At 52.4% G+C, this 123,702-nt stretch overlaps 2 protein-coding genes across 3 annotated transcripts; one reads left to right on the plus strand and one right to left on the minus strand.

Annotated features, from left to right (window-relative positions):
* Positions 1–23,911: 23,911 nt before the first annotated feature.
* LOC131585730 (TBC1 domain family member 24-like) lies at positions 23,912–29,150 on the minus strand. Of its 2 annotated transcripts, none has more exons than XM_058852128.1 (7): positions 28,986–29,150; positions 26,933–27,971; positions 26,495–26,653; positions 26,079–26,142; positions 25,579–25,674; positions 25,109–25,379; positions 23,912–24,077 (listed from the first exon to the last, which is right to left on the minus strand). In XM_058852128.1, the coding sequence occupies exons 1-7, from the start codon at positions 29,080–29,082 to the stop codon at positions 23,932–23,934; spliced, it is 1,872 nt and encodes a 623-aa protein (XP_058708111.1). In that variant the 5' UTR covers positions 29,083–29,150; the 3' UTR covers positions 23,912–23,931. The 2 variants fall into 2 exon arrangements, with proteins under 2 accessions (XP_058708111.1, XP_058708112.1); XM_058852129.1 differs by having other exon boundaries at positions 26,933–28,712; positions 28,986–29,142.
* Positions 29,151–31,220: 2,070 nt separating this feature from the next.
* Positions 31,221–117,787, plus strand: STX8 (syntaxin 8). The gene is made up of 8 exons (XM_058852139.1): positions 31,221–31,279; positions 32,017–32,116; positions 35,842–35,936; positions 37,577–37,687; positions 43,418–43,542; positions 44,837–44,929; positions 85,106–85,207; positions 116,734–117,787. Exons 1-8 carry the CDS (start codon positions 31,263–31,265, stop codon positions 116,799–116,801), a joined length of 711 nt encoding a protein of 236 aa, XP_058708122.1. The 5' UTR covers positions 31,221–31,262; the 3' UTR covers positions 116,802–117,787.
* Positions 117,788–123,702: the final 5,915 nt, after the last annotated feature.

Genomic DNA, 123,702 nt, shown 5'->3' on the forward strand with positions numbered 1-123,702 from the left:
GAAAACTCCATGGCAAAAGGCATGGATGGAGCCAGGCCTGGTCCCAGCAGGGCTCTCACTCTGACACTGCAGCACCCCAGGGCCCTGAGCACCCATCCCCAGCTCTCTGCTAACTCACACTGGCTGCTCACATTTTCAGCCTTCCCTTCATTGGCACAAAATTTAACTTTTTTTTTTCTCTTTTTCTGTCCCTGGAGTCTCTGGTTCTCTGAAACATCCTCCCTGCTGCTCAGGAATAACCAAATGCTGGATGTGCAGGGGGAGGAACATGTGCAGGCAGGCTCGACCACACACAGGCCGGCCCAGGAGCTGGGAGCAAATGGATTTGTTAATTCCAAATTCCATCCCTTCCTTTTCCTGGGCTCTGCTGGAGGTGCTGTCCCTGCTCCACAGTGACAGAGGAATGATCCACCCACGGTGGCTGGATCAGAATGAACCCACTTTTACAGACCTGTTGCATTTCCCCCCTCCCTGGTTCTGCTACAGGTGTTTTGTGCCTGATCTCTGCATTCCTGACATGCCTGGAATTCCCTGATACTTAACCACAGCTCTCAATTTCCTGGATTTATAACATTTGGGTTTAAGTGAGCAGCAATGACCTTGTACAATTACTCACCCTAAACTTGTGTTGTTTGAGCCCCTCCATAACCCCAGCTCAATACCATTTTTGAGTGTAACTTATAAATCTGATTTGATACATTTGATAAATTTAAATTTGATGCCAAATCAGCCTGCAGAGCCTCGGCTCTGTCCTTCTGTTCAAACCCATCTGATATCACAGATCTGGCACTGAGAAGAGTGGCTTCAGTCAGAAACGTGTCCCTCTCCCTCTCAGGGCTGTGCAGCTCGGTGGGACACACACCTGCAGCACACCTGAGCTGTATCCCATCCCATCCCCATCCCATCCCCATCCCCATCCCCATCCTATCCCCATCCCATCCCCATCCCATCATCCCATCATCCCATCCCCATCCCATCCCATCCCCATCCCATCCCATCCCATCCCATCCCATCCCATCCCATCCCATCCCATCCCATCCCATCCCATCCCATCCCATCCCATCCCATCCCATCCCATCCCATCCCATCCCATCCCCATCTCCATCCCATCCCATCCCCATACCCATACCCATCCCCATCCCATCCCATCCCCATCCCCATCCCATCCCAATCCCATCCCATCTTCCCATCCCCATCCCCATCCCCATCCCCATCCCCATCCCCATCCCATCCCCATCCCCATCCCATCCCCATCCCATCCCATCCCCATCCCATCCCAATCCCATCCCATCTTCCCATCCCCATCCCCATCCCCATCCCCATCCCATCCCCATCCCATCTTCCCATCCCCATCCTCATCCCCATCCTCATCCCAAACCCCATCCCATCCCATCCCATCCCATCCCCATCCCATCATCCCATCCCCATCCCCATCCTCATCCCCATCCCATCCCCATCCCCATCCTCATCCTCATCCCCATCCCAAACCCCATCCCCATCCCCATCCCATCATCCCATCCTCATCCCCATCCCAATTGAGCTCTGGTTGACTCCCAGCCATCATCTTGCTCTTCCTCAGCGCTGAAGAAGTCCCTTCAGTATCTGAGCTGTGGTGCAGAGCAGTTCTGCTCAGCAGGAGCCACAGGTGAGGGGTGGGAGGCAGCTCTGCTCAGGACCCCTTGGTTTATGCCAGGTTTCATCTGCTGCTAGCAGGAGTTTCCTGGGAATAACTGCAGGGCAGGTAAAGGTTTCAGGGAAACCTGAAAGCCCTTGAAGGCAAATGCCTGCTGTGGAAATGTGAGAAATTCCTCTCAGGGAGAGTTTCTTCACAGAAAGGGTGGTCAAGCATGGAAGGGGCTCCTCAGGGAGGCGGTGGAGCCTTGGAGGAGTCCGAGAACCACCTGGACGTGGCACTCGGTGCTCTGGGCTGGTGGGGGTCGGGCACAGATGGGACTCGATGGTGTTGGAAGGTTTTCCCAAGCTGCCCGATGCTGGACCCTGGGTGTTTTACACTGAGGATCAAAAGGGTCCTCAGTGAGGATCTCCTGACCTGGCCCAGGCAGGAGAAGCTCTGGTGGCTCCAGCAGGGGCAGAGGATGCAGAGAGCTCCGAGCAGGGCTGGGCTGGAGAGGCTGCACTGGAACCAGCCTGGATTTCATCCCTGCCAAGGGACTGCCAGCCTGGATCTCACCTGTGCCATGGGACTGCCAGCCTGGATCTCACCTGTGCCATGGGACTGCCAGCCTGGATCTCACCTGTGCCATGGGACTGCCAGCCTGGATCTCACCTGTGCCATGGGACTGCCAGCCTGGATCCCACCCCTGCCATGGGACTGCCAGCCTGGATCTCACCTGTGCCATGGGACTGCCAGCCTGGATTTCATCCCTGCCATGGGACTGCCAGCCTGGATTTCACCTGTGCCATGGGACTGCCAGCCTGGATTTCATCCCTGCCATGGGACTGCCAGCCTGGATCTCACCCCTGCCATGGGACTGCCAGCCTGGATCTCACCCCTGCCATGGGACTGCCTTGCCCTGCCTTCCCCCACCCCAGGAGGAATTGCCCCTCTGGGCTGCCTGGGTGGGAAATCAGCAGGATCGGGGCCAGGGCTGAGTCACTGCCCCACGCCCTGCCCCTGCTCGCTCAGCGGCTTCCTATCACCGGGAATCGCTTCCCATCGCCTGGAATCGCTTCCTTGGAGGAGCTGCTGCCGGGGAATGGCACTCAGCAGGTCTGAGCAGCCCCCACGCCCTGCCTGCAGCTCAGCCTCCCCTGACCTGCTCAGCCGGGGCACGGTCCTGGCCGGGGATGTGCTGGAGGGAGGAGGAGGAGGAGGATGAGGAGGTGGTGTTGATCCAGGACCCATGCCGGAGCTGAGGGTGTGTGAAGCTGCTGCCTCCCACCTCAGCATTGTCACTGTCACCTGCGGGCAGCCCTGGGAGGGGCTGTGACCTTTGGAGAGACCCTGGGAGACAGCTCACCCCAGGAACCCTGTGCCCAGCTCATGTCCCCTGTGCCCAGTTCATGTCCCCTGTGCCCAGCCCATGTCCCCCCTGTGCCGAGCCCATGTCCCCTGTGCCCAGTTCATGTCCCCTGTGCCCAGCCCATGTCCCCCCTGTGCCCTGCCCATGTCCCCCCTGTGCCCAGCCCATGTCCCCTGTGCCCAGCTCATGTCCCCTGTGCCCAGTTCATGTCTCCTGTGCCCAGCCCATGTCCCCCCTGTGCCCAGCTTATGTACCCTGTGCCCAGCTTATGTACCCTGTGCCCAGCTCATGTCCCCTGTGCCCAGCCCACGTCCCCTGTGCCCAGCCCATGTCCCCCCTGTGCCCAGCCCATGTCCCCCCTGTGCCCAGCCCATGTCCCCCCTGTGCCCAGCCCATGTCCCCCCTGTGCCCAGCCCATGTCCCCCTGTGCCCAGCTCACATCCCCTGTGCCCAGCTCATGTCACCTGTGCCCAGTTCATGTCTCCTGTGCCCAGTTCATGTTCCCTGTGCCCAGCCCATGTCCCCTGTGCCCAGTTCATGTCACCTGTGCCCAGCTCATGTCACCTGTGCCCAGCCTCCAAAGCAGCCCAGCTGCTGCTCTTGCCCAGCACCAGGTGTTTGTGCTGCCCAGTCCCTTCTCCCACCCCAAAAGCCATCCCTGGGACATGCCCCCCCCAACTGCTTGGCCCCAGGTGAGCAGCCCCCACCTTGCCGTGACCCCTGGGGCTGTCACAGACCCCTGCCCTGCTGGCCAAAGCCCCCAGGATCATCCAGGAGAAGCCACAGCCCCAACCATCCCCACAGGGAGGGCTTGGTCTCTCCCCTCTCCCCACAAAATGCTCTTTGCACAAACAAACCAGTCAGAAAATGACAAGCAGGTGAAGCTGAAAGCACACAATCATTTTCACTGATTATTTCACTGATGTTATTTGCATGCTTGTGGTTAGTGAGACCACCCTGGCAAGAGGGAGCTTTGGACACCTGCAGGCTGAGCCTTCTCTGAGCTCTCCTGGTGGCCACAGCCAGGAGCTGGCACAGCCAGGAGCTGCCACCAGCCTTCTCCTGCTTGTCCCTCCATGACCCCCACCTCTGGGACCTCCAGGTGGGCTCAGCTCCTGCAAGAGGACCCCCCCCAGTGGGGACCTAAGGGTCCCCTGGCTGCAGTCTGGCTCTCAGCTGCTGCTCAGTGTCCCCTCCTGTTCTGGGTGACCCCATGGCCTCCTGCTGCCCAGGATGTCCCAGAGCAGGCATTTCCCAGCAGCCTGGCACCAGGCTTCCATGTCCCCCTGGTGCCACCCCTCCTGCTCCAGCCTGGTGCCTCAGCCCTCCCTGGCCTGGTTTGCAGCCACCAGGTCTCCCCTCTGCCACAGCTCTCAGCCAAGTCTGGAACGTGAATCCCTTGTCAGGAGAGCCAGGGGTCACTGCACAGGCCTGAGTGGATTTGAAAGCAGCTCCCCAGCAGGGCAGCCACGGGGCTGGGCAGGGGGTGCAGAGGAGCATGGCTCCCTCCAGCAGTGCCCACTCCTGCTTTGGAGCTGCCCATTCCTACTGACCTGGGGGACACAGACATGGCCACAGAGGTGAAGATCCCTGGGTGTGAATATTTTCATCTGGATTTGGGTATTTTCACCTTTCCCCTTTGCCCTGTTACTCCCCTCTCTGGTTGTGCCATATCTCCAGAGCCCAGCAAAAACCTTGCCATTGTAGTTTTATCACAAATGTTTGGGTTTTTTCCTTCCTTTTTTTTTTTCTCCCAGAAAATGTTCTGGGTTTCAGATTTTTGTAAAAAAACTCAGCAAGAAGTGAAATAATCCCTGGAGCTGAAGCAGAGCAGCTGCTGAGCCACTGGGCTCCCAGCTCATGTCTCCCAGTTGAAGTGGTTTGATCTTTTGACTTCTCCCTTTCTTTGTCACCCCCCATAATCCCATCATTTTCTCCTCCTCGAAACCACCTTTGGCGGGGAGAGGAGGATTTAGTGGCTGATAGAAGGAGAAAGGAGAAATCCAATGGGAACAGTGGGCAGAAGTGACCAGGGAAGAGTCAGATTGGTATCAGCAGGCACAGGCTGTCCCCTGGCTACTTCCCCACCCTCCAACTCCTTTTGTTGCACAAGATTTTCTGAGCCTGGTGCGGTTTGCTGCTTTAGCAAATCTCCCCAGATCGCTTTTCCAAGCACTTTTCCAGTGTCTCATGGAATCCAGCTGAACCTCCTGGAGTTCCCTGACCCACCTCCTTCCCAGCGTGAGCCACACCTTCCTTTGGGCCGGGTATGGCTCCTGCCTTCCTCCTGGGACCCTCGGCTGGGTGCAGGGGTGATGAACCCCATTTTTAGGGGGTAACTCCGTGCTCCAGACCCTTGGGCCACCTCCAGCCCAGGCTGAGCAGCTCCAGCACATCACTGCTCTTGCAGAATTCAGCTCAGGGCAGCTGAGGGAGCAAATAATCCGAGACAAGTGGCCACCCAAACTGGGCCACATCCATTTCTGGGCATCACGGGGTGAGGAACAAGATGGAATGAGGTCTCCCAGCCCAGTGCTGCTCGAGCAGAGCCGGAGGGTGCTGGGGTCTGCTCAGCCCATCTCCAGCCAGGCAGGGTGTGCAGGTGTCCCTCAGTCCCTGTCCCACACACGGGGGGCTCCTGCAGGCTCCTGGAGCAGGGGAGAGCTGCCCTGGCCGTGTCTGGAGGGGCTCACACAGCTCCCTGCCTGCTGCCAGTGCCGTGCCTGCACAAACAGAGGCACAAGAAGGAGCTTGAGGAGCGTTTCCTAAACCTGCCCCGCTCCCAGCCCAGCCTAACTGGGCTGAGCAGGGCTGCCTGACTGGTTTCTATCCAGCCTGGCTGGTTTGGCCATTGCCTTGCTGCTTGCTGGCAAGACAAGTGTATTTTCTGGTTCTGCTTGCAGCAGCTTTCATGTGGGATGAGCTGCTCCGCTCCCCAGAGCTCCAGCCTGGTTCTGGGGCAGCTCCTGTGCACACAGATCTGTGCTGCTGCCACCACGCAGGGCCAAGACCTTCCCACCAGTGGCATCCATTGGGAATGTCCCAGTCCCTGTCCACCTCATCCCTGTGTGTAGCCCTGAAGGCCCTGCAGGCTCAGCCCTGCTCTGCTTCCCGTGGCTGCACGTGGGATGCTCACCCTAAGGACAGCAGAGCTCCCCAGGCAGCCACAGGAAGGCCAAAACCTGCTTGTCCTAATGCCAGGCAGGCAGAGAATTGGCCTCAGCCCTGAGAAGAGAGATCTGTCACCCCTGGAGGTGCTCAGGGAATGACAGGACGAGGCACTCCTGGCTCTGGGGGATAAGGTGGTGATGGCTCCCAGGTTGGGCCTGTCCACCCTAATGGTGACGTGATTCTGTGATCACCCCAAACCTGGAAAAGCTGCTGGGGAGTTTGGCTTTAAGGAGGCTCCTTACTTGACCCAGGGAATGTGCAACAAAGCCAGGAGCTGGATGCAGATCTCCTAAATCTCCTTTGAATCTCCTTCACCAGGCCTGGCTTCTTCTGCCAACTCATGTCAAGGGTCAGTGACAGAGGTGAGAGCACAGAGCCAAGCCCATGTGTCCCAGCTCCTCCTCCCCTCTGTTTGTTTCCACCAGGTCGAGTCTCCACAAATAAAGGATTAATTGAGGCTCTTACAGTTAACTTGAAAGGGCCCTGGAGCACAAATTCGGGATCCTAAACACAACCAGTTTCAGGTTAGTAATTAGTGCACTTCACTCATTGCAGGTGCACCCTGGGAGCTCTGAAACAAGTACAGGATCAGCAAGAAAAATATCTGGGAGCAATGGCAGTGATTTCAGAGAGCTCTCTGCCCTGAACACCAATTGGATTGCTGCTGCCTGCCTCATTAGAGCTGCTCCGTTACTGGAAAGCCTTTGGGAACTGGGGCAAAATCCTGACATTTCATCCCCAACCTACAAAGTGAGGGCCCCCATAATTCCCACCCTGCAGTTCTGGCTGGAGCCATTCCAGTGTGTGAGCACGGACAGGTCACTTCAGCATCCTGGGGCTCATTTTCCTCTTGTCTGGAGCAGCAGAGGAGTTTCTGAGCATTGGAGGGTGCTTGGTGTGTGCACAGAGCTTGGGGCAAGGGGTGAAGGGATAAAATCCCCGTGCAGGGCTCTGGTTCTGCCCCTGCTTCAGGGAGCTGGGAGCACTTGGAGCATTGAACAGGGCACGGGAGGACCAGGATAAATCCCAGATCTGGCTGAATCCCCCCACGGGCAAACCCTGCTGCTTTGTCCGAGCTTGTTGAGTTTAATTCGTTAAGAAGGAGCCGATTCCTTTCTTCCAGGAGCTGAAAGTCTTCCTGAACAAAGAGACATTGTGGGATGTGATGGGCCTTCCTGGGATTCCTGGGCAGTGGGTGGCCTTTGTGCGGAGCTGGGGGCTGAGGGCTGTGCCAGGATGAGATTAGCAACCCTTGGGCGGGGAAAGTGAGCTCCTGCAAGAGTTTTTCTTGCTGGGCTTTGCACAGTGCTGTCTTTGTCCCTCTGCTCTCAGCCCCCTCTCACCTCTCCAGCATCCTGCTGGGAGCGTCCTGCTCAGCTCAGCCCTGGGGATGGAGAAACCAGCGTGAATATTTCATGTCTTTATTCACAGAGAGCCACTATCAGTGAAACCTGCTTGACAAACTGCCCCCTCAAGACTGCCGAAATTCCTTTTCCATCTGCAAATGGGCTGTTAATAGGAGAAGATTTAGAGGCTCCAAATGCACTCCCAGAGCATTTGATAAAAGTGTGTGGGAGCAAAGTCCAGAGGCTGAGCTAATACTTCTCTGCTGGGTCAGAAACACTCGTCTAGACTCCGGCAGGATGCAAAGAGTGCCAGAGCTACTGCTGGGAGCTCAGGGAGCTGCTGGGCCACTGCCCCAGCACTGCTGGCTCTGGAGCAGGGGCTCTTTGTACCCAGTGGGGGCTTGTCTAAAGCTTGGTGATTCATAAGACAAAAATATGGTCTAGAGGATAGATGGTGTTGCTTCAGCACTGGAAAATCTAAGATAAAGGCCAGAAATATTTTAAACTGAACTCCGACGAGTGCAGAGATAGGAAAGGACATTAGGGCTCCTTGCCTGTGCCAAAAATAGAGCACATCAAGGAAAACAGCCTGGAACAATGGTGCAGGAAAAGCTTATCTGCTGGAGCAAAGCAGCACAGGTTTCTTTATAGTGCCTGAAAAAATCCCCATCAAGACAAAGCAAAACAGATGACCTTGTTCTAGATCCTGAGTCTCAGCTTTCCAAAACAGCTCTCCCAGATCCACCAGAGCTTCTGGGGATGCAAAGCACCGAGGGTGGAGGTGGCTCACCTGGCCAGGCAGGGGTGGCCCACACATCAGTGCTGATGTAGTGCAGCACTGAAAAGTGGAAATGCAGGGCTCAATTTTCATTGCCACAGCTCCATAAATGGGAGCAACCTGAGGAGCCCCGTGGTGAAATCACCCCTGGGCCAGGGCAGGCAGCTCCTGGCTGCTGGGGAGGTGCCAGAGCTGATGCCATGGGCAGGGTGAGGTGTGTGAGCTGTCAGCAAAGGCAGAGCAAGGTCCTGCTCCAATCTCAGTCAGGATCTGCCTGGTCTTTCATTGCTCCAGCCCAGCTGGGTGAGAGAGAGAGCTCTCCCTCCCATCCCCGATTCCATGGATTCACAGAGCTTCCATGGATTCACAGAGCTTCCATGGATTCACAGAGCTTCCATGGATTCACAGAGCTTCCATGGATTCACAGAGCTTCCACAGTTGTACAGAGCTTCCATGGATTCACAGAGCTTCCATGGATGCACAGAACTTCCAGCTGCTGCAGTCACAGCCCCTCACAGGCTGCTGTGCTGGGTGGGACAGGGACCACGGGGACAGTGAGAGGTGTCCCTGAGCACCAGGGCTGGAGAGATCAGCTTGGGGCTGCTCCCCTGGCCTGGGGTGATGCTCAAGGGGCACCCGCCTCAATCAGGACCCCACAAAATCCCTGGTGAGTGCACTGCCTTGAGGATTGTGGAAATGTTTTTATTAACTTCACCTTGAATCTACATGAAGAGGAGATTTTTATCACATTTACTGACAAAACAGCTTTTTCTTTTTTTTTTTTTCCAGGAGGGAGGAGGAGGATGAGTAACTGCTGGAGGAGAATTCCTGCAGTGATTTCACAGCAGATGAAAGCAGCCAGATAGGAGCTGCTGCTGCCCGGAGCAAGGGGACAGCCCCCAGCAAGTGCTGAGCTTGGAGGACTCACAATTCCTGGTGATTGGGACACATTTGGTGTTCCTGTCTGTCTGACACAGGGACATCACCAGGAGCGTGTCCAGCCCTGTGGGCACTGCCAGGGACATCACCAGGAGCGTGTCCAGCCCTGTGGGCACTGCCAGGCTCTGGCTGCATCATTTGAAGGCCCAGGTTTGGTCCCTCAGGTGTCCCTGGAATTAGCACAGCCCGGGAATAACCCTGCATTGGGCTGGGTTGGGGGGTGATGGGCTGGGCAGGGGGGTTCCTCTGCCCCTCACAGCCGGGACACAGCACACAGGACAGGCTCTCCCTGCCAGAATTCCCCAGGGAGCTCCATCGGAGGGGACAGCAGGTGCCCCAAGGGCTGGAGGCAGACTGTGACTAATGAAGATGGGATGGGTGGCATTTCCCTCCGTGACTGAGGCATCACCAGGACCTGGATCAGTCCAGGGCTGTGGAGGAGACAGAGCTGCAAAACCTCACAGCTCGTCTGCATCCCCAGCCCGGGGATTGCCAAACCCTGCCCGTGGGGATGGCACAGCCCCTCCTGCAGCCACCCCATCCCCGCAGGGAGCACGGGCTGGGACAGGCTGGGATGGAGAGGATGTCACCCCTGAGCCCATCCCGCTGTCACCCCACTGCTCCCACAGAGCATCCAGGGGTTCAGCTGGGTGTGGCACCCTACAAAAGCACGGGCACCTCCTGTGGCCCCACTTTCCTGCCCTAAAATACCTCCCGTTCACCTTTATTTCCTGGGGCAGAGGCTCCCTGGGGCAGAGCCCAGCACCCAGCATGGCCAGGGACAGCTGTGGCCCCACAGCCACCGGGACTTGGTGTCTGGGAGTCTCCTCCGTAGTTTAAACACCTGTGAATGCTTCGCAGGAGAGACCTCAAAGTGCCTTTGGCTCCGAGTCAAAAAATAGATTAAATGAAATCATGGTTCAGGGTGTGAAAAGGTGTTGGGGCAAAAACATAAAACATTTGATAAGCCCCCCAAAAGTAGAAGTTAAACCATTTTTCACAAGGAGTTTTCTTAAGGGGAAATTTGCTTCCACCTCAATCCAACAAAGACACGGAGGCATCTTTTGGTGCATTTTCTGTGCATTTTCTCACTGGAGCAGAGTGTGAGAGCCATGAGTGCAGCGGTGGGAGCTGCTGGGGGAGCTGGGGACACTCAGGAGTTGACTGTGCTGAAGGCAGCCCACAGGGTCCACATCAGGACTTTGGGGGCAGTTCTGGCCTTTTCCTCTCACTGGAAGAGGAGGTGCCCTCAACACTTGTGTGGAGTTCCAGAATAAACATTTCAGGTTAAACATTTCAGGTCCTTTCAGCCTGGCTGCCCTGGGGAGTGCTGGCCCCAGGGACACGGCAGCACAGCCGTGATGTTGGGGATGCCCCGGGGAGCATCCTCGGTCCCCAGGTGGGACATGGACAGGTGAGATATGGACAGGTGGGACATGGATATTGCACAAGCCCTGCTCGGCAGCAGCTGGCCACGATGAGGGCAGGGACAGAGCTGCTCCCGGGGCTGCTGAGCCCTGGGAATGCTGGCAGGGAGCCCTGGGGATGTGGGGATGGTGTCCTGAGAGGTGACTCACGGCCGGGACTGCTTCTCGTGCTTTGGAGCCGCAAAGCCCTAAAAACCCCCCAGACTGCAGAGCTGCGGCAAGGAAACAAAGGGAGCTGTGGCATTCAGGGCATGGGCACTGCCCCACCTGCAGCCCTGGCACGGGCCAGGAGGGGACCGGGGGGAAAAGGAGATTTCCAGGCAGCCCTGGGCACTGAGGGACTTTTTCAGCTCCCTAGAACATGGCAAGGTGGGAGTGGAGCTCTCAGCCCAGGCAGCCAGCCACAGGCCAGGGGGAAATGGTTGCATCAGGGGATGGTCAGGTTGGATATGAGGAAAAATTTCTTTGCTAAAAGAGTGGTCGAGCACTGGATCAGGCTCCCCATGGAAGTGCTGCAGTCACCATCCCTGGGAATGTTCACAAAACAAGTGGATGTGAACCACGCTTTGTGCCGTGGTTTAGTGGTACGGGGGGGTCAGTCAAGGCTTGCACTTGATCTTGGAGGTTTTTTCCCACTTGATTGATTCTGTGATTCCAAATAGACCTGAGGTGTTTGGATCCTCCCTGCACAGCCTCCTGTGCTGCAGAGACCCATTCTGTCCTCTAGGGTCAAACCAGAGGATAAATCATCAACACCTTGTGGTGCCCCTGGGCTGGGCTGTGCTAATGGGGTCACTTAATGTATATTATATATATATATATAGTGTGTGTGTGTATATATATATAAAAATAGATATATATGTAATATGCATATGTATGATATATATAATATATAAAATATCATTAGATATATAAAATATACATATAATATACATATATATGTGCTAATAATAGATATGTATATAATAATGATATATAATATGTATGTGTATATATGTATATAATAATATATGTATTATATATGTATTATTAATATTAATATTATACAGATAATATGGATTTCCATCACCTCTGGTCAGCAACAGACCAGAGACAGCTGATACAGCTCTCTCACCAGTTTCCCAGTTTCCTGCAGGGTAAATTTCTGCTGCAGGGTCAGCAAACCCCACTGGGGGATGCCCTGGGGGAGCGGTTGGGGCAGAGGGGGAGGGGAGGGAGGGTCACATCCCTCTCTGGGCAGCAGGAACCCTCCATCCCCATCCTCTGCTCTCCCCACAGAGGGAACCTCTCCATCCTCCACCCAGCCTCAGGAGCTCCAAGCAAGGCTTGCAGCTGGATGGAGCTTCCTGGAGTGCCCAGAGGCCTCAGGTACCCCGTTCCCACTGTTCCCATTGAAACTAATAATTCCTAACTGTCCTAGGGGTCAGGACTGGAGTCCCAGGGGTGCTTGGGAAAGGCTGGGCCCCCTCCTTTTAGCCCAGCTGTATTCTCAGAATTAATGAGTTTTGGTGGCTGTTTTCTCTCTGCTGTGTTGTATTTACCTCCAGCCTGGCAGTGCCCCGAGAGTGAGGAGCTCCTCATCATTTTAGAGAAGAAGTCCATTCAGAGAGGAGCTGCTGCATGAGGAACATGTTTGACCGTGGATCCAGGCTCCCTGTTGGCAAGGCTGGTGCTGATTGTCACACGTGGGAACCCCGAGCCCTCATCTCAGGGCTCACTGGTCCCATCCCACCCACCCTGGGGGTGCAAACCAACGCCCCAGGAGTGTGCAGACACATGCAGGCTCAGCTGGGCTCCATCCCTCTCCCTGCACCCCCTCAGACCCTGGCTGCTCACCCCAGCTCTGCTCCATGGCAATTCCCAGATTCCAGCCCTCGCTTCCCTTCCCTGCTCCCGGAGCATCCCTCACTCTGTCCTGTGGCTGCCCCTGCACCCCCCAAGGAAAGAATGCAGCTTTGCAAAGGCAAGGCAGGAGCAAAGCAGAAAAAGAGCAGTTTGGTATTATTTTCTTTTCTGGGCCATTTTGAATTAATTAAGGAATGTGATCTAAACTATAAATACCCTCCTTCACGTATGATTTATGGCCTGTTTGTTCTGGATCGGTATGTGCTTAATCTCTAATTGTGAGCCCACCATCTGTTTTTATTGATCTGCTTGCCAGGAGAGTGATTGCTCTCCTTGGCCTTATATGGGAAAATTAGGTATGTGGTGAGGGAGCCAGAGCCAGGGCTGCCCTGACGTCAGCCTTGGATTGTGCTTCCCAACATTGCTCCAGCCTCGTGCTCCTGCCAGGCTCCCTGCACCGTGTGAAACTGCAGCTCAGGGGTCCCAGAGAGCCCCAGCATCTGCAGGAGCCCATCCCAGCTCCCTGCTCCTCAATCCCCCCATCCCATCCCAGCTCCCTGCTCCTCAATCCCCCCATCCCATCCCATCCCAGCTCCCTGCTCCTCAATCCCCCCATTCCATCCCATCCCAGCTCCCTGCTCCTCAATCCCCCCATCCCATCCCAGCTCCCTGCTCCTCAATCCCCCCCAGCCCATCCCAGCTCCCTGTTCCTCAATCCCCCATCCCATCCCAGCTCCCTGCTCCTCAATCCCCCCATCCCATCCCATCCCAGCTCCCTGCTCCTCAATTCCCCCATCCCATCCCAGCTCCCTGCTCCTCAATCCCCCCATCCCATCGCAGCTCCCTGCTCCTCAATCCCCCCATTCCATCCCATCCCAGCTCCCTGTTCCTCAATCCCCCCATTCCATCCCATCCCAGCTCCCTGCTCCTCAATCCCCCCATTCCATCCCATCCCAGCTCCCTGCTCCTCAATCCCCCCATTCCATCCCATCCCAGCTCCCTGTTCCTCAATCCCCCCATTCCATCCCATCCCAGCTCCCTGTTCCTCAATCCCCCCATCCCATCCCATCCCATCCCATCCCATCCCATCCCATCCCATCCCATCCCATCCCATCCCATCCCATCCCATCCCATCCCATCCCAGCTCCCTGTTCCTCAATCCCCCCATTCCATCCCATCCCAGCTCCCTGCTCCTCAATCCCCCCATTCCATCCCATCCCAGCTCCCTGCTCCTCAATCCCCCCATCCCATCCCAGCTCCCTGCTCCTCAATCCCCCCATCCCATCCCAGCTCCCTGCTCCTCAATCCCCTCAGCCCATCCCAGCTCCCTGCTCCTCAATCCCTCCATTCCATCCCATCCCAGCTCCCTGCTCCTCAATCCCCCCATTCCATCCCATCCCATCCCAGCTCCCTGCTCCTCAATCCCCCCATCCCATCCCAGCTCCCTGCTCCTCAATCCCTCCATCCCATCCCAGCTCCCTGTTCCTCAATCTCCCCATCCCAGCCCATCCCAGCTCCCTGCTCCTCAATCCCTCCATCCCATCCCAGCTCCCTGTTCCTCAATCCCCCCATCCCAGCCCATCCCAGCTCCCTCACTTCACTGCCTGGAATGGGTTTGCTCTTCAGAAAAAAAAAAAAAAATGGTGAGGAGAAGAGGCTGGCGTGGCCTTGGTGTTTTTGGCTGTAAATCAGGATTCTGCCAGCCCAGCCTGAGTGCTTTCAATGGTGGGAGTGTCTCCATGAGAAAACAGGATTTATTCATGGGACCTGGAGGGCTCGGGTGTGTTATTAAGTGGAGAGATAATAGAGCCCGAGCCCAGCCCGTGTGCTCCACTTGGCCAGAGCAGGGAGGGGAGGATAAGAGCTCTCAGGAACATTTTGAGGCTTAAATGAAGCCCCTGGATTTGAAGGAAGAAGTGCAATTCAAAGCTGGGAAGCAGAGAAAGGCAGTGCCACAGGGGAGCTGCCCAAAGGGAGGGGTGTCTCTGTCCCCTCCACACCAGTCCCAGTGGGGCCAGAAGATCCCTCTGGCTCCCAGACCCAGCGGGACCATGGTGGGAGCCCCAGTGAGGGGTGGGAGGAGGCTCCCTGGGGCACCCAGAGCTGCTGTGGCACAGCTGGTGGGGACATGGTGATGGCCAGACCTGCAGGGACATGCAGGAGATTCAGCCACCCCTCCCCATCCCATGGCTCGTGTGGGCTGAGATCCCTCCCCCATGGGGAGCCCCCAGAGGTGGGGTCACGCTGGACCCCCGGCTCTGCATTTATGTATCCACCACAAAACGCCTCAAAGCACATTTGCACTCAGGAAGGAGCTGCTGTAATTGCTCAGTCTCCCACATCCTCCTGTGGTTATTATTTTAAGCCATTTCCCTGATTTCAGGGCCTGGTCTGGAGATCCCCATTCCCAGACTGACTGATGCCAGCGATGACAGAATTTCTGCTGTTGGGCAAATTAATTTCCCATGGGATTGTGGCCTAATATATAAATATAAAACTGACACATTTTTACTCGGTTGAAAGGAAAATAGCTCCAGCTCACAGGAGATAAGGCCTGCAGGAGATAAGGCAGCAGTTGGAGTGTGAATTGCCATGTGGATCCCATTTTTCCCACAGATCCCTGGTGATGTTTGCTGGCTGGGCTGTGCAAGCCCTTGATAACGCAATGCTTTGGTTCTGCTTCGTCTCACCCACAGCTGCCTTTTCCCGGGCACAGCAATCGGCTGGGAGGGTGGGAAGTGCGAGTTTCGTGGCCCAGTGTGCTTGGAATTCTCCAAGGGATCTGCCTGGAGCTGTGGGAGAAGCTGGGTCAGCTCCCAGCCCTGAAGCCTCCACACCAGGAGGGCAGCGAGCCCCTTCCCACAGGGATGGACAAATAGCCAAGGTCCAGCTGGATCCAGGGATCTCCTGTGCCCTCCTCCAGAAGGGAACCACAGTGAAAAGCATCTGGGGAATGGAATTTCCATGGCTCTGGGCAGGATGGTGCTCCAAGTGCTGGGAGCTGCTCTGATCCAAGGCTGTCTCCTATAGTGCAGGAGCAGGAGGAGGAGGTCCCGGGCTGGGGGTGGCTCCATGCCCCAGGAACCAGGCTGGATTTGGAGGTTGATCTCAGAGCCCTGGAGCCGTTTGCTCATGCAGCAGAAATGAGGGTGTTTGATCCTGACCTCAGCCCTTATAAATAACCCAACTGTGCAGGCACCCAAAACAATTTGTCCTTCTCCTCTCCCCTCCTCTCCTCTCCTCTCTTCCCAGCTCCCTCGCTGCCCTGGGAATGTCCCCTCACCCCCAGGATGACTAAATCCTGAGGAACGTGCTGGGAGCTCTACAGGACCAAGGCTGGGACACACACAGTGCAGGGGGGCTGGAATATGCAACAGGATTTATCTGATTTATCTGTGTGACCCGGGCATGGCCAGAGCTCTTGGCTTGTTCCTGTGTCCTGGCAGAGCCATCCCATCCCATCCCATCCCATCCCATCCCATCCCATCCCATCCCATCCCATCCCATCCCATCCCATCCCATCCCATCCCAGGAAAATACAAACCCCAGAAAACAGCAAGGGAGGATTGCTTTGTAAATGTTTGCAAAACCACTTTTATTGCAGAGCTTTAAACTGCTCTGTTTCCCTGCCTGTCTGCTGCCTCTAGTCAGCTGAAGTATGCTGACCACTTCCTACCAGCCTCAACTGAGACATTAAAATGTCAAAAATGGTTTATTCCTGCAAGAAAATCTGGGAAAGAAGAGGCCAGACCCACATTTAGGCTGCTGTCAAGAGAAAGTCATCAGGGTGAGCTCAGCCCCACTGCCAGACATTGAAAAAATGCATAAAGGAAAAAAAAAAATGAAGTCTCAGAGGTTATTTCAGGTGGGAGCCTGATCCTGAAATGCAGCTGTTTTCCAGTGTGCTTCTGCACCTTCCATGGCTTCCCCATCCCTGTGGCTTTGGCTCCCCTGAGCACCTGAGGCCACATTTCCGAAGGGGAATGTGCTGGGAAGCAGCTCCTGAGGTAGATCTGAGCAGAAAATGGAAGGATTTGTGCTTTTCCAGAGCACCCTGCCTGCCAAGCACGTGCAATGCTTAGAAAGAGCTCTGGGGTGGATTGCAAAATCTACCCCGTTTGGAGTGGGTTTGGAACACTTTAATCCCTCTTTAATGGTGCTGCCCAGGAAATGACAAAGCTTTGGGAAAACAACCGGATTGGATTCTGGCTTGGGACATTTCAAATCATTGCACACATTTGTTTTCGTGCAGCTCAGCAAAACCCTACAACATCCTGCCACAGCTTTCCTTGTTCCCCTGACACTTCTGGCACAAAAACTGGACACTGCAGCAGATTCCAAGGCTCAGCTCCATCCAGGTTTGCCCCGTGCTGGAGGGATCTGGTTTGGATGACTCTGATTCCAAGTTTATAGGTGACAACTCCGTGGGGATTTGAGAAAGGAGCTCCCCTGACACTTGGTGTTTTTTCCTCTGCTGCCCCTGCAGTGATCCCTGTGGATGGACACTGCCAGGGATGTTGCAGTGGGAAAAGATTTGTCTAAATTCCACATGCAGTGCCACTGCTCAGGGAATGCCTGGCAGGAATTGCAGTATTCCACAGGGACCATCTCAGCTGTGAGCTCAGAGCAGGGAACGCTCAGAGCTGAGCAAACTGCACTGGGGAAAGGAAATAAAAGAAAACACTGGTGTTCTCCCAGTGGTTAATGAGTAAATATTAAGCTGTTTTGAGGTTTTGTTACAGGAGATGTTTATGGGTTAGAGCTTTTCAAACAGAACATCGAGAGTCTTTGTGCTGAGTCCAGGTCATTCACAAGAGGAGGCTACACTTGAAAAAATCCACATTAGATTTAACAGAGTTTGCTTGAGGCCACAGCAAGAAGGGAGACCCAGCAAAGAATCAGAGTCATCTCTAGAAATCACTTTGGTCCAATGTGCAGACAGTGAAATGTCAGGCTTGGGCTCGTGTGGGGCTTTTGTGACGGCAACCAGGGGAAGCACAGCTCTCCCAGGGGGATGTTCTGGGGCTGGGCCAGCAGGCAGGGATGGAGCAGGGATTTTCTTGCAGGAATAAACCATTTTTGACATTTCAATGTCTCAGTTGAGGCTGGTAGGAAGTGTTGCAGGGCGAGATGAGCCAAACGCTGGCTCCTGCATCTGCTGAAGCTGCTCTGCAGCTTGCAAGGGGATTTAAGTGAACCACAGGGAGGACCAGGGCTGTGTGGGCTCAGGAATTCCCTGAAAGCACAGAATGCTGTGGCTGGGTGCTCCCAGGAAGGAGGAATGTCCCTTGCAGCCCTCACCCTGGACAGCCTGGCAGCCCCTGCAGTCCCAAAGCTCTGCAGGGGATCAGGTGCTCCTCATGCCCCTGGCAGAGCCAGCAGGGTGGGACAAGGCAGGGACAAGGTGGATGTCTCAGGGCTCTGTGGGGAGCCTGCAGCGTCCCCACAGCCCCAGGAAAAGGCTGCTGCTCCCTCTCAGCACCACTGCTCAGCTCCCAGCAGGACAGGGTTGTCCCTGGAAGCTGATCCTGCCCAGCAGGAGCCAAAGGCCCAGGGCAGCTGGGGTGGGCACGGGGTCCTGCTCCAAGCCAGCCCAGCCCAGCCCAGCCCAGGCCTCACTGCCCTGGGATGTCACTGGGCACTGCCCTGGGATGTCACAGCTCCAGGTCCCGCAGGGTTTGAGCGCTGCCCCCCAAACGTGCTCAGCACTGGTCAGAGCCAGGGAGCTGCTGCACATCCCTGCACCAGGCTGCAGCTCCAGCACGACTCTGTTGCTCTTTCCCTTTGGATTTCACCCAAAAATGCTGTTATGCTTTGTCCTTCCCCACCACCTAAGAGAAAATCACTGTCTTTCCTCATCCCTGACAATCTGTGATGCAGCAGCAGAGCTTTGGGTTCAGGAGCCTTCGGTGAAGCAGTTGGGCTCAGAAACCTGTGTGCAGAAAACTGGAGCCACAAATGTGGGAATTCCTCCCTGGGAAGCAGGTGGGAAGGAGCTGCCAGTTCCTATCAGCATCGGTTGTCAGGGGCAGGAGCAGCAGGTACTGATTTCCTCCAGGACCTTCAGACATCAGCCTGAGTGAAGCAGCTCATTAAAAGCAGCTAATTGCTGCAGTCATTTGTGAAATGAATTTTTCAAGGTTAATTTAGTTTAGCACTGAGAGGCCTCCATTTAGCTCTGGAGAGGGTGAACTGCATGTGCCACACATCCCTCCTTCCCTCCCTCCCTCGCTCCCCTATGGACAGAGCATCCAGCATGGGGAGCTCAGATCTGGGGCGTTTGCAGGGATGGCTGAGAGGGGGTGCCCTGAGCTGTGATGGGGAAGGCAGAGGGTGCAAGGCACTGCTTCCAGCATGGCAAGGTGAGCAGCAGGCCAGCTTGGTGCAGACACCAGCTTTGCTTTGTCAGGAGACGAGCAATCCCTTCTTTTAAGCATCGCAGGGATGCTGGGAAAGCAGAGTCTGGAGATGTGATGTGTTCAGTCAAGCTTTGCTGTTATCCCATCTCCCCTTTGCCATGGAGTTTCCACAAGCAAACCTCACTGTCTGATGGCCTCCCAGATGGCTTTAAAGACAGCAGGGACAGTCTGTGGGGGCAAGAGGGGCATTTTCTGCAGCTGGGATGGTGCTTGGCGTGGAGACATTTTCTATCCTTGCAGACTAAAAGCAAGCCCAAGGAAGAAACAAGTGCAAAGCCCTTTGTTTCTGCATCATTTCAGGCCCAGGGGGGCTGTGCCAGCCTTTGCTGTCTCACTGTGGCACAAAGCAGCCTGGGCAGGGGTCTCAGAGCCGTGGGACACCGACCATGGGGTCTCTGCCCACGCAGGAGCAGTGGGGACCTCTGTCCATCTCTCCACTCCCTGGGCATCAGCAACCACATCCCCCGTGGAAGGAAATCAGCTGCAGAGCCCAAATTTGCCCAGAGCTTGCTCCAGAGCTGGGGGTCCTGGAGAGGAGCTGGGGGTCCTGGAGAGGAGCTGGGGGGGGCTGGAGAGGAGCTGGGGGTCCTGGAGAGGAGCTGGGGGTCCTGGAGAGGAGCTGGGGGGGCTGGAGAGGAGCTGGGGGGGCTGGAGAGGAGCTGGGGGTCCTGGAGAGGAGCTGGGGGGGCTGGAGAGGAGCTGGGGGTCCTGGAGAGGAGCTGGGGGGGCTGGAAAGGAGCTGGGGGGCCTGGAGAGGAGCTGGGGGGCTGGAGAGGAGCTGGGGGGCTGGTGGAGAGGAGCTGGTGGGGCTGCACGTGTCCCACCTGAGCACAGCCCGCCTTGGCACCAGCCTGGGGGAAATCGGCTGTTTAATGGACACATCCTGTGTTTGCAGAGCAGGGCCAGCTGTGACAATGCAGATGTTTCCTGTCTCCCTGGACCTGCAGAGAGCCTTTTCCCAGCTGGAAGCAGTTCCTGCACTTGGGCTCTGTCTCAGGGAGTGCAGTCCTGGCCTCAGCAGCGGGATGTGCCTGGGCAGTGACCGTCCCACCCTGCCCGCTCAGTCCTGGCTGGGACCAGCCTGGGAGGCAGCTCCAGGGAGAAAAGCCCAGTTCCAAGGCCAGTGCAGGTTTGGCTGCCCCGTGGAGAGATGCCAGCCCTCCTGGAGAGTGTGAGCAGCCCTGAGCAGGACGTGGGGATCTGCAGGTGGGCAGGAAGGTCCCAGGTGTGAGCAGGATGGGAGGATGTGACTGCATTTACCGTCCTCCCTTGCTGAGTCTGTGTCTTTTCCTTGTCTGGAGCCCTGGAGCCAAGTGATAAAGCCAGGTTCAGCCCCTGCTGGGGCAGAGTGCAGCTGGTGGAGCCCTCACAGGCAGCTTTTGCTTTCCAAAGCTACTGTGATCCAGAGGGGCAGCTGGAGCCAACCTCCCTTTCCTCCCTGTGCAGCTTTTGGGGCTCTGTGGCAGGGGCTGAGCTGAGGGGGAGTTTAGCTCTGAGTTTTTCCCCTGAGCTGCAGTGAGCCCTGTCCTGACCCTTTGTTTCCTGCCCAGGGACAAAGCTCTGGAGCAGGGAGTGCCTGGGCATGACCACGGCCTCACCTGGGCTGACCCGAGCACCTTCCCTGCTGCTCTGGGACAAAGATTTCCTGGGGTGTCTCACGGGCGGCAGAGCTGGGCCAGGCCCTGGCTAAGGATGCCACCCTCAGTGAGGATTTCTACCTGCACCGCTCCCGATGAACTCCCTTCTTCCCGGCCGGGGAATGCGGAGGCAAATTCCCCCGGCAGGCTGTGCAGGAACGCTCCCTGTCGGAGCCGCTCAGCAGCCGGCCAGGGCTGGGCTGCCACCGCTGCCACCTCACACAGCCCCTGCACCTCCCTGTGCCCGCTTTGTGCCCAGCCCGGGAGGACTCAGGGCTCAGCACGGTGGGTGCTTGGGGCGGTTTCGAGCTGTCATTGAGCTCAGGGAAGCCCTGTCCTCGTCCTTGCGGGGCACGCAGGACCCTGGACAGGGATGCAGGACGGCTGCTGAAGCACAGCCCGTTCTGTCCCTTGGTGTCCTGAGGTGACACAGCCCCCTGGGATCCTTCCCGGAGCTGCAGCCCAGCTGTGGAGCTGCAAACTCTGCTCGGAAGCTGCATGGAGGGGGCAGGAATTGTGCCCCAAATCATTCCTTTTCCATCCTCCCTGCAGCCCTCCCTGCCTGCCATCCATCCTGCACGGAGCAGCACTCCTGACACCGGGAGCAGAGCCAGCACCCTGCCACCAACCAGGGTGGGCCTGGAGGATTCCCAAGTGCCTCAAAACCAGAAGAGGTGAAAAACTTGCGGGAATTGAAGCCAAAAGTGGACGATTCCACCCCTGTTCCTGGAAATGCCACGTCAGAGCCAGAGCACTCAGCACCCACCTGCATTTCCCAGCCTCGGCAATCGCACTGAGGAATGGGAGCTGTGGAGAACGGGGCTCTGGGAGAGCACTGCTGACCCATTCCTGACAAAACCGGGATGAACTTCCCAGCAAAGGCCATGGGGACCCAAAGAGGAGAGGAGGAACGAGAGACAAAAGCACAAGCGGAGCGCTTCGGTCTGGCAGCCAGAGTGCTGTGCTGGGAAAATCCTGATTTACTGCATGACTTCTGGCAGATGAGGAAAGAAGGGAGCAGAGTTTCTAGGAAGTGACAACTCCCTGAGTCTTTTCCTTTCTTCCCTGGCAACCCTGCTTGAGACATTCAGCGGGTTTGGAGGATTTTGTGCTGGATTGCTGAGCCCTGGTGTCCATCCTCGCCCCTCAGCTTGGGAATAGGGCTCTGCCAAGCTCCTCGCACTGCCTCTCGCCCCTCGTGGGAGCCTTCATCCCACCGAGGGGACCGAGGGCACAGCTGAGCCATGGTGTGAGCCATGAGCTCTGCTCCTGCCCCACCAGGGGCCATCCCCATGTTCAGGCTGGGCACTGGCTACAGCTGTGCCCCGGGCTCCGGTGCCCGTGGCCAGGCAGGAGCCCTGGGAGCAGCTTTGTGCACAGGGAGTGGGAGGGAGGCAGCATCCACAGCCCAGGGCTCCCACAGCCCCGGGGGATGTGGTGCTGAGCCTTGGGAAGAGTTTGTCTGCCCATCCCGGTGGGTCTGCACACGCTTTTCCACCCCGAGCTGCTGCAGAGGTTTCCATGCCGAGTGAGAGCAGCGGCTGCATGGAAATGACAGTGGGAATCGGTGGGCGGCAGGGAATTCCCACCAGGGTGGGGATGGGAGGCCTTGGGAAGGCTCTGGCATGCCTGAGCTCCAGCGGGAGCTCCGGGGATCGCCCAGCGGTGCTCGGTGCAGGTGTCCCGGCTGCCCATCCCGTTCTGGGCACACGCTCTGCTGCTTCTCGGGGCGCCTGCGGATGGCATCACCTCCCCATTGTTCGGGATGCGGGTGAGGCGCTGGAGGCTTTCCCCTGCACCCTGCAGGGTGTGGGTGAGGCTTGTTTGGGTGGAAAACAGCGATGCTACATTAAAAGTCGAGCTCTTCATGCATTTCCAGCCTCAAGTCCCCGCAGCAGGCGGGTCGGGGAGCTCCTGTCCCCACGGCCGTGCCCTGCTGTCCCGGTGTGCAGCACCAGCTCCCATGCTGAGCCCAGTGATTCCTGTCACTTCTTTATTCCCACTTTGTTTCTTTTATGTATTTATATATATATATAACATATATATATTTTATATAGTAATATAAACACATGTTACTATATATTATATAATATATTATTTTATACATATATATATATATTTATTTCTTTATTCTGGACTTTTTTATTCTGGACAAAGTAGGAGCTGGGGGTGGCCACAAAAGGCTCCCTGCTCATCATTACTTGGCACTATTTACACATAGCAAGGACATCTGCCTTCACTGATTGCTGATCACATAGCTTTATTAATGTTTACTTTTTATTAATTGGCATCCAAGCCCTGTTTTCTGGGTGTATCCTGATCTGTCACAAGATGTCTCCCCTCCTTGGAGCTGGGTAAGCTCCATTTGAGGTGGTGGTCAATGAGTTGGGGGGTCACACTTCCCACTGCCACAATTCCCTTTCCCCAGGTATTTCTCATTCCTGCTGATTCCCCTCCTGGCGATTCTGGCCCAGACACCCCATTCCTGCTGTCCCTGGGTACCCTGTGGAGGCTCCGAGCCCTTCCTTTTCCATACAGGAAAGTGTGTTTGGGGTGGCAGAGGTTCTCCTGCAGCAGCCAGAGGGGTCCCTGTGCCCTCCAGCCCTCCCATGTCTGACAGGGCGACACCAAACCTTCCCATCCCAAGTTAAAATGGCTCATCCTGATGATCCCATTGGGGAATCTCCATGTCCAGCCCTACAGCCCCAAGTCAGCCCTGGGCTGGGGACAGAGCAAAGGGCTCAGCCTCAAACATGGGGTCCCCTCGGGGCTGTCGCTGCACCCCACAAACTCCAGGTAGGGCTTTGCCATCAGCGGCAGCACTTCCAGCTGGGGACAAGAGGAGTCTCTCCCGGTGCTGGTGGATCCCAGGCAGTCCTGGGTACCCACGGGGGCTGCACAACTCCGTGGATGGCTTGAAGGGCTGTGCTGGCCTGGGGGAAGCGGATCTGAGGGCGTTTCTGGTGAGCTCTGGAGCTCGGTGTTTGGTTTGGCCTGGGCTCAGAACTCCCACAAGACCTGCTCGTGCCGACCCCGGTTTGCCGAGCCCCGCGCTGCAGACAGGCCAGGGAGGTGGGAGAAACTGCAGAGCGGCTGCCCTGCCCTCCAGCACCCCAAACTGGGACAGAGCGGGTGGGGAGGGCCGGGCCCGAGCTGGGACGGGCGCTGCGATGTCCCCGGGGGCAGCGGCCGCAGTCCCGGCCCCGGCACGGCCTCGGCCTCTCCCCACAGCACCGCGAGGCCGCTCCGAGCGGGCCCGGCCCGCTCCGGCCGCCCAGGGCCCGATGGAGAGCGGGGCTGCCCGGGCGGCCACAGCCCGGCCGGGGGCGGCCAGCGCGGGGAGGGGTCCCCGTGCCCGTGGGGCGCTCGGGGGCTCCGCAGGGAACTACGCGCTCCGAAAGCCCCACACTTCCAAGAGCTGCACCTGGAAGTGCTCCCGGCACAGCGGGGGGTTGTCGAAGGTCTCGCAGCGCTCCGTGTGTCCCCAGAGCAGGCTGGCGTCCAGGGACAGGGCTTGGCCTCCCCCTCCGCCTGCGGGAGCAGCGCAGGGTCGGGCCCGGCTCCCCCAGGCCCCGGCGGGGCCGCGCCCGCCCCTCGCTCCCGGCCCTTGTCCCGTCCTGAGCCCGCTGCCGGGGCTGGAAGGGGCTCGGGCTGTTCCTGCGGGCCTTCCTGACCCACTGCGGCTCCTCTGCCGGTCCCCCCGGCCCCGGGACACCGAGACCCTGCCCGCAGTCCGAGCCCGAGCCTCGGGGCCCTTCCTCGGGCCGAGCCCAGCCCCGGCTCCTCTCCCCGCCCGGAGCGAGGGAAGGGCCGAGAAGGGACGCGCCAGCCCCGGGCCGCGAGCCTCGCCGGGGTTTGGGGCCCTGGGGCTCCCCCGGGGGCTCTCGGCAGGAGCTCCCTGCACTGGAGGAAGGGGAACTGCCCTCGCCTCCTGGACTCCCCCGGGGGTTCTCGGCAGGAGCTCCCTGCACTGGAGGAAGGGGAGCTGCCCTCGCCTCCCGGACTTGAACCCGACAGAGCCGGGAGCTCTTCGGGGAACACTCGGGGTTTAACCCGGAGCGGGCCCTTCCCAGCGAGGCAGCGGCGGGCGGTGGGTGCCACCCCGGGGAGTTACCGATAGCGACCCCCCTAATCGATATCGATCCCTTTTACTGATAGCGACCCCCCCTTATCGATATCGATCCCTTTTACTGATAGCGACCCCCCCTTATCGATATCGATCCCTTTTACTGATAGCGACCCCCTTATCGATATCGATCCCTTTTACCGATAGCGACCCCCCCTTATCGATATCGATCCCTTTTACTGATAGCGACCCCCTTATCGATATCGATCCCTTTTACTGATAGCGACCCCCTTATCGATATCAATCCCTTTTACCGATAGCGACCCCCTAATCGATATCGATCCCTTTTACTGATAGCGACCCCCCCTTATCGATATCGATCCCTTTTGCCGATCTCGACCCCCCTTATCGATATCGATCCTTTTAGTGATATCAATCCCGGTATCGATCCCCCGTACCGATAGCGATCCCTTTCACCGATCTCGACCCCCCTTACCGATGACGATCCCGTCCCGGGAGCCGGCCATGAACATGGAGGCAGTTTTGGAGGGCAGGAGGAAGTGTCTGATGGCCAGGAACGGGGACAGGCGGGCTCTCCTCTGCGGCGAGGGCACGGCGAGGTGCTTGGGGCTGGGGCTGTCCCGGGAGGAGCCGAGCGGCGATTCGGGAGCGGGGGAAGGCGAGCGCTGCCGGGAGCGCGGCACGGCCTTGGCCAGCTCCGGCTTCTTGATGAGCACCCACTCGTACCTCTCTGCCTCGGGGCGCACCTGGGCAGCGGGACACAGCTGTGAGCCCGGGCCTGGCCCTGCGGCACCTGGCCACCGCTGGGGGAAGGTGCTGCTGCTGCTGCTGCTCGGGGGGCTGGGGCCGAGGGCTGCGTCCAGCTGGGCCTGGGGCACGGAAGGGACAGGGTGTCCTGGCAGGGCAGCAGTGAAGGGACAGAGCCGGGCATAAACCGTGACTTACAGTGAACACAAAGCACTCCCCTGTCCCAAAAAAGCCCGATGTGGCTCCGCTCTTCTTCCTTTCGCTCCAGTCGGAGGAGAGAAACGCCCCACACACCTTGGGAGAGAGCGCAGGGAGCCGTCAGGGGATGGCCGGGAGCAGAGCCAGCCCCGGCAGCGCCGGGCATCGTCCCGGGCTCTGCAGGGCAGGGGCTCTGCCCCATCCCCTGGGGAATCAGAGCCCAATCCTGCTGTGCCAGCCCCATCCTGCACTGCCCATCCCTGGTGCCCTGCAATTAAAGTCTCACTCGTGGCCTCTCTCCCCCTCACCCACTCCTGTTTCCCCAGCACCCCCGGCTGAGCTGTGCCCCAGTGCCAGAGGTGCAGTTTGTTCTCTCCTGGGAGCTGGGACAGACCCGGGGTGGGCAGGACAGGGACCACACAGCCCGTGGGTGCTCCAAGAGGAGCCTGTGGGGTCACCCACCCTGCTCCCTTCCCCAGCCCTGCCTGGGAGACGCTCACCTCCCCCTCGGTGGTTTTGATGAGCAGCACCGTGGGTTCGTAGCCCTCACAGCACGTGTAGAACCTGCAGAGATGGACAAGGGGGGGGTCGGGGGGAGCTGGAGCCCTGGGCAGGGTGTGCCGGCTGTCCCTGGCCGCTCACAGCGTGCCTGGCACCATGTGGCACACAGGGACATCCCAGCCTGGCACATCCACAGGGCTCCCTGTGCCCCGGGCGGTGCCCAGGTGTTGGTGGCCACCTGGCCCAGCCTCTGCCCTCTCCCCTAAGCCACAGTCAGGAGCCTGAATCGAGCCCAGAAGGGTCTCCAGCAGCCCCAGAGGTTCCCCAGGGCATTCGTGTTGCTCTTTTCTCCAGCACCGAGCCCTGCCCAGGTTTCCCCCGCACGCCCGACCCCGCCGGGCAGGTGAGGCTTCACCTCTGCAGGCTGCAGCCGTCCTCGGAGGTGGAGAAGAGCAGCAGCGGGGGGAAGAGCGAGAAGCGCTCGGGGATCCAGGACCAGACGAGGCGCATCTCCTGCGCCGTGACGGTGCTGGAGCTGAAGTTCTGCATGTCCACAGCCAGGTGGAAGGATGGCCTGCGGGGAGGGACATCAGGCCGGGCTGTGGGGCCCCTCTGCTTTTCGGGGCACGGCCCCTGCACCAGGATCTGTCCTGCTCTTTGCACCGTGAGCTCTCTGCCAGCATCCCCAGCTCCAGCCGTGCCGTGGCCCCTGGCAGGGTCCCCCAGGGGCTGGGAGGGCCCAGCACAGCCCCGGCTCCAGGAGGTGCCTGCAGCTGCCCCCGGCTGTTCTCCACAGGAGCTCACGTTTTACCTGCTCAGCACTCAGAGCCGGGGAACACAGAGCTCTCCTCACCTTCTCTGCACCACGGTGATGCCCCTCTCCACCAAGGCCTTCCTGTTGGCCATCTGGAGAAGCCAGATCTCCTTGCGGGAGAAGAGGCGGATGCCAAAGGCTCTCTCCAGGAGTTTGTCCACAGTTACGTGCTCGGCGATGTTCCTGGCAAAAGCCTGCAGCTCTGCCTTGATGTCAGAGCCCTGCAGCCCGGCCGGGGCCACCGAGAGCCTGAAGTGCCTGAGCAGGGCCAGGGCGATGCGGTACAGGACCTTCTGGCCCTCCAGCAGGAACACGTCCAGCACGCGCACGGCGTAGCCGAAGGGCAGCCCGGGGAAGAGCCACGACAGCCACTCCGAGTAGACCTCGAGGACGTTCTCGGCGGCACCAGCGATGAGCTTGTGAGCTGCCGGGCAGTGCTTGCTGGCCAGGTCCCCGAAGGTCATGCAGGAGGCCTGGTGGGCCAGGAAGGACTGGTCGATGTAGGCGGCGTGGGGAGCGTTGCTGGCGATGAGGCGCGAGACGCTCTCGAAGCACTGGGCCTCGTCCTCGCTGTAGTGCAGCAGCAGCGCGGCCAGGGCTGGCAGGAGGGGGCTGTGGGTGATGTCGGGGAACAGGGCGCCCACGCAGATGAGGATCTTCTTCAGGGCGGTGACCCCCCGCGGGCTGAGGCAGTAGGTGGGCACGGGGCAGCCCTCCAGGAACTCGGGCAGGGGGTGGGAGCTCACGCTGGGCTTCCCGAAGAGCCGGGCGGCCACGTCCCTGTAGACGAGCGCGTCGGGGGTGACGAGGCGGCAGGAGACCTGCTGGATGAGCCGGGGGTAGAGCCGGGCCCGGCCCGCGTGGCTCCAGCCCCAGCAGCCTTCCCTCGCCAGCCTCTTCAGCTCCTTCGGGGGCCTGCCCAGGACGTCCTGCGGGATCTGCGCCGGCTGCTCCGGCTCCGGCATCTTGTCCCAGTCCACGAAGGGCCCGCAGCCCAGGCCCAGGGAGGAGGTGTCGATGTCCCAGGTGTCAGCCTCGGACGTGACCACGATGGTGATTGGGGATGAGCCGAGCACCTCTGTAGGACAAAGAGCTTTTATTGAACACCTCTCAGCGCCCCGCCAACAGCGTTTCACCCGGGCTGAGGGCGCTCTCAAGTCTCACAGCCACGTCCTGCATTTCTTTGCTCTGCCCTGCACAGGGAAGGGTTTCGGGCTCTGCCCTCTCCCATCAGCTCAGGGCCCTGGAGAAGCGTGGGGCCAGGTCCCAGCTGGGTGTCAGGCTTTCTTCTCACACCGTGAGGGGCTTTTCACCCCTCCAACAGCTCACAGCCCCGCGCAGGGCTCGGGCAGCCGCCAGCCCGGCGCTGGCAAGCGCAGAGTCCGAGCTCCTCCTGGAGAGACGGGAGCGGCGTTCCCGGGGCTGCGGAGAGCTCGATCCGAGCCCTGCGCGGGGCACGGAGCTGGGCACTGATTAGCGGCCAGGGATAAAGTCAATTAGCGCCCTCATTAACTCTCGGATGTTTTTATCGTGGCTGCGCTCAGCTGCTGGGGGGTCAAGGATGGATTCGCCCTGAGCCAAGGGGACAACGGGGGGACCGCACGTGGTGGCACATCGGGAGGGTCCTGACGGCCGGGCTGGCTCCGGCTCTCGCTCTCCAGCTCAGCCTGGCGCTTGCCCAAGGCCAGCAGGAGCAGCGGCTCGGGCTCAGGCTGGTTCAGGGCAGCAGCTCTTGGATCCGGTGGCTCGGGCCGACTCCCTGTCCCGGACACAGCCCGAGCCCAGCACAGTCACGGGGCTCCCGGCCACGGAAACCAGGCTGGGACGACATCGGGGGTGAATCAGGGGCTGTTTGCTCCCCAGATTCACCCCGTCCTCTCCGCAGGGTGCTGCCCTGCCCGGGTACCACGGAGCATCAGCCCGAGCCCACCCGAGCGCCGGTGCCCCGGCCCCGGGTTCTGAATGGAGGCTCCGGCTCCGCCCGGCCCCGGACGAGCCGGGGGGGGCTCGGGGCAGGAATTGGGGTGTGGCGCAGCCCCTGCGCTCCGCCGGCCGTGTCCCGGCACGGGCGGGTCCCGCTCGGCGCACTCACCTCGCCCGGTGCCCGTGTCCTCGCCCGCGGCCGGCTCGGCCATGGGGCAGGCGGCGGCCCCGGGGCAGCGGGGCGGGCTGAGCCGCAGCTGCAGCATTTGCCAGCTCGGCCGCCCCTGCCGGCTCCCCTCCGGCCCCGCCGCCTGGCCGCGCTTTTAAGGCGAGGCGTTTATTTGGGGTAAATACAGCGAGGGGTGGAGCAGCTCCGCGCCCGCATCGCCCCTTCCTGCCCCGGTTCCGCGCCCAGCGCGGCCGGGGGGTTGCCGACAGCCCGTGGGCTGAGCTACCATGGAACAGCAAGGCGAGCAGTAAATGAAACCTTCCTCTTCCCGAGGATCACCTTCGTGCTCCCGCTCTGGGGCTCGCTCCCTCCGCAGCGCCCGGGGCAGGAGGGGCTGGGGGCTCCGGCCACGGCCCTGTCCGGAGCGGGGAAAGCCCGGCCCGGCGAGCGGGGCTGGCTCCGCTTCCCGCTGGGGGGGCCCGGGGAACCGGGCACAGGAGCTGTGAGCAGCAGGGCCGGGAACCGGGGACAGGGGACACCGGGCCCGCGGAGAGAAGCGACCCCCGGCTGCCCCGGCGTTCCCAGTCTGCCCCCGGGGAATGGTTGGGACCGATGCTTGGAACAGCTGGGAGAGGCTCCCAGGACATCGGCCCGGGCCCGCGGTGCTGCCGCAGAGCTCACAGCGCTTAGCAGGCACTTTTATTGGCATCCTAACATTTTAAAAGATTTTTATTTGCCTTTAAAATCGAATTGTTTCCGTTGTGATAAGAGCAGCTGCAGGTTGTTCCTGACCTGCCTCCCTGCCTTCAGGCTCTGAAACCTCCGACAGACGCTCCGGAGACGGAGATGGAAGCGAATTTGGGACAGGGCGAGAGGACCTGTCGCTTCATGCGTTTTTAATGGCGAAATATGAAATATGTAGAGGCCGTGGGGCTCCGGCTGAGCAGCAGCCGAGGGCCATGAATGTTTGATGGGCGCGGCTGCGGGAGCATCTCCGGGTGTGCGGAGAGCCGGGCCAGGGGACAGAGCCCACCCCGGGGGCTGCCGGGGCCAGCGGGGAGCTCCGAGCCCCTCAGGGCACTGCTGGCACTAGGTGCCCCTGGGCAGGAGCGGGGATCGGCCCCGGGAACGGGGAAACAGCGGGGATCGGCCCCGGGAACGGGGGAACAGCGGGGATCGGCCCCGGGAACGGGGGAACAGCGGGGATCGGCCCCGGGAACGGGGGAACAGCGGGGATCGGCCCCGGGAACGGGGGAACAGCGGGGATCGGCTGCTCAGAACATGGGAGCACAGTGGGGTCTCAGCCCCCGGGAATGGGAACGTGCTGACGAGGATGCGCTCGCTATGGAACTCAATATCGTTATCACTATTGCTGTCATCGTCCTTATCACTATCGTCATCACTATCGTTATCAACCCGCCCCAGCGGTGCCACAGCAGCCCCGCGTCACGAGGGCGATAAAGCATCGCTGGCAGCGCCCCGAGGCTGCTCCTCAGCTTTGTGCCCGATTTGCGTCACCGATCGCACCCCAAAACAAAGGGAGAGGCCAAATCCTGGCGGGTCAGGGGTGGGAAGGGACGGAGCTGCTGCGGGAGCGAGGGGCTGCGCCCACCGCAGCCAAACAGCGACAGTGCCAGCACCGGCAGTGTCACCCGGGACCGGGCGGGGACATCGGAGTGGGCAGGGAGGGCAGCGGCTGGAGATTTGGAGAAGGGAACCGGTGCCACCGCTGTTTTGGGTTTATTTGGCAGGAGAGAGGGGTGGGGACAGCTCTGGTTCTGTGCTGTGCACATCTGCACACATCTGTACCCCAAATATCTGCACCTCCACACCCTGCGCATCTGTATCTCTGCACCTTGTACTACAAACCTCTGTACCCGACCCTCAGTGCACTGAACCTCTGCCCCTCTGTAAACCCTGAACATCTGCACCTCTGTACCTGCACCCCACACACCTGCCCTCTGTCCCCTGAACCTCTCCCCTCTGTCCCCTGAACCTCTCCCCTCTGTCCCCTGAACCTCTCCCCTCTGTCCCTTGCCCCGCACCACCGCCGCGCCGTCGCCTCTGCTCCCCGCAGCACCGGGCACGCAGCACCGGGCACCCAGCACCGCTGCACCCCTGGGGCCGTACCCCGGTACCTCTTTTCCCTCTCCCCTCTCCCTCTCCCCTCTCCTTCTCCCTCTCCCCTCTCCCTCTCCCCCCCGTCCCCTCACGGCGCCTGCGCGCGGTGTGTCCGGGCGGATCCGGCGGAAGCGCCGGGAAGGTTCCGGGGCCGCGATGGCTCCGGACCCCTGGTGAGCGCCGGGCCGGGGCTGCGGGTCGGGGCCGGGCCGGGCCGGGCCGTGCCGGGGCTGCGGAGCGTCCGGAGCCTCCGGGGCCCGGCACGGGCGGGAGCGGGGCCGGGCTGTGCCCGTGGGGGGTTGTGCGCTTTCCCAAATCCCATCCCGGTGTGCGTGTGTTTTGGGGCTGCTGTGCCTTCCCTTCCCGGGGTCCTTTCCCTGTGCCCATCCCAGGCTTTGTGGGTGTGTTTTTTGGGGGTGTTGTGCCTTCTCCTCCCGGGCCTTTTCCCTAGGCTTATACCGGCCTATCCCAGCTTATCCCGGCGGATCCCATCCGATCCCTGCGGGTCCCAGCCCATCCCATCCCAGCTTATCCCGGCGGGTCCCATCCGATCCCAGCCGATCCCGGCGGGTCCCGGCCCATCCCAGCCCAACCCATCCCGGCTCATCCTGGCTCATCCCGGCGGGTCCCATCCGATCCCAGCCCATCCCGGCGGGTCCCATCCGATCCCATCCGATCCCATCCCATCCCGGCTCATCCCGGCGGGTCCCATCCCATCCCGGCTCATCCCGGCGGATCCCATCCCATCCCAGCTTATCTCGGCGGGTCCCATCCGATCCCGGCGGGTCCCGGCCCATCCCAGCCCAGCCCATCCCGGCTTATCCTGGCTCATCCCGGCGGGTCCCATCCGATCCCAGCCCATCCCGGCTCCCTCCCGGGGCCCCGGGCTCAGCCGCTGCCGTTCCCGCAGGCTCCCGCTGCTCGCCGCCGCTCGCCAGCTCGCCCAGGACATCGCCGAGAGGATCCAGGAGCGGAACCGCTGCCAGCGGAGCGGGGAGAGCTCGGCCAAGGTGCCCCGGCAGGGAGCGCTTCGGCGGGGTTCCGGGAGTGCGGGATTCCCGGGGTTCCGGGAGTGCGGGATTCCCGGGGTTCGGGGGGTGCGGGATTCCCGGGGTTCGGGGGGTGCGGGATTCCCGGGGTTCCGGGAGTGCGGGATTCCCGGGGTTCGGGGAGTTCGGGATTCCCGGGGTTCGGGGAGTGCGGGATTCCCGGGGTTCGGGGAGGGCGGAATTCCCGGGGTTCGGGGCCGAGGCAGCGGCGCCCCGGGGCCGGGCTGTGTGCCTGTCAGGCAGGGGAAGGTTGTGCTCCACGGCAGGAACCCCACGCCGGGCTCTGTCCCTGGAGGTGTCTGTAAAGGGAACCAGAACGTTGGGAAAGATTTGGAAGACTGCATTCCGTCTGGGAATGAGCAGTGGCTGCCCCGGGTCTGGAAGGTCCTTTGGGTTTAGCAGCAGCGAATCTCTGAGTGCAGCGATGCTGGATTAACAGAGAGCTGTGGAGGGGCTGGGCACACCCTGCTGCTGCTCCGGGCTGCCCCTGCCGGCATGGAGCTGCTCCAGGGGCTCAGGGATGTTGGGATGCTGGGATGGAGCTGTCCCAGGGGCTCAGGGATGCTGGGATGGAGCTGTCCCAGAGGCTCAGGGATGTTGGGATGGAGCTGTCCCAGGGGCTCAGGGATGCTGGGATGGAGCTGTCCCAGAGGCTCAGGGATGTTGGGATGGAGCTGTCCCAGGGGCTCAGGGATGCTGGGATGGAGCTGTCCCAGAGGCTCAGGGATGTTGGGATGCTGGGATGGAGCTGTCCCACAGGCTCAGGGATGTTGGGATGGAGCTGTCCCAGAGGCTCAGGGATGCTGGGATGGAGGTGTCCCAGGGGCTCAGGGATGTTGGGATGGAGGTGTCCCAGAGGTTCAGGGATGTTGGGATGCTGGGATGGAGCTGTCCCAGGGGCTCAGGGATGCTGGGATGGAGCTGTCCCAGAGGCTCAGGGATGCTGGGATGGAGGTGTCCCAGAGGCTCAGGGATGCTGGGATGGAGGTGTCCCAGGGGCTCAGGGATGTTGGGATGCTGGGATGGAGCTGTCCCAGAGGCTTAGGGATGTTGGGATGCTCAGCAGCTGCTCTGTGCCCTCTCTCTGTGAACAGGGAGCAGATGTTCCTCCCCCAGGGCTGGCTCCTGCCTTCTGCAGTGGCTGCAGATCAGAGAGAATAGGAATTTTGTTTTAGCTGCATTTCTAACAAAATACAAGCCCAGAGTTAAATAGGAATGAGAAGCAGCAGTTGGAGCTTACCCAGGAATGTTGTGTTCTCCATGTTTTCACACTTCCTGTTTAAGAAATATAATAAAATAAAGGTTTTCAGGATGCTGCTTTCCCTGGGGCTCCAGGCCTCATCCTTTCCTTCAGGAGCAGCTTTGAGTCATTACCTGCTCCCTTGGCTGTGTTCAGATGAAAATTGCTGTAAGCCCTTGAGTTGGTAGTTTTTAATAATTGGCATAATTGAATCCCCAGTGCTTTATCTCCCCCCTCTCTGTTTCAGGGCTGTACTGCAATGCCTGATCACTGGATCTGCTGGGCCACTCACTTTGCTGAGAGGTGTTCAAGTCAAATGTCATTTTTGAGATGTTTAGTTGGGAGAAATTCTGAGGAAAAGTGTGCAGGCTGTGCACAATAGTCAGTGCTGCTGGATGGCTGCCTCAGTTCAGCAGGAGTTGAGAAGGGGTTTCTGAAACCCCAAATAAGTGGGATTTGAGGCTGATATTTTCTCTGACTTTGAAGTGTTTGGAGGTGCAGATTGAATTCCTGCTTTCAGGATGGTGAAGTATCAGAGTTGTACAGATACACCTCAGCAACAGAAGACCAATAAAAAGATTGCTGCTTAATCTGTTTTTATAGAGGGCAAAGTCCTCTGTTGCCATCAGTGCCACCTCTGAGGAGTCCAAACCCAAGGAAACGTGGGGTTGGTGTTGTTTGGAGCCTTTCTGGGGCTGGAACTCCCCGAGGTTGTGTTTTATGGAAACATTGCACAGGTGACTGACTTCTCCATAAAATCATTTGTTCCATGCCCTGTGTTTTCCAGCTTCCTTTAATCCATTAACAGGTAAAGAGGAATATTTAGCAGTGTTTGATTCTACTCTAAACAAGTTTCCAACAACGAGAGAGGTGTTTTCATAACAGAAATGCCTGTTGAGAAATCCACGGCTGAGCAGTCGCGTGTCCTGTGTCTCCTGAGTGCTGTAATGCAGGAAAATGTCTTTGTACAATATTGGCCTTTTAGGAAGAATGTAAACAGGTTTTTATTTTTATAGTATTTTGCGATTAGCATGGCTGACAAACTTCTTGCTTGTTGCTGAGCCAAAAATAGAGCATAAAATCTAAAATGGAAAAATAAACTGTGAAGAAAGATTTTAATCCAGCACTTACCATCTGTGAACTCTGCTCCACTGAGCTGATCATAAAACTTCCAGTGGTTTCTTTTCTTTCTACTTTCCTTTTTTCTTAGTTTTCTGTAAACTGAGGCAAAATCTTTTGTTCTCCCACTGCAGTTTCTGGCCAGGTGGCTGCATTTGGTGGCTTTTTGGCCGTGTCACCTTTGTGCTCTGTTGCTGTTCTGGGTCAGTCATATGCAGCATTCTCCACCTGGAGCTGAGAACAAATGAAAGGCCCTTTAATTACCTGATTGCAGAGCTGGGGGCCACGCAGAGGCTTCAGCATTCCCCAAACCTCTGAGCCCCCATCCTGCTTTGGATCTGCTGCCTGGGGGTGTGGGGCTGCCTTGCTCCAGAGGAGGATTTTGGCTGCCTCAGCCTGGGTGCTCTCTGTTGCACCTGGTGGTGTTTGGGAGCAAACAAGGTTCAATCTTCTCTGCTGGCCCTGCAGAGCTGCTGCTGTCCCCGTGTCCCCAAGGCAGCAGGACTGAGAGTGAGCAGCTGTCCCTCTCTGCTCCCCATGGGAGCTGGGGTCACTGCCCGTTGCAAGCAAGAGGCACAGCAAGTTTTAATTAGGATGACTTGCATTGTTAATTGCAGTTAGAGTGTTTTTTCTGCATAACTGGTATGAAGAGAACATCTGAGGAGGACAAACTCAGAGGATAATGTGAGTTAGAGTTGGGAAGGGGTGGGGAGAAAGCAGGAGGGTTCCTGCAAGCTTGGGGTTTGTTTGCAGGAGGGAAGAATGACTGAATTACATTTTTACTGAGAACAGACACATCTGGATCTTGGGCAGGTCAGTGGTGAGAAAGGATTGGGAGTCCTGGGTGCTGCTGAGAGGGAAGTGGAGCAATCTGAATTTCTTTAGGGTGTTAAGTTTCAAGTCTGGAGCAGTTCAGTGCAGGGAGTGTGTCAACCTGTAGTAACCTTCTCTCTGATCCAGATAGCTGGGAAAGAAACCCAATGGCAAAAGAAGCTGGTGCCTGTACTTTTATTGAAGATCAGAGGAAAGAGCTGGAAATTTATCTGGAAAATATTGAAATGTGCTGAAATGTTTTGCTTATATAAAGAAGTGTGTTTATAAAGAGTTGAAAGACAGCTTTCCATATTCATCAGCATTAATGCTTTAGAATTGTGTTTGTGGAGCTGTTGCACTGTTTTGTAAGCAGCCTGGAGTGACTCCTGGCTCTCTGGGCTTGCAGAGCCCTTCACACCTGTGCAGTAAAAGTTAAATATATTGTCATGAAGCAGCATGAAATGTCATGCAGCTCAAACAGAGCAGGCCAGTGACAACCTCTGTGTTCCCCCAGGTCAATGTGGCCATCAGGTCCTCGCTGCAGAGCCTCAGGGAGAAGATTGAGCAGCTGAGGGAGCTGCTGCTGCGGGCAGTGTCAACACGCCAGATGTATCTGTAAACAGCAGCCCTGCCCCTCTGGGCTTGGGGCAAAATGTGCTCTCATTCCTCTGCCACTGGGTTTCCCCTCGTTCCCTTTGCAGGAGACTTTGTCACCAGAACTTTCTCTGTGCTGCTGGCTGTTATGTTCATGGCAGCTGCAGCGCAGGAAGGGCTGGGCACCTCTGGGGTGCAGCCAGGGAGTGAACCTGGCTCTGGTCACCTCTGTGTCCCCATCCTTAACAGGATGGGCTGAGAGGAGCTGAACGAGATGTCTGAGATGTCTGAGCCACCTCAAAACTGCCCTGGTGCTGTCTGTGCTGTGCAGGCACTGCTGGTGTATGAGCAAGGTCACTTGTCCAGCACCAAACTGACCAGGTGGCATTGTCTCCTGGCATTGTCTCCTGGCATTGTCTCCTGGCATTGTCTCTTGGCAGGCCTTGCTGAAAGGAAGGAGAAGCTTTGTTCAGGCTGTGGCAGGGCTGGGGTATCCTGGCTTGGTCTGACTTGAGAAACAGCAGGGCTGCAGCTTCACACTGATATCAAACTGCAAATACGCCTTGGGAGGAAATCTCAGGTTTTTTGCTGGGAGTGTTACCCTGTGGCTAGACTGGGATATGCAGGAAGAGCCAGGTTAAGGAGTCACAGGCATGTCCATCTCTCTGAAGGCATCCAGAAGCAGTCTGGTTTGAGGGAGGAAAGTTTAATTTCAGCCTAGCACAGCAGAGATCCCTCCTGAGCCCTGAGTGCTGTGTGATGGCCAGGGCTGGAACTGCCCTGCCCAGTGGCAGCTTGAGCAGGCAGATGCTGCTGCTGTGGCAGAAAACACACACAAACCAGTTCAGCCATTGCTGAACCCACTCAGCAGAAGAAGAGAGAGTTAGAAGGCCCTCAGGATGTCACTAAGGTTAATTAAGAAAAGCCCACAGAGCTCCCCTGTGGAAGCCACAGCTCTTCAGAGGTGCTGTGGGAATTGTTCCTCTGCTCCCCAGCGGCTGTTGGGTGCTCTGCTCATGGATTGCAAGTGGAAACAGATGCTCAAAGGAAAATTCTGTTTTTTCTCTGATCCCTTGGCTGGGAGCTGCTCCCCTGGTCTGTGTGAGGAGCCTGCAGTGAAGTGAGATGAGAAATCCCCTGCTGATCTGAAAGGCTGTTCTGCCTGGCCCTGCCCTGGTGCTGACAGTGTAGTTTGGAGCTCTTTTAAGAAATCTCCTCCTTCCCTGAGTTTACCCTGTGCAGTGCTGTAACATTGTCAGTGTTGGAGACCAACAAATAAACAAAGAATGACTTTGGTTGGATTTTGGAGGGGGAAATGCTATTCTTAATGCTAATTTGGCAGTAAATGTCCTTTCAGTTCTCTAATTACTTTGAGATGATGACATAAAGATCATTCTATGGCCACTGTATGAAACCTTTTGTTTGAGATATGTAAAGATCAGAAACACATTTAGAATAGCAGCAGGTTTCATTCACAAAAACGTGACCAATCCTCTCAGATCTTGGAGCTTCTTTTTTTCTTTTAGTTAAAATGGTTAATTTTGATGATCAGGGAGCCTGATTTATTTTAAGAATGTATAACAAGTGTTATTTTATACGATGAAATGAAAGCTTTTTGGTGTTTCTGAGTTTGGTCCTTAACCCAGAGCCATCAGCACGCAGCTGGAGGGAGACAGGAGGCAGAATTTGGTGGACGAGCTCCTGACACGGCACAAACAGCTCGAGGCATCCTACAGGAACGAGGGCCCGGAGCCAGACGTGAGCAGGTACGGCACTGTCCCCCCAAATCCCAGGAGGGTCTGTGCTCTGGGTGCATCTCAGGGGGTAACTGAGCTGGCTGACCCCTGCAGGGAACAGCAGGAGATGGATTTGCCCAGAAGGGACGTGTTGGTGTCCCTGGCAGCAGATTCCTGGCAGCTCCTGGGCACTGGTTTTGGTGGCACTCAGAGTTCAGCTGGGAGTTTCCTGCATTCCTGTGTGTATTTATGTTTGCTGGGGGTCTCTTCAGTGAGGTGGTGAAGGGTTTGGCTTTGGTGCTTGTGTTCCCTGGTGTGTTTTACACCCAAAGCTGGGCTGCCCTTGTTGCCCAGAGCAGCTGGGGCTGCCCCTGGATCCCTGGCAGTGCCCAAGGCCGGGTTGGACACTGGGGCTTGGAGCAGCCTGGGGTTGTGGAAGGTGTCCCTGCCCGTGGCAGGATGATCTGCAAGGTCCTGCCAAGCCAAACCATTCTCTCATATGTGATTGTGATTTGTTTGTCATCTTTAGGTATCCAGACAGCAGGGCAGCACCTGCTGCAGGTGATAAACCTTCGGGCTGGGGCTTGAACCCAAACAATTGTTCAAGGTTTGGATTCTCCAGAGCTCAATGCAGCTCCTGTTGTTGTGTTGGCTCTTAAATCTATCACTGAGTCATCCAAAACACGTAAAACAGCCAGGAGGCAAAATGTGGGGCTGTGATGTGGGAGAGCTCCTGTGTGTCCCCTGCTCTGAGCAGTCCCTGAGCTGGTGTGGCTGGTGTGGCCATCCCTGCTGTGGTGGCAAGGTGCTGCTTCAGGGGTTCAGCCTTGGGTTGCCCCAGCCAGAAGGTGTTGAGGCAAACAGGAGGAAAATACCAAAATTCCATGAGAATTTCAAGCCCCATTAGAAACAATCAAGGAATCCAGTATTTTCCAGCAGAAGATAACATCAGAGTATTTATTTGCTAGTGTTGCAAGGCTTGATGTTTTATAGTTCTCTTTTAACTTCTTTTATTAAAAATGTATAAAACTATGCCAAATATTCTGTCTGGAGAATTCACAGCTCTTCCATGGTCTCCCCTGTGGCTCTGGGTTTCAGGGGCTCAGGCAGAGACAGCTCAGGCCCTGGATTTTGTGCCAGGAAATCCAACTTTGCTCTCTTGCCTGAGCCTGGGCTCTGTGTGGGTCTGTAGGGAAGGGGCTTGGAGGGATCTTGGAAGGACTTTGGAAGGACTTTGGAGGGATCTTGGAAGGATCCTGGCAGGATCCTGGCAGGAGCTGGTCTCAGGCAGGGAGCCCCCAGGGTCTGCAGGGCTCAGCTGCCATTCCCGGCTCAGGGTCCCTCTGAAATCCTTGCAGAGTCCCGGCCCAGCTTTGGGATTCCGGAGGTGGCAGAGCCACCCTGGAATGTGCCTGGAGCTGACACTCAGCTTTTCCCTGCATTAGAAAAATCAGCACCTGGAGTTTGATGAAGCTGAGCAGTGACACTTGCCTGGCTTGTGCTGCTTTTCCATATCTAATCCAGCCCTGATGTGACAGCCCACGGTGCCCAGGTCCTGTTCTTGCCAGCAGCCCTTCCTTTCATTAACCTTCCTGCACCACTGATCACATATTTATTGTCCTAGGGCCTGGGGCTGGGAGGTTTTCCCTGGAATTAAGCTGCTTTGCGTTTGGTCAGCACTCAGTGAGTTTTACATCCTTTGAAAGCTGCTCTGAAGCTGTTTCTGGGGTGCAGGGCTGTGCTTTCATGCTCTCAGGGTTGATCCCAAGTGACAACTGTGGGCAGGACGCTCCGTGGCTGGGGACAGCATTCCTGCCCCTTCCGGCCTTAATTAAGGTGCCACTGGAATTTTCCAGGGAAAGGTTGTGCTGTTTGCCTGCCTCCCCTTGAGCAGGGCCGGTTACATTTCCTTTAATTGTCTTGTAATAACAATTTCAGTATCTTCTGCCCCCTTTCTCCTTGGGAGAGATCTGTGCAGGCTGTCAGAGCAGGGGCTTTAATGGGGCAGAATTCCCAGGGTTTCACTCCATTCCAAAGGCAGGGGTAGGAAAAGCAACCAGGAATGTTGGTTTTCTGGATGTTATGTGTCAAACTTTCAGAGTATTTAAACATTTGTGGAGACAGAGGAATGGCAATATTCCTGCTCCTGTCTGACCAGGTCTCAGGCTGGAGAAGCCCATGTCAGTCACCAGAGAATCAATAAATTAACTGGCCTTCCTCGATGTCTCTTGGAATTCCTCAAAAATAAAGGCAACTTCTGGTGTTTGTGGGACACAAAGCACCTTCCGTAAGAGCTACCCAGGTACATTTTGGAAGAGTCTATATTTTTTTTCCTCTTCAGTGTGGGTCACCATTTTTCCTGGTTGAACACTTTCCTGACAGATGGAAGGTATTTCAGCCTTGATCCAAACAGGAATTTTGCCTGATGCCAAACAGGCTTCAGTCCATGAGTGCCTGGCTTCAGGTGTCAAATGCTTTTGGGAATGTGGCTGTGGTTTGTGGGGGGCAAGTGCTCTTTAGGAAATGAGATCAACAGGAGTTGTTTAGGGTCCTCTGAAAGTCCTTGCTGGTGTCCTTCCTACCTTCCAGCTCCTGCTGGAGCCTCCTGAACTGGGATGGGGCTGGCCTCAGTTCTGGAAGGGTGGGATGGGAAGGGTGGGAAAAGAGGGAATTGTCCATCCAGGAGAAGACCTGAGTGCCAGGATCAGATCCAGGGGTGGGCTGGGGCTTTCCAGGACTGATGTGCCTTTGGCTGTGTGGTCAGGATCACCCAACACCCTCCTCAGCCAGCACCTGCAGCTCCCAGTCCTTGAAGCAGTGGGACCAGTGAAGCCAGCCACAGGGAAATGGTGTCAAGAGCAACATGGAATTTCTGGGAACATGGGAATAGCAGTTCTTGTGCTGGTGGGGCTGCAAGTCCTCTGCCAGGTGCAGGGAATGCTGGAGGCTGCCCATCAGGAGAGGTTCTTGTGGGGAAATCTCCACCTGGGACAGTGCCTGGAGGGGGTTTGGAAGTGTCTGTGCTGCTGTGGCCTCTCATGGGTTTTTGGAGAGATAGAGATGATTTCTGTTTTGTATGTTAAAATTATGTTTGTTTTATTTATTAGCTTGGAGCTTCCTAAAAATACAGAGTGAGCACTGTAAGTGAGAGAATGCCCCAGTGCAGCAGCAGCCCTGTGGAGAGTGACCTGTGAAGCCAGGCTGGGGTGCCCTGGGTGCTTCAAAGAGCCCCTCTGTAGTTCAGGGAATGTGAAGTGATCATCCACCCAATTGTCATATGACCCAGGTTTTGTTTAAGACTCAGTCTTGCTGATCAGTCTTGTGAAGCCCTAAGCCTCGATGTGTGGCCTTGGCCTAAAGTAAGTGCTGGTTGAGTAATCTAAGTTACTTGGGAGGTGTTCTAAGAATTATCAGTGAAACAATAAAACAAGCCCTCCCTTGTTAGGCAGTGCCAGAGCTCCCTGATTTTAAACCCCATCACCTTTTATACTCGGGTGCATTGCTGAGCCTTGTAATTACTTAAATCTGCTCCCATCATCAAAAGCCATCCCCACACTCCAGTGCTCTGTGAGGCTCCCAAGATTTGTGTGATTAACTTGGCGGAGGCAGTGGGTGGCTAATTGGATAAGCTTTAATCTTCACACCAGCCAGGCGAGGCAGGGCAGGATCAGAGGCAGGAGGAAGTTCTGCTGGGCTGTGTGGGAAGGTAGTTACCAAACATGTCACAAAGATTATTGTAACCAGCAGACCACTTGTCATGACCCAACCTACAAGAATAGGGCACAGCACTGGTGGGAGGGAGAGAGACAGAGCCCCAAATTATTTCAAATTTGCTTGCCTTGGCTGTTTTTTAACAGGCAGAAATAGTTGTGCTCTTTTTAACAAGCAGAGAGCTTTATGTTCCCTTTGCTTTAGTTAAACAACTTTGTCAGGTGTTGTTACCCTGGATTTTGTGTCCTTCTAATTGAACTGAATTGGGTAAGCTGCAGAGATGTTTCCATCTTCAGCAGTGTAATGCTTCTGTCATGTTCACAAACCTGCTGCCAGTTGTGAGACTGGGAGGTAAAAGAGCATATTTAATCCCCCAAAGCAGAGAGGAAAACTGGGTGATGTGTAAAACTGCATTCCTGCTGTAAGTTTGTCTAATCAAACCTGATTGCCAGCCTCGATAAGTACATGGGAATTGGATGGATGGATGGAGGTGCAGGGCTGGAATGCAGAGGAGTCCCAGCTCCTCTCTGCTGTTGCCCTTGACACCCAGCTGCTCGTGGCACAGCAGGGCTGGCTCTGCTTTGGTGTTCAGCATCACTGGGGTGGTTAAGGGAGATGCTGAGATTTATAAAAAGTGCTTTTTTAGCCACTTTTATAAAAAAAAAGTTTGTTGTTTTTTCTTTCCATTTTTCATTCTGACTTCACCTTGAGCTGGAGTGCAGTGCCCACGTTGCAGTGGCCAGGGAGAGGAGCTGAGGAGCTCTCGTGTGTGGCTGATTTTCCAGCAGTGCTGCTCCATCCCATGGCCAGGAGATGTCCCCAGCTGCCCGGGATTCCTGCAGGAGCTCCGGGCCCAGCTCTGGGCTGTGCTCGGACACCTCCAGGGCCAGCAGGGCCCTGACCCCTCCTGGCCCCGCTGTCCTTGTGCACAGTGACCTCCTGGCCCGGGGCTTTGGCCACAGAGCGATGGCCAGCAGCTGTGGGCACCGGGCAGCATCTCTGCAGAGCAGCTCAATCAAAACTCAATTCAAAACACCAAAACAACTGCAACATTCAAATTTATCTTGTGGTGTAACTAAAAATCATTGAGAATTTGAGAGATCCTAAAAGCCCTCTCTGTTCTTAGGTTGTTTGTGGAAGTGCTCTGGGAAAGAGCAGGGAAAAGGTAAAATGGGAATGGAATAAAGAGCATAAAGAAAGGAAAGCAGAAACTCCAACTTGTGAACATCTGTGGGGGAAGCACCTTACCATGCCTCCTCCCAAACCTGGGTTGCAGTTCTGGGCTCAGGGCACTCTCAGTCTGTCGTGAGGTTTGTCTTGTGGGAGAAACCAGTGAGGAGCTCAAAGGCACAAACCAAAAATCTGGTACTGAGGAAATATTTAAGTGGGGTTTCATTTTATTGCTTGGATTTATGTGCCCTGGACATGGAAAACTTGTTTTCTGTGCTCACCAGGGAAGTGTCTGTAATGTGAACAATCTCAAGTCATAATTCTTTGAAAAGAAAACCCATTATTTAATTACTCTTTCATTTAAGAGTGTGTGTTCCTGGCTTCTTGTTCAGGTTGATGCCAGACTAAGAAATGCAGGAAGGGAGCTGTGTCCATCTACAGTTCTCGAAATTCAGGAATGTTCCTAGTTAGGTTTGGTCAGGATTGCAGGGAATTAAAAGTCTCATCTGATTTGCATGTCTGTTAACAAGTGAATTCTTTTACTGTTTGAGGCTGTAGCAGTATTTTTATAAGTTTGTGCACTGATCACGTAGTAAATACAGGAATAATATGTATTCCCAGGAATGTTGTGTGTTCTACACAACCTTTTCTAAACAACCTTTTATATGGATATATTATACAATCTGTGGATATATTATACAGTCTGTGTATCCCTGTAGAAGGAATTCTCTCCTTCCTGACCACTTGGATTTGTTATTGGGGATTGCTTTTGGCTGATTGCTCCTGGGATTGCACAGAGCCCTGTGGAGTGCTCAGCCCTGTGTGCTGCTGTCTGCCAGGGGGTTGGGGTTGGAAATCACTCTCTGGAACTTTTTTCAGGTCCAGCCTCATGGCAGGAGGGACCAAACGAGGCAACACCAACCCCTGGCTCTTGGAAGAATCAGAGGAGACCAGAGGACTTGGCTTTGATGAGCTCAGGCAGCAGCAGAGAAGGATCATTGAAGGTACAAGAGCCTTTCTGGTTGTTCTGAGCATCTCTGGGACTCTGAGAGGAGCCTTTGAACCTCAACCCACCAACCTGGCTGAAGTTTTATTATTTATCATCTACAGATGTCAAGTGCAGCAGCTCCAGGCAGCTGCTTTCTGTATTTGCAGGAGCAGCATTGTGCTTGCAATGTTCTTAGCTGGATGCAACTTCTTAAATTAAATTTTGGAGGTCCTGGTTTTGCCCATGTTCATGGTTTTGGTGTGCAGTGTGATCACATAACTGCTCTGGGTGTAAGGGTGTTGCTGGGTGCATTAAATGTCTTGTTGAATTGGAATGAGGGAAGAATTAGCTCATCCAAAAAAGGTCTTTAGATTTTGGCCCTCTGCACCCATCAGGAACCTCCAACTTTGGAAGTGTTGGGAAACCTCAGCCTGAGGAGGTCAGGTGGTTAATGAGGTCATTTCCAGGCAATTCAAGTATTGGAAGTGATGGAATGAAATCAGATAAAGCCTGCTTCACTCTGCATGGGAACAACTTGTGTGCAGCTGAGGAGAATCTGGATGGTCCAGGAGGAACCTCAGCTGCGTTTTTGATTACATTATAGGTAATTGAACTGAGGCTGAGTGGGGTGCTGGAGGGCTCTGGGAGTGAAGGGTGTCCTGGCCACCCCATCTGGGCATCCCTGCTGTGCCCTGGGCACCCTCTGCAGCTCCTCCTGTGCCACTCGTGGCTGCTCTGGGCAGGGAGAGGCTGAGGGGCTCCCTGGTGCCTGCAGGGCACAGGGATCTGGTTCTTCACACAGGAGTGTGGGAGCAGATCACACTTGGACTGCTCTCACCCCCTCTCCCTCTTGCAGCTTTAAAAATCTCTTTGAATTCTTTGGTGTTTGCATCACCTGTTTTCTTTTATTCATGTTAAAAGTTGCTTGGAAAATTTAAAAAGGCTAATCAGGAGCTCAGTGTGTGTGCCAGAAAGTTCCCTGCATTTCTGATTGAGTAACAGCTGAATGTGAAATTCTTGGATTTTTTTTTTTGTGTGTTTTTTTGGTTTTGTTTTTTTTTTGGATCCTCAGCAAAATGACCCAGCCAGAGCAGGGAAATTATTTACCCATCATTCACATTATTTCAAGAGTGCTGTTGTCATAAAGATTAATTTTCATGTTGTGTTAATGTGTTTTTCTTAATACATTTTAGCCCTTTAAGCCCAGAGCAGAGTAGATTTTTTTTTTTCTTCACTTCTATCTATTTTATGTAGCCTGGCATTTATTTCAGCAACTTTCTAAAGTAATTTAATATATTTTCCTGGTGCAGAACAAGATGCTGGACTCGATGCTCTCTCTTCAATCATATCCAGGCAAAAACAAATGGGGCAGGAAATTGGGAATGAGCTGGATGAGCAGAACGGTAAGGACAAGATTTGCCTCACTTTTATGTAAGACTGGGATTTGTTTTCTTCTGTCCTCACACAATTTCTCCTTCTGCCCACACAGCAAGCAGCTGACACTGAAGGTTTATATTCAAGCACCCAGTGCAGATTGTGCCCATTCATCCCCTGATTTTGTTGTGCCTCACTCCACTCCCTGTGGGCTGTGCCCAACACTTGGGGCGTTTCCCCAAGCCTGACTTTTGAATGAAGAGATTGGTGATTACTGCTCCAAAGCACAGAATTGATTTTGTGCTCCATCTTCTGCATTTTTCCATTTTATGACAGTTTTTGTGTGTTGCAGGGCTTCACTCGAGCATTCTCATTCTGTGTCTTTCCTGGTGATCTGAATGGAAATGTCTTGAGCAGCAATTAAAGGAGAAGCATTGCATTGCTTGCTCCAAATGATTGGATTTGTGATGTGAATGTAGATCATATTAAGTGCAATATTGAACCAGGAGAGCACCTATTTCCTTTCAGAGGAGCCAATGGCCAAGTGGAATTGCTCTCCTGTTTGCCACAGTTAGATCTGGGAGGGAGAGGAAATCCTTAGAATATGTCCTTGTTTATTAATCTTAAGGTTGTTAAGGAATGGTTTGTGCAGCTGGGCTCAGTGCTCTTGTCATATTTTGGTCCTCAGCCTCATGTGTGGAAAGACATTTTCAATTAGGGGTCTCATAGGTTTTTTTATTAATCATTGCTTAAAAAGTCATATTAATTGCTCTTTTTTTTGCTCTAAATAGGAAACAGGTGGGAAGCATGAACATGTTTATGGACTCCCTGGTTTCTCCTCAGGAAAATACACAATCTGTGTCCCATTTCTCTGTTGAAGGTTGGGGATGGTGCCCCAAATTCTTATGTTTTGGGGACCCTGAAGGTTCTGTGTTTTGTGCCATTGCATTTTTGCCAGACTTCTTCTAGCAATGAGGCCATCTGTGAAACTGAGTATGTTTAACCCTCCTTTTTACAAATAATGCAAGTAGCGCTGGTGTTGTTTGTCTCACAGACAGTTACAAAGTCTTGAGCAAAATTCCTGTTTCCACGGGGGCTCTACCTTGTGCTAGAGACAACTCTTTCTCAAGAGAGGGAAACTTTCCTGAGTGCTTGGGCAAGCAAGAGGCGAGGATTGTGTGTGCTGATGCTGAGGAGGCTGCTCAGAGCTCAGAGCCTGAGCTCTGCTTGTGTCCCACAGCCACAGGCAGCATGGTGATGAGACCTGCCAGCCGTGTGGGAAGCGGCATCAGGAGAGGCTGAAGTTGTCCAAAAGAGTTGGGAAATAAAAAGAAGAGCCTGACTTGACAGATGTGGGGGCAGATCACTCAGCACTTGGCTTCATCCCTGCCGGGCAAGTGGAACTCCCATGTTTCCGCTGACTTTATGCAATCCCTTTTTTTTGGGCTTTTTTGGCGGATATGGGGGGGATAAGGTCAGACATTTTGTTGCCACTGGCACCCTGGAAAAGCTGGAGTCCTTAGCAATATTTTCCAGGGGCTGTTTTCCCTGTGCACATCTTACTTCATGCCCTTAACCATGAGCAGACTTTGCTCAGGCGCTGTGCCAAGCTCGTGTCACTGCTGCACGCTCAGGTTGATGAGGATAACTGCCCTGTAATTTCCCCTTCCCTGGAATCCCTTTCCTTCCCAGTGCTGAGTGATAATGGCATCGTCTGTATTGTGGGGAGGCAGGGGAAGTTCATCTTCATTAAGTGCTGCTTCAACATTTCTTTTTCCTCGAGTCAGATTTTCCATCAAACCGCCCCTTTCTGTGGGAAGCTTGACTTCCACTTCCCTGCCCTGCTGGGATGCTCCCACCTTCTGCAGCTCGTCCTGGTGTTAGAATAAAACCTGGCTTAGTTCAGAAGTAGCTGATAATGTGCATTAATGAATTAGGCTTTAGGGAGCTGGGTAGTGATTTTCCAGAGCCGTTCCTCAGGTCTGCTTTTCCCATTCCGAGGCTGTCCGGAGGTGTTTGCTCTCTGTCCCCGGCTCTGGGGTTCCAGAGCTGTTTTCCCGCAGTGCCGGCTGGTGTAGCTGTGCGTTTGCAGATGCTCGGGAGCCAGGGCTGTGTTAATTATGCAGAGTTTACTCCTCAGAGCCGCTGCGTGCGAGTTCCTTTGTGTTTGTTCAGTGACTGCCGAACGATGAGACTTTGCCGTCGGGAGGGAGGTGCCTGGGTGGTGCCTGCTCCTCCTGCGCTGCTGGGCGGAGGGGAGGAGGAGGAGCAGGGCTGGAGCATCCCTGGAGCATCCCCGGCCTTTGGTGGTGGCTGTGCTCGTGGAAAGCTCCCTGGCCATGGAGCAGCCTGCCTCAGCTCCACATCCTTCTGCTCATCTCTCCGAGAATCCTCTGGAGCCAGCAGGCAGTGCTCAGCTGGGATCCCTGTGGGATATCCTGGAAAAGCCCATTCCCTGCAGGGTGCAGCTCGGAGGGATGTGGGATGTGTCTGGGTCCATCCTTGGCTTCCACTGGGCAGCATCCAGGTTTTAATGGGGGTCCCACGTGCTTCTTTCCTCAGGTTTTCACTGTAGCCCTGTCCTGCAGATTTTATGGCTCTGCTTAAAGCTGATGGGCCTTTGCAAACCTCCTGTGCAGGACGTTTTGCACTGATGAGCAAAATAGAAGCAGGGTACCAGGAGATGTTGTTTCAGGAGATGTTGTTTTTTTTCCGGCCTCAGGAGTCTGCTAGCAGTGGGGATTAGCAAAAGAATTTTCCCATCATTAGCTCCAAATTTGGCCCCAGAAAAACTTTCTGTAATCCTTTCATCTGTTCCATGAAAAAAAAAAAAAAGAAAGAAAATAGTGTAAATGGCCTCTGGCCCTGGTGATGAGGCAATCTAATCTAGTGCAATAATTGTGGAAGAATGCTTTCAGAAATTGTGAATGCTGTTTGTTTTACCCTTATAGAGATGTTGTTTTCTCATTGTGACATGCTTGCATGAGAATGGAATACTCTGGAATGGATGGTAAATATTGGGAGCTTGCAAAACTTGCCCTGTTTGGTGTTTTTCCCTTGTCAGTGTCCGTTTGCTTTGCTCTGTTGAGGATGGGTTCTTTTGCTTCTGGCTTCTCTAAAGCTTAGAGCAGAGCATAAATAAGTTCATAGATAAGCTGCAAAGTCAGACACTTGATGTCTTTTTCCTGGTTAGGAGAATGCTGTTCCCAGTCAGGATGTTCTTAACCAGAATGGATCATTTTGAGTAAACTATCTCTCATAATAATCCTTTAATTATATGGTTATGTAACATTTTGAATTTCTTGTCAAAATCAAGTTTCTGAAACCGAGCAGCAATTGTAGCATTATGTTTTTGTTTACAATAGCTTAGCAAATCAAGGTTGCAGTGTCACCTCTGGTCACAGTGGGTGGCACAAAATCCTCCAGGGGGATGGGACTTGGCTCAGCCTGGTGTGAGATTTTTGTTACCCTGACTCTGCCATCAAAGTGCTCGAGACTGGAGCCCTGTCCTGGCTCTGTACACACCTAGAGAATTGTCCTGGTATCATCAGTAAGGGGAGTGAAAACATTCGTGGCCATGCAAAGACTTGCTGGGAAGAGCCCCAGGAACGTGTTTCCCTTCTCCCAGGGCAGTGCTCAGCCCCAGGCTCCTGGTGCAGCCAGCCCAGGCAGGATATGGACAGTAAAGGGCTTCTCCTGAAGATTATTTACGTGCCTATTGCACAATGCAAAAGCCGTTTCACGTTTCTGTTTGTTGAGAGCATTTTTGCTGTAACACAAACTAATTAGCACTGTGTATGGGCTGTGCTTGAGTTATGAGCCTCAGAGCAGTGGGGCAGGGATGCATTGCATCATTGTTAGGATTAGTTTGTAAATTAGAAATGATTAAAGATTAAATTTTTAGAAATGTTCATCATCTTGTCTAAACAATATCTGTTTTCATCCTATGGAGCCCCAGCCCTGCCTGCTGTGACCCCTTGGAGATGGCTCCAGTCCTGCTTGATGGGCTCTGGAGGTGTTCAGCATTCCCTGGGAAAGGCTGAGCACCAGCAGGTTCAGCTGTGCTAGAAACCTCCACAGGGGACCATATGTTTTTAATATTCAGATTTAAAATAACCATCCCTAGCCCGAGTGACCTCAGACCATGCAGATAGATTTTAATTTTGCTTCCTGAGCTTATTGTATGGAATAGAAACAACTTCAGTGTTACTGGGGCACTGCTCTGTCTTTATTGCACATTGTTTAAGTGGATTTAACCCTTCCTAGGGGAAAAATTAACTTTGCTTTTTGTCTTGAGTAGTTTGAATAGTGCAATACTGAGGCTGGATATGAGCACTGAGAAGCTGGGAAGTGGCAGACCTGAGATTACACGGCACTTCTTGGGTGTATTTTTAGTCCTAAAGCACTTGCACGCTGTTTTCTGCAGGTCTTGCCTCATTTTGTGCATGGGACTCAATCTCTTCTGGGGTTGAACTGTGCATATGTGGTGACAAAAGCTGTTTTGAAGGTCCCTGCCTCGTTCCTTCCAGGTGTGGCAAAACATTTAGAGAGTGAGGCCAGGCTTGTTAAGAGGGTTTGTGGCAGCAACAGCAGGGAAATGTTGCCTCAGAGCATAAAACTGTGCTGCTGCCCAGCAGCTGGGAGTGAAGGGGTTAACCTGTCCCAGCTGAGCTTTTCCAGGAGAGCTTCCCTCTGTGTGCCTGACTTGGCACCCCAGGCTCGGCTCTGGAGGGAATCACGGAATGCTCGGCTGGGAAGGGACCTCTGAGGATCATCTGGGCCAGCCCCAGGAAGGATTGGGGATACAGAATCATTTCTGAGACACCTTTAACATCACCGAGTCCAACTGTGAACCTGACACTGCCAAATCCACCATGAAACCATGTCCCTGAAATACATCGAAATATATTAAATATTGCTTGGAAAGGTAGATAAAGTTTGGTTTGCATGTGGTTTTTAAAAAAAGAGAGGTTCAAACTCTCTTTTACTGAATATCCAAAATAAACCTTAACTATTAGTTTTCCTATTTTCCATCTGAGTTGGAATAATAGTGTTTCATCTCCCAAGGAAGCTGTCAAAATCCAAATACACTCAAACCTGCTGTCAGGAGGGCCATTGTGGGAAGGTCTGTGAGGGAGCTTTAACTCCTCAAGGCAGAGCTGGAGTTGTGCAGTCCATGAGGAATGCAGCCTTGTGCTGGGTGATGAGGATAAAACAAATTATTTGGTATCTGTCAAGGAAGTAACCCTGCCTGTGCTGCCTGCTGGGTGATGGAAAGCGAGGTTACACTGAATTTGCATTGCTTTGAGGAAGGTATCTACACAAAAAGGGAATCGTAGTGTTTCCTAACCTTTAAAGTACAAGACTTTGCTGCTTCAGTATTTCCAGTGTTTATTTATCTGTGAAATTTCCTGGTTTTATTGAAAGGAACATGGAAAGAGCAGGGAAGCCACTGCAGAATGGGTCTGTCTCCAAGCCTGGGTCAGCAGCCAGATGGGAACCTGCACTGGGAGCTCTGGAGCTCAGGCTCAGGGTAATTTCAGCAGTGTTGGATGATCGGAGCAGCATGAGGGAGGTGTGAGGTGTCCTGCCCGTGGCTTCACGGAGGGCTGCTGACAGCAGGGGGAGAAACAAGGAGCAATCGGCCTGGTGCTGCCTCCCAGGCCCTGCTGGGATGGGTTTCCATCCTCCTGCAGCCTCCCAAGCCCTGCTGGGATGGGTTTCCATCCTCCTGCAGCCTCTCAGGCCCTGCTGGGATGGGTTTCCATCCTCCTGCAGCCTCCCAAGCCCTGCTGGGATGGGTTTCCATCCTCCTGCAGCCTCCCAAGCCCTGCTGGGATGGGTTTCCATCCTCCTGCTGCCTCCCAGGCCCTGCTGGGATGGGTTTCCATCCTCCTGCAGCCTCCCAAGCCCTGCTGGGATGGGTTTCCATCCTCCTGCTGCCTCCCAGGCCCTGCTGGGATGGGTTTCCAGCCTTTGCTGCCTGTCAGATGTCAGACTTTGCTGGGATGGGTTTCCAGCAGTCAGGCTGGGACAGCAGAACAAACTCCTTGTAAGCACAGGGGAAATGACAGCTCCGTCCTTGTAAGAGTCAAATGAATTTGGATTTTTTCTGTGCAAGAGCTTTGTGAAGAGAATTAGGTGTCATTTGAGCTTCAGGACAGCTTTGGTGCTGTTGCTTGAGAGGTCCTTGTAAGTCTGTGGCAGCGTGGGCACAAATGATTTCCCTTCCCTGGGAGTGTCAGGGATTGGCTGAATGTTCCTGGATTGAATGAATCCAGGATGATTGGCTGGAATTGGGCTTGGGCTGGGTCTGTCTGGGATGGGCAGGACACAGAGCCTGATGTGGAACCCTGGACAAGGGGGGCTGAGTGCAGGACAGCAGGTGAGAGGGAGCACAGGGCTCTGGAAGAATGAAGCAAAGCTGCTTCAAGAGTGGAGGCTTTTGCTGGCAGGATTGAGTTGAGGTCAGAAGGGGCAAAAAATCCTACACAGCCTGTCAGGAGGTTGGGCAGCCCTTGTTGTGGGACACCTCTAGGGGTGTGTGTCATTCCAGACAGCTTCAGCTGAGTTAGAGCAGGAGCTGGGCTGGACAAGTTCTCATTTTCTCTTGGGACCTTTCCTAGCTCGCTCTTTCCATAACTTGCTTCCTTCAGACTTCTCATTCTGCTGCTTTTATTGATTTGATCTTTAATCTCCCCTTCTGAATGTGTCTGATCCTCACTTTTGAAACCACCCACCTAGCATTCTTGCTCAGCCAGTTCCCCTCCTGGGCCCTTTTGCATCCCCCCTGTATCTTCTGTGTGTATCACTGGGAACACTGGGGTACTGCAGCTCCTGAAGCCACTGCAGAGTCTTAACATGGAAGAAACAGCATTGTTCTGAACTGGCTCAGATTTTGGCTGCAACTTTATTTCATTTTATTTTTGAGAATTCATCTGGAAGTGAGCTCCAAGCTGGGGATCTCCAGCCCGAGTCGTTTCAGCTTTCCATCGTTTGGAGGCACTGGAAATGGGGCTTCTCATGGGAAGCAGTGAGTGGCCTCGTGCTGCCAGGGCTGTTGTGGATTTTGCTGCTCTCTGTGCCTGGAGATGCTGCTGCTCCTCTCGGGTGTTTGCAGCCCTCGGAGCCCCGGCCGGAGCCGCACCTGGCGGGATGAAAGCGCCGCCGCTGCCCGGGCTGCTCACACACACAATGAGCCTGGCTGGCCCCTTGGCACGGGCAGCCTTTTTCCTTCAATAGTTCAAGCCATAAAATAACTATTCAACATTTGTCTTCTCAATTATGTGGATTTTTCCACAGTTAGTCAATCCCTACCTCACCCACCCCGCGCTGGGGAGGGGGAAGCCGTCTCCCTCCATCTGTCTGCACGGGGACAGAGCTGCTGGGGAAATGAGTTCCAACTTCTTTAAGCCTTTCAGGATTTTTTGATAAGAATTATGATCTTAAACATCTTCTTTGTTAAGCCTTGTCTTTAGTTTCCTAATGGAGAGCTCTGGTAGAAGCCTCAACTTTTAGCACATGAGAGTTTCCCATCTGCTTCTTCAGGCATTTGATTTAAACTGTTTAAAAAGAAAACAAAACCTAGCTGTAATTGTAGATATTTCAAAACGCTGATGATTTTTTTCCATGTTAATTTAGCTTTTCCTCTGCTCAAGAAAATCTCAAATTGAGACTGTGGAGAGGGGATTTATTTTCCCAGCCTGCTTTCTTAGGATGTCTGTCATGTGTCGTAAAGGAGCAGGAAGGGACAAACCCAGTCTGTTCTCCTTTACAGCCCCTTTTTGGTCAGTCCCTACCTGTCTGAGAGCAGCTGCAATTCTGTATCCTGATCTTCCAGCCACTGCTTGTGGCAGAGAAAGGCAGGGGATAAATTGCCCTGTGGAGAACAGCCTTTGCTAGAGGAAAGTGTGATGGGAGTTTCTATATAATTTTATTTGTTTTACCCTTGCAGATACACCAAGGTGTTCTATGTGACTTGTTCTGCCCTGGTTTTTGGCTGGAGGGGAGGTTTTAAGGTTTGAGACAGGATCCCAAAGGCTTTCTCTCTGCCCTGAGCTGGTGTTCACCGAGCAGGACACGGCTGCTTCAGCGTTTTCACATGATGACATTTCCCTCTCTCTGGGCAATGTTTTATTCTCAAATCCTTAAGCACCACTTAGGCTAAAAATAATGTTTTATTTTTAAATATTTGCTATTTGTGGCAATGAAATATGGCTTGATGATTTCTACTTCAGTGTGTACATTAAGGACTCTGACTTCAGTGCTTCCCCTTCTTGGGGGTTTTTTGAGGTTTGATGGGGCAGGAGGAGGTGGCTGCTCTGTCCCACACCCCTGAGGAGCTGCCTGCCCAGGCATTGTTGGAGAGGAGGGGGTGTCCAGGCTCTGGAGGAATCGTGTTTGGTGGGAACCAGATGCTCCCGTGTCCTGGTGATTCCGGTCAGGGCTGCTGGGCACTTCCCGGGATTTTAATAGATTTCCCAGAAAACCTGTGGGGCTGGGAGCAGCACGGTTACAGCGCAGGAGGGGATAAGAAAGCCACGTTTCTGGGCACGTTGTGCTCCTGAGGTATTGCTGGAATCTGAGGAGTGCTTTGAACTGGGCTTACTCAGCCCGAGCCGGCTGCTCGGGGCTCTCCAGCTCATTCTCCTGCTTTTCCCATTACCTCCAAGTGCGTGGCCAGCTCATCCCTCCTCCCATCTCTGCTCCCATCTCTCCTGTTCTCCTGAGCAGAATATATTGCTTCTCTGACTCTTGTGTGCAGTCCTCTGGAGGTGCTGACTTTCCCTGCCCAAAATCCCCGCAGTGGAGCTGTTCCATGTTGGGCTGGTGGCCAGCACAGCTCACAATTCCAATTTGTTGCTCCCAAGAAGCTGGGCTTGGGGTGAGGCAGCAGAACCAATTCATAGGTGCAGCACTGGGGGTGGATTTGCTGTGTAATGGCTGAGTTTAAGGAAAGCTGCAGTGCCAGGTGATGCCCACAGTGTTTGTGGCAGCTGATTTTTCACAGAGGGGTTTTGGCCTGGCCTGTGTCAGAGCTTTCTGTTCAATGCCAGGCTCATGGCAGCTTGATGGAGTCAGAGAGAAAGCTGGGACCAGTTTCTCCCTCCTCAAACTGTGTTTCAGTCAGAAACAAAATTAATGTGACATAAACGTGGCATTCTTTTAAACTGATGAAGTTGATCTCTTAGAGCATCCTGCTATCACTTAAGAACTGATAAAATCATTGTGTTATAACTATTACTATAAATTAAAGTAGCTTCCTTGCAAGCTTGAGTGTAAGCTTTTGGTCTGAATTGCATTAAATGTATTTGAAATGTATGAAATGTTTCATCCCTCTGCATCCCAAACCAGCTCAGTTGCTGTGGGTATTATCCTGTTTATGCCATGTATTGTGAAAAATGCCTTTCTGCCTGACTCCAGCCCTTTCCTACGATCCCAGGGAGCGCTGGGAGGGACTGGGATGTACTTGTTGTTCCCAGTGAACTGCTGTTTCCAGACATCAATAACTGGAATAATTCTCCAGCACAACAGTAGTACAAGTCTTGGATGTGGAAGCAGACAAAATTCCACTTTATTTTCTCCCAAAGTTTTACAAGAAACACTTCAGCATGAAGGGAATAAATCATACAAGGTACACGAGGTCCCATAACATGAAGTGTCTGGCATCAAAGTGCAGGGGCACAATCAAATCTGGCTTTTGGCTGTGTGGATCATTGTGCTGAAACAGCTCCAGGGGTGTTTGATCTCAGAATTTTATTGGAAATTCTCTTATAGAACCAAGTTTGCTGAAAAATGCTGGTTTGGGGCCAGTCTTTAGTCTGAAACATCTGGGCCTGACAGCCTTTTTCCAAGCTCAGGGTAGGAATTCAAGTGATACCTTTGTGATAAAAAGTGCTGGATTTGGCTCTGAGATACCGAGGCCACAGTTCCCAGTTTGGAGCAGGACAGGCTGGGCTGGGGACCCCAGGGATCCCAGTTTGGAGCAGGACAGGCTGGGCTGGGGACCCCAGGGATCCCCACAGCTGCATCAGCTCCTCCAGGTATGAGCACAAATGCTGAAAGAAATATTGGTTTGCAGCCCTGCCAGGATTTCAGAAGGTTGGGATTGGTCTGGTCTGGGCAAGTTATATGTAGAACTAAAATAACATTTGGTATAAAGAGCCCAAATGTTCTGTAGAGCCCTGAGCTTTGTGTCTTTAGGATATAAAGAGCAGCAGCACGAGACAGCCCAGTCCCAGGGACAGAGCCCCAGCACTGGGGTGTAAGCAAAGAAGCACTTCTGGGTGTAGAGGGAAGATTTTTGGCTCTTACTGGTTGGTTGTCATGGGCTTTGTCATGTGTGTCACTTTGTGTGAGGGAACTGGCGTGGGGAATGTGGTGATTTGGGCAAGAAACTTAGAAATTGTTAATTTTACTGTGTTAAAATTCTTAAAAATTTGAATTATATTGCAGAAGTCTGTTATCTTTGCTGTAGCATAGACAGGTAGTGGTGGAGGGGACAGATGTGGGATGGTGCTTGGTTTGAGGAAAAATCCATCAGGACATGGCTGAGCTTGGAAATCTCCCGGGGGATGCTCCAGCAGAGAGGTGTTCATTTATCTGCTTCATTTTCTCCAGATGATATTTCCCTGATCAAGCTGAGCTTGGGCTTGCAGGGGTGAGCAGGGCTGTCCTTGTTCCTGGTTTGGAGGCTGGGACAGGAGCAGGGACAGGGAAGGCAGGAGGTGCCCACTGGGACATTCAGTGGGACAGGGAGGGATCATTCCAGGCAGGGACAGTCCCCAGGCAGGCTGGGCACTGCGAGGGCACCTCTTAATTTTGGTACTCGTTGCCCCTCCAACTCCTGCATGCCCTGGGATCTGATGTTAACAGCTCAGTCCCCTGCCCTTCCTTTGCAATCTGGAGGTTTCCCCATGCCTGTGTTCCCCATGTGCTGTGCACTGGGGTCACGTTGCTGCAGTTGTGTTCTCAGCCAGTGCTTGCAGATAACCTGGGGCCTTGCCAAGGAAAATGAGCAGTGTGGATTGAACCCTGAGCTGGCCTTCCCAAACGTGCTATCTGCAATGAATAGAAGATCAGATCAACTGGGAGGAAAGCTTTCTTCTGCTTCAGCTTAGGACATGGGCTACCTCATGTGTACTCGTTACAAAAAAGTGTTTTCACTTGGAAATTATTATTAGGTCCAAGCTGCATCAGAGCAGCAGCCTGGGGATAAAGATTCCAGCGTGGCACACATCCATGTGCTAAATGATCAGAGCTCTGAGTTTGGGGCTGCATGATGATTTTCTGGTACTGGTGCATCTGTGTGGCACTTGGGCTCAGTGCTGGGTTTCCAGCTTTCCATGGCACTAATCACAGGTGGTTTTAGGGGTGCTCACACTTAGATTGGAGCTGCAGTGGGGTTCTTCCCATGGTTAAGCTGTTCTGACTTCACTTGTTAGGGAAAAGCTTCATTTGCTGCTTTGTTACAATGGGAACTGCAGCAGTTTTGCTGATGGCTAATGTGGGTGGTGTGTTTTCAATGAAAGGAAAATGACTTTCATAGCTGGAAAGTTGAGAGGGAAGGGCTGAGGATTTGAGTGTAAAATCAGTGTATTCCTCTCTTCTGATCAGGGCCAGTGGTTGGTGCTGCTGCTAAATCTCCCTGAGCACTTGAAAGTGGTTTTATTTCTGGGGCAGGTGCTGGGGAGGGGACAGCAGGGCTTTATCCCAGCTCTGCACTGGCAGTGTGCAGGACAACACCTGTGAGCTGTCCCCACGTGCAGGGAGGTTTCTGTTTCACTTCCTGCCATAAGGAACCTCTCTGAAGTGGAAATAACCCCCAAATCTGCCCTGTGCTTCCTACCCAGCTCTGTCCCACTGGAATTCCTGTTGGAAGGGAATGGCAGGGGCTGTTATTGAGTGAGGGAAGGTTGCATCCCTCAGAAGCAAACATAAATCAAAAATACAACAATCACAGCTGGTGAAAAAGAAATCTTAGAGCTTTGTTGTAAGCATAAGGCAGATTTCTCACTCTGCTTTCTGCTGAGTGTTCTCAGTGCAAGTGTGAGGGCGAACTACCCTGCACAGCTGTGTCTCTACATGGTTTTGTTCTGAAGGTAAAAACTGTTCCTCAGTCCGTGCTGAAAGAGAAACTTTCAGGTTTCTGTGAATAATGGAGAAAAACCCCATTAATACAAGGGCTGGGGAGCCTTTTAAAGAGAGCACATGCCAGGCTTGCTCTTCTTCAGGCTTTCAACTCCTGCAGGATACCAAGCCAAATTAATACATTTTCTGATATGTGTGGAGTTTTTCCTCTTTGATTATCTATTAAAGCCAGTTATATTTATTTTTTAAACCATAATCTGTACGTATTTGATGTGCAGCTGAGCTGAAGGAGGAGTAACCTTCCTGTCTGCAAGTGCAGATGTGGGCCTGACCCTGTCAGACACCTACAGAGATCATCTCTCCAGGAAGAGAGATCCACTCCCATGCATAAAATGAACTTTTTCCTGCTGTCCAAGTCCTGGTGGACTCTTGGTACCATCACACTCCTGGTAAAGAAGACCTTAATTAGTAAATCTCAATCAGTGTTTGCTGGAAGGTGCTTGGCTCTTCTGCAGGACCTGGGGACTCCTGGTCAGTCAGGACTCCTCAGGAGACCTTGTTTGAGAGGGGCAGAGGGAAGTGGAGTGGGACCTCGGGGTTTCTGTGGCCTGGCTTCTCCTGCAGCTCATTAACATCAGCCACACTGTGACAGCTGAACACTTTATCCCCTGAAGGTAGCAGGAAGATTAAGGAAAACTCTTATTTCAGAGTTGCCAGGAGCCTTTATAAGGGATGTATTTTAAACAAGCCTCCCAGTAGTGTTTAAAGAAATTGGAAGGGGAAAAGCAGTTTTAACAGGGATTAAATGGAGCAGCTGGGCATTAGAGGCAGCAGATCTTGTCTGCCTAAATCATCCAAATGTACAGACATTGCCAAACACAAACACAGCCAAACCCCCATCCTTCAATCTGGGACAAAAACATTTCATAAACTGACTGGCACTGCTGGCTTCACTGAGAGGTTTGGTTTTTGAAATGGGGGGAGCTTTCCAAAAGTTCTCACTAACAGTTATTGTGTGAAAATCAGCCACAGCCACAGCTCTGGTCCTGCCCAAGTGTCCTTGGTAACTTGGGCTGCCCATGGCTGCTCCACTGAAGCTCCCATCACGTCCTCTGGTGTTTCTGGATCAAAGCAATGGTGATAAACACTGAATTCTCCAAATTTAGCTTTGCTCAGGAGATCTTGGGTAAAATGTGTCATTGCTGGCAGCAGCTCTTCCTGCCCGGAGCTGCGAGCTGATGAGCTGCTGACACAGCCAAAGTTGTCCCAGTGCTGCAGGGCCACTGGGTTTGTGTTCCCTCCTGCAGAGGATGCTCTTCCTCTTGTTCCCCCAAATGGAAAATGGTTTGAACACCAGCTGAGGGGCTGGGAGTGGAGCTGCTGTGGGCGTGTGGTGACTCCTGTGTGGTGCACAGGGGCTCAGAGGGCTCCATGGCTTTGGTGGTGCTATTCCCATGCACTCTGCTCTTCTGGTCTGTTTTAGGGGTTGGAAGACTCCCTTCTTCTGGAAGAAAAAGGGGAAGGAGTGGGGGAAGAGAAATTCAGCAATTTAATACGCTTCAGTGTTCCGGCGTGTCCTTCCCCCCTTCCTAAACATGAAAAATATCAGTGAGTTTCCCTTTGGCCCTGAGGGAAGAAAAAGGAGTCTCCAGATGGAATTCAGGAAGGTCTGCTGGAGGAAGGAGTGGTGTCATGGGCTTGGGGTGATCCCTCTGGAGCACAAGTGCTGTGCTGAGAGTGAACAGCCGGTTCATGCACACTTAAACTGTCCTGAGCCACCGCCCTCCCCAATATTTCTTCATCCCTTCCACGTGGGAGAGAAGCACAGGAAAGAAAAAAGCACAAAACATTGAAAAAGGAGAGTTACAAATCCAAAGGTACATTTTGTCCCTTGTAAAAAGAGGGCACTGCTTTTCTTCCTGCAATTTTAATATTGCCTGCAATAATGGCTATATTTTATTTTCAAGGTGCTTTTTAAGCATAGGGTCAGCAGTAAGGTTGGATGATCCTGCAGTCCTGTGCCTGGCAGTGATGCTGTTTCAGAGGAATGTGTTTTTCCCCTCTTAGACTTCTTCAGACAATTGCCCAACTGTTGGAAAAAAGGTAGTGCTGCCTGAGGGGAGGAGGAGGAGGAGGTGGAAATGTTGCTGCCCAACCGCAGCACTGCACGCCAGGGAAGCCTCAGCAGGTCGAGCACATGCAGCTCTTCAGTGAGGAAGAGCCTCTGATGTTGTCCTGGGAGAGGGGCTCTGGCTCCTGGATCTGTTTCCCCATCCCAGCCCTGAGGTGCTCATGGTGGCCTCGGGTGTGTTTTGCAAGGTGCTGAGCCCACGGTCTGGCAGTGCTGTCACATCCGTGTCTGTCCCTGGGGCTGGGCTCCTCCAGAGCTCTGCCTCTGCTCATGTGGCTCTCCTGAAAACAGCCCCCAGTGTTTGGGTGACTCCTCAAGTTCTGACACTCACTGATGAGCTCTTTCTTCTCCAGTGTGAGAATGCAGTGAGGTGGGGGAAGGGCTTGAGTTCTGCTTCCACATCCTCTCTTTTGAGCTGCTCAGCTCAAGGTGCTTCTGCTGCTGGGGAGGAAGAGCTGTTGACCATGGAATTCAGTTATTCCTGCTTCTTTCAGGCAGGACACTGAGCTCCTGGTGGTTGTGCCTGAGTTTCCTTGGAGAAGCTGTCCTGGTCCCTTTGTGCTGGGGTTTCCAAGGACAGCGTTTGACTCCTCACTGTGCTTGCTGCCCCATTTCTCTTGCATTTCTCTGATTTATTTTAGTTGTTTCCACAGTTGTGCCCACTTTCCTCAGTAAATGAGAGGGAAGTTGGTATTTTAATTTTCCCTGGAAATGAGTTCTTTTCATGGCACTTGTGCACAATAAAACACATGTGTATCATCTCCATTTCTCTCGGAGAGCAACAGAAAAAAGTCTTCAGTGGGTTTCTGCATTTAGTAACCAAAACCCCTCTTAGCAAACAGCTCTGGCTCTTGGATTTGCTGTTTCCAGCTGTTGAATTCCTTGCAGGAGTAACACAGGCAGGGCTCTGCCCATGAGGGCTCCAGGAACCCGCTGTGGTGACAGCAGTGAGCAGCCCCTGGAGCCTGCGGGCCAGGCAGCTCCTCCAGGGGTGCTGAGCCCTGCCTGGGCTGCAAGTGATGCCTTAAGCTTTGCCTTTCATATTTTCCAGATTCTGCCCTGCACTGGTACCTAACTCTGAACTCCACACAAAGTGTCAGCAAGGTCTCCTCACAGCTCAGGCACACACAACAATCCTTCTCCAGCCCCACAACCAAGGACAGCGCTGCAGCTCCAGGCCCAAAAAGTGCAACCAGCAGGGAATTGAGGAGAGCAAGCTGGGAGGATGGGACTGCATCACCTGCAGCTGCAATTGCACAATTCACCCCAAGCTGGAAATGGAGCAGAACTGATCCAAGAGTGAAACTCCTGAGCCAGGGCCCATCCTGGGTGCAGCCACGGCCGGGCTCTTGCAGTGCCCAAGGTGCATCCTTGGAAGGGCTTTTAATAAATCCCTGCTTTATTCCTTTAACCCTGCCCAGCCTCTGCTCCAGGAGCCTCTCCAGACATTAGAAGAGGTGAATTCCTTGCTGAGAGCTCTCGGTGTGCAGGAAGGGGAGGCTGCCCTGGAAGCGGATCCCAGCGCTGCATTCCTCCGGCTACTCCCCATGGGCGCTGCTGGGATGATGGATATCTCAGCATCTTTGTTCTTTGTTTTCCTTCTAACACTGGCAGAGCTTAAATCACGGCAAGAGAGGGCCTGACACGTCTCCAGTTACACAAACAAGTGGTGCTGCTCTCGGCAGAGCCCAGGAGTGTGGCGGGAGAGGAGCACCGAGCTGGGGTGCTGCTCCTTGGGAAGGGTTCAGTGACAGGGCCGTGAGGCTTGGAGCTATTGCAGGAATGAGGATGGGGCTGCAGGGCCTGGGATGCTTTCCAGGAGCAGCCTCACAAGGAGCTTATCACTGTGTGGCGTTTGGGATGGATCCTGACAAAATATACTGCGTGTGTTGGCTTACCTTTGTGCTTCTGCTGCTTCTTTCTCTTAAAATAATAATTCTCAGGGCAATATTAATTTGTTCCAGCTTCCATGGAGCAATCCCCCGTCTCCCCAAACCTCAACAAGAATAAATATGACTGCGTAGGTGCAGCCTCGCCAGAGGAGGAGGTCTCAAGTTGCACATTAATGTCAGCTTCTCAGCAGTAGCCTGTGAATGTAGAGGAGCCCAAGCTGTGCTATCAGAGGTGCTCTCTCCTGTACACACAGGAGCAGCTCTGTTGTGGTCCCTTGGTCGCATTCCTGCCTTGCCCAAGGACTCACTGTGTGGTTTTGGGCAGGGCTCTCCACCTTGCCCTTTGTTTCTAGACCCCCCCAAAAGTATTTCCCCTGGGATGGTGCTGCTGAACCTGAGCTGCTCTTCCCTGAAAGCTGGTTTGCTGAGAGCTGTGGGATCTTTGATGATTCCTCTTGCCAGATCCTGTTTTCTTCAGCCTGGTTCAGGTCACGGTATCACAAGGGTGGAGTTCCTGAGAAGTTGTGAGGATGAAGCCTTGAGTTTGCTTTTGATCCACTGAGCTGCTGCAATGGGCTGAGCACGTCCTGAGCCCCGTCCCAAACCTGACCAGATCTCTGCTGGTTTGATGGGGAGAGAAAATGAGGTGGAGCAGGTGGCAACTGTGCCTGGGGCCAACACAAGTCACTGCACCTGGACACAGATGTGTGAAAAATGCTCTCTGAACTTTCTGCTTCTTGTTTCAGAAGAATAAATTGGAGGAGAGGAAGGTGCAGAGAAGTGAGGGCTGTGGAGGTCAGTGGGAAAGCACAGAGAGGGCTCTGATGTCTGGGCTGTGTGGTCTGGCCAGCTGGGGATGGATTGCAGATAATGGTTTGCTTTCTGTTCGTGTTTTGGCAGTGAAATATTCGGGAGGGAAAAATCTACTGAAGCTGAAGAAGAATATTGCTTCAAGAAAAAATGGGAATGAAGTGACCATAAGTAGTAGAGATGAGAAAATTACTTTTCTTTTTTTCTTTTTTAACTACAAGATGAAAAATTCCAAAGGAGCTTCCAGAAAAAATGGGCAAAAATTTATCAGTTTTTAAAGTGGAGTTCAGATTAGTAAAAAAATTGTGACTTGACAGGGAGGGAACTGGCCTGGATCTGTAGATCTTTCTGGGGTTTCTATCTGTGAATATGTGCTGCTATTTCAGAGTAATAAAACCAGCTAAACTGTGTTTGAAACTGATTATTTAATGTATAATGCACCATCAACGAAAAACCAGCTGTATTTTGAATTTAGAGAGTGGCAAACCCAAGTGTCAATTATTTTCATTCTTTCATTCTATGGAAAGATCTTATTATCAAAAAATTATCAGAAGATCTCCGTGTATTCTGAGAGAGCCACTGGACTGTGTGAGGCACAAAGATTCATGCAGGGAAGGAACCTGCAGTCCAGAAGAAGGAAGAAATCTGCCCAGTATGGTCACCAGCACTGGAGGGGTGAGGGAGATTACCATTAATAATTTCTAAACTTCATGAGCATACATTATGCTGCTAATTTTTTCCTGCTGCTGAATTCATGTCAATGTTGAAAGTATAAACAATCCCCTGAATAAAATTGTGTTTGGTTTGCCTTGTCCCACGGATTAACAAATCTGATTACTGCATTTAAATTTAATGCCCGAAAAATTCCCTAAATGAATGATTCAGTGTGAGGCCATGAGCAGATGTAATTATCTATGAAAACTAATGAATCATGTCCTTAGGAGAGTTCTCCTTGCAGCTGTCTCCAATTAATCCGTCCGTCAGTGCTGGAGTAACGAGTCCCGGGGTAAGGTACTGCCACAGCTCTGCTCTGCCCCAGCCACAAGGGGAAGGAGGAGGTTTGGTTTTAGGTTTGTATTTGGTATTTAGGTTTGTTTTAGGCTTTTAGGTTGTATTTCTGCAAAATGCAGAGCCCTGAGAACGTGTTTGGCCAGTGCTGATGTGAGCGGTGTTTGACTTGACTGTGTCCTTTCCATCTCTCCCTGAGCAGCCAGGCGGTTACAGAAGTGAGTTTGGGGGAGGATTCCGAGCTTTTCCCTGCTGATTTTGTCTGTCAGGGCTCTGAGCTGGGATCAGGGTGTTCATGTGGGAGGTTTCTCTGAGCAGCCTTTTTCTGCGTAAGGCAAGTCACAGTTTGCTCAGGGAGCTCTGGTACTACAAGAGTGGATGGAGGAGCTTTTCCCCTTTCCAGATAAGTGACAGAGGATGTTGAGTCTTTAACAAACAGCTCAAATGTCCTGGAAACAGCTGAGCAAAAGGAGTTGAATATTAAAGGAGGCTTCCAAAAGCCTGGGGAGGAGGGATTTCCTCTTGTCCAAGTTTCAGTGTTTGGTGGCCCTGTGGCAGCTGGTCCTTGCCTCTGCACCAGGTCAGTGTGCTCAATAAGGATTTTCATGTTCATTATTCAGTCTGTCAATGGTTGAAGTTTTCCCAGGTTGGGGGTAAGGTACCAAGAGGGTTCCATGCCAGGTGGAGGTGTGGAGCAGTGCTAAGTCAGTGTCTGCAGTTTGTACAGCACAAACCAAGGGATGCCCAGCGCTGCTGTCAGTGCTGGAAATGTGTTGGAGTTTAACTGTGTGCCTGCTGGGAACCTGAGAACTGCTGAAAATGGTGTGAAAATAAGTCCCATGGTAGTTTTCCCTGTTGCAGAATAAGGATTTTGGAGGGAAGAAAGATCAAATCCCTCACCTGAAGGAGGGATGTGGCTCAGCTTCTCAGGTTAGTGGGGACAGAGACCATGGGTGCAAGAAATCTTTTCCTGCACTGTGTGCCCAATCTCCGTGGATGTGGGGAGCTGCATGAAGGAGTGTGGGGTGCAGATGTGTGCAGGAGGAGAGGGGGGTACCCCAGTCCCCTTCCTGCAGAGAGGGAAGGGCAGGCTCAGCGTGGCAGCTGCTCCTGCCTGACCACAGCCCAGGCAGATTTGTTGTTGCAGGGAGCCTGGCTCGTTTGAAGTGGTTCCTCTGCTCGAGCAGAACTGGCTGGTTCCTTGTACAAATGGAGCTCCTGCTGCGAGTGGAGCCGTTCCACCTCAGGCTCACAATAACATTGGCTCTGTCCCGCATTGTGGATGCATTGATGGGATCTCCTGCGAGCACTGCCTCGCTTAAAACCAGGATTAAGAGGGAAACAGAGCAGATTGCAGGGTATTAACAACTTGTTCACATTCCTGGCGTGGTGGGAAGGGATGGAAGAGTCGGGCTGCTGGGATTCCTGATGGGGAGTGTTGGCTTTGGGGTGCTGCTGGGATTCCTGATGGGGAGTGTTGGCTTTGGGGTGCTGCTGGGATTCCTGATGGGGAGTGTTGGCTTTGGGGTGCTGCTGGGACTCCTGATGGGGAGTGTTTGCTTTAGGGTGCTGCTGGGATTCCTCACAGGGAGTGTTGGCTTTAGGGTGCTGCTGGGATTCCTCACAGGGAGTGTTGGCTTTGGGGTGCTGCTGGGATTCCTGATGGGGAGTGTTGGCTTTGGGGTGCTGCTGGGATTCCTCACAATGAGTTTTGGCTTTGGGGTGCTGCTGGGATGCACGGTCCCAGCCCAGTGCTGCCCTTGGGATGTGAGGCATCCCTGGGCTTTGGGACACCTGTAATTGCAATTAGCAGCAAGGAAACAGAAAGCCACCAGGCTGGAGGAAGAGGGGAGAGCTGGAGGGATGTGCTGGAGTGGGGAGGTGGGTGTGAGCAGCGTGGCCTCTCCTCAGCATGAGGAGCGTTGTAAAAAGTCCCGAGCTCCTTCTCAGCCTGTCCTGGTGATCAAAGCCAGGCAAAACGGGATTTTCCTGTGCTTTTAGGGGGACTTCCTATAAAAGGGCTGCGCCAGGTTTGTTTATGAAAGTGCAAACCTGGAGAATTGCAGAGAGCAGCAGCTGACAAAGGAGAGGCAGTTTTGGCTTTTCCCAGTGAGAGTGCGCTCACAGATCCACGGACGGCGTGACCCCAAAAACAACTGGAGTTGCTGTGCACAGAGAGGGAGCTGGTTTGTTGTACCACCTGTACTGCACTGTGTTCTCTTAGCTATTATAATAGCTAATTAATCTTGATTAGCTTGGATTTAAGAGTGTTTTTTTCTCTTTTGGCACATATGTGCAACCTATTATATCATAAATCCCACGCATTTCGGCAAATGCCGTCCTGATTGTTCCCTACAGCACAGCATCCTACTAGGGAAACATTCAAGGTCAGGAACTTGGATTCTTTAACCACTGTATTCGAGGAAGCCGATTTATTGTTCTGTCGCAGCAGAACAGGGTGATTTCTTTTGGACCTACATCACATTGGCAGCCAATCTGGAGAGGTCAGAATCGCCTTCACGCTGGAGGGGCTGTGGGCACATTAATCTGTCTTCATAAATGAACTGGGGCACCCCACAGATGCCAGCACAGGGCATTTCTGAGTGTTTACTGCTATATTCCTCCAGAAGCAGGAATTATTTTTGTGCACTCAGTGTTTGACCTGTGTCTCATATCCTAAAATCGATACAAGTAGTCCTTGTCCTTTTTCCTTGTGTCTCTTAAAGGGTTTAAAGGAGTTTGCTTGGGGCTGGAGGAAGTGACCTTCATATCAAATAATCCTGACGTGGCGACTTGGGGCTTTGGGTAGCTTTCTTGTGGCTATTTGTGCTGTGAAAGCTGAATAAAAAATTTGCAACTGAAAGTCTTAAAAAGTGAATTAGGGAAGTGTTGACTCCAAAGAGCCATTAGCATGTCCTCAGCGTGGGATGTGCCTTGTTTTTCCTTGCTGCTTAATGTATAGCTGTGTCTGACCTTTTCCCTGGGTTGTTTTGATGGGCCTGTGAAGGAGATGTCAGAAGGAAAATGTGAATTAAAACATCTTGCATCAGGGAATGACTTTCCTGCTCTTCTCCAAAAGGGAAAAAACCCCAAAAATAAAAGAAGAGGGAGGATTCACTCTTAGTTTGCCATCTGCAATACTTTTAGCTCCTGTTTCCTCTCGTTTTGGTGGTAGCATTTTAATTTTTTCACGGTGTGGTGCTGGGGGCAGTGTGTGTGTGTCCTGCTCCGTGTCCCTGCAGGAGCTCTGGAGCTGCTCTGAGCAGCATCACACCAGCACTGGCTTCCTTGTAAAACTCCTTCAGCTCCAGCAGCTGAGTGTTCTCTGAGGTGGGATTCCCTCCCCATGTAAAGCACAGCTTATTTCAAACTTTTTGTTAAGTTTAAGTAGCTAAACCAAACTTTGTAGATGTTCCAGTTCTCAAATCTCTCTGTGGTTGGAGCTCGGAAGCTTTTTATTTTCTTTTTCAGAAATCTTTGGAGTGTTCTTTCCTTCCTTACAGTCTGTATCAGGTTTTTTTGAGTGCACAGTGCTGATGAGTGGTTTTCTGAGCAGGAGCTGCTGTGTTTCGGGCTCCTGACAGGCTCCTGGGCGGTGCCTGGCTGCAGGGCTGTTGTACAGCTCAGCCCTTTCACAAGCAGAGTGGCCTTGTGGTCATGTTGACAGCTTGACACTGCCATGGCAGTGATTTGTTAAAGCTTCCTCAAACACCCCTGTGAGCAGAGCACACAAAGGGGAGGCATGGGCAGGACCTCCCGGAACGAATTGGGATTTGAGAGGAGGCTGGGCTGGGAGATCCCAGCCGATGCTGGAGCTGGGAGAGGCGTGCTTGGCACCAGCATCACCACGCTTGTGTAACAGAGATGCTCCATTCATCTGAAGTTTGTGTTGCAAAATAAACTTCTGAGTACTTGGTTTATCCTGTAGCAAACTATAGCCCAAGAGAGAGGAATCTTAATGGGCCAGAGGGGAGAATACCGGGAGTGTGGGGTGGGAGGACATTTAAAACAGGTGGGAGCTTTAGTAGGGGATCCTGAAGTGAAAAGAGAGCTCTGAAGCGCTGGGGGTGGAGCAGTCCTGGGCACTGGTGGGTGCAGGAGGGCTGTGCCCAGCCTGGGGAGCTGTGGGTGCTGCTGGCACAGCTCCCTGCTCCTGCCCAGGGTGAGCAGCACTCGCTGGGAACCTGAACTGCATCTCCTGTCAACTGTGGGCTGCTGCAAATGAAACATCCATGGCACAAGCACAGGACAGCAGGGAGCTGCTCTGGGAAGGAAACATGACATCAGGGTTTGAATGCAAAGTGTGACCAACATGCAGAGTTCTGCAGCAGTTCTGGAGAGCTGCTGGCACGGGTGCATCGGTCCCAGCAGTGCGAGAGCCGCTGGCACAGGGCAGCACCAGCATCCTTGGCTGCCGTGGGACTCGGAGTCAGACAGAACCCAGGCAGGAAAATGGATTTAATACAGAGTGGATCTGTGCTGGGGGCAGAAGATCAAGTGCTGTCAGCCCCTTTCTGGTCTAGAAAGTGCTAAATTCTGTTACTAATTCTGGAATGTGGGACACTGGTCACAGCACACATCATGGGTCCCTCAGTGGTGCTGCTCGAAGGCGTTTCTTGGTGTTGAATGCAGAGCTGGCAGAACAAATGGCTGTGAGTGCAGCTCCTCACAGCTGTGACAGCCCTGCCCATCGTGTCCCCACCTGGAGCATCTGCTGGGACATCCTGGAAGCTGTGTTTTCTGTGACAGCTTACATGGGATAGATATTCATTTATGGGAGGTTATTCACTATCCTAAGAAAGAATAATTGCCCATTTCCTCAGCTCCTGGTGTGCAGCACAAGATGAAGGTGCATTGCTGGTGTTCCCCAAATAATGCAGTATCACACCACAGCCAACAAACACCATCCCTGCAGCATCTCACCAGAGCCCTGTGACCACAGTGGGATTTGGGGCTGATTTCTGTGCCCCAGAGCTGCTCCAGGGACTGGGGGATTTGTGCTCCACTTTTTGTGGGCAGTGCAAGGTGTCCCAGAGCTGATGGCCGCTGGTCACTCAGCTCCTGCCAGCTGTAGGTTGTGATTACTGCCTGCAACTGGTGGTTTTTAGCTCCCAGATCAGTCCCAGTCTGGGGGAGCAGTGCTGGATCAGTCCCACACGTTCTCTGGCTCAGCCTGGTGCTCTGGGGATGCTCCATCCCCTGCTGGGCACAGCTCAGCCACGCTGAGCACGGAGGGCAGCTCTCCCTTTAACCTCCTCCAAAGCAAGCTGCCCACCCTGTGCCAGGATCGCTCCCATCCCTGCTTTCAATCAGGAAGTGAGGCAGAGAGCGGCTGAGGAATAAATACTGCCTCAGATGAAACTTAATCTGTTTTTAAAGAACTCCCTCCCACTGAAATAGAGGTGGTTTTTTTTTTTTCCTTTTTTTTTAACAGTCCTCCCCTGTAAAGCCTCTCTTGGGGTGCCTCTCATCCTCACTTAATGATGTTGAGGTTTTTTTCTTTTTTATTCCAAGTTTCTGGGAGCTCTGTGGTTTTCCCTGTTACACGTTTTTAATTCAGAATGCCTCAGTGAGCTTTTCCTGTTCTGAATCTCCAGAGTACTCCATGGGGGAAAATTTAAAAAATAACATGTAAGCTTTACATAATTTACTATGAGAGTAATTGGGTTTATACAGCAGTTCATAAACCTTTAGCTGGTAAAAATCAAAGTACCTTAATCTCAAAAGCAGATGGGGGGATGTCACGGTGAAGGCTTAAAGAGTTTTCAAAGACAAATTGTTTAATTCCGTCACTGCTAGGAAAATAAATAGTTCTGCTGCTCGATTGAAAACAGAAACATCTCAGAAATGAGACTTTCTTCGCTTTCAAGCATTGTTAGCTTGACAACAAAGAAATCCAAAGAAGCTCAGTGGAAAGATGTGATGGAGTTCCAGTTTATGAGAAATGAAAGGCGAAAGCCTCTAAACCACATTTTATCATTCTTAGGGAATTTTCAAGTGCCTTTCCTGCGCTGCTTTCCAGCAGGAGAGTGTGTTTTTTTGTGTCCCAGGCAGTGTTTGGTGTGAATCAGAGAGTCTTGTGATGTCTGCAGGTCATTTCCTTCTATCCACAGAGGTGGCAGGGCTGGCCCTGCTCCGTGCCCGCCGCTGGGAGCGGTGAGTGGGGGACGCTGCTCCCAAATCCCACTTTTCAATGCAGTTTGCAGGCAGGGATTGAAAGCTGGGAGCCATGCCTTGCCTGTGTAATGAAGGCTGCATTTGTAGCCCCACAGTAATGCTGCTCACAGGCCAATCAGGGCTATCTGGCCAGCACATCCCCTCCCAAGTGATGGTCTTGCTTTAGTCCTAATGGCCTGATGAGATCACCTCTAATTTGTGTATCAAGCTGGTTTGTATCACATCGTTCAGAAAAAAAAAAGAAAGGGGGTAAAAAACCTCACACAAACCCAACAAAACCCTCTTTATTTTATTTTTTTTCTTGCTGGACTTCAAAAGGTTGTATTATACCCAGTGTGCTGTGCCCTGTGAAAGCTCAGAGCCATTACCTCAGCCCAGAGCCAGCAGAAAACCAGCGCCCGTTTTGGTGGGGGCTCCTTTGCTGCAGAGCTATGACAGTGCTGTCAGCCCAGGAGGACATGCCTGGAGATGCTTGTTCTGGTGGCTACCTGGGCTGCTGACTCAGGCTGGGGTCTGCTCTTGATGCCCTAAGTTTGAGCTTTCATATTTTTCATATTCTGCCCTGCCCAGGTGTGCAGCTCTGAGCTTCATATTCAGTGTCAGTGAGCTCTCTTCACAGAGCAGGCAGACAGAACAATTCCTTTTCCAGCTCAATTCCAAGGACAGTCCTTACAAGTTTCAGGCCCAAAAGCAGAAACAGCGGTGGAATGAAGAGAGAAAACAAGGATGGGACTCCATAACCTGGAGCAGTGACTGGACAATTAACCCTGATATGCAGATGGACCAAAACTGATGAAAATGTGAGACCTCGTGACCAGTTGTGCATTTTGTGACCATTTTTGGTCCATGTTGGGTGAGGCCCTGGCCAGGCTCTTGTGCTGCCCAAGGTGTGTCCTTTAAGGCCTTTCAATAAATCCCTACTTTATTCTTAGCTGTGTCCAGCCTCTGTTCCAGCTCAGCCTCCTGCAGGGATCCCTCTCAGCATCCACAGGTGCAGCATCCTCCTCCTGTGCCAAGGGAATGAAGGAGCCTTGGGGCAAGAAGCACAAACAGCTGCTGGGTGGCAGCACAGAAACAGCAGAGGAACATGTGGAGGTGGCTCAGGGCGCTGAGAGCAGAGCATGGGGGGGATAAAAAGGTGCTCCCACACTCTGGTTTGGGTATCCAGATATCACATTGTGTCGGTTTGGAGAAAAACCGGCTGTGTTTTCCTGCTGGTGGAGACTGGGTGTGGATTTAGTAACCGTGTGTCAGCAGGCTGGGTCCCAGGTAGGGCTCTGGCAGGGTGAGGGGATTTCCTGGCAGCCTTCCTGCAGCAGCAGAGCCTTGTGCTGATGCTGATAATTCAGCAGAACTGGATGGAGCTGATTGCCAAGAGGGTTTTTGCAGCTTTTGGGAAAAGAGGACTCAGCCATGGTGTGCAGCAGTGATGGATCCGTTCCTGGTGGGCTCAGACCCAGGAGACACAGGGAACGAGAGCTGAAGGAACACAACAATCCTCAGAGCCCAGCACACAAAGCTCTGCATGGTGTGTTTGGGAGGAAGAGAGAGTTAATAGAGTGATTTGGTATAAAGGATAAGAAATAATGGAGGTGGGCTCTTGGATTTTTGGGGAGCGAGTGCTGGCAGGGGAGTGAACCAAGCACAGCACTGCTGCTCAGTATCTTCTGTGTATCAGCCAGGCCTTTCTTCCAGGTTGTTCCAGAGCTGAATTAACCTCAAGCTGTCTTTTTCCAAAACTGCATTCCCTCTAAAGGAAACAAATTATTGGCAGAAATTGATTTCTTTTTAGCAGCTGACTTTTCAGTCTAAAAACCTAACAAATACATGCTGCAATGATCAAAAAATGTGACATTAACACTTTTTTATGACCTTAGCTGAGACACTTGGTAACATGCTGTTGTCCTGGCCAATTTTGATACTTTTATTTTTATTATTTTTGCTGCTCTACACACTTTTGTTGCTGAATTGGTTTTGCATTGCTGGCATTTGGATTTCTCTTGAAATCTGGCTGGACAAATTTAAATCTTTAGATTTGGATTTAAATTGCACCCAGCAGAGTGGGAGCCCAAGGGAATAGGGGGCTCACAGGGTCTGAGCACTCAGCTCTCACAAAGCACCTTTGGAAACTGCACTCTGCTCGTGAAATCAGGGCACTGGCTGGAGAAAATGCTGCAAAATTCAACTCTGGGAGTTGCTCTCGGTGGGCTCTTGGGTATCTGTTTGGGCTCAAACCCAGGTAAGTGATGCTGCTCCAATCTGAGGTGTTAGATGAGGTTGGTTTGCTCTCTCAGACAGCAGGACTCATTTCCAGAGTTGTCTTGGGGCTGCCTGCATTGTTTTGGTGTTTTATGTTGGCTTTCTTGCTGAACTGGGCCCGCAGTTAATGCTGAGTTTCGATTTCCATGACAAGTTCTCTTCTGGGAGATTTACAGCTCAGCTGCTTTGGTTTGCCAGGCTAATGCTGTGGAATGCAGGTTGACAGTCCAGATGTGAAACCTTTCTCCTCGCAAAGAAAACAAAGGATTACACGCGTTTTAAAAGGGTTTGAAAAAAATAATTTAAAGCTGAGGCCCCGAACCCAACATCTGAAGTCTTGAAATACTGCAGGGGATGTGAAGCTTCAAACTCAGCACACTTGGGAGTGTGGCCAGGCTGCGAGTCCCCTGTGGATTTTGGAGCACCTGACACTGCCTGTACTGGGGCTTCCTAAGGTTTTACAAAATGTCAAGTAATCAAATTCTGCATCTTCACACAATCAGTGCAGGTTAAAGCGGGTTTGGGTTTTGCTCCTGCTGAAACCTGGGGAGTGTGGGGACAGCTGCAGACACTCACTTGGAAATGACCACGTTTCCCCGATTTTCACAGCTGAAGAGAGAGGCTCCTGTTTTCTGATTTGACAAACTGACACTTTTTCCTGATGGTAGAATTATCCCTGTTTCCAGGGGGGTGGAGGAAGGCCCAGGTGGTGCAGGTTTGTTCACCCACTACAGGGGGAAAGGTCTAACCAGGCTACAAGGTCATGACTGAACTGGAAAAGGGTTTAATAGCGGTGTTTAATGTCCAAAACATCTTTTTAAAGAGAGAAACACAATGGCCTCAGCCAAGCCATTGAATGTGATCCTTTGTGCTCATGAAGATTTGTACAATGCATCTACCCATGAATGCCTGTTTGGGTTTCAGAATTATTTGGGTTGGAAACAATGCAGCAAGAGTTCATTGTCCTTGCAGAGAAATGATGAAAACATCCAGAACTTTCTCCCAGCCCATATCGGAAGAGCAAACATGAGGAGTCTGCACTACCAGATGTCTTAAAATTGAGATCATAGCCTCAAAGGTAGAAAGGGCAGACCTTGCAGGGCAGGTCATCCTCAAGTTGCCTTGGGAAATATAATGGGGTTTATTGGGATTTATTAAAACTGGAGATGTAAAAAGCTTGTGGCTCTTTATTTGGGACTAATGATCCTACTGGTGTTCAGTTCTGGTCAGGCTCAGGCAGCCTCTGCAGCACAGCCTCTTTACTGGAGCAGAGGCACGTTCTGTGCACTCAGATATTTGGTATTTGCTCTGTTCAGAAAGGTCTCTGCCTTTATTCCAGGTTGTGGAGCAACAGATGAGTACAAGTATGCTAAAAAGCAGCTTTAATAAAGGACAAAAATGGGTGTTTTTCCTAGGTAAAAATCTGGAAAAAAATAAAAACCCTGGGCTAAAACTGCCTTTTGTGGTATCAGTGTATCTTTTTTTAAAGTGGGATGTCCTAAACCGAGTAATTAGATAAATCAACTTTGGGATTACACTCACAGAACTAGCAGTTAATCTTTTGCCATATATATATATACATATATATATATATTCACTTTTTAAATTAATTTCTCTTTGGAAGCAATGTATTTGTGGCTAATAAGACATTGTTTAGTGTTGAACTCTGGCTGCTGCAGTCAGGTCCTGTGCTCACTTGTTCCCATGCACTGAGAGCCATCAAAGCAGTCCTGCAGACACTTGCAGGCACAGCAATCAGAGCCCCAGCAATCTCTGCAGTTTGATAAACCCCTGTTTGTGCAGCTTGATAAAGTGGAGGCTCGAGGTTTCCTTCCTGCGCTGGGGTTTGTCACATGGAATTCAGGGTTTGTGTGTGGGGATCAGAGCAGGGTTCAGCCTGGTGGCACCAGCCCCTCAGTTTGGTGCAGCTCATTCCACAGAGTCCTTCAGGCTCCTTCCAGCAAAGGGAAAAGGGAAAGGCAAAATCACCGGGGAGCAGAGCAGCTGAGGAAGGGTTCCCTCTGTGCAACAGCCTCCTCTTGCTCTGCAGAAATCCACGGGCACAGAGCCACCCCAAACACCGAGTGTTCAGCCACATCTGCAGAAAATCCATGGGAGGGCATGTGGAAAGTTGGCACAGCTCTTGGTGGAAGGAAGTGGGAAGAAAGAAAATCATTAGCTAAGGCTGACAGGGATGCGTGGACTCGAGGTCGTCTTATCTGTGGAAGTTCTTCTTCCAGCCTTTCTGTTGTTTTAACCACTTCTCTAAGTAATCAGAACTTTTTCCATGCCTGCAGACTGGGAATGGAATATTTTTGAGCCATCAGCTCTGGAGACGTGTCTCTGTGCTCTTGGCCTGTCACTCTCCTGGCCAGGTGGCTGGGCAGGCAGGACTCTGATGCCAGCAAGACCCGAGGAGTCCCATCACTGCAGGGCATCCAATTCCTGCTATTTGCCCAGCTCTGAACATGTTGTTAGGTGATGTATTCCTCTTGCTAATTTACTCAATTTATCACTGATTCCAGTGGAGCTTGATGAAGGGTGTCAGCTGGAGATTAGTCCCAGATGCCTGGGTTGACCTTAGCTTTATCAGCTGCTTTCAATACTGTAACCATGAAGCACTTGCAAGTTCTCTGGTTCCTCCCATGATTGATAGCCCAATTCTGAAGTGGCTTTCCTCCTCGTTTGTGATCCAAGAGGATAATGCCCTGCAGCTGTCCACAGCATGATGCTCTTGTGGTGAACACTCTGATGCTCTGCTGGCTCCTTCCCAACGCGAGCGTTTATTAAAATGGCAGTTGTGTTCTGCACATCCCTCTGATCCATGGCTCTGCCTTTTCCTCTGCTCTAAATCTCTCAAGCAGAGTGAAACAAGTCCCTCAGTGCTCAGGTGGGGCTGAGGTATTTTAGGAGAGGTTTAACTGTGGATGTGCAGAATGGATGGACAGACCTGCAGGACCTGTGGTGATCAGCTTTTAGCACTTGGCAGAGGTGTTTGGTCATTCTGAGTGTGGTTTTGGGGAACTTCCCTGGAGTTATCGGCTCCTGTTGGTGTAAGGGGTGAGGAAGATCTTTCCTGCTGGCCTCATGACCTCTTCTGCCGTGTTTGTCACTGATTTGTCATCACGTGGGAACGTGCTGCAGGGTGGCATCTCCCCTGGCTCGGTACACTGAGGTTGTTCAGAAGGTTGTGTAGACTCCCAGTACTCCAAAAGCTGTGTGAATTCTGAGCCTGATGACAGCATTCCCATGATTCAGAGCCAGGACTAGACCAGTGGAGCTTTTTTTAAAAAGAAACTTTGCATCTGCTCCTGCCTGATGCTGGGGTTCTGCAGAAGGTACTGGTGGGGAACTGGCCATGGCTGAGTCACTCTGTCAGACACAGCATGGAGGGTCAGGCTGCTCTGACTGGGGAAGGTGCTCGTTGGATTTCTAAGGCACATTTCCATTTTAAAAAAAGAAGAAACATCAAGCCCCATCTTCCTTTAAAGGGTGAGGGTGGTAGGGCATGAGATCTGTCCCGTGTTGGTCACCTCAGGAACCCCTCCTGGATGTGGTGGCTGCTGGTCCTTGTGTCAATGCCACGGGACAGGGGCACTGCCTGCCCTGACAATGAGCAAATCTGAAAGGAAAGGAAGGCACCCCTTCAGCCTGAGTCCCAGCTGTGGTCAGCATCCATCCCTGTTCTGCTCCTCAAGCTCCATGGTTTGCTCTCCAGGAGCACTGCTGCTCCTTTTTTCCAACCTTCTTTAATCTGAAGCATCAAAACCAAGAGAGCTCGATCTGCAGTTGTTGAATGGTTCTCCATTGTAGGGGCCGTGGCAGCAATGAAGTGTTGCACTTGGATTTTTAACATTAAGAAGCTCTGTGTTGTGAACAGTGTGGGGCTGGGAATGGCCTTGCAGTTAACCCTTGGGGATGCCTGGTCCTGCTTTTTGGGTTGAGTTTTCCTTCATTTCAGTTGCAATGAGTGCAGCCATCCTGCCTGGCATCCCAGGAATTTCAGTACTCCTTTCTTTGAAGGTGTTGGCCACTGAGGCAACAGCTGAGAATTGTTTTTTTTCTCGTGGCAGGAAGGTGTAGAGCTGGGTGGAGGTGGCTGTGACCAGAGTGGATGAGGTGCTCACTGTTGCATTTGGTGTTTTTCTCCGTGGACTAAAGGCTGGTTTGTTGGTACCCACAAGGATTGTGTTACGTTCCTGGGGTGGGTCCACCTTTTATGAAGTGTAGGAGCAGGAATTGCCAAGGAGATCTTAAAAGTGGCAACATCTGCGTGGAGTATAAAATAGAGTTTAACTCTGTGTTTGACTTTAATTTTTTATTTATTACTTTTTATGGTTTTTGTTTTGGTATTTTTGTGGGGTTTTTAGTTTTCTTTGCTTTGTGAAATGGACTGGAAACCTCAGCTTAGGGTGTTTAGTAGCCAAATAGTGTTTTATGGGCTATAACGTAGCTCTTTTGGACTTTTTTTGGTGTTTTTGTTTTGCTGTTGGTTGTTTTGGTTGTAGGTATTTTGGTACATTTATGGGGTTTTGTTGGTTTCTTTCTTTGTGAAATGGAAACCTCAGCTTGAGGTGTTTAGCAGCCAAAACACTGTTTTATGGGGATTTGCTAAACCACCTTAGGAAATTGTGGCAACTGATGTGTATTTGTAACGAAAGCTGTTGATATCTATGGAAAAGGGTTGCAATGGTGTAAAAACTTGGGGAAAATGAGAGTTGCTAAAAGGAAGCAGAAGTGAGTGCTACCAACAGTTTCTGAAGGCAATATTTTAAACAATCCTGATTTTATCTTAGATTTTGGATAAAGGGAAAGTAGACAAATGTGGAGTCTGGAACAGCTTCTATCCTTTCATTTTCTGCTGTAAGCTTGCAGGGCACAAACACATTGGAGCAGGAAAAGTGTTTTGCTTGGCAGGGATTTGTTATAGCCATGTAAGTGGCCTTCCAGCCTCCCAGTGCTCCAGGCTTTCCTAGACATGCAGATTTTATGGGTATTTTATCTATTAGCAGGATTTCCTTGCTTTTTCCCAGAGTCAACTCTGTAGGAAAATAATTTGGTGACATTGTCCCTATAACTTGAAGATTTTGCTGGAATTTTGAGTAGTCAGGCCCCAAAATCTCTGTTTGTGTTGCTGGGGCACTTGGATTTGGGATTTGAATAAAAATAAATATTAATTACAAGTGCAAAGAGTCCAGTGAGTGCTGTGAGCTTGGAGAGCCCAGAACAGTGCCCTGGGGACTTCAGCTAGTGCTGTAAACTGGAGGCAACTTTTTATAATTTCTAGAAGAATATTTTTGTTCTAAAGCCATGTTTGATCTCAGGTGGCTGCGCTGCTGTGCCTTAAACACAGTGAGTAAAAGCAAGGGTCACTTGTTGGGAGAAAGGAGGAGGAACAAATGGCTTTACACTCAAATACTTCCAGGGAAGGAGACTTTTATCTCCTTGCAGATAACTGGGAGAGGAAACTCAGAATGCCGTATCATGTGAATATGGTTCTTGCCTGCCTTGTATCACTGCGAGTTCTCAACACATCTGGGCTGAGAGCAGTTCCAGTAACATTCAAAAGTACTATTTTGGTTGGCACACTGGGGCTGTGGTAGATGCCAATTAGTAATGGCTCTTGGAAACAGCCTGCATTAAAACTGTCCCTGAACCATTCCCCAGAGAAATTATTCAATTAAGTACAGCTAAAATTAATGTCCATGGGTTTTGTTCGAATCAAACAAAATAAGCAGCTGGAGAAGGGAAAACTTCTCAGTGTGTGCTTTTAAAATAACAACTCTTAACTAATAACTGTGAGCTGGAACTGATAGCAGTGTTTGTTTTCCCAGTGTTGCTCTGTAGCTGAGGATGAGCTGGTGAGGGCTTCCACAGCTGATATCCTTGGCTGGTTCTGTGTCACCTCCACGCCTTCTCCAGTCACCATCTGCTGCTCCTGGACCTGCTTTCGAGAGGATGAAGTGTCCTTTGTTGCCTGGGGGTATCAAAGTTTGACCCAGATACAGTCAGATCTTTTAGGATGGGTGAATGCAGGGTGGAAGGTGGGGTGGGCTGGAAGCAGCAGGCCTGGACACGTCCTTGGAGCAGGTGGTGAGGTTCTCTGTGGCAGAACAAACAGGTTCCTCCTGTTCTGGCACGTGTTAGCCCTGAGGGTGGTGAGGGTTTGGTTGGGGGAAGGCGAGGGCCGGTCCTGGGCACTCCGGGCTGGGTGCTGGGGCTGCTCCTCACCTCCCACGGGCAGGCAGAGGGCACAGGGGCAGCTCGTGCTCTCCACTCTGTGCCTTTGGCACTGCTCTCAAGAGCTCCAGGAGGCAGGAGCGGTCCTGGAAATGAAGGAGTTGCTGATCCTCTGGAAGAGTTCCTCAGGCAGGAGCTGGCATGGCCTGGAGCTGCTGTTGGGAGGCTCTGCCAGGAAAGCATGGAGTGCCTCGGGATGTGACCTGGGCACGGAGTAGGGCTGGGGCCAGGACACAGCTCCTGCTCCTCTGCCAGCAGGGCAGGGACAGCGAAGGCTGGGAAATGTCCCTGTGCCACCTGGAGCTCATGGAGATCCCCCCTGGCCTCCCTGCTGTGCTCACCTTTGTAACAGAAATATTCCTGTAGGAATTATAAAATGTGCCTCCAATTCACATCCTGACACATTCCCAGCAGGAGCCCAAACAGAACTTCTGAACCCTCCTGTCCCCAAGGCCCATCATGATCCCTGTTAATTAAAAGAGCTAAAGAGTGAGGCAGCTGGAACACGGAGGAACAAGCTGGTTTGACCCCTTGGAGAAATTTGTATTTTTGGGGATTTTAATGCTTACAGGAAGTTCTGCCAAAGAAGAGATTAAATGTCCTCAGTTATATTTGGGATGGTGGAGGGAGGACTCTTGGTGTTTGCTGGAAGTGCAGGAATGAGCAGGGCAGGGGGTGTTGGTGTCCCAGTGCCCTGTGGAGCCATGAGCAGCACGGGGAGCTGAGGTGGAGCTGAAGGAGAAGCCCAGGAGTGCATTCCTGTGTTGCCTTTGGCACAGGGAGCTGCACACCTCACAGGGGCTGCAAAAGCCTGCCACGGCTGCAGCCAGGGAGAGAAATTAGGATTCCTGGCTTTGTACTTTTTTACTGCGTTTTTTCTCTTTTCACTTTGCCTTGACATTACAGCTGGCACATCGTGCTGAGGTTCTTCAGGTTCCTGATGTACTTCCATTATTTGCAATCTTCATTTCACAGCCCTGGCACTTGGAACAATGCTTTGCTTTCTTATTAACATGTAATTATGGGGTTTGGACATATAGAGGTTGGCATTCCCTATATGATTCATTGCTTTGGTATCCAGCTCTTCTCCTGAGGCACCAGAGACCTGAAGGAGGGAGGGAAAGCCTGCTTGGCTTCTCCACTAAATTCCAGCCTTACTGTAATTGCTTTTGTGTAGGGATTTTAGTTCTCTGTGTGTTTTCTTAGGGCTGACTGGAGTCTTCCATGACTCAGTGGGGTAGGCCATGGAGGTGCATTACTCATCGATAAATGCTATTGAGTGATCCATAAATTTCAATCCATGGAAAATCCAAACAATTCTAAGGAAACGTTTGGTCAGCAGCACCGCTCTGCTAAACTGATCAAACCCCAGGTTTGTTTCTCTCCTCCAGTGCTGAATTTCATGTGGCTGCTTTTGCTTGGGGTTTGTTTTTTTTTTTTTTGGAGTTTCTCATTTCCACAGACAGAATGGGCGCAGGTCAAAGATGGAGTTGCCAAAACCAAATGTGGCTCTTTAAAAGAAAACAAACAAACAAACAAACAAATCAATCAGTGTTAAGTCATGTATGTAGAACTCTAAAAGCTGTTCCACTTGGGAAGAGAATGGTCATCCTTTCCAAGGAATTCCATGAGTTAAGGAGAGGGATTTAAAAAAACCCAAACAATTCATGTGCCCTCAGAAAGGTGGTTCAGCTCTGTGGGACACGGGGAGAGACAGGGAGGCACAGGATGGAAAGGAACTGGGTCATTTTCCTGCTCTTGAGTGAGGAAAGATTGGAGAAACCCCCCATGGTTTCCTGGAAAATGGAGCAAGTTCCTCATGCTCTGTAGCTCTGCCTCTGCCTGGCTTTCACTCCCGTAAGGAGCTGCTCAGTTCCCCAGAATCAGGTGTTTAAGCTGTCATGAAGGAGCTCTTTAGCAGGAGGAACATCACGGAGGGCCCGTGGCAGCGGGAGGGACAGGATCAGTGCCGTGTCCCGTGCTGCCCCACGCTGGGCCTCGTCCTCTCCAAACTGAGGGTTTTTTGGCTGGAATGTGCACCTTGAGCCCTGTCCTGTAACTCTGTGTCCTGGCTGCTGTTGGGGCCCTGCAGAGGACGGTGGAATATTAATTTGTGGTGGGATCTCGGGCCCTGACAGTCCATTTGCTCCTTTATCCCCTGGAGCACAGTGGGGCTGGCAAGGGAGGAAAGGCAGAGTGGCTCAAGGAGCTGCAGCAGAGGCTCCTGCTCTCTGGAAAAGTTTGGGCTCCTCGTTTTGTTGGCAAAACAGAACTTCATTTGATTATTCCCTTCAGGCTGGCCAGGGAGGAGTTCCAGCACAAAGGGCATCCTGGAGGAGGTGAAGGGCTGGTGGGGGGACGAGCTGGTTTTGCCATCTGCCAAACGGCTTTCCAGGGAAAACTGTTCCCTTGGAAAGCTTCTGGCCAGCTGTAGAAAGACTTGATGGCTGGGTTGACACAGAAGATGGGGCTGCCAGAGGCGTCCGGCCCCAGACCGATGGGAAGGGCTGCTGGGAATGTCAGCAGAGACGTTGGGAATGTGGGAAAGGCAGCTGGGAGTGCTGCTGGGGGAGCCCTGGCTGGGCTGGGGGCGAGCCCAGGGCCTGAGCTCGTGGCCTTTGGAGGGGAAGCAGAGGAGAAGAGCAGAAGGATCTGTTTGGACAGCTCAGGCTGCTCCAGCACCTGGTGTGGCTCGGGCTTTGCGTTCCCTTCCTGCAGGGATGAGTTACAGCTCTGGCCTGGGGGGCTCCTGGCCCACGGGAGGCACTGAAATTATCCATGCCATGGCTGGAGAGAAGCACAACCAGCTTTTGCAGGAGGCACCGGTGATTTCAGCAACTAAAACGGAACATTTCTGATTTTCATGGCAGCGGCAAAGTCTCTGAAGGAAGAAGGAAATGAGCAATGAGCTTTTTTCCCAGAGAAATTCCTAGGATCCCATACAATTTCTTCTGCTCAATTTTTTATCATCTGTCTTCCCTTGGTGTCCTTTGCATAAATCTTTACTTTTTTCAGCTCTTAGCAGATGTGGTTTCAGGGATGTGTGTAAGTCCACCCTTACCACTGCTGCCAGGTTGTTCCTTTGCACTTTTAATGCAAATTATTAAAGAAAACGAACATTTATTTGGTTTTTGGAAAAAATAAAATAAAATAGGAGGAGGTTTTTCTCACTTTGCTCAGGCTTTTTCCAGTAAACACCTCTCCCCTTCCTGGGAGGCAGAGTTATGTTGGAATGGGAGAGGGCTGCACTTCCAGCCTCTCCCACCTCTTCCTCAGGGATGCTTCTTCTGATCTGGACCCATGCTCAGCCTGCTCTGCACTGTCCAAAACACATTGCCTAAGATCAAAAACCGCTGCTGTGTGATTTTGAACCAAAAAAAAAAAAAAGTCAAGTATTTCAGAACATATCACCCTACATTTTTCCTGTCATGTGCTGGCTTTGTTGCTCCTTCCTTGCGTGTTTTCTTTGTAAGGCCCATGTGTGGGATTGATCCCGGTTTCCTGAGAGCTGCCCCTGCCCTCTCCATGGCTGCAGGGACCAGGGCAGCACTGCAGCCATGTTTGTGTCCCAGAGAAGAGCTGCCATGACTTTTGTCCTCTCTGTCCATGCTGCCCTCAGATCCCACTGTTATTTTGCTGTCTGACACGTAGCTGAAGAAACCCTGCCCTTGTTGAGGGCTCCATCCCAGCTTTTATAGTTTGGATCACCAGGAAAAGCTCCCAGACGTGTAGGGGCAGGTGGTGAGGAGAGAGGAGGGCGTCTGCTTTCCTGCGGGGGCTGGACACTTCCCGTGGGGAATGTTGGGCTGCCTCAGCTCCTGTCAGCTCCAGAACCTCCTGCCTGGCTGGTGCTGCAGCACAGGGACACGTGTGCAGGGATGGGGACAGCTGTGGCGGGGGGTTTTGAGCAGTCCCTGCTGAGGGAGCAGCTCCTGGCCACGCTCACCTCCAGCACTGACCTTCAAACTTCTCCCACTTCAGCTGGGCTTAAGTGACTCCAAGTTTAGTGCTGGGGTTGGGCACTGGGTTTTTATCTTCTGCTTCAAGATCCTGCTTCCCTGAAAGGAGACCTTGGCTAAATTTGTGTTCCTGGCTGAGTTGTGGTTTGCAGTGCCGTGTTACAGGAATGTCCTTTGGAAGGTCACCAGCAGCCAGCCTGCCTTCCCCGTCTGCTCCCTCCCGCCGGGGGGACCTGGCTCCTTCCCTCTTTTCAGGTCTCTCTCCATCTTTTTTTAGCCTGTTCCTTGCACAGCCAGCTAAATGGGAGGTGATAGAACATGGAATTGCCAGCTTGAAGGGCAGAGATGGGTCAGGAAAGGTGGGAACCTGTGGAGTGTCAGTGCTCTGAGAAGTTCCTTAGCTGTGGATTACTTGGTGCCCACCTTGGAAATCCATTGCTGATTTCCTACTCTGCCTTATCCAACACTGATTTCCCTTGCTTTGGGAGAAATATTTCATTCACAGGGAGGTTGAGTGCTGCCCTGTGCTTGGATGGATGGATGGATGGATGGATGGATGTTTCTCTTCAAGGGCACTCTGGCCTGGGGAACTTGCTGGGCTGGACTTCTGGCTCAGCTGGGAGTGGGGTCAGAGCCTCCTTGTGCCTCCTCACCATTGCAGCTGCTCAGACCTCCAGGTCCTGCCGTGAGTACTCCAGAATTCTCCAGGTCCCAACTGAGACATCAAAGGGCTGGGTGCTTGTGGAGCTTTGGGCTGTGTGTTGGGTGAAGTGCCCTGCTCCCTGGGAACCTGACTGTGTCACAAAACATGTTATAAATATATATATATATATATATGGAGAAATGCTTTATTCAGGGTGTCCAGGGCCATCCTTTGATTCAGAAATGAGTCCTGGCAGGGCGATGGGAAGTCTACACAGACTCCCAATTGCACTGCCTTGGGCTTTGAAATGATGACAGAAAATTTTCCTGCTCACATTTGTTCTCATTTAGCTACAGCTTGTTCACCAGGATGTTTTTCAAGGAGGGTCTGGTCAGTGTTGGCAGAGGAAAGTCTCCAATTTCCCAAGCATGCTTATCACTTTGTCCTTGACAACGATGGGAACTTGCGGCACTTTTTTTCATGGAGAGGCAAACACGAGCAGTCCTGCCCTTGCAGGCAGCATTGTCCTGCTCTTCCTGTGTGCTGAATCACGCAGGACAGATAAAGTTTCCCCAAAATATTGTTGGCTTTGCAGATGTCAGACCTGGGAAAATTGGGTGGAAGGAGGAGGAGAGAGAATATCTGAACTGCAAACCGAACAAACCTTGTAGCTCAAACAAAATGCCTCCCATCCCTTGGGAAAATGTGTTTTGGTGTAGGATGGACAATATAGTGTGTGAAATTATTGATGAACAATAATTTTAAGTATTGCAAACAACTTTAGAAATATGGAGGGTTTGTGTCTGGAATGGAAGAGTTTTGGAGGGGTGCATGGGTCAGATCCAGAGGATAAAACACAGGGAAGTGGTTGATGTTTGCCCTCTGCCCTCCCTTCATGGGGATTCAGGGATGGTTTGGTCTGCAGGACATGAATCAGGAGCTGATGTTTTAGGAAAGCTGTATATTTTCAAAGTACAGGATATTTTAGATGCTGATATCATTTTACATAGGGATTCACTGGAGATGACAGAGTGTTGTGGAGCAGATGGAAACACACACTGCAAGGATGATGCTCAAATGTCTCAGCTCTCCGGGAGAGCAAAACCTGCGTGCTCCGTGTGCCTTGGACGTTTCCTTTGTGCCTGCAGAACTTTGATAATTTTATGTACTTTTTGTTATCTCTATGTACAATCAGACTGGTTTTATCTCTATTTGATACACTGCTTGTTCCTTGATAAGACTGAGAACATAAACACCCTCCATAATGAACATCTGGGACCTGAGGAAGCAGCTGGAGCTGTGTCAGGAGAAGATTAGGTTGGATTTTAGGGAAAGGTCCTTCCCCCCGAGGGTGCTGGCACTGCCCAGGCTCCCCAGGGAATGGGCACAGCCCTGAGGCTGCCAGAGCTCCAGGAGAGCTTGGACAGCGCTCCAGGGATGCCCAGGCTGGGATTGTTGCGGGGTCTGGGCAGGGACCCATGATCCCTGTGGGTCTCTTCCAGCTCAGGAGTTTCTGTGATCTGCTCTGGGAAGGTGAATAGTGGAGAAAACCATTCCCATTCAATGCCTGGTGTCACGGGGAAGACAGCAGGGAAGCTGCAGGAGCTGATGTCACACCCTGGCACTACTCTTGTAACGACAAGGGCTCCTTGTGTCACAGGGAAGTTTGGGAGGTACAAGGAATGTCCTCTTCACTGTCATCCCCTTTTTCCTTGTAGCAACATTTGGGAAATGTTTTGTTTGAAGGAATACAGTCAAAGCAATAAAGGCTTAATAATAAGAGCCCTGTCCTGTTGATGGGAGTTGTGTTCTTTAAATGTTCTTCAACCCTCTGCCATTATCCGTGCAGGGTTATGATCCATAAATTTGGGCAGGATATCACTTAGCCTTGCTAACTGGGTGCTGTGTGCTCTGTGTTGCTAAAGGGCCATTGAACCCAGGGTTTCCTCAGGGCAGAGCTGCAGGGCCAGGCCCCGCTGGGCTACAGAGGAGCCGAGGGCACAGCCACTGTCCCCAAGGCTGGCTCAAAGGCAGGCAGGACTTACAGAGACAGGGATCAGTAGTGGGGAGAGTGCTGGAAGCAGAGCAAGAGGCTGTGCAGCAGCACTCAGGGCTTGGCTGCTGTCCTCTGCTGATTTATCCTGCACAAAGGAAGCCTTCCCTACCTGCAGGCCCGAGGGCAGTCAGACATGGTGTGTTCAGACACCAGAAGCACTGGCTGAGTGTTCCAGGGAAATTAGAGCGTAACAGGCAGTGAGAGGGAAATTTAGTGCCTGAATGTGGCTTTCAATTTTCAGCCATCCCATCAACCATTCTCACTGCAAGCCTTGTACCAGCTTTGCTTTCCATGACAAAATTAAAGCCATCACTTACAGGAGGTTGAGGGTGGCTTGGCTTGAAGTTTTCCTTTCTCCTCTCTTAAAACTCGATGTAGGGGAAAGTTTGCCCACTTGCCTTTTCCCAGAGGACCTTGTGGGCAGCAGGGAGAGCTGCCAGACCCACAGCTCCAGGAGGGAACTGAGGCAGGACTTTGTGACCTCAGTGATTGCATGGTCAGGACTGCACTGGGTGCTCTCAGAAGCCTTTATGAAGATGGTGGATGTGGTTTAGTAATGATGTAGTGACCAAGTGTTGAGCTGCTGTTCCAGGGACTGAAATTCCAGATTTCCTATCGCATAGGCACTAATTTCCTCACTTTGGCTCAGTGAGGGAATTCACTCAGCTTCGTGGCTGCCCTCACTCTGTACTCCCTGACCTCCCAGACTGATGCTGCTGTTTCAGGCTGTATTTTCTCCAATTCAGGCTGTACTTTCTCCTCCACGGCCGCAGTGGAGCACTCCCGGGATCTGGACCCCAGTGATGTGAGCACTGGTCTGTCCCACTGCAGGATGCAGCTGCTTCCCATTCTGGAGCTTTCAGCAGGAGGGTGGCTGAGCTCAGAGTTGCTCAGGGGTGCTGTGGGCTCAGATTTCATGTCCCCGTTCCTCTTTCCCCAGAGATCATCGACGACCTCACGAACCTGGTGGAGAACACGGACGGCCGGCTGCGCAACCAGACACGGCACGTGAAGATGGTGGACAAGAAATCAACGTCCTGCGGTAGGAAATGGCTTCAGCACAAATCACTTGATACCAGGGCAGTTCTTAACTGATGATGTGCATTATTAACTGCTGCTAATTGCTGTGCAATGCGCTGCCCCCCGAGGACAGCTTCTTTCAGAGGCACGAACCCCAGCACGCCCAACATCTCCAGCAGGTTTGACTGGCGGTGCTGAAGTGCTGGTGCAGTTAATTTCCTTGAGCCATTTGACTCCAGCGTTGCACAATATCCTGATTGTATGAAATGGGTTGAAATTAGAGCGGTGCATGTTAATTAGCTTTACACAAACTTGCTACCAGCTCTCACAAAGCTGGCACAGCGGGGAGCGAGGCTGCAGGAGCGCTCCTGGGTGTCCTGCAGGAATGAGCTCTTAACCCAGCAGCACTCAGAGCCTGCCAGGCCTGCAATCCTTCCTGGTGACTCGTGAAGTGATGTGCAGGCTGCTGAAGCTAAACTGGGCTCCCTCTCCAGCCAGCCAAGGAGAGGTGATAATCACAGGCAGGTTTGGATGAAGAGCTGAGGGTTGGTAGCACTGACCAGGAGAGGATGCTGTCGATGGTGACAGAAAATGTCTTTATGTAGGGAGAGGGACTGGCTGAGGGATGAAGTCCCTGGGGAGGTGGTGGCAGTTCAGTTCTGGAAGCAGCATGTCTGGTTCTGGTGTCTGTGGTTTTTATTGTGCTGGAAGATTCACAGTTCTCTACAGAAATCTGACTTACAGTGAGAAGTTGTTGAAATTTGGTTTATGTAGTTCAGTAAAGAGAAAGCCAAGGGCCGGTGTGGTCACAACCTGTTTGTGGCTGGAGGGAGATTTCATTCTGTGGAGTGAGGCTGCAGAAGCTCCCCAGCTTAGACTGGCAATCAAGCATCTTTCCAGCACTGAAAATTCCAGGGATTTATTTGGTTCTCCATCAGTGATAATGTTTTGAAAGCTTGGTTGATGTAGGCTGATGAAAACCTGTGGCTTCTTCTGGAGGTTAAAGTTGACTTGTCAGAGTCATTTGTCTCCGAGTTCTCTCGTACCAACTGCAGATGGAATTAAAGGCGTGACTACAGAGTTCATGACTGACTCTTTTATTTCAGATCGTGAATGTTGATGCAAGATGGATTTAATTTAAAACTAAGTGCACTTGAATGATGCTGAGTACCACTGTGTGCCTTTGGAGGCTCCCCTTAATTCCTGTGGCTTCGTTTTCCTCACGAGTCCAGGGCAGCTCAGCTCGATCTGGGGGGTGGCCAGGGAGTCAGTCCCATGGCATCCACGAGGGATTTCTCCCCATCTTTAGGTTCCTCCTGCAAGTGCAGCCCCAGACACGTTGCTGCAAGATGAGGCTGTCTCTTTAACCCGGGAAGCCCATCCTGGCTGCCTGGGGGATTTCAGAGGAGGAGGATGGGAGAAGCGAAGGCTGGGAGGATTCCTTGGGGGTGACCTCTCTCACCCTTTGCACATTGAAAAACATTTTGCTTTGGTGAGAAGTGCTGCCTCTGGTGCCTGTTCCCTCTGCTCCCATAGGTCTTCCTGTGTTTGCATAACAATTTGGGCATAAGTAAACACCATATTGCCTCAGATGGCTGCTCCCTCCTGCCCAGGCAGAGGTTTGGAGCAGTACTGCTGAGGACACGGGTTCCCATCCCTTTTCCACCCTTACCCCTGACACTGGAATGAACTGCTGTATGGAGATGAGAAATACCCTCCCTGTACATATGATTATCCCTGGAATGAGGCCAAGCAGCAGGAAAACTGGCACCTGCCAGGGGACTCTGTCATTGTGCCTTTTTTATCATTTGAATTGATAAAATCTTCAGTAACTCTTTGGATTTGGTGTCTTACTTTGGATTTAAAGCAGGGTGAAGTGCTGAGCCTTCCCCCTTGCTCACCCCATCCATACTCAGGCCCAGTCTCCACTCTGTTCCAGCATGTGGCTGTTAATGTGTTTTTCCCTCCTTTTTGAAATCATGATGTCTTTTTATTTCCCTGATGAGTGCCTGTGCTGGAGCCACAGGCTGTGGATACAAGCAGAGTACACTGGCTGGAATAATGGAATAATCCCTGTTTTACAAGCAGGAATGTAATACATTAATGGGTGTGTCTTTGTTAGCAGCCAGCATAATCATAAAATCAAAGTCTTGCTGGTGAAACCCAGCTTTAATCAATATTTCAACATCTCCCTCTCATGCAAACCTCATTCCCAGCTGTGGGGGCTGTTCCCAGTGCTGGGATTGGCATTACCTGCCTGGCCCAGGAGCTGCCTCAGCCTGGCACAGCCCCTCAGGGGTTGTTTCATTCACAGCTTCTTTTCTGTGTCATTTTTCTCGCTGGCCCAGGAGCTGCTGACAGTGCCAGCCCTGCCATGCCCAGGGAAGGCAGTCCTGTCTCCCTCGGTGGCCTCGGGCAGCCCCACACTGGTGGCACTGGGAACTCCCAGGGATTGCAGCGGAAGAATCACCATGGGATAGACTCCAGCCTGCTGTATTTATGAAATTGTTGTTGAAAATCATCAGTCATCTGCAGGCAAATGTTTGCACATTGCCTGGCATTGTTTTAGCCCTTCCAGTGCGTGCTGGGTGTTAGGAGGGGTGCTGGGACATATAAGTTGCTTAGATTTCAGAAATTTGCATTGAGCTTTCACCAGAGTGTTCATGCAGATCATCAGTCAAGTGTCAGGCTGTCTGTACCAGCTTTGCTCCAGAAATGGCTGCATGAACAATCCTGACTTTTCAGCCTCTGGTGGTTTTGGGTTGCTTTGTACTCTCTCTTCCAGCTCAGGCACCTTCAGGGCTTTCAGCAGAGTAACACTCACTATTTCTCAGTAACTCTTTTTTAGAAACTTTGACCCTTAGAATGTCCTCTTAAGAACTGCATTTAAATTTTTGTAAATAAATTGAAGTATAATTACTATTGAGATGCTCGGGATATCATGGTTTAACCCCAGTCCCCCAGAGCCTCCCTGTCCCCACAGGAGCCATTCCTTCAGTCTGTGGACCAGTCCTGGGGAATGTCTGTGGAAAGTCCAGAAGATGTTCCTTCCTCCTCCCCTTGTTCCCAGCCTGGCTGAAAACAGGGGTTTGATGTTTCTGGGTAACTTTCCCCCCATCCTCGAGTCTTGTAGCGGGATTTTTTGTTTGGTTATTTTCCCTAAAAACACGAGTAGGAAGCTCCCTGCAGAGGATGGTTAAGCCAGGATTTGGCTGTGATCAGAACACCCTCAAGTGTTTGTGTCTGCAGGAGCCAAGGGGATTTTAGTAGCTCAGGACACAGCTGGAAGCCCTGTTGGCAGATGTGACCTGTGCAGAGGTGGTTGCATCTGAGCTGGGCAATGTGTGGAGTCAGAAATGCTCTCCAGGTCCTGCTGAACCAGACCATGAGCTGGGGAAGGCACCTGAGCATTGCTGGTTCCACTCCTGGTCCTACCGCAGTCACTTTCTGCTGCTCTCCTGTAGCAGGGAGAAAAGCTACTTTTGTTTCCTAGGGAAGCAACACAGATAATCATGACTTTGTCACGGTGAAAACAAGAAAAAAAAAAAAAAAGAGAGAGCTTTTATTTCTGACAGATGAGTCTGTGTCCATCCCTTTCCAGGCAGCCTGAGGGCAGCAAACCACGTTCTCCCTGTGTGCATCCCTCTGCCCTTTCAGATAATTGAGGAGGACGAGGAACAACCACAGCAAATCCTCTTCTGGGGCAGCACCTGAGTCCTGGAGAGCAGCACCCCACTGCACACAGGTGCCTGAGCAGTTTTCCCCTTCCCTGCTTTCCTCCTGTTCCACAAGATGGCAATGCAATCTAATCACCTCCCTCAGCCCCAGGTAGAGGCTCTCAGCTCCCCTTTGCCTTCCTGCTCAGAAAGGGGCTGGGGATGCCAAAAGCAGGGTGTAAACTACATCAAATTAATCTGTACCAGGTGGGTTGTTTTTTGAATCTTACCAAAACACCTGAATTAAAAACAGAGCTTTGTTAAACCCAGTAATTGGAGTTTTTGGAAGGTTTGGCTTGTTTTAAAACAGGGTAGCCTGGATTATATAAGGTTTCCTCCAGAAAATAATGATTCATGCAGGCTGGAGCCTTTTTCTGCCAGGTTCTGTGATCTCTCTGTTCTAAGTTTTGCTTATTTTTGCCATGGATTTAATTTGTTTTATAAATTATGATGGCAGTTGCTCAGGTTTGTTCCTCTGACGTGTCCTGTGTATTTAGATGAGCAAGTCCCCATCCATTTGTTTTTTTCTCAGTGGAGAGGAGGAGCTGGTTCAGTTGCCATGAAATCAGCCTTTCCTGCAATCTGACTCTTGGAGAAGTTACACTGATATTCCTCCCTGACAACTGCACTGCTCTGAGTCACCTGTCCAGCCTTTGCTGGGATGAGATTTCTTGGCCTGGCAGCTCCTGTATTTCCCTGAGATGAGGCCTGTGCTGGTGGCAGTGACCCCCAGCCTGGTGCTCACTCCTGCAGTGCCCTTATGCCCTCCAGCCAGCTCATGGCCTTCTCTGCCTCCTCTTCCTCAGTTTCCTCCTTACACTCTATTCACTTCTCAAATATTAGCTCGTGCTGAGGTGTTGGAATGGATTCAGCTGATGAAAGAGGATAGACCTAAGCAGTCATAAACAAGGGTTTTTTTTGGAAAAAAAAAAGGGTGGTTTGGATTTGCTTTATGAGTCCCCTTCCAGGTGGGAAGCACAGCATGTCCTGGTGCAGTCAGCTCTGTGTGTGTTGAGAAGGAAAAGATGGGACCTTCTGGGTCAGAGGATCCCTTCAAGATAAATTTCTGAGAACAAGTTTGTTTTTTCCCCCCCATTACTCCTATTGGAAGGCTGAAATGGTCATAAACTTATTTCCAGCCTGGACTTGTCAGGGATACTTCATGATGCCCATGTGCAGCCCTTGTTCTGCTGTCCTGAATAGTTCTTTCCTCTTTTTTATTTATTCCCTCAAAAGTGTGTGTCCAAGAGATCACTCAGTGTGCCGTCACAGCTTTTGCTTTCCAGGGCTGAACAAGTGTCTTTATATTTTAATCTTCTAAATTAATCTGTTTTCTGCCAAGTCTTTTTTTACATTTCTTTTAACTCATTTTACTTAAACCTTTTGGATGTTTAACCACAGGAACCAAGTGCAGCATCCCTGGAGCCTTCTCACAGCTCTGTGTTTCTGTAAGCCCTATAACCTGCCTTGTCCAGCAGCTCCAGCACTTCTCTGGCTGTTGGAAATACTGCAAGTCCAGCATGGTGGAGCCTCAGTCATTTTAGTTTTTTGAGCTGTTTGCTTGGGCTTTTCTCACTCTTGAACATTTTCCACTCAAGTTCATTTTCTTTCCAGCTAACAGCAAAAACTATTGTTTATCCCCAGTGCATGGCTTCCTCTCCCATCTCATGGAATTTCAACCTTCCTCCATTCATCTTCACAGTTACCAATTTTTTCCCCCATCCAGTCCCAGCTTTCCTGTGTGCTGGTGCTGCTTTCCAGCTTTGTGTCAGCAGCAGATTTCATTAGCACACTCACTTCTTGTGCCAAGGTCATTAATAAAAGTATTTACTAAGATCTGCCTGCTGACCATTCCTGGAGGAGCTCTGCCGGTGACCTCCATCCATTCCGATCCTTCTTTCAACGCCGCTTCCCCTTTCACCAGTTTCCTGCCCTTCCAGTTCTGCTAATCCCCAGTTTTTCATTTCAGGATTTCCCACGTGGGGCTGTATCACTTTGCTGAAGTCTGTGTGGATAGGATCCATCTCACTTCCTTTGTCTAGAAAATTCATTATCTGACCAGCTAACCTGGTTAGCTCTGTGCTCTGATTTCCCTTCAGTGCACTCCCAATGTTTTCTACCTTCTTTTCTTTTTGGTTTCCTGTTGTAATTAGTCTTGGTTTGCTCTGGAGCCTCCATTCTGCCCAGGTTGGTCAGACAGGCCCAGAGTTGCTCACATCTGTTTTTTCCTTACATTTTGTGGGTGGCAGTTGTGTGGGTGCTGCAGTTCCCCTCTGGCTCTGGAGGGATCCCTCATTTTGGGATACATGTCCTGGCTAAGGCCCAGTTTGAAGGAAAGGGTCTGGGTGCATCAGACCTGCCTTCATTAACCAGCTCGTTTCATTTAATGAGAGTTCATCCTGTGGCACTGAGACCCTCCAGAGCCACCACAGCCTTTTCCATGCTCCCACAGCTCAGTGCATTCAACCAGTGATCATTTCAAATCACAGAATCACAGAGTCACCAAGGCTGGAAAAGGCCTCTGAGATCATCAAGTCCAGGTGTCACCCCAGCATCACCACTAATCCATGTCCTCAAGTGCCACATCCACACGTTTTCTGAACACTTCCAGGGATGGGCACTCCAATCTTACCTGGGCAGTCCCTGCCAAAGCCTGATCCCCCTTTCCCTGGGGAAATTCCTGCTGCTGTCCACCCTGAGCCTCCTCTGGCCCAGCCTGAGGCCGTTCCCTCTCCTCCTGTCCCTGTTCCCTGGCAGCAGAGCCCGACCCCCCCGGCTGTCCCCTCCTGGCAGGGACTTGTGCAGAGCCAGAAGGGTCCCCTGAGCCTCCTTTTCTTCAGGCTGAGCCCCCTCAGCTGCTCCAGCCTCTTCCCAGCTCCAATCCCTTCCCTGGACACACTCCAGCCCCTCCATGTCCTTCTTGTCATCAGGGGCACAAAACTGCCCCCAGCACTGGAGGTGCCCCCAGCAGTGCCAGCCCAGGGGACGGGCCCTGGCCTGGGGCTGTGGCCACAGGGACAGCCCAGGGACCACTGGCCTCTTGCCCTGGCTTGTGTCCAGCCACAGCCCCCCAGGGCCTTTCCCACCAGGCACTCTCCAGCCACTGTCCCCAGCCCCTTCGTCTGTGGTGACCCAAGAGCTTCTCCCTGCATATTGGTGGATCCCTGAGTGGATCCCTGGGTGGATCCCTGGCTGGTGACAGCAGACAGAGACAGGAGCTAAATGGTTCATCCAGGCTGCACAGCAGGTGTGGTACAAACCCAGGGTGAAGGGCAGCCACAAATGGGTAAAGGTGGGGCAAAGTCCCTTTCCTGGGGCACAGTGCCCAGGGGCTGTTTCCCAAGAGATTGCAGGAAAAACCCTGCTCAGCAGCTCGGCCATTCAGCAGCTCAGCCCCGATTTTAAGGACACCCCGAGAGTGGCATTTCTGGGACTGGGCTGTGAGATGTAAATCAAGCAGAGGTTGAAGCCTGGAGCAGTGAAATGCCATCCCTCCCCATCAGGAGACAGGGCGAGGGGAGAGGGGGAGCAAAAGGCAATAGAGATCTTCTTAATTACATTTGCATATGCAGCTGTTCAAACAGACTGAACTTCAGCAGTGCCTGTTCATACCTATCAGGAGATTTAGGGCAGCTGTTGTCAACCCACGTAGTGGGATCCTACAAATCTGCTGGTAAAATATGCCCCTGGGCACCCTGCTCACCCAAGCTGTCCATCACTGCAAAAGGCCAAGCAATTAATTGTATTTCAATATGGAAAAAAATGGAATTGTGTGAAACATCCAAGGGCGACTGCTTACGGCTTGGTTTCCAAGGGTACATGTTGCAGAATTAAATCATTAATTTATATTTCTGAAAACAGTGATGAAATGTGTTAATTTGTACATTACCAAAGAGGCTCGAACTTGCCTCCTTCTGCCTTTTCTTTCCTAATATGCTCAATGACAAAATAATTGCTCTCCCTGATCTGGAGCTGAAATACAACGGTGTTCAGGCTCTGAGGTTTCGTGCCACGTTAAAAACCTAAATTAGGGGGAAAAGCATCTGTGTTGAACGTTTGTAGTAATTATTGCAGACTGAAATTCTGCCTTAATCTTTAGCCCCCAAATGCTGAGCCTTCTGCAGCCTCTCTTGGCTGTGTTACCCTGAATCCACCCCGAGCCAGAGCTGTGCTGAGCACACAGGGCCTGGGCAGAGCGAGGGTCCAGCATCTGGAATTCTGCTTCCCAAGCCCCGGGCACTGCAGGGACACAACAATGCACGGAGGATGTGGTCAATGGAGAAATTAGTCTGCTAGGGACAAGTGGTTATGTTGTCTCTTCAGGGCTTTGTGAGATGCATGGAGGATGCTGATCCCACCAGAATCCGGGGATATAAATCAGCAGGGGCTGGGATCTCAAATATTTCTTGTTTTGCCAAAGTGCAGTAGGACTCCTGCCATCGTGCCAGTGGGCTGGAGGAAAAGTGTCCCCAGGGACATGGGAAGAGCAGTAGGAAAGCCCTGCCCTTGTGGGGGATCTGTCAGGTCTGGGGGCAGGGGGGCATTTCTGATGTTGCTTTAGGAAAAGCATTGACTTAAAGTGAAAATCAAGATTTTTGTGTGGCTTTCATCTGGTGGCACTCAAACACAGGAGCCCTGCTGTGTCAATGCAGAGTGACAGCAAAGCTGTGCTCATCCCACCTCTGGGCCTGGTGGTTGTGTTTTGGGCAGGGATGAGGGGTCAGTGTGTGGCCAGGGCAGTGTCACTGTTCCAGGGATCACTGTGGGATGGGGGCCATGTGGGGCTCAGGTGGGAGCAGCCCCACAGGGTTTGGGGGACCCTGTGACCCCCAGGAGGTTCAGCAATGCCAAGTGCAGGGTCCTGCACAGGGGTCAGAGCAATCCCAAAGCAGCCTGGGTGGGGATGGATCAGGAACAGCCCTGAGGAGAAGGGCTTGGGGTGCTGGTGATGAGAAGCTCAACATTCCCTGGCCATGTTCTCTGGCCCCCAGGGCTGAGCCCCAGCCTGGGCAGCAGGGAGGGGAGGGGGATTCTGTCCCTGTGCTCAGGTGAGACCCCACCTGCAGAGCTGCCCCAGCCTGGGGAACAGCAGCAGGAGCTGCTGGGGAGAGCCCAGAGGGGAAATGGTCAGAGAGCTGCCGGGGAGAGCTGGGGGTGCTCACCTGGAGAGGCTCCAGGGAGAGCTCACAGCCCCTTGCAGGGTCCAAAGGGGCTCCAGAGAGCTGGTCTTGGGCAGGGGTGTGTATTTACACATCTCTGCAGATCACACCCCGTGGCTTTGGCCTCACTGCTGCAGCCCTGGGGAAGGTGCCTGCAATGTCCCCATCACCTGGGCTACCTGCCTGCTTGCCCAAGGGCCCAGGTGGGCTCTGTGCCCTTTGCTCAGTGTCACACAGAGCTGGTGGCTGCTGGGTGTCACACGGGGGTGACACAGGGCTCACACTGAAGCTGCTGGGCCGCCCCTGGAGCTGCTCCCTGGGCAGGGCAGGGCAGGGCAGGGCAGGCTGGGGTGGCACCCCTGTTTGCAAAGCCAGCTGGAGCCTGGTGGCAGGGGTGCCCTCCTGAGGCTGCACCGTGGGACTGGAATGTGCAGCCTGGGGAGGGAAGGGGCTCACTTCTGCTGCACCACGATCAGCTTGTGCCACTGGCTCTGCTGTGATGTTCTGGTGGCTTCTGGGCTCCGTAGGTGTGAGGCTGTGACTTGTGGGGCACTGGCTGCATTGAGGTTGTGTTGTACCATGTCCCCAGATGGATTGTGACATACAGTAGCTCCTGTGTAATACTTATCTCCTAAATATTCAAAAAACCTGCACCAGAACATTGCTCTTTTGGCAAGGAAAACGGTACCACTAGCTCTGTTTCAGTGGAAACTTCATTTTCCAAGCCATGCTTTCTGAATCCGTCTGGTTATTACATTTATCTGGGAGCTGCATTGGGAAAACTTGGAAAACTTGCCTCTAATTTGCAGCAGCCTTTTGAGGGAGGTGCTGCAGGCTTGCACCTCACCCTTGGGTCGTTGTGTGCCTGATAATTAATTATGTTTGTCACTGAGGCTGCTGGGGCTGAGGGAAGCAGGGAATGGTGAGGGCTGTCCCCGGCCTCTCCTTCCCACCCCTCCTCTGTAAACATCTTCCCCTCGATGCTTTCTTTTGTCAGAAGCCTGAAAGAATTCACTTCTTTTAAACTTCTATCTGCTTCCACAGAGTTTTATAGGATACAGACAGTGCCTGCTGGGATTTTTATGGCCTATAGTTTTCTCAGCAAATGGTTTTGAGCACAAGTTGGCTGGGCTGGGATGACCTTCTCTTGTTCATTAACTGTCTGTTGAAAAATATGCGTGTGGTGGTAGTTAGAGAGCCTTGATTGGGGTTATTCTAGGTGGTGCAGGGAGGTCTGGGCCTTCCCTTCCCTCCTCATTATCAAGCAGCAGAGGCTGCTCAGGGCCTGGTTTATTTACCTAATAAACTGCCTCTTTATCGTCTAGGAAATGCTCACATTTTTCAGCCAAGAAATCCTAGTAACAGGCAAACAGAGGTCTAGCAGTCAGGTCTGGGGAAACAACAAAATGAAGGTCAGCTAATATTGCTGTTATTCTCTTTCCTGGTGGCCATGACAGCAGGGGTGGTTTATTTGAAGATCCCAGACTCGGAGTCATTGCTCGCATTGTTGGTCCCCCGAGCATGGGAGGCTGTGCCAACACTTGGGATATTAATGTATTCTACAGATCAGTGAATGAGGAATTCCTCCGCACTCCTTTCTTTGGAAAAAAAAGGGAAAAAATCCCCTTCTCCCCCCTTCCCCCCTCTCCCCACACTTTGTTTGCCGTGGCTTTGTCCGCGGGGTGTTGCTGGGCATCCCTAATGAGCCTGGCAGGAATCGGGGATGGGGCCGGCTCTGGGTCCTGCAGAGGGGCCGGGATGCAGCTCCAGCTGTGGCAGCTCCCACACAGGCAGGGATGCCCAAGGAAGAGGAGGAGGAGGAAGGAAAAGGCTCATCTGGGGCATGCAGAGCTCCCTGATTTGCTTCCTCCCAGGAGAAAATCCTGCCCTGTCCCCCTGTGATGCCTCAGCGCTCCCTTAGTATTCATCCCAGCTCCCAGCCCACCCCAGCAGCTGCTCCAGGGGCAGCACTAATTCCTGCTCCCAGTGACTTTACTGCCAGGGAAGAGTTGGGATCTCCTTGGGAGGAACATGGGGCAACTGGGCCCTGGCCATGGAAGAAGGGCAGGGCAGCGGGGGCTTGCTGGGATGGATGTGCTGAGACTTCGGGTGGGAATAAAAGCTGGGTTCTCGAGGAGACAATTATCCAACAATAATGCCAAGGATCAGGACAAGGCATCCAAGCAGGTTTTTTTCATATATTCCCGTTCCGTAGCAGGAATTGTACTTAGATATTTTTTAATATATTCTTTGATCCCTCATGGAAATGTTAATGAGACGAAAACTCCTAAAGAGCTCTCCAGACACTGGCCTGCTTTGGAGAAGGGTGGACTGAAACACAGCCCCTCCGAGGGCTCCTGACACACAAGCAGCCCCTTTGTTCCCTCCTTTCTGTCCCAGAGACACGTCTAAAACTGCAGGGAAATGAGAGGAGGCTGAAGAGGCCGGGAGAAGGCCGGGCATTCCCATTCACAGCAGGAAAATCCCGGAGCAGCTATTGAGGCCGGGCTGCCGGGCAGGGCTGCGGGCGTTTGAAGTGCAGACAGAGCTGCTCCCGGGATGGAAGTGGGATGCTTGTGCATCCTTTCACTTGGCCTTAATTAAGAAACTCCCAGGCTCCGTCCCGAGGGGCTGGTGACGTGTGGGGCTCGGCCCCCCATGCAGAGGGGATGGGCTGGGGGGACACGGCTCCTGTGCCCTGATGGCAACTGCAGGGCAGAGAGTGGGGCTGGCACTGCCACAGGGCACTGCTGTGGGGCTGGCACTGCCACAGGGCAGAGAGTGGGGCTGGCAGTGCCACAGGGCACTGCTGTGGGGCTGGCACTGCCACAGGGCACTGCTGTGGGGCTGGCACTGCCACAGGGCAGAGAGTGGGGCTGGCAGTGCCACAGGGCACTGCTGTGGGGCTGGCACTGCCACAGGGCACTGCTGTGGGGCTGGCACTGCCACAGGGCACTGCTGTGGGGCTGGCACTGCCACAGGGCAGAGAGTGGGGCTGGCAGTGCCACAGGGCACTGCTGTGGGGCTGGCACTGCCACAGGGCACTGCTGTGGGGCTGGCACTGCCACAGGGCACTGCTGTGGGGCTGGCAGTGCCACAGGGCACTGGTGAGAGGCTGGCACTGCCACAGGGCACTGCTGTGTGGCTGGCACTGCCACAGGGCACTGGTGTGGGGCTGGCAGTGCCACAGGGCACTGGTGAGAGGCTGGCACTGCCATAGCCAGCCCCTCCACCCCACTGCTGTGGTGGGAAACGAGTAATTCCTGGGAGTAGGAAGGGTTCTGTCCCTGCAGGATCCTTCACCCGTCCGAGGGAGGGGCAGAGGGTTGGGGCAGGCCCTGGTTTGTACACTGCTGCTGCCTGGGTGTGGGGAGGAGTTTGGGGTTCCCTGTCCCTGGAGGTGTTCAGAGCCAGGCTGAACGGAGCTCTGAGCACCCAGGTCTGGTGGAAGGTGTCCCTGCCTGTGACAGGGGGTGGAATGAGATGATCTTTAAGGTTCCTTCCGATCCAACCCGTTCTATGATTCCATGATTTGTATTCTGGGTCTGGTGAAAGTGTTTCTCCCACTCCAGAGGGAAGGGTGTCTCCAGGCAATGCTGACTTGGGGCTGGAGACTTTGCAGCCATCACCTCCCAAAGTCGTGGTGTGGCCTTTGGTCCTGGCCTGCTGACCAAGAATTCCTTGGACAGCAGCTGCAGGTGGCTTTTGGCACCTGGAGAAGCCACACGTCCCTGGATCCGCACTGAAACTTGGTCTTCATCATTTACCTCTGGAAAACTGCAGATGAGCCCAAGGAGAAGCTTGGTACCTATTTGGGACAGGACTGGGAGCTGCTGGAGCTGCCTGGGGATCTGAGCCCAGACAGGAGTTGGTGATGGGTGATGAGGATAAGGAATTCTTTCCACGTGTGGGAGCGCACCCAGTGGGCCAGGCTTGGAGGAGGGAGCTGGGGAGGGCTCCCAGAAAGGCCAGCTGGTGTTAGGGGTGGAAGATGAGCAGAGCAGGGTGGGGACATGGCTCACCCACCCCTAATCTCTGTCAGCCTGTTTTGAAGCCTCAGCTGAGGAGCTCCAGGGTTGTGGCTGTAACTCAGACATTGCATCTGTCCTGTGAGGTGGGTCCCTGTGTGCAGGTGGAGCTGCTTCCTCCTGCCCTTCCCTCTGCTCCAGCATGGGCAGGGATGTTTGAGGGCAGATGAAATTTGCAGTTTTGCTGGTGTTTACCCCTTGGCTGCTTGTTTCTGGTTACCTGTGAGAGAAGACAAGTGGTTTACACAGCACAACATGTGTCATGAGGGGTACGTTTTGAACATCACAGGCATATTTGCAAAACTGTCCCAAATCTATCAAATTCAAGGAGTTTGGAAAGTATAACCTCTCCAGAAGTGGAGGTATTCCTGGCTTTAATGCTTCTCCCTGGCCTTGGGGATTTTATTTAGCTCTGGAGTTTCCAGCTCCTGCAGGACTGGATGTGTTGGTTCTACTGCAGTGTTTATAAAGTGGAGGATCCCAGCAGGCAATGTTTTGTGTTTAGCTCTAGAGCATTAGCAAGGTGACAGTGCTGTTAAAAAGCTTTGGAAAAGCACCTTATTGGAGCCAAAGTGACTCATTCCTGATAGAAAAGCAGCAAATGTTTTTCTGGCATTTAAGTAAAATGCAAAAAATATTCATTTCCCACCTTGATATTGAATTAAAGATTCAAAAGTGAGGGGAAAAAGCCCCATGATTAGGCCTTCTAGAAAAACAGCAGCAGTGCCAAATGATTCATGCTGGGTATTTTACAACATGGAGCAAGGCAGTGCCATAAACAGGAACATTCCCAGTTTCCTGAGATGAGATGATGGGTTTTCTTCCTGTGAATTGTGCATTCTGTGTTTTCAGACCTAGAAACACTCCATTTGGCACGCTGTGTTTGGACAAGACACTCGGATCCCTTGGGAATTGGTTAGAGGCTTAAAGCTCCAGTTGTTGTTCGACCTGCAGGTCTGGATGGGGATGTGGGGGAGAAGTGGCTCTCCAGACTCCTCACTGCACCTCAGTCCTTTGCTGGAATTAGAATTCCTTCATTTCCTTTCCCAGTGTCACTGTTTCTACTTTACTGGTTATGGTGGTAATGGCAGCATTGTTAACATTTCCTTGGCTGCTTTGCTGTGTCCTCTGAGCCACTTCCATCATTAAGTGGTTTAATTGTTTGCCATCACCTTTGGTATTTGGGAGATGCTGTTTGTTCTGGTTCTGGATGCAGCTGTGCCCATGAATGCAGGATAAGCTCAGTCCTCCCTTGAGTTCCTCTGTCCTTTTTGGAGCATTCACAGCATATCTGTGTGTGAATTCTAGTGGTTAACAGAGAATCTCTCTTGGATGGGAATATCTGGTGTTTGGATCAACTAGCCCTGCCCAGTGATGAGAAGCTGAGTTCAGGTACAGCTCTCAGTTGCAACTGCTCAAGATCCTGGGTGGGGAGGGCCTGAGAAGGGTGCTCAGAGCAGCTGTGGCTGCCCCTCGATGCCAGGTTGGACAGGGCTTGGAGCAGCCTGGGACAGTGGAAGGTGTCCCTGCCATGGCAGGGGAGCTGGAACTGAACAATCTTTGTCATCCCTTCCAACCCACACTGTTCTGGGATTCCATTATGCCAGGCTTGCTCACCTTACAAAATCCATGCTGTGTTTTGGCTGCCAGAGGAGCACTGGAGATCATCTTCCCAGGAAGGAAAGGCAGAACTGATTCTCCTTTGCTGCTGTGTGAATGAAGATCAAAGTCATGCTGGTGGCTTTTTGGTGGCCGTCTTTTGTCCTGGCAGTTCTGGCAGTAAGGACATGTTTAAGTCATCAGAGGACGTGGAACTGGGGAGTATTTAGGTGTTAACTGGCCTGGAAGTTGAGGTGGCAGCTCCAGCAGGGAATGGTGTCTGTAGGTGGGCACTCAGGTATTTTTATGGGATATGACTGAAGTTTTACAGCAGACAAGTTCCAGTCGTCTGCTTCCTGCTTGGTTTGGCACGGGGCACACAGAGCCCAGCCTGAGCTGAGGCTGGGTTTGGCTGGGCTCTGCTCAGCTGTGGGTTCACCTGAGACCCCCAGATAGTGGGGGGACCCCATCCCCTCTTCATGCCTTCATTCAGCATTAGTTGAGAAAGAAACAGGGATCAAGGAGGCAGGAAATGTTATTTCTGCTCTTGGGTCTTTAGAGCATCACAGAAGGGTTTGGACTGAAAAAGGGACCTCAAATCCCATCCAGTGCCACCCCTGCCATGGCAGGGACACCTTCCCCTGTCCCAGGCTGCTCCAGCCCCAACCAGCCTGGCCTTGGGCACTGCCAGGGATCCAGGGGCAGCCCCAGCTGCTCTGGGCACCCTGTGCCAGGGCCTGCCCACCCTGCCAGGGAACAATTCCTGCCCAATATCCCATCCAACCCTACTCTCCTTCATCTTAAGGCCACTCCCCTATCCTGCCACTCCATCCCTTGTCCCAAGTCTCTCTCCAGCTCTCTTGGAGCCTCTTTATGCAGCAGAAGGTCTCCCTGGAGCCTTCTCCAGGCTGAATAAGTTCAGCTCTCTCAGCAGGAGTGCTTAGCCTTGCACTTTCCTCTTCAGAGCTGTCCCACCATGCAGCTTCCAGGCAGATGAGCCCTTCTCTCACTGGCTTTGTGCAATTTATTCTTTTAGGTACCAGGGGTGAAACCATCCCTAGTGGTGGAGTTTCTTTTGATGGAACTAGACTGCACTTCAGGAGTCCTCAGCTGTCTAACTTCTTGCATAAGACACTTTCTTTGAGAGGTATTTTTAAAGACATTTCTGATAAAAATACCACGGGTAGGAGGGAGAGCTCTCGGCACACTCACCTTCTCCAGCGTGAGGGGGTTATGCCCTTTGCTTTATATAGATCCAGAGAATGGGAGGTTTGTAATTCTTCAGATAATGGAACGTTGCTGAATAATGCTGTATAGACTCCTGTTAAACTTGGAGTCTTTTGTAACCTGAAGTGTTACAAAGCCCTGTCTGTGGAACAGCCTCTCCCAGAACCTGTTGCTCCTCATGGTACCATGAGTTGGCAAAAAGTCAGGGTTGCTGCCAGTTCTCCCATTATTCCAGGCAATGAATCCTGCAGTCCCTGTGCTCTGTCAGGTCACAGTGAGTGCAGAGAGAGGCATCACCCATCTCCATGGGTGCCAGGCCCTAACTGGGGTGCCACAGAAGCACAGCCCGTGCCCAGCACTGGCTCTCCTGCCACAAATGGGATTATTTCCTCCATTTTGGACTGCAGGGGCTGCTGTGCTGTGCTGGGTTTGTTCAGTGCTCAGGACAGATAATTGCTGCCCTGCTGTGCAGTCCCAGGTGCCCATGGGGGCTCTTATCACTGCTCTGGGTGACACTGCTGGTGCTAGTCTTGCTCCAAAAACGCTGAGGATTTTCTGAAAAATAGGTGTTTTAGCATGAACTGCCTTGCTGAATGCTGCTGCAGCTCCTTCCCCTGTAAAAATGTTAACATCATCTTCCTTTTGGCAGGGGGAACAGCTAAATGAATATTTAATGCTGCCAGGGAAGGTTCCTGATTGCGGTGGATCCTGGAGCTGGGAATGAATGTGCACTATCAGGGCCGGGGGATTTGGGGTGTGAATTTCCCAGGGTCTAATCATCTCATAAAGCTGCTGAGTGTGACTCCTTCCCCAGTAATCTACTTAACTCAGTCATTTAGCCCTCCTCTTGCCTTGCCAGGAGAATGAAGCTCCCAGGTTGTTTGCATGACAAGTAGCCCGGGATTGTCTGGGCTCTGAGGAAGATGCTGGGAGTTAATTGGAGCAGCTGGAGTTGGTGGTTTCCCATGTTCACCAGCAGGCTGGCTGAGGAGCAGGGCTTTGATGGGCAGCTCTATTCCAGGCTGCTCCATGTGGTTTGATAGCTAAAATACTAAAAAAAAAAAAAAAAAAAAAAAAAAGAAGAAGAAATTGTTCACCTTCCAAAGGATGTTTTTCTCCACCAAAACTAATCTTGAGGGAAAATGATATTTGGTAGCTCTAGAATTATTGGATTTGCAGATAGAAACGGCTGTGTTAATGGCAGCTACTGACTGATGACCAAAGCAGCTAACTGGGGGATGTTCTTGGCAGCTGGTTCTGCTAAAAACTTCCTCTCAAAGCCATGAAAACCACAGTGAACAATATCAAAATAACAAAAAAAAAAAAAAAAACAGAAAAAGAAAAAAGCTGCTAGCAGGCAGAAACTAATCACTGCATCCACTTCTTCATTTTAAAATTAAGGATGCTCCATTAGAAGTGTTGCCTTTTAAATTGTATTAGGATTCCCTCCCACCAAACCTTGATTGTGCTAAAAATAAAAGGATAAGCTTCCCTTCATCTCTGTTTTTAATTTGCCTCCTCCTAAAATCAAACATTGTGAGTAAAATTCCTGCTTGGAGATGGGCTCTGTGATACATGGTCAGCCTGTGCTGGCTTGGATGGGAGCAGAGGCAGAAAGAGAGGCTGAAGCACTGGATAAACTGTACAGGTTTTATTTAAATTACTGTCATGTTCTGTGGCTTGCTTGAAATCAAACCCTGCCAGGCACCTCCCTGCAGTCCCAGTGGTTTGCACCTAACGTGCATTTCATTAACCATTTGCAGATGACTTTATTCCTGCTGCATTGCTGCGTGTGCAGCGTGGAGCTTTTGAAGTGATCAAGGCAGGAGTTGATGAAACCTTAAAAAAAACATTCTTTTAGGATGACTTGAGAGTCATTCACACACAGCCCTGGCAGGGTGACACCAGGACTCCTGGCAGGGTGACACCAGGACTCCTGGCACTTTTCCCTTTGGTGGCTCAGAGATGGGTGCAGATGTTGGGGTTCTGCTCCATCTTCTTGAAATTGAGCTGGTTTGATTTTTCCGCTTTCCAGCCTAGTTTGGATTTCACAGATCGCAGAACCACAGACTGGTTTGGGTTGGAAGGAAGCTTGAAGATCTCCCTGTTCCACTCCTGCCATGAGCAGGGACCATCCCAGGGTGCTCCAACGCTGTCCAGCCTGGCCTTGGCCACCTCCAGGGATCCAGGGCTGTTGCTTCTGCCCTTGTGCTGGACAGGTGAGAGCCCCCCAGGTGAGCTCAGAGCCCCGTTGGAATAAACCCATTCCCTCCCACTGCTCTGGGACTCCCGGGAAGCAGCCTTGGAGCAGAGGTGGAAAAGCCCATGCAGAGTTCTCTGTCTAGGAGAGTTCTCCAGTTCCCTCCATAGCCTTCAGTTCCCACTGGGAATGGCTGCGTCCAGGTGGAGTCCACCTGAGCACGGCTGGAGGCTGGAGCCTCCCTGCTGCCCCACACCTGGATGAGCCCAGCTTTTGTTAGCACAGAACTGTGGGTTTTATGAGGAAACATAAGCATGAAAAATCATTTCTGTAAACTCTGTATGAGCTGGGAGAAAATCAGAATGAAATCCATGTTGCAATTCCAAAAGTGCATGGAAAGGCATATTTGTTTTGTGACTCAGAAAGACGTAGTTGGCTTAGGAGTGTAATTTTAGCAGAATTGTATCACTTGGTTTGAGTTAATGCTTTGCAGACAACAGAGTCCTCAAAACAATGTGAAGTCTGGGGGATAAATGGGGATCTTCCCGAGCAGAGCCCACGTGGAGTCGGAGGGAAGCTTTCATAGGCAGCATTTTCTCTGCACCATCCCCTTTCCTTTGGAGCCCATCCTCAGGTCTGGGATAGGAGATGGAATAGAAATGAAGGTCCAGAACCTTCCTGCAGCCATGTCCACTCCGTCCTGGGAGCAGAGCAGGGCCTGGAGCTGAGCTCAGGCCGGTTCCCTGTCCCCAGCCCTGGAGCTGAGCTCAGGACAGTTCCCTGTCCCCAGCCCTGGAGCTGAGGAAGGCCGGGATTCCAGCGGCATTCCCGGGAGCAGAGATGGGGCTGGAGCTGAGCTCAGGACAGTTCCCTGTCCCCAGCCCTGGAGCTGAGCTCAGGCCGGCTCCCTGTCCCCAGCCCTGGAGCTGAGCTCAGGCCGGTTCCCTGTCCCCAGGCCCTGGAGCTGAGCTCAGGCCGGTTCCCTGTCCCCAGCCCTGGAGCTGAGCTCAGGCCGGTTCCCTGTCCCCAGCCCTGAAGCTGAGGAAGGCCGGGATTCCAGCGGCATTCCCGGGAGCCCCAGGAGCGCTCCTGCTCTCCATCCCCCGCCGGGCCTTGGCCGCTCTCCGCGCTCCCGTGCCGGGACTGTGGAGCTGAACATTCCCTTTCTTCTGTCAGCCCCGGGACCGCCGCTTCCCTAATTGTGGATTCTTTTAGTTAATTGGGAGTGTTTGGAAACGCCTTGCACCTCAGCAGGGTTCAGTCCCGCGGGGTGCCAAGGGCTTTGTTCCCCGGCCAGCAAAGCACTTCAGCCTGGCTCTAAGAACACTTTACAGGCTGGAGCTCATTGATTTCGGGGCACTGGAGGGTTGAGCCAATACCAAATTTCTTCCAATGATCCCGGCTCAAATAGTAACATCCAGGAAAGTGTTCCATGAATCTTAATGCTACCTTAAATAGCCACGACTCCACAGTCAGGGGAACAGAGTGAAAGCGGTGTTTTGGGGGAGGTTCTTCTGGGAATAGAGGAAAAGTCACGGTTAAAGGTGATTTTCCCTCTCTCCCTCCTTATTTCCCCTTCTATTCTGTAGTAGCAGGGGTTTGCTTTCACTGTGGTCATCTTCAGCGAGCTTTTAATAAATGAAGAGGAAACTGGAAGAGTTTGGAAAGTCTGGGATAAGCAAACACTCCAGAGGGACTTGTAGTGGCAATATGATTAATAAGGGACAGTGCTGGTAATTCTATCAAAACAGAGGTATTGCAAAAGCATATGGAGCATCCCGTGTTTGGGCAGGAGTAGGATTCAGACAAATGATCCAGGGAGATTTATGTGTCTCTTTGCTGGAGGGTTTCTTCTCCCCCTGGAAGTGTGAGGGGAAAACCTCTGTAGATTTAACTGTAGGATTAGACTCCAGGAAAAAAAAAAAAAAGTAATTAGTAAATCAGGCAGCTTATGGCTCCCAAGTATTTTTGTGCTGGTTGTTTGTTTGACAACAGGCTCCAATCCTTACACAGATTTTTTTTTTTTCCCCATAACTTTATATATTTATCTTTTTTTTATCTGTCAAGCCCCACACATATCTGGCAATAACCTTAAGGAGCTGAAAAAGGGAAATGTTCTCCAAAAGGAAAATATGATGCAAAATATAGAATCCTGGGGTGCTTTGGGCTGGGAAGGACCTTAAAGCCCATCCAGTGCCACCCCTGCCATGGCAGGGACACCTTCCCCTGCCCCAGGCTGCTCCCAGCCCGTGTCCAGCCTGGCCTTGGGCACTGCCAGGGATGGGACATCAGCAACTTCACTGGGTACCAGAGAGGGTTTTCCAAACCATCCTGCTCTCTGCAGATTCTCCCACAGCACTCCTGGGTTTGTGGAGCAGAAATCCCCACTGGGAGTGGGGGCACAGAGCTGTGCCCATGGCATGGACGCAGGGACAGAGGGACATGGGGACATGGGGACATGGGGACATGGGGACACAGCACTGTTACCAACCCAGGCCAGCCCTCTCTTGGCACCCTGGCCAGGGGGTCCCCAGCACGTTGTTCCCAGAGCAGTAATTTCCCCATTTCCTTCAAAGGTTTTTGCCGTGCAGCTGCTGGGGCAGCTTGGAGCTGCCATGTGGGAAGGCAAAAGCAGGGAACTGGAGCTAAGAGCTCACAAACTTCTCAGGTTTTAGGAAGGTACAGAGATGAAATTGTGCTGTGGTTTTCCCCTCCTCCTTTCTCTTCTTCTATTTTTTTTTTTTTATTTTTGGACATAAAATGAGAGGGGACCTCTTGCACTGCACGTGCATAAATTGTGCAGGTTTGGCTCTGCTCGAGGCTGAAATTAAAAAATAAAAGAAAATCAAATAGTCATCCTGACACATGAGACAATGCAGTCGTCCAAAACCAAAATAGTTCTGTGTAGTACTCTGCATTTAGGAGTCAGAGATCTGTGTGTGGGCTTTAAGAGATGCTTTGCCTTCTTTTTTTGGAGAAGAAACTTCTGTTAACATCTAAATGATGTCAAGAATTCAGCAAGGATTGAATTCCCTGCTTCATCGGCATGAAATTATGAAATTTTCGCATTGCTACTGAACTCTGTTATTTTATCAGCTTCCTGCTCCTCAAACTCCATTTTCCAAAAACTTTTTAAAGTGATTGTGCAAGTCAAACCTAATTTCTTATCACAATTCTTGTGTATATTGGCTCAGTTGTTTGTAAGGGATTGTTTCACCCACCCTGTTTCCCTTGGCATTTTTAGAAGGTTCTTTTAGTTGTTAGCAGCTGTAAATGGTATTAATAAGGAGTATTTGCTTGCTAGTTTCTGCAGTTTTCTCTGCTGATTAGGCTGCATTGCCAAAGGTTGAGCAAGTTTCTAAAAGCAGGATTGTTCTTTGAGTTGTGAAAACACAATTCTCAAGAAAAAAAAGCTGTATCTGTGTCAAGAATTCTCTGCTATTCTCTGCTGCTACACCCCTGCAGAAGCTGGGGTGAAACACTCTTAATCCAAAGTGGGACCAATGTTAAAACCAAGGAAGTTTCACCTGAATGTTGAAAGATCCAGCCAGGAAGATGCCAAGGTTTTTTCCCTTCACTCAGGGTTGTGTTTGAGGTGAAAAGCACTTTCCCCCTGCAGCATTTTGTCCCTGCTGTGCTGGGCCTCCCAAAGCAGCTTTGGTGGGTTGGGAAGTGCCTTCCTGAGAGCTGCTGGGGACAATGGGCACATCTTTGGTTGGGCTTCATCCAGGGAATCCAGATCCCTCAACAGCTCCATGTCCTGAAGGGTTTCCAAGGCTCAGGCTTACAAAGCCTTGAGAAACCCAAGCATGGTCCCAGAATTGCGGAATCCTGGAATATCCCAGGTTGGAGGGGATCCACCAGGATCATCGAGCTTCCCAACCTGACCTTGCTTGGAGCATTAAGTTGTGCTAGAACCTTCTGTGATGCATTTCCTCTGGATATTTTTATAAGTGAGGCTCCAGGTGTCTTTCTGCAGAGCATGGCCTTGCTGTGGTCACCAGATCCTGCTGTTGGAGTAGGAGATCCACCCAGAAAAAATTCATGGAATGAGTCAACTGAAAATAAGCGCTTGAAAAAAAAACCTTGCCATCTTCTCTTGTGGCTCTGTAAACATTTAGGTGAAACTTCACTGATTTTAACACCAATACCACTTCAGACAAACACTTTCTGCCCAGTTTCTGCAGAGGTCTGTCAGCCTGCCTGGGAAATTCCTGCCAGATGCAGCAGACCCTGCTGTTTGAGCCTGGCTGCAGGTGGGGAAGGGCTCAGAGATGTGAGATTCACCCAAGAAAGGGAAGCTGATGGCCAGCAAAGGCTGGATGGAGCAGGGAGTTGCCATCCGTGTGGCAGCAGCGAGGATTGTCCAGCCACAGCCCCAGAGTCAGGTTCCCTTTCCTCTGGGACTGTGGAGCAGTATCCACGTCCCACCTGAGCTGGGCTGTGCTCAGGGGAAGGCTGCAGCTCGTATTTCATCCCGTGGGGACCAGCCTGTGGCTGAGGGGCTGGAGAAAAAGGGCAGGAGCAGAGGGAAGGTGAGAGCAGCAGCTTTGAGTCAGGGTCCCAGCAGAGCCCCTTGGTGTGCAGAGGAGTGGCTGTGGTGGGGGAGCGGCTCAGAGCCACTCGGGCACCTCGTGCAGCCAAACCTCCCCTTTCTGGGGACCCCATCCACTGCTGGGCCGGGCACCCTGCTCTGGAGACTCGGAATTCCATCCCTGCTGGCTCCTGGAGACACACAGGCTCTGATGGTGGAAGCAGAGCGGGGCTGGCTGCTCCTGTCACAGCTCTTGGTGGCGGTCACTCAGCTGCTGCTCCTGGAACAGCCCCTCGGCTCAGGCAGGACATCAATCCTGGCTCAGGCAGGAGCCTCCTTGCTGGAGGAAATTACCTGGAATTCTCTCTGAGCTGTTCTCCAAGGTCTGTAGCAGATGGAGATAGACATCATGAGCAGAGGGGTGAACAGTTTGGGCTTCCAGTCCGTATGGACTGGAAAAACAAAAGGAGTTTTGGGTGTGTGGAAGCAGTTCAGGCGTGCAGTGTCATTAATCTTCATCTGTGGCTTTTAAAATCAGCAGCAGCCAGAGTCTCCCAGATCTGAGAGCCGTGTTTGTTCAGATGGAGTGGATGTGCAGGGGATTTTTTCTGAACTTCACCCCACCAAGGTAGGTTTGTGTCAAATGGATTGGCTGGAGCAGCAGTGCAGAGTGTGGCTCTGACCATTGCAGCAGCCCTGCTTTACAGGCTCAGCCCTGTGGCTTCATGTTTGAAGTTGTCACACATTTAATTCTTGACTGTTTTGTGCCCATTCTTAATTTCTAAAGAGAAAAAAAGAAAATGTCCGTGCTGGTTTTGAGCTGGAGTTTCTCATACTTAAGTCTGTGTAAAGATGATTTATGGTGCTAGAAGGGCTCCACTGGAAATGCAAGATCTATTATGAAGTGGATTGAACGGCCCATGCTGAAATGTTTATTGCTGTCTTCAAAATAGAATACATCAGGGGTGATGGGGCCTGTCCAGGAAAGAGAGAGAGTGCAGTGCAGTGGGGCTAGTGGGGTATTTTTAGTATTCCAATAAAAGACAAGGCTTTTAAAGGAAATCACTTATTGCCATTTTGCAATCAAGAATGCAGGAGTGTTCCAGGGACTGCAAGAAATATGCTTCAAGAATGTGGGAGCCATAAGGAACTAATCATTAAATATTCTCCCGTTTCCACCCCCGGCCCTGTGCTGAGGAAGCCATTTAGGAGCTTTGCAATTTGTATGGAAATCTCAGCCCTCCTGACCACTCAGTCAGACATCCTGGGCACTTGGGAGCCAGCAGCCCATTTTCAAAAGTTCCTCCAATTCCTGGGCGAGCAGGGCACTTTGGAAAATCGGAGACACATGGAGCAGCCTTCAAGAGCACTTAATCTGACCTTAAATGATTATATGAACACAATATGATCTGTTTTTGTGCTGCAGGCTCTTCTTGGTCAGTGCCTTGCTGGGGAGGTTGTCTTTGTGGGTTTAGAAGGATCAGCAAAACCGGGAGGTTGTTGCTGTTGTTGTTCCACTCATTGGACTGAGCCATGATTATTTTTATTTCTTGTTTCTTTTTTTCATGTGATGCTTGAAACAGTTTGGAAGCATTTTGGTGCTGTAATGCATCCATGTAAGTAGGGAGGGAGCAATCCCAGCATTTGCCAGAGTGGAAAACAAAGGCAGAGGCAAAAGATAATCCTTTCTCAAGTGATTTAAGAGCCTGATGGGACAATTTAGTGATGCATCTGAGCAGGGCTGGTGGTGGCCTGCTCCTTCTCCCCACGTTCCCACCTTTTCCCTGTCTGGCCCTGGTGTCCTGGTGAGGCAGTTCAGGCAGCTACAATGGCAGGAAAGTGACCCCACCAGAAACAAAGCCAGGCTGTGGGGTTGGTGGCAGATGGACGTGGGCAGATGTCCCTTCTGTGCCAGGCCAGCAGAGCTGGCCTTTCATTTGATTATTTTTCTTTGCCCATTTGTTTTTACTGGAGAAAGTGGTCCAGGGACACCAGTCCCCTGCTGAGATCATCTGTCACAGCTTCTGCCTGTTCCCAGCCTGCTGCAGGTAGCAGAGCTGGGCTGTGACCCTTCCTTTCAGGAAAACCCTTTGGAGTTTGCCAGCTGGGCTGGGCTTCTGCATCCCCTGCAGGAGCTGGGGCTGGGCAGGGAAGCTGAGCTGGAGAAGCTCCATGGAGGCACATATCTGGGAGGAACACCAGTCCTCAGGACACTGCCCCATCTCTGGGATTTAACTTGGCTCAGGCTGGTGGCTCCTTGCAGCCAGGGCTGGTGAATCTCCCACATTTGGAGTCTCGTCAGTGACCTGTGACTTGTGCTGCAGAAGGTCCCACCTGGTTGGATTTTCCATTAGAAACCCTTGGATTTCCTGAGGTATTTTGTTCTGGCTGGGAGAGCTTTCCCTGGCTGTCCTGCACACCCTGGTCCCCACCACAGCTCCTGAGGGTTCACGGCACACTTCATGGCAAACCCTTCTGTTCCTCCTTGTTACGGCATGGGGAGATAGCTTCTGTTGGAGATGGGGATGTCCCAGTTAAACCTGTGCCTTCTCACCCTTCCTGCTGGTTTTTCCAGAGCAAAAGGGTTCAGGTGACACCTTTGGGCTCACGTGAGTGAACTGAGTGACCCTCATATGAAACAAGGGATTTTTAGAACCTCTGTGCTCTTGTTTGAGCTGTTTCATTTCCTTTCTCCTGGGAAACTTTCAGTGCACCTTGAGGTGTGTGAAACTTTCCCAGGTCCCATTCTGAGCTGTAGCTCTGCTGCTCAGAAATGCTGAGTATTCCTCATCTGCTCCTGCTCCTGCTCCTGCTCCTGCTCCTGCTCCTGCTCCTTGGTGTCCCTGATGTAAGGGAAAGGATGCCCGAGAGTTTGGAGGAAGGACAGTTGGAAACTGTGTGTGTGTGTGCTTGTTTAATTAAATAAAAGGGGAAGAAAAATAAGCCACATGCAAAGAAATCCAGTAACCACATCTGCCGATGACCTTTGGGGCTGGAAAGAGTCTGATGATGGTGTGGGGCCAAACAAGGAAAGTCTGTGAAGTCACTCCAGAAGAACAGAAGGAAAAACCATGAGGATGTTTCCAGTTTGGGGCTTGTTGGGGGCTGGGTGATCTGCACAGCTCTGCCCACCCCTCAGAACAGGCAGAGATGGGTTGAGGTTGCCAGTTTTGGGTTGATCTGGGGTTTTGGGGATGGGGAGTCACCTGGAGAAGCTGTTGCCTGCTCTTCATGATGGTGAGTCCAGGAAATGATTTTATTAGCCAGTATTTTTGCAGAAGGTGTTCAGGTGTGGATTGCTTTAAAGCTCTCTGGTTCAGCCATTGTCTCAGAGGTACATGAACCATTTCTCCACCATTGTCCTCTCCCAGCTACCTGCTGCTATTTAAAGGAGATACAAATTTAGCTCAAAGTGTTCCCTTTCCCACAGACTTCTCTGAAAGTTAAAACTTGTGACAGTTTAGTTCTTTCTGTGCTCTTGCCTTGTCTTCAGCTCCACACAAATGTCTTGCATGTCTCTGAGCTTCTCTTCTGGTGGCTCAGAAGGTAAAATAATTCAAATTTCCTAATTTCCACAGGAAACTTACCTTTGAGCTGCCCTTCCTGACTTCTGGTTGTCAGGGCAGGAGGCTCAGGAATTGTTTCATAGCCACACAGTGAAATGTGGCCCCTCAGCCCATTGGAGCTGAGCCTTCCAAAGGCAGGAGATGACCTTCCCATGGAGCATCAGGGGTGCTGAATGGCAGCAGCAGCTGGAGGCTGTGACCAAAGCCCCGAGCTGTTGGTGAGGTTGGGTTTGTGCCACTCCTTGAAGGAATTTGGGATTTCGGTGCAGTTGTGCTTGGAAGCAGTTCAGGGCATTACCTGGCACGCATCTGTAATGTGAAAATAGATTAAAAAAGAAGTAAATTGGGGTATAACAATAATGGGTTAAGAGAAACACTTATCTCACTTCCCTGCCCTCAGCCAGGCTGCACATGGGGTTTGGAACCCGAAGTTTGGGATTAATTGATTGCCAAATCTGTAAAGATTTGGGTATAAACTCACCCCATGCTGCTTCTGGGGCTCATGTGATGTTTGTTTTCTGATAGTGGTGGTTCTCATCCTGCTGGCTTCAGCCACACTTTGCCCACAGCCCCTTCTGACAGTGACCTGAGGGATCTCCAGGTCCTGATCAAAGCTTGTGTTAGCACCAAACTCATCTGTGCACCCCAGAGGGAATCCTGCCTCCAACCTGAGATGACCAAACCCCACAAAAATGCAATTTCTAGCCTGTGAAATAATGTTGACTGAGGAGTTAATGTACATAAACAAAGTCTGCACCTTTCCCTCAGATAAATCGTTTCTTCAGGTTAATCTGGCATCGCATGAACAACTCCAAATGTGCAATAACTCATGGACCAAGAGTATTTTCATCTTACATAGGAATGACCTGTGCTTTTCTTTCTTCCAAATAAGGAATTAATAATGCAATAGTTGTTGTTTCCAACCAGCTCAGCTCTTTTGAGAGGTGTCTTTTTTTCCCTCCTCTAGACCCAATGAAACACGTGAACATTTGGAGCCTTTAATAACCGCTCGCCGAGCCTGGTCTTGATTTCTCTGGGAACTGCCAATGATTTTGATGTCAGGGCTGAGAGGTACAATTGTAGTGTTAAATTTCTCGAGGCAGAGCAGTTGAAAAGGAAGGTCAAAAGCAATAAGGGCCAGGTTCCTCTGGGCAGGCGGGGGTGTCGGGGAAGGAGCGTTTCCCCGGCCCTCTCGCCCAAGAAAACGTTTGGCTGTCACAAAACTAATAAAGAAAAACCTCCAGAGAGGTGGGTTCAGTGCTGCAGGTGTAGGAATCGGGGCTGTATTTACACACAAGGCAGCTTAATAGCGTGGGATTTCTGCTCAAGTGCTTCTTAATGCAACACAAATTGAATACCCTGCACAGGGAAAATGTTAGAGGGAAAGGATTTTTATGGCTTTTTGGGGGAGAAAGTGTTTGGCTCTTTTCTTAGGGAACATAAAGGACAGCAAGATGGATTTCTTGGGGTGCTTGCCATGTGAAAATAGTGCTTTAGGTATGTGCAGAGGGTTCAGAGCCAGCCTCCAGGCTGGTTCTCTGCTGCCTCCAAAAGCAGGGCTTTGAAGGGATTTGGGCAGGGTTTCTGCCATATATCTGGCAACACGGGCTTAAAATTAACTTACTGAAACAGCAGATAAAATTTGGTTTCTTTAAAACTGTGATATTAAATAGAAGTCCTCGAGGAAAGCAGCCAGGCCTCTGCAGCTCCTTGCTGAAGCTCCCATCCTTGCCCTGCCTCTCTGCTGCCCTATAAAACAACGATTATGTGTTTATAAGTTACTGCTCCATGTCCTTATAAAAGAAGACTTATTCATAAACTTCTGGATAGACAGTTCTATGGGAATATAACTTCCTTGGCCTAAACCAAGCTGCTTTTTCCAGATAATGTAATGCTATAGAGGCTCTTTAAAGTCCAAGCATGCTATTTATTATTATTTTATCATCTATAAAAGACACCAGTGTTGGACCTGGGAATGACACTACACTCAAATCAGCAGGAAAGATAGGGAAAACCCCAAGGACAGCTGCTGTTCCCAGAAACATTCACTGGCAGGGTGCTGGGGGATGCTCAGGGTGTTGCAGGGCTGCCTTCCTTGTACCTCCTCTGCAGGCACAGAGCCAGGGCACTGCCAGGGGCACATCTCATTTTTGGGGTGGGATTTGCCAGATGCAAGCTGGACATTGTTGAAATGGGCTTGGATGAAACCTTGCAGCTTCTGAAGCCAGGGCACAGGACTTGGCCACACACACACACAAATGCACATGCCTTGGATTTTTTTTTTTTATGGGCTGAAATCAGCATTTACTTCAGTCCCCAGGACCCAACCAGCACGTGGCTGTGTTTGCTCTCTGAATATCCTGAATCCTGAGCCCAGGGAGCCATGCAGCTCACCGAGGACAGCCCCTTCCCAAGGCTCCAGCCAGGGTGCCTTTGGGGATGGGATCACATTGGTCTAACCTGTCCAGAGGAGAGATGCTCCTTGTGGGGAGGGGCTGCCCCAGCAGCCTGCTCCCAGGCTGGAAGGGAATCTCCAGGTGCCCATGGAGAGGGGACATCACTCCTCACCCCTGCCCTGGTCACTGAGGTACCAGCTGGGGTGGACATGCCTCTCCTGGATTCCCTCCAGGTGGATTTGGACCTCAGGGTTTTGCTTTTCTGTGTGAACCTAAGCTGGAAAGTCGATGGCTGGAGAGTAAATCAGTGGGAAGGGTGTCTGTGAAGAATCCCAAACCAGTAACCCTGAGAGCTGCCAAATCCTGGGGAGAGGGAATGGCCTGGGGGCTTGGGCTGGTGTGTTCTGTGAACCCCAGCTCCTCTGCTCTCAGTGCTGGACAGAGCAGCTGAGACAGACTAAAGAGCACTATTAGCCTAAATTATATGCAATTTAACCTTTTCTTTCTGTCTTGTATTGGGAAATGGGATTTTTATTTGGAAAAGGTTTGGTGAGATGTGGAGCATTGAATGGCCCTGAGGCAGGGACTGGGGTATGAGCTGAGCTCAGCAGTAACATCAGCCCCTGCAGAGTCACTGAGTGCCAGCGTTCCAGGAATGCTGGGGACATCCCCATCCTGCCATGGAACTGGGAATGTGCTCCCTGCATTCCTGCCCTGCTCCTCAGATCAGCAGCTGGATCAGCAGCTGGATCAGCAGCTGGAGCACTGCCCCAGAGCCTTTAGCAGAGGGAGCTTCAGGAGCATGGCATTTACTCCAGCCTGCTGTAACTGTTTGCTCTGTGATTGCACAGAGGTTTCTGCTTCCCACCTTGCCCTGAGAGATGCAGTTTGGATTTGCATTCCTGGCGCTGTTTCCTTTTGCACGAGAATCTTTTCTTTGTTCTCTTCCGACTCCTGTTAACTTAAGAATGGCTTTGATTCCTGAACTTCTCTTTGAGGGCTGCTTGTCAAGGGGAATATTTATATTTCATAGCATTTGAGCAGAAAAAGGCAGAGCAGGCAGGGACCTCAGAATGCAGAATTCCTGTCAGATCCTATCCACAGCTTTTGCAGGGAAAGAACGTGAAACACCCAGGTTTAAAACCTTCAGATCCTTCTAATCTTCTGTTCTGTGGTACAGGGGGGAAGAAATGTGTGTAACATCTGGTGTGTATCATGCAAGAGGTGCTTTGAGACGTGTGTGCTCCTGGTTTGGGGTCCCTGGATCAGCAGCTCTGCTGCTCCCACCTCAGCTGGGACAAGGACAGCACTTGGCTTTTTGGTTCCAGGTTTTTAATGCCAGTCTTTTTCCAGGAGTGAAAGGAGGTTTATTTCATTTTGCTGTCCCCTCTCTCAGTGCCCTGACCGAGCCCTGCAGTTCCCTCACTCAGCATTGCCCATTAGCAATCCTTTATTAGTCCCCCACCTTCCCCTCTTCCTGCTGGGGAATAATTTGGGGTTTATGTGCAGTTTTTCTTGGGACTTGTCAAAGAATAATTACACCCCATTAAGTCCCCTCTGTATCATTACTAATTCACACCTATGGAGTATTTTCCAAGCAGCTGATCTCGGTTGTCTCTTAATTGCTGCAGTCCATAAACTCTGTTACACTGAAACTGTGTGAAGGATTTGCACCCTCTAAAACTTCTCCCTCCAGTGCAAAACATAACAGAGAATCGGAATGTGGCAGCTTTATCAGATCTTACTTCTTCCCTATTTAGGCAAATTATTTGCTTCTGGCTCTGTTGAAAACTCCATAATGTGTATTAAGGTGTAAAAAATACGAGACTGAAAGGGTGAGAAAGTTGTGGCTGTTCAGTCTGGGGAAGAGAAGGCTCCAGGGAGAGCTCAGAGCCCCTTCCAGGGCCTGAAGGGGCTCCAGGAGAGCTGGAGGGGGACTGGGGACAAGGGATGGAGGGACAGGACACAGGGAATGGCTCCCACTGCCAGGGGACAAGGTTAGATGGGATCACAAATGGTTTCAGCTGAGCATTAGAGAAAAAAATACTGTTGGTGGCAACTCTTATTTCCCTGGAAAAAAAAAACAAATCCTGGCCCCCTGGCAGAGGAACAGTTTCTGCACAGAAAACATGACACTATTTACAAAAAACAGTGTCTAATATCCTTTTCCAGCTTGGAAAGAGGAGTTTATTTCAATACATCCTTTTTTTAATTGGCATGAGCTGGACTTGTAAATACTGTAAGTGGTTGAGTAATAGTCCTCAGTGAGCAGAGCAGAGGAAGGGACAGATTTTCTGCTCTTGGAACCCTCTGTATTCCCTCAGCTCAGGCAGGGAGACAGCACGCAGCAGATACTGAACACAAATAAAAGCCTCTTAATTAAAAGATCATTTAAGCCCGGGGAATGCCCATGGGTGTGATGCCAGTGCCCAGCACAGGGATCCAGCTGGGTGAGGAGTTTGTTTATTGGGGGTGGTTTGAGAGGTGGATCCAGAATGTTCTCACTGAAGCATTTCTCCCTTTCCTCTAAAAAATGGGAGAGAAAGGGGAGAGTTCCTGCTGAGAAATGGGAGTTAAGGGAAGAGGATCTCATCTTGTAAAATCTCATTTGTCATTAACTTCTGCAGGGATCCAGTGGGTTTTGGGGCAGGATGGGGCACACGGAGCCACGGGCAGAGGTGGGGCAGAGCACTGTGGGATCCCTGTTTCCCCATGCCTGAATGCCCAGCTCTGCACAGAGTTCTGTCTGAAAGCAGGAGCACTTTGTGTTGGAAACAATTTCCTGGCGCAGTTTGGATTTCCTCCTCACTAATCCTTTGCCCTGGCGGGATGGTACAGAGGGATTCCAGTAAAGCCCAACTGGCCTGGCTGTGAGTTAAACATCCCTTGATGGCAGATGTTGGGGTGGGAAGATACCCCACAGGCACTGCTGGAAAAATACTGATCTGAAGGGTCAGGAGGAGAAGGAGCTGCTCTGCCAGCCTGGGGTTTGGGTCTCTGCTCAGGGCCTGGCAGCGGTGGGCAGGGGAAACCCTTCCCAGCTGGGAGCAGGGGAATTTAATCACAGAAACCCATGTGTAAATGAGAAAGGCAGCAGCCTAATCCTTGTTGTGTCTCCTGCAGGGATGCTGGTGGTGATCGTGCTGCTGCTCATCGCCATCGCCGTGGTCGCGCTCTGGCCCACGGGTTAACCCCGACCGCGCCGGAGCAGCTGCTCCACGGGAGCACCAGGGCTCAAGGGAGGCTCCTGCCACGTGCAGGGACCTTCTGTGCTGGGAATAAACTCCATCCTTGGGAAGAAACTCCACAGCTGGGAATTCACTCCACAGCAGCAGGCTGAAGCAGCGTCCACCAGACATCCGCTCTTCTTGGAGTGCGGCTGAGGAGCTCTGTGGGATCTGGAGGATTGCAGTGGGAAAAGAGGATTTCATCCCACTCTTCCCACCTTCCTCTGGCACTCAGGCAGCTGCAGCTGTAGGATGGAGCCACCTCTCCTGCATCTGCACGTGGGGACACACTGGTGCTGCTGCCCTGCCCATCTCCCTGAGCTCAGATATCCCAGGCCTCCAAACACCGAAATCCTGGGGCACTCTGGAGAACAGCAACACTCCCCTGCTTTGGGATCCCTCCTTCTGAGAGAAAATGCTCCATGGTTTCCAAGGAATAGCCTTGGGGAATGACTGCACCTGGATTCTCACAGGATGGGAAGCAACAGCCCTGCAGGACTGCTGTGGGCTGCCCAGAATCGCTGGACACTGGGTCAGTGCTCAGCTCATGGGGGAGGTATCGATCTCCAGGGATAGTTATTGGTCTCCAGGGATAGTTATTGGTGAGTTATTGATCTCCAGGGATGGGAGTTAAGCAGCAGCAGGACTCAGCCCAGCCTGTGAGAGTGGAGAGCTTTGCCCTCGTGTGCTCCCCAGGGGCTCTGCCAGCCTGGCCTCGGGACATGCACCAGAATTAACGTCCTCACTGAGCTCTGTCTCTTCCTTTGACAGCTTCTTACACCCTTCTACAGCTGAGAGAAAGGGTTACCTATTTCAAAACTAATGAAAAAGAAGTATTAAATGTTTGCTTCTGGCCAAGAGAATAATTATTTTATTACACATGCCGGTTTGATTTCAGGATTAATAGAGCAAGCAATAAGTACTGATTAAAGCTGATCCATTTATATACAGTTTCTCTGCCTGGGTATATTGTTTCTACTCTTGTGTTGTCTGTGAATGATTTATCCAATGCTGCTATATCCTGAGAGCTGGTCTGGAGAAGGAAATGAGCAATTCTGTCAGACTTTGTGTGTATTATGACAGATCTGTGAGTTTGGCAAGGGCTGGCCCTCACCTGCACTGGTGGTGTCGCCTTTCACAGCTCTCACCTGGCTTTGGCACTCGTTTCCCTCTGCCCACACAGCACATCCAGCACTGCTCTGGGAGGTGGGAACCAGGCTGTCCTGCTGCTGGCTCCCCTCTTGACTGGCACAAATCCCTTTTGCCCTTCTGGCCTCGGTTTCCCCAGACTGGGACTTGCCCCCTTTGTTAAAGGTTTGGTAACTGCAGGTCACCTTCACTCATCTCCTTGCAGGGTGCAGGTGTTGGCTGGAGTTTGGAGCCCAGCTCCAGGCTCTGAGGATGAGAGCCATGGAAATAGGTGGAGTTTTGCAGGAAGCAGAGGTAGGGAGCTCATGGGACACATGGAATACACAGAATCCCAGAATGATTTGGATGAGAAGGACTTCAAATCCCATCCAGTGCTGCCACTGCCATGGGCAGGGACACCTTCCACTGGCCCAGGTTGCTCCAAGGCCTGTCCAGTCTAACCTTGAACATCCCCAGGGATCCACGGGTGCTGCAGTGTCCTGCAGCTGTGGGAGCTGTGCCCTGGATCCAGAGAGCGTTTCCCTGTCTTTGTGCTCCTGGGGAAGGCATGGGGGTGACAGAGAGGAACTTGGTGGCGAGAAAGGCCCTGAGATCCAGCTGTGCCCCCTCCAGCTTCAGCCAGGGCTCTGTGCCCATGCTCAGCCTGTCCTCAGCACTCAGAGCTGCAGGAGAGACTGGAGGTTGGAGCTCCTCCAGAGTCCTCTATGTGCTCTGCTGGAGAAAACCCTGGAAGCCTTTACAGTGCAGCCCAGGCTGTGCCTGGCTGGTTTTCTTGTAGAGATGCTTCAGCATGTGGCTGTCACAGAGGGGAGGGACAAACAGAGGTGGTCTCATGTCCTCTGGTTTTCAAGTGACAGGGCAGGGGTTCATTGATGAACCTGAGCTGATGAGTTCATTGTTGATGTCAGATTCTAAATGGAGCTTTAAGCAGGGCTGCTCCAGCTGGAAACGAGGGAAGGCTTTGGAGAGGAGATCCAAATCTGTGCATTCCTGCAGCTCTGCGGAGGGAGCGACACCAGGAATGCTTCTGGAGCTGTTCCTCAGCAGCAGCCTCTGAGCCCAGGGGAGGATTCCACTCCCAGCTCTGGAGCAGCCCTGTGGATCTTCAGTGGCAGCAGGAGAGCAGCAGGGTTTGTTCAGATGAGACCACGGGCCTGGGCTAATTAAAGCTGTCAGTTCTGGAGGGAATTCTGGCTTTGTTTGAATTCCCAGGACACGCAGGATGGATGTGTAGCTCATCCTGATCAACGTTCCACAGGGACTTTGTTCTGGCCGAGGTTTTCAAAGGCACCTTCTGACCCGCTGGGTCCTCCAACACATTTTTCTCGTGAGCGCCTGGGAAGGATGGAAACTCCAGGATTTGCTCGTTGTGCTGGTGAACAAAGAGGTTCTCAGCCTTGCCCTTTAGGTAACATTTAACGTGTGGTGTGGGTGAGGAATTTTATTAAAAAGCAGTGGATTTGGCAGCGCTCTGCTGTGTGCAGGGAAGCTTTTCTGTCTCCCTGCCCCACTAAAGAAAAAGGAAGGTTAAAATACGAGAGACACCGGGGTTTGGCTCAGAGCAGCGGCGGTGGAGAAGCCAACCTGGAGTGGCTTCTGCAAGCAGAGATCCTCCTGGAATGTGCCCAGAGACACCCCAGGCGTCGCCTTCCCTGCCACCTCCTCCATTTCTCTGCTGCAGGACGTGCTCAGGAGTTCAGCTGCTTCCAGCTATAGTTTCATCAAAACTCCCGGGGCTGGGGGCAGGTCTGGTGTGTGCAACAGGGATGTCCCAGTGTCCTGGGAAAAATTCCCACCTCCTGCATGAGAACAGGGATCATCTTGGAAGGCTGCTGAGCATTTTCACATGCCCTGATTCCTGGTGTGAGCTCAGTGCGTGGATGGCTCCTCTCCCACGATGCTGCCTGGTGGGACCAAGCTGGGAAAACCACTCCAGGTCCAGCCCTCCGTGGGAAAAACCTCATCCCCCTCTTTCCAGAGCCACTGTGTCACCTCTGGACAAGTGGCCACCTGCAATCTGGGAAGCCCATTTGCCCCTCAGAGCAGAGGGCTGGCACTTGTGACCCATTTGTCTCCGCAATAAAGATCTGAGATTTCCACCCCCCATGATGTTTTTGGATTCATAAATTCCCAGCACTGCTGAAGGCTCAGGTCAGCTGGGCTGACCCCAGCACTTGGCAGCACCTTTTGCTTGGATTTTTGGCCCTGGAAACATTTTGCTGCCTCAGTTCCCCCCACCTCCATCTCTCCATGTGTCGGTGCCACCGGTCCTTGCCTGGCTGTGCTCCGGCAGCGCTGACCCTGCTGATCCTGGGATGGAGCTGATGGAGCCCTGAGCCCTGCAGAGGACAGGCAGGAAGGGCCAGCACTGCTGAGCAGCCTCTGGACGGGACAGAAATGGGTCCAGAGTGCGGTTGGCAGCTTTCCTGACTCTGAACTTGGGCTATCCCCACACCTGTCCCCCAGCTGTGGCTGGGGTCCCACTGCAGGGCACAGCTGAGCCCACAGGGGCCGGTGGGGACCCCCCATGTCACCCACCCACGGTGACCCCCGTCCCCAAGGCCATGTGGCCACTGCCTGGGGGTGCTGGGCAGGGACAGGGCTGGGGCTGCCAGTCACAAAGAGCTGACAGAGCTAGGGGGTGCAGGGGGCACCGTCACTTCCTTGCCCAGGTCCTTGTCCCACAGGCTCACTGAGCAATGGGGTGGGAAAAACCAGAAATTCCTGGAGATTTTTACAGTTTACAAGAGTTTATTCAACTGGTTTCTGACTTTAGTTCTACCGAGGGGGTGCTGAACAGTTACAAGCTCCTTCAGGTCAATTACAGCCAATCTAATGAACAAACAAACAAAAGGGGAGAAAAAAAGGGAAAAAAAAGAAACAACTTGGAAAAACAATAAGAAAATCCACAACTTTTTCACGTGTCATTAAATATATTCATATATAATAACCATAATATATTAGTATGCATTGTAAAGAAACATCGCCCAAAGCAATCTGCCATGGTCATAACTAAACAACATTTACAGTTCAAGATATTAACAGAAATAATAAAATTAAAAAAAAAAAAAAAAAAAAGATTTGACAAAAAAAAAACCAACCCCAAAACGAACACAGGTTTGTGAGGGGATGAGGCAGGGCGGGGAGGGGGCACGGACACGACAGAACGAACAGAAACGAGACCAAGCGACTTCTGTCGGGTGCTACGGTCAGTGATGATTGTTTTGGCATTTCAGCTGCTCTCTGAAGCCTCTCTGCAGGCACCAGAGCCCCTTCCCGGCCACCCCACTGTCCTTGGGGTCCCCACTCCTGTCCCCAGGGTGATGGGTGGGCACTGGGTTCTTTGCTGTCCTCCTGGAGATGTCCTAGAGCAGGGCTGGCTGCAGGGAGGAGCTGCACCTCTGGACCCTGAAATGGGGCTGCTCTGCCCTGCCAGCAGAGGCTGTTCCAGTTGCACCAGTTCCAGCAGCAGCTCCTGCAGGTCAGGAGCGCATGAAGGGCACTGGGTGGAGTCAGGGGCTTTGCTTGGTCTGACTGGAAAGCACAAAACTCCAGCAGGAGTGCAGGGACAGGTCCTGGTGGGACAGGCTGGGGACTTCCCTCCTGTGCCAGGATCCAGGTGTTGTGCCAACTCATTTCCTTCTGAGTCCCCAGCTTGTGTCAGTGCCTGGAGGGGTCTGGCCATGGGATGAGGGGGTGGGGGTTCTTCTGCAGCCTCCAGGAAGAGTGGGAGCAGGGAAGGGGCTGGAGGGTGTCCCTGGGGGGGTTTGGGGTGTCCAGGCCGTGCTGGGGAGGGTGGCTGTGCTTGACAAGGCTGGAAACTGGGAGTGTTGGCTGTCCAAGTTTGCCATGGGCAGTTCCTGAGTCCCCATGTCCCCTGGCCTTTCCTTCCTGCTCTCCATGAGAACTGGCTTTGGGTTGGGTTCTGTTACTTTTAGGCACCATTTGAAGGTTGGAGACGTCTCGGTTCCCTGGGGATGTGCTGTCCCCAGCTTTGGGGCTCCCTGGCAGCAGCTGACTGCAGGAGAGCGTCCAAGCCCCATTTGGGGGATTTAAGCCTCCATTTAGACACTTGAGGTCAGATTTTATCCTTCAGAACCTGGTGGCTTCACTTCCCTTGGCTGCAAACCCATCAGCTCTCCTTGAGCTCTGAGATAAGGAAAACCAAGTCCAGTTTGGGAAAGGGGAGAAAACACAGACTGGGTACGTGGGCGGGGGAGTTGCTTGATGTGCAGGGTGGAATTTTTCTCCTAACACCCAGATTAATTTTGGGGGCCTTGTGGTGGCAGGGGAGGCTCAGCAGAGCTGGATCCCTCCGGGTGGTGTCTCCAGCAATCCTGGGAGCCTCCTCTTTGCACCTATTTACATGGCTGCCCTGCTTTATGGTGGTTTATGTCATTATATAAATATTGTCAATTGCTATAAAACAAGGCAAAACCACTGGAAAATGTCATAAAAGAGATGTTTCCAAGTTTCCTAAAAGGAAAAATATCAGGGAGGTTTTGCTTTTCATAGCGACTAATGTTTGCTTCTCCTCCAGGTACCGTCCTGCCCCCCCTGCCTTCCTGCCCCAGCCATTCCCGGTCTCCATGGATGAGGTGGAATTGGATATTCCCATTCCCCATGGGCTGGTGTGGCAGGGGAGCAGCCTGGCACGGAGCTGGCAGCTCCAGAGCCAGTCCTGCCCGCAGGGTGCCCCCGGGAAGATGCTCCAGCCTGAGGTGAGGCAGCCTCCACTGTGCTCAGTGTATAAATGCCTGGAAATTGGGAATTTTCAATTGGCTCTTTCTCCCCTCAGCAGAAGGAGGAGAGCTCCAGGTGGGTCACATCTTGCTACTGGTTGAGACCCCTTCCCTGGGCCGGTCCCTGCCCTGTGTGGGCTCTACCCCAGCCAAGCCTCAGAGCTCTGCATTGGCCCCACTGCCCATGGGGACAGTCCCTGGCACCCTCTGCTCCCCACTTTGTCTCCAAGCCCTTTCACAGGGGTCTCAGTGGGATGCAGCTCCAGAGAGAGCAAGGGCAGAGCTGCTGTGGGTTTGGGAGAGCTGCCTGAGTCTGGGAGTGAAACCAGCCAGGACCTTGGTGTCACCTACAGGGATTTTCTACCATCTGAGGGTTCCTGGTGTGCTGACAGCAGCAGAGGGGACCAAGCCCATGGAGGAGGTTCAGGGGTGGCCACAGTGGAGATTCAGGAACTGAGATTGGCAGGATCTTCCAGGGCACTTTGTGAGAACTGGACACCGACTCATTCTTTGTCAGGTCTGGGTGTTTCCTTGGGGATCCTGGTCACTGACTCCTCACCTGTGAATGGGTGGCTGGAGGGGGACAGGGCACACTGTGGGCTCACACTCCTTCAGTGTGCTGGGGGCAGCATCCTCAGGGTCAGGGGCTGAGCACGGAGCCATTCCCAGAGTTATGCACAGCAGAAGTCACCCATGAACATTGTCCCCTTGTGTCTGTGCCTGCTGTAGGCCCAGAGCATCATCACAGCTGGAGACCTCGGCCGCCCCAGGCACCATCAGTGGGTGGTGGCCACGGCTGTCGGATACCAAAGGCCTCCAAGACCCCGTCCGCCGATCCTCGGATCTGTCCTCAGCAAAAGTCTTGGTTTAGTTTCCTCTACAAGAACTGTCTCCGTCAGCCTAAGTTGCAAATACGTATTTTGGGGATGGGGAGTTAATTTCCAGCGGTGCTGTTGATTAGTCTCTTACAGGGT

This window comes from Poecile atricapillus, chromosome 17 (genome assembly GCF_030490865.1).
Source record: "Poecile atricapillus isolate bPoeAtr1 chromosome 17, bPoeAtr1.hap1, whole genome shotgun sequence".
In the NCBI taxonomy this organism is placed as follows: domain Eukaryota; kingdom Metazoa; phylum Chordata; class Aves; order Passeriformes; family Paridae; genus Poecile; species Poecile atricapillus.

Excerpts from the sequence above, each read along its gene's own strand:
- LOC131585730 (XM_058852128.1), bottom strand. The coding sequence starts at position 29,082 with ATGCTGCAGCTGCGGCTCAGCCCGCCCCGCTGCCCCGGGGCCGCCGCC. Across the intron at positions 26,654-26,932 it reads ATCACCGTGGTGCAGAGAAG|GCCATCCTTCCACCTGGCTG; the intron begins GTGAGGAGAGCT and ends CCCTCCCCGCAG. Across the intron at positions 25,380-25,578 it reads GGGAGTGCTTTGTGTTCACT|GTGCGCCCCGAGGCAGAGAG; the intron begins GTAAGTCACGGT and ends CCCGCTGCCCAG.
- STX8 (XM_058852139.1), top strand. Across the intron at positions 35,937-37,576 it reads GCAGTGTCAACACGCCAGAT|CACGCAGCTGGAGGGAGACA; the intron begins GTATCTGTAAAC and ends CAGAGCCATCAG. Across the intron at positions 37,688-43,417 it reads CCGGAGCCAGACGTGAGCAG|GTCCAGCCTCATGGCAGGAG; the intron begins GTACGGCACTGT and ends AACTTTTTTCAG.